Raw genomic sequence first — 144,179 nt, 5'->3', positions numbered from 1 at the left:
TCAAAGACCCAAAAGGGTACCGGTGGGCTTTTGGTATTGCTGCTTTGGAGACTGAGGAAATTGAGCAGCTGTCCACCTTGCCTGGTCTCTCAGAAGATCCCTCTGCTGTGGGGTTGCTGAAAGTTGAAGAACAACAAGTGCCAATTGCGACCACAACAGTGCACCGGCGGCAATATCGCACCAACCGAGACTCCCTGATTCCCATCCATCAGCTGATCCGTAGACTGGAGAGTCAGGGGGTGATCAGCAGGACCCGCTCACCCTTCAATAGCCCCATATGGCCAGTGCGAAAGTCTAATGGAGAATGGAGACTAACAGTAGACTATCGTGGCCTGAATGAAGTCACACCACCATTGAGTGCTGCCGTACCGGACATGCTAGAACTTCAGTATGAACTAGAGTCAAAGGCAGCCAAGTGGTATGCCACGATTGATATTGCCAATGCATTTTTCTCAATCCCTTTGGCAGCAGAGTGCAGGCCACAGTTTGCTTTTACTTGGAGGGGTGTCCAGTTCACTTGGAACCGACTGCCCCAGGGGTGGAAACACAGCCCTACCATCTGCCATGGACTGATCCAGACTGCACTGGAACAGGGGCAAGCTCCAGAACACCTGCAATACATTGATGACATTATTGTGTGGGGCGATACAGCGGAAGAAGTCTTTGAGAAAGGGAGGAAAATAATCCAAATCCTGCTGAAAGCCGGTTTTGCCATAAAACGGAGTAAGGTCAAGGGACCTGCACAGGAGATTCAATTTTTGGGAATAAAATGGCAAGATGGACGTAGACAGATCCCCACAGATGTGATCAACAAGATAACAGCAATGTCTCCGCCAACTAATAAGAAAGAAACGCAAGCTTTCTTGGGTGCAGTGGGGTTCTGGAGAATGCACATCCCAAATTACAGTTCGATTGTAAGCCCTCTCTATCATGTGACCCGGAAGAAGAATGATTTTAAATGGGGCCCTGAGCAGCAACAAGCCTTTGAGCAAATTAAACGCGAGATAGTTCATGCAGTAGCCCTTGGACCAGTCCGGACCGGACCAGATGTAAAAAATGTACTGTACACTGCAGCTGGGGAGAACGGTCCTACCTGGAGCCTCTGGCAGAAAGCTCCAGGGGAGACTCGAGGTCGACCCCTCGGCTTTTGGAGTCGGGGATATAAAGGATCTGAGGCCAGCTATACCCCAACTGAGAAAGAAATACTGGCAGCCTATGAAGGGGTTCGAGCTGCTTCGGAAGTGATTGGCACTGAAGCACAGCTCCTTCTGGCACCCCGGCTGCCCGTGCTGGGCTGGATGTTCAAAGGCAGGGTCTCCTCTACACATCATGCAACCGATGCTACATGGAGTAAATGGGCTGCACTAATTACACAACGAACTCGAATAGGAAATCCCAGTCGTCCAGGCATTCTAGAAGTCATCATGGACTGGCCAGAGGGCAAAGATTTCGGAATGTCACCAGAGGAGGAGGTGATGCGCGCTGAAGAGGCCCCACCATATAATAAACTGTCAGAAAGTGAAAAGCAGTATGCCTTGTTTACTGATGGCTCTTGCCGTATTGTGGGAAAACATCGGAGATGGAAGGCAGCTGTATGGAGTCCTGGACGACAAGTTGCAGAAACTGCTGACGGAGAGGGTGAATCGAGTCAGTTTGCCGAGGTGAAAGCCATCCAGCTGGCCCTGGACATTGCTGAACGAGAAAAGTGGCCAGTACTTTATCTCTATACTGACTCATGGATGGTGGCAAATGCCCTGTGGGGGTGGTTGAAGCAGTGGAAGCAGAGCAACTGGCAACGCAGAGGTAAACCCATCTGGGCTGCTGCACTGTGGAAAGATATTGCTGCCAGGGTGCAGAACCTGGTGGTGAAGGTACGTCATGTAGATGCCCATGTACCCAAGAGTCGGGCCACTGAGGAACACCAGAACAACCAACAAGTGGATAAAGCGGCTAAGATTGAAGTGGCTCAGATGGACTTAGATTGGCAACGTAAAGGTGAATTATTTTTGGCCCGGTGGGCCCATGACACTTCAGGCCATCAGGGCAGAGATGCAACATATAGATGGGCCTGTGACCGAGGGGTGGACTTAACAATGGACACTATTGCCCAGGTTATTCATGAGTGTGAAACATGTGCTGCAATTAAACAAGCCAAGCGGTTAAAGCCTCTTTGGTATGGAGGACGATGGTTGAAGTATAAATATGGGGAGGCCTGGCAGATTGACTATATCACACTGCCACCAACCCGCCAAGGCAAGCGCCATGTGCTTACCATGGTGGAAGCAACCACCGGGTGGCTGGAAACATACGCCGTGCCCCATGCCACTGCCCGGAACACCATCCTGGGCCTTGAGAAACAAATTTTGTGGCGACACGGCACCCCAGAGAGAATTGAGTCAGACAATGGGACTCATTTCCGGAATAACCTTATAGATATTTGGGCCAAAGAGCATGGCATTGAGTGGGTATATCACATCCCCTACCATGCACCAGCCTCTGGGAAAATCGAACGGTACAATGGGCTGTTAAAAACTACACTGAGAGCGATGGGTGGGGGAACTTTCAAGCATTGGGATACACACTTACCAAAGGCCACCTGGTTGGTCAACACCAGAGGATCTGCCAACAGGGCTGGCCCAGCCCAGTCAGAACTGTTACATATTGTAGAGGGGGACAAAGTTCCCGTGGTGCATATGAAGAATTTGCTGGGAAAGACAGTCTGGGTAATTCCTGCTTCAGGTAAAGGCAAACCCACTCGTGGGATTGCTTTTGCTCAGGGACCTGGATATACTTGGTGGGTTATGCGGGAAGATGGGGAAGTCCGATGTATACCTCAAGGGGATTTGATTTTAGGGGAAAACAGCCAGTGAACTCAATTGTATGCTGTTGCCTGCTGTGTAATGCTTTTATAGCCCATCAACTAGATGTCTCCAGGTCACAAGCGACTGGCCCTGACTTCCCTCCAGCCATCATCCCAACAGAGAATGAACTTTGAACATCATGGACCGAATGGACTCGGCAGCATTATAGGGATTGGTCCATGCACTAAGAAAATGATCTTTTCCTCTTGGTCTGTATGTATATGGATGTATATATGTGGGAGAGAGATGGTGTATTGAAAATGTGGGATCTGAGCACGACGTGAATGGTATGGAATAAGGGGTGGATAATGTCCTGGGTTCCGCAGTAGCAGTCATGTTTTTCCTTTGTGTTAACTGGTACAGTGCTGTGTTTTGACTTCCAGTTTGAGAACAGTGTTGGTGAAGCCGATGTTCTCGGTTGTTGCTAAATGATGTTTACCCTGACCAAGGACTCTGTGAGGCTCATGCTCTGCCAGGGAGGAGGGGAGGCTGTGAGGAAGCAGAGACGGGGCGCCTGACCCGGGCTAGCCGGGGAGGTATTCCATACTACAGCACGTCATGCCCGGGGTGAGGGGTAACTGGGAGTTACCCGGAAGGACAGGGGTTTCCGGGTGGAGCTCGTTTCTCTTGGCCGGTGGTATCGTATTCTCTTCCCTTGTTATTTTCCCTTATCATTGTTGTAGCTGATAGTAGCGGTGGTGATTTGTTGCTGGACTGTTTTTGTCTCAACCCGTAGGAGTTGCACTCTCTCGATCCTCCTCCCCGTTCCTCCGGGAGCGGGGAAGGGGAGAGCCCCGGTGCGGGGAGGCAGGGGGGGAGACGGACACGGACCTCGATTGTTGTCAGCTCGGCACCACTCACTGGGAGTGAGTGAACAAGCTACCTGACTGGGTTTAAACCACGACAGTATCCTTTCCACGTTAGTAAAGGACAATGCAAAGTGTGAGGTGGTAACAGGTTGTTACCTCATTGAGGAGGGGAGATAATCAGAATTGATATTCAAAAATGCATATTTTTGATATTCATTCATGCAAAAGAAACAAACCCCAGATATATGCAGCAAGCACTAACATTCCTAGTGCCATCACCAAAGAAGTGTTAAGAGCGCAGGAGTTAGTAGCAGGTACAGAATGTAACTTCCTGTTGAAGAATTTTTCTGCCAGGTCTTAGATTTCAGAGTCTGGTAAGTATCTTCCCAAGATGATCAGCTTGCTATTTCACAGTAAGATTCCACTTCTCTCTGAGATGGGCAAGGTATTTATGCTACAGTTTGCTATAGTGTATACAAGGTTTTGCTTGATTCATTCTGAAGTTCGTAACGGTGTACCTTGGAGCATGACACCTATGAGTGCATTGCATGAAAATGTGAAATTGTTAGTCTTTGGGTGTATGGATTGGGGATAAGCCTGTCATTCTTCCTGTAATGTAATGGGGACAGAGCTGTGCTCTGAAACTAATGCATCTGAGTTAACATGCCACAATAAGATTTTTTTGCTTTTCACAAAATACTCTGCTTTATAGAGTGCTGTATCAGAAATACCTTATTGTTTGAGTACTGTGCAGCCTAATGTGATATTTAAGGTAATATTCAGAAAACAGCTGTGGAATGCACTTGGTACAGATTGTGTTGTTATTAATGGAAATGTGATTTCCTTCTTTAAAGATGAATCTTTAATTACGTATTGGAGTTGATTAAAAACTCACTACAATTGGCACCAGACAACAGCTTGCCCATGCCCCTTGACTAAAGTGGTATGTATTTGGGCTTATTTTGTGTGCCTTTGTGACTTGTAATGTGGCTGTGCCATTTCAGTAGCCTGTTTCACACAGCCCCTAGAGGCATTATCACAGAATCACAGAATCCCAAGGGTTTGAAAGGACCTCAAAAGATCATCTAGTCCAACCCCCCTGAAAGAGCAGGGTAACCTAGAGTACATCACACAGGAACTTGTCCAGGCGGGCCTTGAATATCTCCAACGTAGGAGACTCCACAACCCCCCTGGGCAACCCGTTCCAGTGCTTACTACTGCTTTGTTTACAGCCTTTAGCAGCCGTGTGCTTTGGAGCATTTGCTGCTTATCATGTTCAGTGCTGCAGTCATCTTCAGGACAAAATCCTGTCTGTGAGTGAGATAACTGCAAATCTATCCACGGTTCCTCTGGAGTTGGGATCTCATCCTCGGAATATATTGGCAATGATGGAGAAGCAGGCAGGTCCCACAGCACAGAGGTGGGCCAGGGATTCATCTCCCTAGAAGCGGGTGAACTCAGTGGCCCAGAAGGCTCCCTTGGAGCAGGGAGTACTCCAGCACAGCACATTTACTTCGGGAAAATGAGATGCGATGCAGTTTGCTGTTGGCATGCAGATTCTTCTGCCTATCACCTGCCTCACCTGCTGTGCAGCATCAAACCTCCATTATGAAGGCATTGCTAATGGTATATGATCATGTAAAATCTGAACCTTTATCCAAATTATCCATAGTCCAAACGTTTAGCTTTCTGTCTCTGCAGGTATTTTACTTGCCCAAAGCTCACAGGAAGATCCAGAAGCATGGATCTTTGCTCTGGTGGGAAAGCCTGTCCCTGATCAAGCACTCTCAACACCACCGTCTTGTCCTGTGTAGGTGACTGGACACAGCCAGCCGCAAGGTCCTTGTCAGGTGTGTGCATTAGCTGTGTTCAAGTAAGTATGTGTTTGAAGATAACGGTTGTCTTTAGGGTTGATGTCTGCAAGAAAGCTATTCTCACTTTTGAGTCTTTTCTAGAACTGCTTATTTCCTTTCTTCCAGTTTCAGGGGACTCTATTCATCAGTTGTCTTGCTTGAGTACCAGGTTTTGATGCAGTTTCTAATCTGAAGAATAATGGTGTTTTCGTTACGCTTCTAATTTGATTTTGTCTATGTCCTTTCTGTCTGTTCCTTTCCTGTAGCTGTTTGGCTGTCAGCTTAAGGAAAAGGTACTCTTCAAGCAACTGTTTTGAAGAGATAATTATGGGGAATCTGGGGGAACCTACAATTCAGTTTTCTGGTACTCATATGTGGGGAATTTTTCATGCTTCATTGCCATGCATTTGGTGCACCAAATTGAGCTCATATGTTTTTGGCTGCCATATAGAATAAGGACATTTGGTAGGGAACAACCTGCCTCTCTCAAACTGCTTTCTTCTTGCCAGATTAATGTAAAACATATATCAAGTGTAAGCTTTGTAAGCCTGTGAGACAGTTGTTTCATTTCTGGTGTAAATGACACATTGTTAGCGAATGTCTTTATGTGTGGCATTATTACTCCAGTTTTCCAAATGTCACTGAATAAAGCCAGGGCTACGTTGGGCACTGAGGCAGAGTGAGTGCACAGGGCAGGCTGAGCCTCAACTGGAAATGAGGGTTACATTCCTGGGGAGACATCAAATTTAATTTCTTCTGGCAGCTATATTGGAATTCCTGGCTTGAATTTTTTTCCAAAAAATGTCTGGGGGAATCCTGTATCTCACCCACATTTTCTAGGACACAGTCCCGTTCCTCTAGCCTTGTTCTGTTGTTAAGTCTATACCGAGCCTTCTCCAGCCAGACTTCCCTGGTATGAAAACTTCACGCAGCTGCACTTTGCTTTTTACTAGCTCACATGGAAATGTTGGTTGTATTCTGCCCTTTCAGTGTCAACAACCTCTTTCATTTCTCCAGAGCTGTCTTGCCTTCTAGGAGCAGCACATCTGCTGAGGTGAAGATGAGAAGACTGAGCACATGTTTTGCTCTACAGAATTTATGAATAGGATGTAGCTTTTCATACATCTTCAAAAGCTGCTCTTTTGGGATGTGTGAAACTAATCTTGTGCTGTGTCACCGTGCATTAATCATAGCTAGGTTCTTTCAGTCTGATGCCAAGACAGCAAGATTTGAGCTATGAGGCAGGAAAGAGTTTTAACTCTGCTTTCTGTGCAGGTTAGTCAGAGGGAGCTTCTGTATGAAAAGTGAACTTTCTGTAGCCTTCCAGCACAGGGAACTTGTCTTTTAAGCTGTCTCTTTTTACTCAAGGAGAAAAGAAAGTGTTTGTATGTAAGAGATGTGTACTAAACTTACAAAGTGGAGCATTTTATTTCAGTATTGAAAAATCAAGTCAATCTTCAAGTAGTCATAAAACAGGCCCAAAATGCAGAAGTTTTAAAAGGCATCTCTCTCACTTTGTTTCATACAAGCATTGTGCTTTCATGTTTGAGATTGCATGACGCTTCACGGCTCTGTTCTGCAGCCCGTTTCTAAAGAGGAGTTTTCTGGTTCTCAACCAGATGGTGCCAGTGTTGAACCGACAGCAGGAGAGGCCTGAGCAGTGCAGGTGAGCTTCAGGTGCATTTTGGCATTTCAGAATGCAGCAGTTGAAGGCCAACTGATGTGCTATTAGCAATCAAAACACTGTGTCAGTCAGTGCCTGTTGTTACCCAGTCTGCTTCTGGCATTCGACACGTAATGAATTCTGTAACTTTTCACAGGTTAGGTACTGCTGTGTTGTTATCAGAACTAATTGTTTCCTGCTGAAAATAAACCCCCAAAAACATGGATTAATTTCACTTAATTTCACTTAGAAACTTAACACTGGCTTTCTTGGTCTGAAACAGAGACTTAGATTTACATAAGGCAACAGCAGCACATCTCCTGTAGCATGCTGGAGGCAGTGTGCTAAGGTAGCTCCTGCGGCTCTATGGGGTTTTGATGTGTCTGCTGCCAGAAGGAGAATCTAAAAACTAAACCCACCAAGGTGGTGGTTCTGTGACTGTTGAGCAAACTCCCCTTTGGGTATGGGTTACTTCAACTGCTGAAGCTTTGGGTTTAGGTGAGATGGGAGAAGTGCTGCTGTATTATCCAGGAAAGAAGTGACTGGGGGCATGACAGACCCTATAATCATCTCCTATCAGGATTCCTTGCGCAGGAATGGAAGACACATGGAGCCTTGTAGGACCGAGGCTCTCAGGCCACTACTTTTTGGAAAGCTGAGGAAGGTGATGGTGTGGTGGAGGAATTCCTACCTTTGAAATAGTTGCCCACGGGCAGCCATACCTGTAAGCTGGGTTCACCCAGGGAATAAGGGATCCCATTGCTGATGAGTGGCAAACTGTGCTGGTAAAAGTGAGATTTGCTTCTGTCAGGGGTTGCTGTAACTGGAAGCCTGAATGTCAAGTCGCAGCTGGGAGCTCTGCCTATGAGAGAGATCTGGGCTCTGAATAAAGGACAACAGTGCTGGCAACTTGGGTGCAGCTGGGACTGCAGAGATGGTTATAACTGCCTGTGTTGGCAAAGGGAAAAAGAGATCAAGGTGGAGTCTTCAGAGCATTTTCTCTGAGCCAAAGCATGCCCTGTTATTAACTGCACAGGGAAAACTGCTCCCGGGAAAATCGACACGACACAGTTTGTGACTCAAGCAGTTTTGACTACCCAGGCCATATGTTGGGTATGAAGTGAGACCAGAGCGCTGTAGCCTGGATAGCCAGAACAGTGTTGAGCTGCTGTATGGACAGGTCTGTTGAGAGTTGTATGTATGTTGCATGGATATCACACTTGAATGCCTCCTGCCCCGGTCTCTGGTGTTTGTAGCACAGCTCTGTAGCCTTAAGGATGCCAACAGGCTTGACAATTAGGTGTCTCCTCTTAAAGTGGAGATATGGATTTGCATCCCCCTTAAGCTGAAGCAGAAACTGCATTTTAGGTAAGAGTCCAGCTTAGCTGTCTCTGTGCCACTCAAACCTGTGGATCTTATTTTGGTGGTGTAATTCCTTCCAGCATGAATTTCCTTTGTGAGCCTCAAGTGTAGCAGAACTGGAGTCCCTCTTGGTGGAGCTGAGGTGGTGAAGTGGTAGGGGCTGTAGCACACTGGGTGGTGAAGGGTCTCAGTGCTGCTCAGGGAGGGAAGTCTTGCTTGTCCTTCCAACCCTGTCCCCAGTTCTACAGCCCACCTCCTCTCCTTTTGCTAGCTCAGGCAATTGGTAGACCACTTTATGAAGCACTTTAATTCACTAACACAGAAAACAAATCAAAAGAACTATATTTAAAACGAGAAGGAGAAGCAGTATATTGTTGTCAGCATCAGTGGCTATCCTTTGGCTGAAGACAGGATATATTCAGATTCTATTATCAGCCGTGTCCTCTGGGAGAAGCAGTTTATTAAAATTGTGTATGTTTATTTTTGCATACAATTTAGGGGCAAAAAGCTGAACATGCAGAGGTACCAAAGTGCTTCTGTGAATTTTTGAATACATTATCCCCAAGTTATTCGATTTGGGATGGGAAAAACATACTCTAAAGCCTGGTTTTTATATTGTAATAAAATATGTTGGCATGGTGGTATGAGATGACATTTATTTCTGAGAACAATTCAAGCAATGCATAATGTTCAGACCCCAACAATATCCCTTGCTTTGCTAAATGAGGATTTTTTTTTTCTGTAATCAGTCTCAAACAGAAATGCTAAGAATTCTGTTAAACAAAAGTTTATACCATCCTAGTTACTACCATTCCCACCCTTACCTAAATCCAATCCTCCCACTCTCCCCACTATTCACTTGGTGCGTATCATCTGTCAGGTTCCTAGTCCTGTCTCACAGATCGGCAATTAACTGTGTACAATGGGTGAGGCTGATTTACTGTCTACCTAAAGCTACAGTGAAACTGGAAGGCATAGTAAGTAAGTGCATTGAATACCAATGAATCAAAGCAAAGCAGGCTACTGAAGATGTCTTTAGGAAGAAATAATGCCACTCTATCGGCTTTGCTCCTCCACAGAGGAAGAAACTGGGAATAAATTCATACTGTGCTCTGCCTCTCTCAATTAACTGTCACCAGTTAAAGATTTCCTGTGTGGAAATGCATTCACAGATGTCGGCACTTAACAAAGATAAATTCCATCCGCTCACTTCTATACATGCAATACTTCAATATTAAACATTTCTTTTTATGTTGCAAAGTTCTCATTAATGTAGCAATTTGAGAAATTGAGTCATTTTTCTTGGAACTCTCTCAGTAGGTTGACATTTACTCATGGTTTCTTAACCCTTGCGAAAGAAATGTACTACTTTGTACATTTTGAATAAAAATTATTTGAATTTTATCCTGGACACATAGCTGTGATTAAAAGCTGAGAAGATACTGGAAAAAGCGAGTCTGTTCTTTCAACAAACAACATCAATACCTGTTTGTGATGTGTGGGGTCCATGACATATATAATTCTCTAGACTTCAGAAAGTGGTGAAACTGCAATGTTTTGGAGACACCCTAAGAGAAAATGATAGTTTTACTGGCAAAGCCCTATAGGAAGCCCTTGTTGGACGTTTATCCTCCAAATCTTGTGTTCTCTGTAATTCTGCTGCTCTGGAGCTTGTTACAGAACTCACCCCTTGCTATAACACTACATTCTAGCATACAACATTTAATTTTGCAAAAAAAAAGTGCAATTATTTCTCAGCCAAGAACAAAAGTTTGAGCTGAGTGTGAACCCTGGTACCCAAATCCCCTTGCCTTTGCTGCAACCTGAACCAGTGCTTTGAGAAATACAAACTGCTCCCTCTGTCTTAGCTGCTGGGTACTTCTGAAAATGAAAATCTAAATGCAATTAAAGTCAAAATGCGGAGCACAGTATTTGTACATATTACATAGGGCTTTTGATATGTTATTAATCCTTTCTGTCTTGAATTTAACCCAGACTGTGTGACAATTTCCATTACTCTTTTTTTAACAACACGAAAGGCCTTTGCTAAAATAATCCTTTGTCCTTGATGAAATTATAGCACCTCCTTTGCCTTCGTCTGCACAGATTATCTCAGCTTCCCCAACAAGGGAGGAAAACAGTAGACAAACAGATTCAAATGTCAGGTTGAAGAATGTGTCATCGAGGATTTTCAAATGCTACATCCTTTCTACACTGGGCACAAGACACAGATACGTTGCAATGTTGCATTTGTGCAGTCTTGATCAAAGGTTTGTTTCAAGTGGAAGACTACTTGAATCTGAGCTAACTTCACATGCTGCTATATCCATGATAAGGAAAAATGATTACTTAGATAAAAATCCAGTGTGCTTTGGTCAAACTGTTTCTATGGTTGCAGAGTGGTATCTAAAGATTCAGCTGAAAAAAAGTGGCTTAAGGATGAGGAAACGTCTTATCTCTTGCACCCCTTCACTAGATACACTAGACAAAAATGGAGTTCCAGGCTATGGAGGAGATACAGGCAGATGATTTTGTTGCAGAATCCTTGCAAATAACCCCTCTCCCCAAATAAAACTTTTCCCAAAAGTCTTGCTGAGTCCATATATGCTGCAGGTGACCTCTTTTTCTTTGATGTTGTTGGCTAGAATGCTTTTAAGTGCTCCCTGAGATTTATAAGAATATCATGAGATTTACATGGAGGAGGGCTCAGGGGACCTGACTGCATTTTTTGGCAAGGTGACTTACCAGGGTGCGCTGAAATGTAAACTATGGGAACAAGAACAATATTTGTTTTGGCTGTGTTATGCAAGGACACTTCACCCCACAGCTTTTAGAGAAGTCATCACACAAAACTTAATTTGCTGCTATGTTTTTCTCTGGTTTCCTATTAGAAATAATATTGTCTTATTTTTTTTCTGAGGTCTGCTAGCAGCAGAGTAGGAATAAAAAATAAGTATAATATAAGCAATGAATCATGACTGTTTCTAGGCATGCTTTTCTACATATGCATCTCTTCCCATGCTACAATAATGTTTCTATTTCACTTCTTAATTATATTTATAAAATTGCAGACCATTAGGAGCATCTGTAATTTCTGTAATACTTTCTGAGCTTGTCCTTAGTCCATCAAGGTTACAGAAAGGCAGCTGGACGAATAATCAGTACTGGAGTCTTACTGACCTGTGGGAGGTGGATGACAGTTTTAACAGGGGCTGACCTCCAAGTCAAGTGCAGTTAGCCATCTAGGCATTAGGGATCTAATGGTTATAGAGATGAGGAATGATCTTAGTGGAAGGAGAAAAACTGAGTAGTTAATTTGGGAAAGAGGCAGACCACTTGCTACATTAAAACATTGGGCACCATATTGTACACATTTTTGAATTCATGGAATCACAGAATAATTATATTGTAAGGGAATAATTTATTTTGTACAGCTGAGCTTTGAATACTTCCAAGGCTGGAGATCCCACAACATGGGAAACCTGTTCCAGTGCTTAACTGTCTTCATGGGAAAAGTAATTTGTTACGGCTAGGCAAAATTTCCTCTTGCAATTTGTGACTGTTACATGTTCTGTTGCACGCCTCTGGGAAGAGTGACTCCATATTGACTATGCCCGGCCAAACGTCTCTCGGCATCACCAGAACATCCATCCATCCATCTGTGCTTTACTCCTTTGATTGATATGCTTTAATCCTTTGACTGGAATTACATCCTTCTAATTCCTGTTCCTACTTGGAGCTAACTCTGCCACCTCATCTGTAAGACATGAATGGAGAGAAAAGGTACTAAAATATAGCTTAAAATACAAAGGAACTGTTCAACAGAATACAGATACACAATTTAAAGATTATTCCTGCAATAGTAACATCATTCTTTCTGCCAGCTTGTGTGTTTTCGCTGTGTATACTTAATACCAGGCAATGCATCTGTCTCTGGAAAGCAGCAGCCAGGGCAGTGGGTGGGAGGACAGGGAAACAAGAATGAAAATCCAAACAAAACTTATCTCTGGTTTTGCTCTGTGGTTTAGCAATGGAAATAACATTGCCTTATTTTATTTAATGAACAGCAATGTAGAAAAATTACATGTAAACACACAGCTGCTCCTCTTCCCTTAGCGATTCCTCTGTAGTAGCATTTTCTGGTAATAAAGCCACATTACAGTCAGAGCACTTACAAAAGAAGTTGTTTCCATTTCTTGCACACTTAAAACATCCATAGTTGTTACTCATTTTCTAGTGCCCCTACCTTTATGACTGGACACGTCTGTTATAGATCAGCTTTATAATTTAGGATGCTTTGATTCTTTGTTTTGATGGTATTGATACACAGGCACAAGTGAGTTGACATTTTGCTTTCAAGCCTCCCACATTTCACAAAGATACCACACAAAAAATTGCACATGGTTTCTTTATGCTTCAGGTCTACATCAGAAGTATGAAGAAATCTGGGGGCAGTGGCTGACACCTCTACTTTTTTAATCATTGACTTAGCAACATACACCAAATGGTTGTCATTATATCATTTAAATCACTCCAGAAAGAGTCTCTGATGGTCCTGTGACATATACATGTTTGTCTTTCTGGAAGGTGCTCATCTTAAGTTCAAGGCAGTGATAAAAGAAAGCTGAAAAATTCTGACCTGCCACAAGAAGACTCTGGAAGAACCGATGAACTTTAGCTTGTGCCAATGCAGAGGGGCACTGTTACCCTCATCAAGGGAATGGGATGAGGGAGACTGTCCAGTGCCAATCCTGCAGCTTAGGTATGTGAATATTTATTTACATAAATGGTCAAGTTCCTACCAATGATGCATGTGATCAAACATATGCACAATTAGGTCCTATGATTAGCACTGAAGCTTCTGTAAATGTCTCAGAAATAAGGCTAGCTCGGTTAACATCCTGTTGTTCACTTTTTCTTTGTCCAAGGGATGAAAAACATTCAAATATACTCTTTTATGAAAGTGTGAAGTGTCCCTTTGTGAAGATTTCCAAGTAGTGAAAGGCATGATAATGCTCTGATCATATGTATTGATCTGACCATGTGAGAACACTCTTAAAGTACATATGATCTTAATAAAGTCAATTAGTCTAACACTGTAGAGGCTTCCTTTTAACACACACTGATACACACATACTCAATATTATCATTCTATTAGTGTAATAGCTTAGATTTTGGGAGCAGTCTAAGCTTTACCCAAGTGTGTTAAGCTACATTCAAAAGACATAATATTCCTGGTTTGGTGTTTTTTTTTTTTTTTACAATCTCCCAGGAGACAGATTGTAAAATCTCTGGATCATCAACTTGTGCTGCATCAGATGCTGGCTCTGTTGTGTGGATCACAGAATCATAGAATCAGAGAATAGTTAGGGTTGGAAAGGACCTTAAGATCATCAAGTTCCAAAGCCCCTGCCATGGGCAGGGACACCTCACACTAAACCATGTCACCCAAAGCTCTGTCCAACCTGGCCTTGAACACTGCCAGGGATGGAGCATTCACAACACCCTTTGGCAACCCATTCCAGTGCCTCACCACTCTCGCAGTAAAGAACTTCCTCCTTATATCCAATCTAAACTTCCCTGTTTAAGTTTTAACCCATTACCCCTTGTCCTATCACTACAGTCCCTAATGAATAGTCCATCCCCAGCATCCCTATAGCCCCCCTTCAGATACTGGAAGGCTGCTATGAGGTTTCCCATGCAGCCTTCTCTTCTCCAGGCTGAACAACCCCAACTTTCTCAGCCTGTCTTCATACGGGAGGTGCTCCAATCCCCTGATCATCCTCGTGGCCCTCCTCTGGACTTGTTCCAACAGTTCCATGTCCTTTTTACGTTGAGAACACCAGAACTGCACACAATACTCCAGGTGAGGTCTCACAAGAGCAGAGTAAAGGGGCAGGATCACCTCCTTTGACCTGCTGGTCACACTCCTTTTGATGCAGCCCAGGATATGGTTGGCTTTCTGGGCTGCAAGCGCACACTGAAGCCAGCTCATGTTCCTTTTCTCATTGACCAGCACCCCCAAGTCCTTCTCCACAGAGCTCAGTTATATCCCAGGTAAGTATAAAGACATTTCACCTGCCTGTATTGAAAGAAGCATCTGCAAGTGAGATGAAAAAGACACATGACCAGATTGAGGGAGGTGATTCGCTCTTATGAGACCCCACCTGCAGTGCTGTGTTCAGCTCTGGGGCCCCCAGCACAAGAGGAATGTGGACCTGCTCAATTGAGTTCAGAGAAAGCTATGAAGATTATCAGAGGCTGGAGCACCTCTCCTGTGAGCACAGGCTGAGAGAGGTGGGCTTGTTCAGCCTGGAAAAGAGAAGACTCCAGGGAGACCTTATAACTGTCGCCTTCCAGTACCTAAAGGGGGCCTACAAGAAAGCTGGAAAGGAACTTTTTACAAGGGCATGTAGGGATAGGACAAGGGGGAATGGCTTTAAACTGAAAGAGGGGAGATTCAGACTAGATATAAGGAAGACGTTTTTAATGACGAGGGTGGTGAAACACTGGGACAGGCCCAAAGCATTGGTAGATACCTTATCCCTGTAAACACTCAAGGTCAGATTGGACAGGGCTCTGAGCAACCTGATCTAGTTGAAGATGTCCCTGCTCACTGCAGGGGGGTGTTGGACTAGATGACCTTTAAAGGTCCCTTCCAACCCAAACTATTCTATGATTCTACAAAAGTCAGCCTATTAAACATGTACCATCGAGAATGAGAAAGCAACAATACTTTATCTCTTTTCACTCGTTATCATAAATAAACTGGATCCTCATCCAGATTTGCCACACAGGGTAGATATCAAAGGTTTTTATAATATTGCTTAGTGTTTAGAAAATATTTAATCACTGCAGAGTGCAATTTACATTATTCCCATTTTTCATGCCAACATGATTTGTATGGCAGCCAATGTACGCTAATTAGAGAGTTTCCTAATTATTTTTTGTCAGTGTGCTGCCCTAACATGACTTAAAATGTACAGCTTAATGTATTAAATGTATTAAAACTGCTTCTACTTCCCATTGTACAGCAGGGAGTAATTTGCTATTACCAGCAAGTGTTTACAACAATCTTTAAATGCACATATTCTAATTAAAGTGAACATCCAATATGCTGGCCAAGGATGAGTCATACTTTACAACAGCTCTACAGGGAAGGAGATCTGAGTTTTGTATTCTTCTAAAGCAATGGCCAAGAAGAATAAATTGTTTTCTTTTGTGTGAATTATATTTTGTGCTGCCTATTGCACACTTAAAGGATGGATTAGTGAAAATGAAAGCATGAAGACCGGGCACACAGACTGCATGGGACAAGGACAGTAGCTGCAGTGGAGGGCTGGAGGGAAGGCTATTTCAAAACTTGGTTGATTAGGTTTTGTTGCTAAGCACAAAGCCTACTCTGTGCGTTTTTATCACTCAGGAACAAGATATGCCATCCTAGTTACCATGGTTTCCATTCAGCCAGAGTGCCCTCTTAGAAAAGAGGCAACTTTAGTTTTACATTCACTACATATATTCCTTAGGTATCTTAAGACCAGAATTGCAACTTTAATTTTCTATGGACAGATCATCATGATTTGGTTCTTGAACTGTACTATCCCAGATCTAAAATCACCTCCTGTCACCCAAGAGAGGCTTGAAAATAAACACCTTCACAGAGATGCCTTCTGTCAAAGAGCACTGAACCTTTTGAACATCACAGGTTATGACACACCCTGACAGTAGATGTATTGTGCAATTCTAACTGGGCACCAGATTGTACCGTCACATCACTAGTGGACAGGGATGGACTGAGGGCTTGGAAAAGGCTGCCAGGAACCTCCAGCAGCCACTGCTAGCACCCTGCCCTGCTGCCAGGAGGGCATGCTTTACCCCCATGATGGTTGAGGTGAAGAAAAACAAGTCCACAATGTGAGGGCAGGCAGTCCCCTCTCAAAAGGAGTAGTCACTTGTATTCTCATGAAAGAAGAATGAAAACATTTTGAACACAGTATTAATTCTGAAAGTGCCAGGCTAGATCAACAGCTTCTGATTTCTGCACCTTCTAACAGTTCTGGAAAGCACAATGCACAGTGGCCCACTCTCTATCAAGGCCCCTTGTGGTCTCTAGCTATATTTAAATCACACAACATTCCATGTGATACTTTCCTAGGATAATCTACAGTAAATTAGTCTAGGCAATACAGAAAACATGCAAAGAAGCAAAATATAAAAAGGGGTAGGTCTCTTCTGTCAAGTAACAAGCAATAGGACAAGAGGAAATGACCTCAAGTTGCACAAGGGGAGGTTTAGATTTGATATTAAGAAAAATTTCCTCACTGAAGGAGTTGCCAAACATTGGAACAGGCTGCCCAGGGAAGTGGTGGAGTCACCATCCCTAGAGGCATTTAAAAGGTGTGTAGATGTGGCACTGAAGGACACAGTTTAGTGGTGGACTTCGCAGTGCAAGGTTAATGCTTGGACTGTATGATCTTAAACGTCTTTTCCAACCTAAACAATTCTATGATTAATGCTATTAGAACAATAGCTAATGTTCTCTTTTTTTAATGAATTTTCACCTTTTCCATGAAGCCATGGTGTTCTCAGCATATGATGAACAAAGACAGCAGAAGCTGGTCTTTATGTAGCAAATTGCATGTGAAATGACAGATGAAATATACTAAGACAAATAGCACAATCTCATTTTTAAGTATCTATTGAAACAACCAAGACTGAAATAATTAGTCGTACCAAAGCCAATTTCAGTAGGCTTCAGAGTCAGATCACAATTACTGAACAAACCTCTTTGCGATTTTCTGACCCACCACTGTGAAATGAGGCTCCATCTATACTTGTCACTAGAAACTGCAAGGAAAACCACTCCCTACCCTAACTGTCCTTCTTTCTCCTACCTCTATAGCTGATTAGAGTCATGGTAAATGTGTAGTAACTAACCAGTGGAAAATGTTGACAAGTTAATTGGGCTCATAACTGCGAAGGAAATGAGACACTTCTGCAACTGTTTAGATCAGCTTTGTCAGAAGTAAGTCAGTTACAAAAGGCAACACATTCAATTCTACAAAGAACACATGGAGAATAAATCAACTTTCTGGCTCGAATTAGAGTGCAGGAGGGATAATTACCATAGCAGAACATGTACGTAGAAACAAAAACCTTTCGTAGGCACAAACACAAACAAAATTAGACAGAAAATTAATGCTGAGTATCAAAAAAAATATGAAAAAGCAATATTGAATAAAACAATGATATAATTTTGAGATGTGAGAATTTACATTCTCAGTGGGGATTGAGAAGGGCAGCTTTGAAAAGACTTAAAAAACATATTGAGAGGATGCTGATGGTTCACTAGGCATCCATTTGTTCCCTGAAGCCAATGAAAAACTATTGAGCTGCTTCCATCTATTTGTTCCACAGTCCCCATATGCCTGGTAGGCGGATTACATGCATGTGCAGTCTGGCAGGCCTGCTTCAGTTAGAAATGTATAAAAATCAGAGCTACTTACAATGATTAGAAGGCATATGAAAAACCTAAGGTGAGTTTTGACATCTGGATCAACAGAACTCAACTCTTTAATACAACTGCCCTGCACCAAATTTTGCCAATTGTGTGCTCAACTAAGTATAGACTGGCAATTTGTTCTTCTTGTTACCTATCCTCTCAGGTATTATAAACCCGTACCTGGTTTAAAACCTAGCAATAATATACACTGTGCTAACTAAAATATGTATGACATTTCAAGTCTGTCTAGGTAAAATAAACTCGGGCAGGTGATGTGATATATTATTGAGTTTTACAAAAATTCACTTGTTATAAAAGCTTGGTTTCCTTATTCAGCATGCCACTGAGTGTTTTTAATGACTGAGGGCACTTTGGAACAAAGGACATACATTTGGAAAAAAATAACATCTTCACTTCGGAGTCACCTAATCTGTGGGAGTTTGTTCGAGTGTTCTTGGAAGGCAGAGTGAGGCTATAACAAAATCTAAGTTATTTCTCATCTATAATAAATGGCTACAAAGAGGTAGAAATTACAATATTACCAGTCCCAAGCACAGGAAAGTTTTGTGTCCCAGTTGCTAAGAACTGTATCACTGCCCTCAAGCATCAGGGAATTTTGAGAAAAATATGGAGTTCATGGGATTATTTGATTTACAATTATTGAACTTTCGGTGCAGACTTTTAATTTCTCTCTAAAATCATAAGGTTTAGAAACTTTCATTAAAAGCCAAAAGGAAATAAGGCTTTTCATCCACTAGCAGGACTGAAGCAGGACTGAAGGATTTAAAATTTCTTGAGCAAAAATAAGGTAATTTATTTTTTTCTCCCTTATAGGGAGAATAGGAAAGTTAATGCAAATTCCACAGTATCTTAATCAGATATTGAGGATTAGTTTGGATGAAGGCTTTCCAGTGTATAGTTAGGCATTTTCTTCAACATTTGTTTCTTATCATTTTCACAAAAGACAGAGAGTAGCTCTTATATTCTACAGATGGAATATATACCTACAGATGGTATTATGCTCCAGATATCCAGAAACCACACTGCTGATCCAACATACAGTTTATTGTTGGCAGAGAATAATTTCACCATTTCTACTCAAGAAGATATTGCTTTTTAGAGATGCCTGAAATAATTCCATATATTATCTGTATACTACTTTGGATTACCACTAAATAAAGGTATTACATGAATCTGCAGTGGTGGTGTTCATTACGAAAAGCCTGCAGTAGATTACCAAAGGTGTTTTTGTCTAAACTAACTGGTATTTACTTCCTTTGAATTATTCCAAGGAAATTATGGCTTTCAATAGATTATAGTTATCCCGAGCTCTTCCTTTATCCTTATTTTCATACTTCATATAATCTTAGGCATGACCACTGTGATGATCTAATGTAATCTAAAATAAAGTGATGTAATGCTTCCTTACTTCAAAATAGAAAAGAAGATTTAGGGAAAAACCCAAACCCATCTATTGATCAAGCAACTTCAAGTGAGAGACAATCCTGCATAAACCTTAACAAATTACTGCAGTAATTTACTGCCTTCATGGTTCAGGAACTGATCTTTATTTCTAGACTGATTGTGGTAAGCCATTTATTGCCTCTCCTTTAGCCACTATTTATGGTACTGAAAACAACTGTATTTCCCATGAAGATACTTACAGATTGTGATTTAATATAACAATATCATCTCTGTAATGCATATACAAAGAAATCCACACAGAATTAGTCTATCAACTGTTGAAAAAGAATAGGAAATACCTCTAGAACTACAGTGGTCAGGAAAATGACAGGCCTACTCAAAACATCTACTATTCCAAGAGATGCTAACAGCTAACTCTAACATGAATCCTGCCGTGTTTGCTCTGTTGAAGAAAAACACCCTGGAGGCTGTAGAAGTCATTGTGTTTTCACACCCTGTAGACTGTTCAGAGTCCTGCTATATCTCTTAAGTATACTGTTGTTACCACGTCAAGCTGTGACTGAAACATTTTCTATTAAGGCTGAAACTAACACTATGATACAGTAGACCTTTTCCATTTCTAGCTTCTGCACGTGTCCCTGTAGGCTGGATCTTTGAAATAAGGGCACTAAAATGGCAAACATACTTTGAGAAATGTGTAGCTACTGTGCACTGTCAGTCCTTCTTTTAATGTATAATTAAAGTGCGGAACTCGTTGCCATGAGATGTTATGGAGGTCAAAAGTATAAGCAGATTAAAAAAGAAGTTTAGAAAAAGAAACCCCAAAATCAAAACACAACACTGAAGTGAAAGTCCATGTGTAGCTGTTAAACACAGCAGTCAGAATGTAACATCTTCAAGGAAGAACAAGTGGAAACTGCTGGAAACCAGATGTAATCATTTGGTACATGTCGTGGTTTAAACCCAGTCAGGTAACTCGTTCGCTCACTTCCCCCCCTTTTCTTGCCCTCCCCCTGCTCTCGGAGGGACGGAGAGGAGAATCAAAAAGAATGCAACTCCCACGGGTTGAGATAAGAACAGTTTAGTAACTAAGGTATAACACAAATCACTACTGCTACCACCAATGATAATAATGATAAAGGAAATAACAAGGGAAGAGAATACATCATCTCACCACCAGCCAACCGATAACTCGCCCCCCCAGCCCGACCAAGCTCTGACCGATACCTCATCCAACCCTGCAGTCTCCCAGCCCTTCCGGCTAACTCCCAGTTACCTCCTGGACATGACGTGCTGTGGTATGGAATACCTCTTTGGTCAGTTTGGGTCAGGTGTCCTGTCTCTGCTTCCTCCTGGCTTCCCCTCCTCCCTGGCAGAGCATGAGGCTCACAAAGTCCTTGGCCAAACCAAAACATCGCTTGTTATAAGCTCTGTTCCCGAGCTGAAGGTCAAAACACTGCACTGCACCAGCTACCAAGAAGGGGAAAAATGACTGCTACTGCTGAACCCAGGACAGTACATGACCTATTTCTTGCGCTGCTCCTGTAAGCATCTACTGCTCACCCTTAACACCGGGCTAAAACATGCCAGCATGAGTGTCATGCTAAAGCTGTATGGTAGCTTTCTGGTTTACTCACCAGAATGAGATGTTCATTGGTCAAGGTGCCAAACACCCATTCACCAACGTTTTCACACTTCCAAGGACCAGCAATATGATACCAAAGCATCCAAACAGACTAAGAAGAAACAGGCCTTAGGGCAGCGTGAGCTCTAGCAGTTTTTGAGTTAAACCCACAAGTCTGTATTGTCAGTTGATTTTCCTGCCCTCTATCAGGCATTTCTCAGTCTGCCACAGGAAAATATCTGAGGATGCATAAGTCTGGAAGCAAACTGTTTTCACCCTGTCCAGAATTGTTGCAAGCTTAATATTTCCACGGTCCTTGCTGCACAGAGACTATCATTCGGATTGCAGCAGAAATAACTGGTTGCATAGAGACAGCTACTGAGCTGTGTCAGATAGTCACCACAGAAATGGCAGGAACTGTTGTCAGAGCTCACTTGCCTCTGGAGCTCAGCTGTGGACCAGCCTCTGTGAGCATTTCTAATCTACTTCTGCACAAAGTCAGCTGGTGTCATTTAACCTATTGCTTAATGTATTTTCAGTTAATCTTGGCTGACCTTTTGCTGAAGCAAATAAGAAACACTTGTACGAGCCTTTCTGCCTGCTCAGCTCTCATGAGAGTGCCCTCCAGCAGAAAAGCAGTCATGTCTAAAACTTCCACAGCTGCTTTCATACAAGTTATTTAACACAGCTCAGTAAGACTTCACTCCCTGTACGGGCAAGGTGTATCAAAGCAGAATTTGGATTTTCTACTTTTAATCGCTAAGACAGAGCTGTAGCTATGTCCCCACACAGACGGCAGGATGCTCAGACTGTAGAATTCAGGGTTTTTTTTTTTGTTATTCTGCACAAGAAAGAAAGAAAAACTCCAGGCTGTGTTGCAGCCTTCTGATTAAATTGGCAGAGCTGGAAATCACAGATGTCAACTTTGTACTGAAAGGAGTTCATCCCACAGTGACTTCTGCTGAAAAGCTGTTCCAGAACCTGATTCTTCTGATGATTAGAAATGTTCTAAATTTCAAGCCTAAATTTATTCATAGCTCTTCTCCCTCCTTGGTGATTGCCATCTCACTGCCTGTGTATTTATAGTCATCAATCATAGTATTATAAAGGACTTTATATAGAGCAATCAGGAGAAGTATGCTTTAGTAAACATGATCTGAAATTGAAAATGGTTTTATTTTCCCAAGTTTGTGGTTTAAAATACATCTTTGCTGTAACCACCTCCTCTGTGCATTAAAAAAGGAGAAAAATATATCAGAGCTGGCATCAGCTGGACTATTTACAAACAAAAAGGGACAGGAGTATGCTGCTCATTAACTAAAGGTTGATTCTTCGATCATGTTTACTTTTAATAAGACAGTGTTGCTTTAAAAGGACATAGAGCTTTCACATTTACAGTCCTCCCCAGTAATCAGCATTTGTAAGCATAGAATAGAGTCAAATTCTTCATTTTTTAAATGGCTATTTTACTTATTTTTTGCATATTTCTCACCCCCAGAAAATACCCAAAACCAAAACAACCAAAAAAAACCAACCAAAAATCCCCCACATCATCAGGTACTTTTATTTGCTAGAAAACTGATTTAAAACGTCTGTATTTTTAAAACAGGAAGCTAAAATAGTGAAGAGCCTTATAAAAGAATAGCCTGCTGTCTGTGTGATTGCCTTTACAGTTGCCCTACATGTGGAATAGGCAGGAATTACATTATGTAATTACATTACATTTGCCAAGCAAAATGTAATATGCAAAATGCCTGATCACTAAAAAGCCATTACTTCTTTTCCTGGGTTCAGCAGTAGCAGTCATTTTTTCTCCTTCTTGGTAGCTGGTGCACTGCTGTGTTTTTGACTTTCGGCTGGGGAATGGTGCTGATATCACCGATGTTTTTAGTTACTGCTCAAATGTTTGGTCTGGCCAAGGACTTTGTGAGCCTCATGCTCTGCCAGGGAGGAGGGGAAGCCAGGAGGAAGCAGAGACAGGACACCTGACCCAAACTGACCAAAGAGGTATTCCATACCACAGCACGTCATGCCCAGGATATAACTGAGAGTTACCCGGAAGGGCTGGGGGACTGCAGGGTTGGAGGAGGTATCGGTCAGTGCTTGGTCAGGCGGGGTGGGGCGAGTTATTGGCTGGCTGGTGTTGAGGTGTTGTATTCTCTTCCCTTGTTATTTCCTTTATCATTGTTATTATTGGTGGTAGCAGTAGTGATTTGTGTTATACCTTAGTTACTAAACTGTTCTTATCTCAACCCGTGGGAGTCGCATTCTTTTGATTCTCCTCTCCGTCCCTCTGGGAGCAGGGGGAGGGCAAGAAGGGGGGGAGTGAGTGAACAAGCTGCATGGCTGCATTTAAACCACATCACTTCTCTAAGTAAATGGATAAGGGGGAAAAAGAAAAAAAAAAGGCATTTCTTCAGCATGTATCTGTTTGACCTCTAGTCTGAAGCCTTAAAGTCAAAGGGCGCATCATATATATGCACACATACACACACAGTTCAATGTCAAGAAGTCTCTAATAACAACTTCCTAATTGTTCACTTCTAGCATTTGTGCATCTAAACATTAGAAATGAAAATAAGAAAAGAAATAAAAACTTAAGAAGGTCACAATGATGTTTAATGAGCACCCATTCCCTTCCTCCTTATATAATCAGCGTGGAGATCACCAGCCACAAAAGAAGCAGCTGACCTCTCTATCCCAGGACTCAGGTACTATTTCAAAGGCACCCAATTTGCTCTCTCTGCTGTCTTCTTATCTAGGTTCTACTTCTACATCATTTTCATCTAGTCTACCTCATACCAAAGATATGATTGATATTATTTAAACAAGAATTCCACTTCATTTGAAGCAGAGCTCTTCCTTTGGAATAGTCAAAGCACTGGGACCAACAGATATTCATAAACTATACAAGAAATTGTAAAAGTAATCGTTCACAGGATTCAGAATGAAATTCTGCACATGTATAGGTTAACATCAATTCTAAAAATTAACAACACTCTTTAACTGGCTAAATGAGTTGGCTTGCTCTGAAGCATATGGATTGTCACATAGCACTGCCAGATCTAACAACCAGATATAACTCGGAAATGTTAGTTACTGAGACTGAAGTTCTCCGAAATCACTCGCTGAATTTGTAGTAGCATTCAAGCAAGAGGCAAAAAAGGTGTCTGGCATCACCGGATATGGTAGCAAGAGATGGATAGTAAAAGGACTGGGCAAGGATTCACCTTCCCAATAGCCATGGAAGCCAGTGAAATACAAAGAAAAAGGCCTAAAGAAGGTGGCCAAGGTTGTGCGTACTCTACAAATAATTTATCTTACTGTTGCTGTTTCTGTTTGCTTTTCTGCTTATGTACTTATTATCAAAACCTTGAAGCCCCCTTAGAGAGGGAGAGGGCTAAGGGTAACAAAAACAAGGAGAAAAATAAACTACAATGAACAACAAACTACAATGAAAGGGAAGAACTACAGGATTGAAAATCCAGAGATGGGGAACTGGAAGAGGGCATGAAGCAGAGAAACGCTGACATCCCCTGCCGCTTCTTGAGGGTTAACCAAGAAGCAGGGGGATGCTGGCCAGTGATGCTCTTCCTGGAGTTGTGGGAGAATGATGGAATGAATGGACACAGGCAATCAACAGGGACGGGCTCTGGGGGAGATTGATGAGGAGGATCAGCCGGCAGGGTGACTCCGCGGCGCCTCTCTGCTTCCACCTCGATAGCGGCCTGGTCGGGCCTCTCATAGGTAATAACGGCCGCACTCCCACCCCTCGGGCGCTCGGCCCGCTGAGGTACGCGGGGGCGGGGGAGGAGAAGAGGAGCCGGCCGCGGAGAGGTTCGTGCTTGCGAGCTCCTACCCCTCCCTCTGTGCCCCGAGGAGGTGCCTTCTGCAGGGAAGAGTGGAGCTCTCCCACTCACCAGGGTGGCTGAGCTTTTCCTCCTCGAAGTGGTTGGCTTGGTATCTGCTCCTCACAGCTGGCAGTGTAAGCTCCTCTCCCCTCTTCTGGAGGAAGAGCGGCTCTCTCCTGAGGTGGTTTTGCTGCTCCATCTCTTGAACTGAGGCGCTTTCACACACAACCCCCATGCACCTCACGTAAGTTACCTGCATTTCCAGCAATTTGATGTCACAGGTTATTTTACTTATGAATGCATGCGCTCCTGTGAAGGTCTCAGGGTTTGGTCACAACCAAAATGCTAAGCATTTACCATGTGTAGTTTCTGGCAGTTTGGCCTAAATCTCTGTAACACCTGCAGTGTATCCTTACTACAGGCCGGGCTGGAAGTAAAATGAGAGCTTGAGGATTCTCCAGGTTCCAGGATAAAGGTACCATGTGCTGTGTGTCATTAAGGCCTGGACTGTGTTGTGAGCGTGGTTGGTTTTGGTTCTATGTAAACCACAGTTAATGCAGCAACATGTGTGCTGCAAAATGGAGGATAAAGGTACCATGTACTGTGTGTCATTAAGGCCTTGACTGTGTTGTGAGCGTGGTTGGTTTTGGTTCTGTGTGTGTGCTGCAAACGTGTGCTGCAAAATGAGAGCCTGGTTCCAGGATAAAGGTACTGTGTGTGTGTCATTAAGGCCTGGACTGTGTTGTGAGCGTGGTTGGTTTTGGTTCTATGTAAACCACAGTTAATGCAGCAACATGTGTGCTGCAAACGTGTGCTGCAAAATGAGAGCTTGAAGATTCTCCAGGTTCCAGGATAAAGGTACCATGTGCTGTGTGTCATTAAGGCCTTGACTGTGTTGTGAGCGTGGTTGGTTTTGGTTCTATGTAAACCACAGTTAATGCAGCAACATGTGTGCTGCAATAGCTGTAATAATTCTACTGTTTTACAAGAATTGGTGAAAATGAAGTGGAATTGAGGGTGCAGCCTGACTGGAGAACTGATACTCTTTCGCTAAGTATGCATTTATTACCATTTTAGAAAGGGAATTAAAGGGCCTTTTACTCAGAAGTTAAAATTCAGGAAAAAAAAATCAAAGACTGTTATAAGTATATATTCCTACATAAAGTTTGTCATCGTGGTATTAAAAAACTCAGTAAGGTTTTATGAACATAGGTTATAAAGGGAACACATGAAGCTGAAGCAAAGATTTTTGGCAGCTTTGCTGTACAAAACAAAGCCAAGATATTGATTGATGATGCTGTTACAAGATCTGGACAAAACTACAATAGAGGTGGGAGTGAGAAAGGGAAGGAATTTGTTTAGGGATTTGTGTGTTTGGGATTTGGGATTTTTTTTGTTATTGTTTGGTGGGGGAGGGGTGTTTGTTTAAAAAAACACTGTGGATTGTCTTTCCAGATATTTGATGGTTTGCTGGAGCGTTTTCATGTTATTAATATGCTACTGAACTGAATTAACTTTCACCTTGTTTTTCGACAGTGGCATACCTGCTTAAAACAGAAATATCTAAACATCCTCCTTTCTTGGCTGTGAACAGATCCCCCCCACCACCTTCAAACTGCTAGATTTCTGTGAAAATCAATCACTGTGTGTTTTCAACAATTTAAATGAATGCAGAATGTTAGACTACTTGGTTTCTTCCATTATCAGTCAGGTTTCAAAGTAGTATCTGTGCAGTATTAAAGTTCTGTAAGTTTTTATAAATATATAAGGCAAACATACTATTTATAGCATGGGCAATGCTGACTTTTTACTACTTTCATGGGAGGTTGGCATTTAAGATTTGATCTTACACATCATGCCTCTCTTTACTAGGCTTTATTGCGTTAACTTAGTTACATGGATTTAAAGTAATGATTGTGTGTTGAGAAGCTACTTATTAGTATTTGTCTGTGTGCTCCCAATGACTTTTTGCACAGGCAAACTACATCCACAGTTGTTGATCTGAGGCACTGATGAGGAAGAAGGGATCTGAGAGTTGTGTTCCAGTGTTAGAATAAGGAATAGGGTAGTTCTGAGTTTTGATATTGGAAGTACCACAGAAGGTGGATGAGTATGTTTCAAGAGGCTAGAAATACTTAAAGTTTCCTTAATATGGGTTACTGTGTTTTCCCTGTGTTTCCTGCTTTTACATTCATACGTAATTGTGTTGCCATTTATATCTTCAGTGTAAAACTTCTTGAAGTGTTAACCTCGTCAAAAAAAGAAGTACAGAGTATAACTACACCAAGACTTCATTATGGTGTAATTGGATAGCTTAGAAGTAAACCTTGCTTTTTATAGCTGTTAAAAATAAAGCTTTTCATCTGCATATCATCTACTGGTTCACAAGTTTTTCAAAAGCCTGCTGCACAACAAGACTTATAGCTGGAGGAGCAGCATTTCAGAACCTGCCGCCACTTTCTTTAAGTAGCTGAAGGTATTGAAATGCTTCTCTTTTTTTATTAGAACTGCATTTGTACAGATTTTATTGATGTTTCACGATAAGACCTAAGAAAGAATTTTCTATTTAAGTGCTTCATGTCTATTAAAATCACTTAAGAAGCCATACAATCAAAAAAGAAAATAAGGTGTTTGTTTTGAGGGGGTTTCTCACTTACCCTGCAACAGATTCCATCAAACAGCAGCTTTGTGGTACTATCTCTACAGGAAAAACCTTGGACACTATCAAGCCTAAAAATAACCCAATGCAGTCTGTGATTAACTGGGCTTATCTTCGAGAAAACAGAGCTAAATATGAAGCTATGAAGTGGGCAGGTTACTTTAAAAATTTTGGTTGTACTGGTACTTGTCTTTATATGATAAAACTGTTGAACGTGTAAACATTTCTAATTTTTGCTTTGAGATGATGGAATCTTTCAGTATCAAATCAGTTAAGTATTTGCAATGAAATGACCACGTCAGCATTTCTCAGCATGGTCATGGAAGACCTACATAACTAAGTAGTTCTTGCTACTCAATTAGTATTTTAACTTTACCCTTTGCAATGTTGTTGTTTGGTATGTGGCTGCAGCAAAAAAACCCAGACCTGTTAAATACAAGGGCATATAGTGACAGGACAGGGGGGAATGGCTTTACACTGACAGAGCAGAGTTTTAGATTAGACATTAGGAAAAAATTTCTTCCCTGTGGGGGTGGTGAGACACTGGCACAGGTTGCCCAGAGAAGTTGTGGCTGCCCCATCCCTGGCAGTGTTCAAGGCCAGGCTGGACAGGGCTTTGAGTAACCCAGTCTAGTGGAAGGTGTCCCTGCCCACGGCAGGGGGTTGGAACTGGATGATCTTAAAGGTCCCTTCCAACTCAAACAATTCTGTGATTCTGTGACTGCGACTTGGAAGGGCCTTGATTTGAAGTGTATAAATAAAAGTTGAGAGGAAAAAGTGCAGCCAGAACTTCAATGAGTATTTCTGGAGGAGAGACTACAGCCTGCCTTATCTGATGTACACTCAAAGTACCTGATATGCACCAGGGTCTCTCGCCCATTTCAGATTAAAAAAGATCCCCAGTCCAGCCAGTGGGGCACTTCCTGTATTCATGTATGTTCTCAGATATCTTTCTCTCTGAGGAGTACGAGTTGTAAAAGCCTCAATAGGTGGAGGTCACTGTTAAATTACTAGTGCTGTTCTAAAAATGATAAGGCATATTTAGGACAAAGGAAACTTAAAAAGAATCTTAAAAACTAGCTAACCCCAAGTGAAATTAAAATAGGGTAGTATTTTTTTTTTTTTTTCAACTACACAATAAAAATTTTATATTAAATCCACTGAACACACAATTTTGTTTTACACTCACTATTTCATGTTAATTCTTTGCTGAAGTTACCAGTTCAGAGGAAATTCCAACACTGATGCTTCCCAATGGTAAATTATTTGCCTGCCTTACTCTGCTGCTCTCTTTCAAACATGATTTTTTCACTATTATTTTTGTTTAACTGGCAGATTTATGAAGCATTTGTCATCAGTTAGCAGTTCAGAAATCTGTTTTGTTACAGAGGTCACATTATAACATTAGGCTTACAGGGCATTGCCTTTGGTTCTTGTCCTGGGTTCAGCAGTAGCAGTCATTTTTCTCCTTCTTAGTAGCTGGTGCAGTGCTATGTTTTTGACTTTCAGCCTGGGAACAGTGCTGGTAACACCGATGGTTTTAGTTGTTGCTCAGTAATGTTTACTCTGACCAAGGACTTTCTGAGTCTCATGCTCTGCCAAGGAGGAGGCAAAGATGGGAGGAAGCAGAGACAGGACACCTGACCCAAACTAGCCAAAGAGGTATTCCGTACCACGGCACGTCATGCCCACTATTTAAACTGGGGCAGTTGCCTGGAAGGGTTAGATCACTGCTCAGGTCGGGCTGGGTATCGGTTGGTGGGTGGTGAGTGGCTGTATTCTCTTCCCTTGTTATTTCCCATATCATTATTATTATTGGTGGTAGCAGTAGTGATTTGTGTTATACCTTAGTTACTAAACTGTTCTTATCTCAACCCGTGGGAGTTGCATTCTTTCGATTCTCCTCCTCATCCCTCTTGGAGTGGGGGGAGGAAAGGGTGGGAGTGAGCTAGTGGCTGCGTGGTTCTGGGCTGCCGGCTGGGCTTAAACCACAATAGTTCTAAATAAAATGGAACTAGGTATTTATTTATTTTTTTTTTAATGAGTAGTATCTGTGTTGTCCATCTTGATTTGCAGCATCTACTACAAGTAAAATTTATTGGTGAATGAATAGCAAGTTTTAACACGATGTGCAGAATTAGGTTTAGTGATACCAAATATGTGACATCAGAAAATAAAGGTGTCTTGTGGCAGAAATCCTGTTTTGTTATGCTTTTCCTAGTCAGTGTAGCTGCAGAAAACACTGAATTTGTTCAGATGCTTCACTGTAGATAGTTTCCTGCATTAAGATTTTGGAAGGTCATTCCAGTTAGTTTCACTAAACAACAATGTAAGTACTTAAAAGCATTTGCTGAGAAAAAAAAAAGACTTATTTAAATAAGTAAATAAGTAAAAATAACTGCTTTTAAAACAAAGATATCAATATGTATCATAAAGGTTCTGCTGAGAATTGGATTGAGTAACTGGAGTAAATATAAATCTAGTCTGAATGTGACAGAATAGCAAATTTACAAAACTATACATAGCTGGGATCTGGATGGGGGAACGACTATAGTTAGACTTCTTTTATTATACCCTCTGCATGTAAGCACAGGAAACATTAAATTGTGGGGAGAGAAGAGCACAGAGGGGAAAAGAAGTTTATAGCTCTTCTCTAGGAAGTCTATGAATCAAGATTTTTTGCCTCTGATTCCTGAATTAAATAACAAAATGAAACAAATGTCATACTAAAAAGAGTGTACCAACTTCATTAATACTGCACGTAGCCTCCCTGCCCAGATCAGAAATACCAGGAAGCATACTGCCTAGAAGGGGAGGTCAGTTGCTTCTCTTACACAAGAGTATAAATGAAGAGAAGTGTTGTTACTCATTCCTTTGTTAAAACTGGGACATGGGATGAAGACACACAAAGTTGAGTTCCAGGGGCAAAATATCACTTTGGGGGCGATTCCGTGCCATGTCTTCCACTACCACAAGCTTCTGAAAAGATTATAATTGCTGAAGGATTGAAGTTATAGCCCAGACACTTCAGGGTCTTATAAACTGGAAGCTGAATGCTGAATTTTCCCAAAACATCCTCATGGCAATGTGGATGCGCACAGATGCAACACAGCTTTGGTTTATCTTGCTTCAAAGGCAAACATTAGCAACTGAAGCAGCAAATACCCTTTGAGAGGAAGGTGGATTTATGAGTTTTGTTGACCATCTTTTCAGTTTTCCTATGAGAAGTAAAAGAGGAATAACTCTGGTAACAGTCAGATGGCCAAAAGAGAAGACAAGAGACACCAAATGCATGTCAATACCTGAAATTACATAATAAATGATCTCATATTTACTTTGACACAAATTTTGTTCAAATGTTTTCTCCTTCTTTCTCTTCCTCTCAGAACAAAACCAGGATAGAATACAAAGTGCTGAATCTGTGAGGAAATGACTAGTTGTTATTTACTCCACTGCAAAAACAGCTCTAGAGAACCTCATTTTTCTAGAGAAAGGTGTGAAAGCATTTTCATGCCGCATTTCAAACTCAGTTCCAGTTCACAAGCCTTCTGCATCAATTCTCAGCTAAATGTCATAAATTTCCATTTCAAAATAGCAGTCTGTTTTTTCACTATAATCCTTACTCACCCAGTCTTTCTTCAATCCCTCCAGTTACTGGGGTGAGCTTGCTTGCATTCCACATATGGGCAGAACACAGCACTTGTGTAAATTCAAGCACATGAATAACCCCACTGAGGTAAGACCTTGGTACTGACCCTTCATTGTTATACTCTGCTGTGTTTTCCCATGTCTTCAAATTAATTCAATTACAAAGAAATAAGAGGCAAAAAAAGATTATAAGAGGTGTGTGTGGGGGTTATGTTGGATATACTAGAAACCACATTCCTGAAGCCTTCCTTTTCTTCAGACCACAGAGTTCAGAGGCAGCTTTGAAATTCAAGACTCTTTTGTGGTTTTATATAACTAACTTGTACTTATGCTTAGTAAAATAAGTGCAAACAGAAAATCTCTTAACATCTGATTTTTGTTCTGTTCATCTGCATGTCTTCTTGCTACTGTTAGGAAAAAAAAAAAACAAAACTGCATCATTTTAAAACCACACTCAATGTTTTGACAAAAGCAGACTTTTCCTTTTGAGGAAGTCTTCCTTGCTACCCCCACCCCAACATTAGCCTTTGCCCTATTCTGTAAAAAATCTGTGAGGCTGGATTCTAGCAAAAACTGAAGAGCAGTCATGTTATATTCTAATTTCCCTTCAAACAAGTCTAATGGTTGCACAAAAAGTTCTGACAATTTGTTCTGAGTTTTTACATGCTATACTCAAAATCATCACTGAATAGAGTTAAATATCATAAATATGAATAATCAGGAAAGTCTAAATAATTCTGAAATGCTCATGTAAGATACTTCCAGTTGACGAGTATTCTGACAGTTGCGCATGAAGTGAATTAGCATAAGCATTATGTTACTTGTATTGTAAAGATAATAACGTCTTAATGTAATCAGTGCAGTAATGAAGTGATGAGTCATTGCCCTACGAAAATGACCAAGGAGTCTGGAAAAGGCTAACAAACACTGTAGTCCATAAAGATACCCTGCTCTTAGTATTATCTCAAGAATTAATGAGACCTGCCTCCACTGTTACAAAAGTAGACAGAAAGAGGTGCTCCATCTTCAAGGCTTTCTTTGCACTGAGGCATTTCTTAAAGCTGATCAATTCTACCTTACTGGATTTGGCACAGTTTGGAGCAGTAAAGCATACCAGCAATCAGCAAGTTGACCACTTTGTTGTTCAAGCCCCTCTCTGGTAAATGAAACTAAAAAGGCCAGTGCTTCATTTAGCACTGCTCTTCCATGCCACATGACACTTGTACTACTGCAAGAGGGTGCAGTTCTGGAAAAAATAAAAGGAGAAACAAAAAAAAAAAAAAAAAGCAAAAACCACACTTCACATCTACTAATTAAATTTAATCTCCTTGTGGAACCTGCTTCTGGGGTGAGGTAATTCAAAGGATCCTCAGTTGTACAACAGAATTTTCTCCTAGCTTTTTCCTGTGCAAGACCCATTTTTCTCTGCTTTTTTTGGGTCTGAATGACTAAGCTTTTCTACAGTCTCTTCTCAAGAAAACATTTTTTTCTTCTGTCCAAGGAACAGCTGGGGGAACTAGCCCTTTGTATTTTAAGTTATTCATTAAAGTTAAATGGCTTTATCTTCAAGCTTGTCCTAGGGCAACTATTATAAGTCTAACCTTTCTATAGCTGTGAATCCAGATAAGTTTCTCAATTCTCTCTGCATCTGCCCAGACACAAATGTGTATGCATATGCCTCTGCTATGGTTCACAGTTGCTGCCTCAATACCTACTCTGATTTCCCAAAGCAGCGCTGAACATCAAGGTGAAAAAGGTCACAAGCCATGAAAGGCACTCTCAGAAGGGCAGGGAGAACTTCATCATTTGAGTTTTTTTGGTAAGACAGATAGCATCCCAGACTCAGTAAGATTATTGTACTTATTATAGAGGTAACAAAAACAACCCAAACCCAACCCAAACCAGGCAGTTCCTTACAGAGCAATCCTGCCTAGCACAGTCTTTACCACAGGCACATATCCCACAAACCACCATCCCTTCTCCATCTTGCTGCTTCTTTAACCTTATGATGACTCTCCCAAATCTGGGGTGCTCCTTGGCAACCTCACCTAGAAAGCTTTAGTTTCTCTTTTCAAATCACTCTTCAGATGCTTTCCTAAAGCTCCTTTCCTAAACAAAGAGATGTGAAGCTCATACCTAAAACCCAAGGGACATTTATACAAATCCACTAGGTACAATTAGGCAGATTGAGAATTAAACAACTGCTTGTAACCACTGCTGTAGGTAGTTCCTTGCTTTGGCAGCAAGAACCAGGCATTGTTGGGTTTAATTACTCAAAAATCCCACTACAGGATCATTTTAAAATATATTGTTGCCTCTTCCACAAGATGGAGTGCAGTGATAATATCTGAGGATTTTCAGATTCAATCAATATATCACATCTCCCCTGTGCTAGAAAAAGTCTTTAAAGACTTTAGCCAACCACAGCAATACAAATCAGAAGGCCCAGTGGGGCAGTTTCTCACTGGTTAGTTATGCTTATTTCAGATGCGAGGAGTTCAGAGTGCATCTCAGAAAACAAAGTCCACAAGATTTTTTTTCTTTCTATACTCAAAACGAGGAGTAGAACTTAACAGGGGTTCTCCTGTGATGGGAAATTACAACAAAAAAGTGCTCACACCACTTGTTAAAGAAGATGTAAGAATAAAAAAATAGTTTCACTTGCTCAAGAATTTTTTACGCAGCCAGAAAGAATAGCTTCCTCTCTGCATTTGCCTTGCAGTTCTCAACCATAGGCTTGTGTGTGCAGGGCAGCTGAACTCAATCAAGAGTTGCACTTCTCAAAAGTCAAAGCAGTATCAGTGGATGTAGCAGTTAACATCCTGCTAGCATCTATCACATCAGCTTCATGCTGAAGAGATCCATTTGGGACACTGAGAAGCTTCCTTATTCTCCTGTGTTCCGAGTTCACTGTGAGCAGTTGTGACATGATGTAGTGACCTACTGCTAGCAATAAGGTAAACGCAGTTTGAATAGAAAAAGGAATTGTGAAAGACATCCTGGCTCAGACATCAAGTTCTGTAACACAATACAGAGTTTTCCTATCAGTTTGTATCCTTGAACATCCATTTAATATGATAAAGTGAGTCTTGCCAATAATGTATGTTTTAATTATGAAAATAAAACAACTAGCTAAAAGCACAATAAGCTACCCTGAACCACATAGATTTTGGTATGAGATTATGGTCTACTGCCTTGAACATCTCGGCATTAGTAGTCACCCTATCCTAGGCTGCAGGTGATACAGCTGCTACATACTGTGTGACTTCAGCATTGCAACTATACCCTATTTGGCAAATCTTCCTCCTTACTGTGTTAGCAATGTGGGCATTAGCTTAGTCCTTAAAAATCAGCCACTATAAATTTATATAATTGAGACAGTGACTCTGAAATCTTTTATGTTAATTTTCCCTTTATGTACACAAGGACTGCAATACTACCACATATACTTGACCCTGCTGAGGTCAAGTCTGGAGTACTGTGTCTGGTTCTAGGCTCCTCAGTACAAGAAAGACAAGGAGCTACCTGAGAGGGTCCAGTGGAGGGCTGCAAGAATGATCAGGGGTTTGAAGCATCTCTCTCATGATGGTAGATTGCTGGAGCTGGGCCTGTTTAGTCTGGAGAAGACTGAGAGGGGATCTCATTCATTAATGCGTATAAGTGTCTCAAAGGCAGGTGCCAAGAGAATGGTGCCAGACTCTTCAGTGGTGCCCAGCAACATGATGAGGAGCAATGGCCATAAACTAAAACACAAGAAGTTTCACCTCAACATTAAACAGGGGAAGTTTAGATTGGATATAAGGAGGAAATTCTTTCCTGTTAGGGTGGTGAGGCACTGGAATGGGTTGCCCAGGGAGGTTGTGAATGCTCCATCCCTGGCAGTGTTCAAGGCCAGGTTGGACGAGGCCTTGGGTGACATGGTTTAACGTGAGGTGTCCCTGCCCATGGCAGGGGGTTTGGAACTAGATGATCTTAAGGTCCTTTCCAACACTAACTATTCTATGATTCTATAAGGAAGCACTTCCTTCACGTTGAGGATGGCAGAGCACAGGCTGCCCAGAGGGGCGTGGAGTCTCCATCTCCAGAGACATTCAAAACCTGCTTGGACACTTTCCTGTGTAACCTGCGGCAGGTGACCCTGCCTTGGAAGTGGGGTTGGCCTAAATGATCTCCAAAGGCCTTCCAACCCTGGGTGGGTGATATTTTCTATATTTTTCTATGATATTTTAGACCCAGCCCAGTAGAAGACTGGGAGCTCTGCGTTTGTTGCTCCTGCCCTCAGCGTTTCTTTTAGCTGGCTCTACAGAAGCGGCGTCTCCAGCTGTACAGGCACAGCCGCTGGACGCTTGGCGGTGGGACACTAACGGGAGCGGGGCAAGGGAGGGGAGGGAATGGGAGGGGGTCGAGCCTCGCCGCCCCAGCGCAGGGCACGGGACTCGCGGGGGCAGGCGCACCTACCCACCCATCCACCCACCCACCGCTCCGGTGCGGGGGCCGCCGGAGCCGCTCGGCCGGAGCGTGCGCGCGTCCCCGGGTGGGCGGAGCCGTAGTCGCGGCGCGGGCGGCGCTCGGCGGCGCTGTAGCGGGCGGGACGGGTGGGCGCGGGGGAGGTTGCTGGTAGGCTGCCGGTAGGCAGGCAGGGCAAAGCAAGGAAGGGCACGGCACGGCATAGAAAGGCAAGGCGGTGCTGGTTTGCCTGCCTGCTCCTGGGTCCGGCGGTTCCGCGGCGTTGCCTGTGCGGCAGAGCCGCCACCGAAGCGAATGGGGAGGTGGCGCTGAGCGAACTGCCCTCCGCGGGGCTCGGCAGCAGAGGGCAGCGGCGCGGCGGGCTAGCAATGCCCCTCGCTCTCCTGCTTGCGCTGACCTTCTTCCTCCTTTTCCCGCTCCCGGCTTTGAAGCTTTTGTTTTCCCCGGCCGCTGCGATGGCAGGAAACTTCCCGGAGAGAGCTCAGGCCGGGCTTGTGCTGCGCTGGGCTCCGCGGGGCACCGGCCACGCCGTGAGGTGAGGAGAGGCATTGCGCCGTAGTTGGCGCTGGATCCGCCGGCGGCAGTTCGGCGAGGCTGGGCTGCGGCTGCCCCTGTTCCACAGGGGGCGGCAGTCTGGGCGGCCAGAGAAGGCAGAGTTGCAGCAGAGACCGCGAAGAGCCGCGCACGGTTGTGCCGGTTCCTCTAGCCGGGGTCCCACGGCCGGGAGGGGAGCACCGGGGGTTCCTGCCCGCGGGCTGGGTCGCTTAGGAGATCGGCGCCCTGAGGAGGCCCAGAACTGCCGGGCGCCCCCTCTCCCAGAGCCGTTGGTGGGTAACGGTCGGCGGCGTGCGGGCTCGGCGGCGTCTGAGGGGAGGCGGCAGGCGGGTGCTTCTCCGGGGCAGAGCGGGGCCCGGGGGCGGGACCGCTGCCAGCCCCGGGCGGGAGTTCTCAGCCGTGTCCTGTGGCCGTGCGGGCACCGGTGGGGACTTTCCTCCGGTGGTGGGGCCGCCCTTCCGGCTTGGGCTCCATCCCTGAGAGTTGGCGTCTCTCGCTCTCCGAAGCTCTCGGGCTGGATGCCGCCGCGCGGGTCACCGCGGGGTGGAGGCGGCCCTTCTCTCCCTGCGGCGGGATGGTTCGGTCGGGCACGGCGGGGCTGGCGGACCTGCTCCTCAGACTGCTGGTCGTGCAAAACTTGATCGCGGAGAACCCGCCGGTGTCTGGTGCGGTGTGCGTGTTTCCCTTCATGTGGGGAGTCGCTCCTGGGCAAAGAGAACTGTCTCACTTCAAAAATACCAGTTGTTCTTTACCTGCTTAAGTAAATACGTAATTTTTACGTGGATGTTCCACACAGTTTACATCATACTTGATTTTTAGCAGTCAGCTGATACAGTGCAGCTTAATATATAACAAAGCATATCGTAAAGTTTTCCTTGTAAATAAGTAAAAACACTTCCAAGAAAACGGTGGATTTGCATAAAGATACAGGTAGCATGCATATTTTAAATAGTCAGAGCTGGGAATAGCTGGCAAGTTTGATCCATGCCCAGGAGGGTTGTTAAACAAAATTGTTTGTCCTCACTGAAAACATGAATGTTTAAGTAGTGGCAAATGTGTTTTGCTGAATGGATTTTCTGTGGGACATCTTATGCATTCTGTCATTAGAGCAAAGGCAGCAGAGGTATCTGGTTATGAAAGGGGCAGTTTTAAACAGACCAATTCTAGATATCTGAAATCATAAAGAGATTTCAAAGAGTATTGATAACACACAATAGCTGTGTATTGACAGTTGTCACATGTGTTTTTACTGTTTTTGCACAGTTATCTATTGTGAAAAATGTACTTGCCAGCATTAGCTGGAGCTATGTTTTCAGGATAACGTAATAGATTCACTAGTAATTATGTTTAGTCTACAGAAGCAGATTTGTTGATGACTAGTAATTAGAATAATTGTTTCTAAATAACTCTCATTTTAAATATTTACTGCGATGATGATCTGCCCTCAGAAACCCAGCTTCTTATGCGATTTTGTGACACTCCTTTATTAGAGTAGCATTCCTGTAAAAGCATATGCTAAATGTATAGAACTTTGTTTTTTAAACTGAGAAAATAAATGAGACTGGATTAGTAGATGATGTGCAAGGTCTGCCTGCTCAGAGGAAATGGGAAGAAGGCAAGATGAGCTCTGCTAATTTGTAGTTTTCTTCTTGTATACTACAATGTGTAGATGACTTTTGTCGGATGGTGCTAACCAGGGTCTGCTTGTATGCTTCATTGCATGCACTACTTTTAAAGTCTTCCTCGAAGAAGCCTGGAGAGGCTATGGCTACTTCTCTACCAGTTAATTAAATGTACCCAATACTCTTTTCTGATCCTGAAGCTAGCTGGCATGGTTTAGCCCTTGTCTTGGCTGCTAAACTTTCCTGCCTTCAAGAACAGGATAGCTGAATACAAGCTACTGGTTGGGACTGGCTTCTGGGTAGTGTTAAATCCAAAATCATGCCCCAGAATTGCATAGAAGAGCTGTAGCTGGCCTGGGTTAGAAGGATGCTGTGTCTGTCAGTTCAGCAGTCTTCATGACTTGAGTTCCATTTCTCACGAGTGGTTCCTGGCATAGCTGGATTTACTAGTGGAGGCATAGACTATCGGCAGTGTTATAAGGAGCCTCTCTTAACTCTGCTCAATCATAGTGATCTAATTTCCCTGCATTGAGGATCTCTGGCACTATAAAAAGCTGCTTTTCATAGCTGGCTGCTTGGAACTGTCAGGGCTGCTTTCTTCTGCACTTGTGCAGGGGGATGAAGAGGGAGTAGGTGGAGCTTTGGTGGCTTTCCCATTTGCCCATAAGGGAGGGGTAAACAGATCAGGGAAAGGCTTGTTCTGCTTATCCAGAAATGTACTCCCAGAGCAGTGCATGTCTGTAAGCAGTCCTGATGGCTAGATGTGAACATGTCCATGGCCTGCATTCTCATGCTGTTTTGCTGCTTTCCTCCTTATTTTACTACAAGTAGCAACTTGGACAGGGCAAGTTTTGTTGTTTCGTTTTTGTTTTTTGTTTTGTTTTGATGCTCTGAAGAATATTTACTTCCAGGTGCCTGGAGAGATTACTGGCCTGTTAAAATCGTTGTGGACTCTCCCTATGCTTGTGGTCATCTTCTGTCACTGAAATCATGAAGTTACATAGGCTTTGTTCATAACGTTTCTGGAAATGTGCGTTTTGGTTCATGTTTTTGCAGCATCGAATTGTTTGGTTCAAGAATGGACCTATGCATGTGCGTTGTATTTTACACTCTGCCTGCTTTTTGAGTATTGTTATGTGTAGTCTCATAAATAAATTTCAAAGCAATTCTAAAGGATGTCAGACTTGCTTGTCACAAATGAGGAAAGTGAGGAAACAGGAAGTATGACTTTATCTAAGGCATACTGGAGTCTCAGATTGGAAAATGATCACTCAGGTTACACTACCTCTCATAGACATAAAAAATACTTTAATACAATGATGTATAATTTTTTTCCTCTATATTTGCTAACCTGACCAGTAGTCCAGTTTGAACTAGATAGGACGATTGTTTAGTCGCCTCATTTCCACTAGAAGATCATGCTTAGATACTTACCCAAATGTTATGTATGTTGTGGGACTTGGTAAATGCTTTACTTTCCAAACAGGCAGCTTGTTTTAGTGACATCTGAAATGTCAGTTTTTTTTGAGTGAAACCTCATAAAATACAAATCTTAATACTGAGACATTTCAATGCATACTGTAGGAAAAAGGTGAGCTATTCTTCTGCCTCTGTGAAAAAACACTGAGTCAGTAAGGTGTATTTATACTTAGGCACATGTTGAAATGTCTGAGGAGCCCTACTGGTTTGAATGGCGCTTAGAGAAATCTCTTCTATTACTGTAACCTAATTTACTTCAATCTAGATGTATATGATACACACGTTGTATTTGAAAGAGTATTGTCAAGACGACATAATAACAAAAGTGTTCTGAAATGTAAAGCTTTGAAGTGGGGACTATGCGGCCTTTGGGAGCTGTGGTTTATACTATCTAGGATCTGATTTTTTTCAGAGCACTTCGCATCTTAAATTGGGCAACAAAAATGAGTGGATGGTTATGATTTTTGCATCAGGTTAAAACTTAAACAGGGGAAGTTTAGGTTGGATATAAGAAAGAAATTCTTTCCTTTTAGGGTGGTGAGGCATTGGAATGGGTTGCCCAGGGAGGTTGTGAATGCTCCATCCCTGGCAGTGTTCAAGGCTAGGTTGGATGAAACCTTGGGTGGCATGGTTTAGTGTGAAGTGTCCTTGCCCATGGCAGGGGGGCTGGAACTAGATGATCTTAAGGTCCTTTCCAGCCTTAACGATTCTATGATTCTGTCTCTTCCTGATTTTCTTTTCCTTAGAGTTATTAAAACAAGGTTTGAATTGTGTTGATTAAGTATGACATGGTCACACAGAATAGTTGTGGAGAAAGCAATGCTTTGAACAGTTGTCTTGGTGAGCAATGTGCCTTCTAAAGGAAGGTGGTTTCTGTATGGATAAGTAGTATTTAGTCACGTAGTTAAAGTCAATGTCATAGTGTTTGATTACAGTTCTGTAATGGCTACTTCTCAAAGTCTTCAGAGCTTGACTTTTAAACATTGATAGTATTCATTTTTTAGCAGTTTTTAGGTGTGTAGTTTTCCAAGTGCCTTTTTTGCTTTTGTCATGGTGGGGTTTTTTGTGTTTGTTTCGTTTGTTTTGTTTTTTTCCCCACCCCTAAAGCAAATGGCAGCAAAAGGATTATTTTTTTCTGGGGTATCTTTGATCACTTCTTGTGTCCTTAGCAGAGTTAGAACCTCTGAATGCCAGTTCAGGCTGAAACTACCTGAGCTGTAGCATTAGGTCGTGATCCATACCTGGATTGACAGTGAAGGGATGCTTTATGCATGGATTACAAAATGACTGCATTACCACATTATTTTTATATAGGATAATATAGCTGACTTAGAGGATCATTTCCATTCTGAGGCTCAGTTTCCATTCTGCTGTCCACAGGGCAGTACTGTTTGGTAACTTTGTTTACTCTGCCATGTTTTAGGGACCTCTTACTGACCTATTTCTTCTGGTCTGTCTTGTTCCCAGCTGCTTCCTGTGTTTTTCTTGCAGATCCTTCTCTTGTTTGATTTTAATATGTAATTCCTACTTGCTAATCACTTTATTTGGACAGTTAGAATATTTTATGCTGATCTAGTTTGCAGCTCTCTAGTTGCATGGGTCAGGTCAGGAAAGCAAAGGGGAAACAGGCTTTCATATCCAGCGCTCAGTTTTAACAGGCTGTGGTGAAGGAATAATCGCGGTTATATCCGAAGTGGGCTGAGGCTGGAGCATAGAACTACAGGATAATTGAGATGGAAGAGACCTCAGGAGGTCACACAGGTCACTACTCTGCTCAGTGCTTAGCCAGATTGAAACTTAGGTGAGGTTATTCAGATCATGTCCACTTGCTTTCTGAGTATCCTCAAGGATGGAGGCTCTGCAGCCTCTATGAGTAACTTATTCCAGTGTTCAACCACTCTCACTATGAATTTTTTTTTCCCCTAAGGCCTACCCAAAGTTACCATATTGTGGCTTGTGTGCATTGTCCCTTGTCCTATGCTGTGAACCACCAAGAAGAGTCTGGTTCTTGCACTCGTTAAAAACAACAGATTTTTTTCAGATGCTTAATAACACACTTTGAGGAATACATTTAACTTGTCAAACAGGTGAAAACCAATCCTCTTCAAGCCAGTTCTTTTACACCTTGTTCAATAGCATGCTGATCAAATCCAATGAATGATGTTCTTTTTCTTCTTTTTTCAATGTGGGCAAAATGAAAATGTTTTGGTGGCCTTGTTTTTTGAAACCACTGAGGTGTTTGAAATTTCTCCTTTCTTTCTCCCACGTGATCATGTATTGTAGTTTCCATCAGGTGCTTGCTTCATTATGTGCAGTGAATGGATGCTGGTGGTTTAGGAGGTAGATCTGTCTCCAGTCTGAGCTTCTGAAAGCTAGCTATCTTGTCCTGTGGTTTGGGGTTGGGTTTTTCTTTTTTCCAACCTCATTAGGTCGATGGACCCCTACATAGCAAATTTAAACCCACTTACAATAGGCTACCTTTCAGGGATCTGTTAGAAATAATCTGCAGAGGACTATGGTGATGCTGAGGTAGTTTCAAGTAGCCTTCCAGGCACAGTCAATGGAGAAGAAATAAGCTTGTTCAGAAAGTGGTTTATCCCACCTACGGCTGAATTACTTCCTCTGTGTCTGCTTTGTATCATGAGAGTCTTAATGATGTTTTTAGCCTTGCTGTCCAGCTTTTAGGTCAGCTGTATTTAAGTAAGGTTAATCCTTAGTGAGCACCTTCACAGTCCTTTATTTTCTTATAATTATTCAATATATAGTCACATGCCCTATGTACAACCCATTCTGAATGCTTAATAATTAACTTCAGTGTTTGTTTCTTCTGTAGTGGTGTTCATCCCTATAATATCTCAGTTCTTCAGGAACGTTAAATTATTTTTGTTACCTCACTATTTTGTGCAAGCTATCTTCTCATTTTAAAGATAGAAAATGGAAAAAAAAGTGATAGAAAAAGGTTCACAAACAAGAGGTGTTCTGTTTGGCTTGCTTTGAGCACAAGGGGAAAACCTTGCAACAAAGTGGAGAAAATATGTGCATTTTTAATGCAATTTGTGAAATAATAATCCTGTCTTTCTAAAGATGTCTTAGAACTTCAAAACCTGACATAACTTAGAAGTGGTTATTGCTATAAGTTTTCTCCCTCAGTAGTGTAATTCGCAAAATTATCCCTTTCAAATGATTGTACAAGGTTCATTGTGTATAATGACAGAAAAGTATGATGTCTTGTGAAAAACATAGACGACTTTTTTGTCAAAGACTTGAAAAGTAATGTGAAAACACATGATATTATGTGTTGATTAATTTTTTATCTTCAGTAGATAGTACTCTAACGAGCCTTCTATTACTTGATCATTTTGATTTAGACTCTTCTGTCAGTTTGTCACTTCTGAATTTTCTCTAGACGTTTTTCTGCAGTCTTACTTGGTATTTGTGGATGTGTTTAGAAATACATACATGTAATGCATTCAGGATTTTTTTTCCCTGTATCGCTAACTGTATGTGTATATGCTTTTGCATAGATAAACTCCAGAGTGCAGATAATTATTTCAAGTGCATTTGTATCCAGATTTCCTGTTCTTTGTCTTACTACCGAAATGATTTTAAGAAACAAAATAAAAAATCTCCAAAAATCCAAACTTCCTACATCTAGCTAAAGACATGCCATGAAAATTTGAAGGAATATGAGTGTTATGTTTGCACTTCATTCTCTCAGCAGTGCACACATGCACCCTGGTACCCCAGACCTTCATATGCTTGTATTAAATACTCAAAAAATCAGTGCATGGCCTGGAGAGGAACTATCTGGGCTTTATTTTGAGAAAAGTCAATTGAGTAGCAGTGGAGCCTCCCAGATCTTGCCTTATTTCTGATCTGTAGGGTTCATGAGTTGGTTGAGCTGAGAAGTTAATTCCATCTTTTCACACTACTGAATTCATTCAGCATGTCTGCTTAGGCGCTCCAAGTGTGTCATTTATGATAAGGAGGTGACATTTAAAAGAAATTTGGCAGTATTTAATACTGACTCATACAGACATGTTCAGAGTATTTATAACAGGGAGAGGTTGTACTATGCTTTACTGGTATCAGGACATCTGCTTCTGTCATAAGAAATTTCCATCGTATTTATTATGAGGATAGGGACAGGGATAAGTACATTTGCTTACTGAAGTTAGGAGTCTCTTTCCTCCCCATGCTATTAATTTTGATAAGAAGGTAAGTTCTGATTGCATTTATCTTTTCTGGAAATAACAAATCAAAGCATAAGCAATCAGTAGCACTTCTGCTGTTAAACTGTTAGGTCCAAATTGAACTGCATTAAATGTAAGGCCACCACAAATGATAGACTTGAAAAAGCGTCTCCACAGTACAGTGGCGAGAAGGTGATATACTTTGAGTTATCAGCAAGGCTGAAAATATTAATAGTCCCTGTATATTCACTCTGATTTCCCACTGTTTTCAAAGTCTGTATCTGTTCCTGGGTATTCAACTGTTCGAATAATCAATTACATTCTTAATTTCTTGATGCAAATATAAATGAGTATGAATTAGGCATTGGTTTAGGGACTGACCAGCCACTTTGGTGGTTTTCCAAGATTTTGCACTTCTAAAACAGTGAGGAACATAGATGGTCTTGTTTCTGTTATGATGTTTCACGGGATCCTGACAATCTCCAGAGCACACTGAGGATCCCAGCATCCTAACTCCAGGAAGGGAGGGCCTGGTGAATCACTCCTGGGGTAGGCTGGTGTCAGCTGTTGACAGGGTAATTTGGAACTCTGGAATGGACCTGTTAAGCATTATGAAGCTCTTATATAGAAGCGTACATCTGACTCAGTTTTTCAGGCAGCACAAATGTATGCAGGCTGATACAGATACATAGAGGTGTGGAGTTCATACACAGTACTGTTAAGAAACAAGATAATTAAAATAGATGTCTGAAACAGTCTAGAAGAATTTGCTTTCCTGAAATGCATGTTCCATCTGACTGCTGAGTAAGCTTATTTTATTACCTCAAAGCTGTGTTGAAGCCTGAGTAGGAAGAGAATGTGTGTGTGTGGAAAAGAGATACTAATAAGGAAACAGACTTCCTTAAGGTCTTAAATTGGGGCTTCAAATTGATGAGCACTTACCAAAGTTGCCAGACATTGCCAAAAGGCCTACCCAGTTCATTACCCAGCCAGATCACTGCTGTGTTCCAGGTATTTCAAAGAGCTGTTGTCAACATCATGAAAAAGATAACTCATTCCTTGAAAACATTTTCAAAAATACATGTAGTCAACTGTATTTATCAGCTGATTAACAGCCTCTTACCTGAGAAATTGGTGTGGTCACTCATACAACATATCATAGTTTAAGATTAAACATATAAGTGATTTTAGACTAGTATTTGTGAATACAAAAGAAATTTGACCCATTTCTTCCCTCACCTGGGAGAAAAGGTGAAGAACTGTCATTGATTCTGTCTGATGTAGTCAGCCTGCTTCTTTCTTGGAACTAACCACCACCAGAGAATCTGAAAAATGTTGGTTGTAGTTAACAGTCATGTGGGACTTGTTTGAACGAAGCATCAGGCATCTAGAGCAAGTGCTACTGTAGTAAGTATTTCCTAGAGGGATGCCAGCCAATGAATAGCTGTGAGAAACACTGCTCAGTACATTGCCTGAGGAGACTACTGATTTATGAAAGCACAAATCTCTCTTCAGTTGCTGTCAGCAGGTGAGGCAATATGGTCTGTATGCCACCACTGTATAGTAGAGTGAGGCAAAGCTAAGCAGGTTTATATCTGAAACGGTTCACTGTATGGCAAAACCATTCTCTGGATTAAAGACTGCCTTGCTGGTTATGGGTCTTTGAGGTGTAGGCAATGAGGAGATTGTTCTGCTCTTTGTAACTGATTAATATGCCTGTTAAGTAAGAACTGAACTTCCTTTTACCAGGTTAGAGTTGCTACAGTCATGCAAAATAGTGTACGGTTAAGATGCATTCTGCAATTTTAAGTTGCATCCATTCATACTGGTTCTAGAAGGCCTGATGCTCTCCAGTTTTGTTTTAGCTTGCCTACAGTATCAGGGAATTGCTAGTTATTCCTTAGTCTCTGAACTAGCTTTCCTAAATATTTTGAATTTGCAATTTTTATGCTATTAATGTTAAACATAAATGTTGTGTTGGGTACTGGATTTTTATTTTAGTTTGTACAGAGGATATTTATAGTTTTAGATGCAAAAACCTGAAAAGTATTTTTAAGACATGTGGCTCTACTTTGTAATGTGGTTAACTTTCATCAGGTTTTGTGTGTGTGTGTGTGGGGGGGGTTGTCTGGTTTTGGTGGGGTTGTTTTTGGTGTGTTTTTTTTTTTTTTTTTTCTGCCATTAATAGCATTGCATCGCAGGTCTTTCAGATTACTTCTCTCAAAAAAGCCTGAAGAGAACAGATTGACCTCATGCAGTTCTGAAGCCTCCTTCAGCTGGGCATAGTGGAACAAAGATGAGAGAAATTATTTCATTCTGAAATTCTTAGTGGAAGATGGTATACAAGATCGCTCCCTCTCAGAGCCAGGACTTGGGTCTTCAGGAGCATCAGGAAAGAGATTCTATTGTAACACCCAGAAGTTGAAAGACTATGCCATTCTCAGTATGTGAATTGCTTATTCAAGCTGGAGCAGGGAGTTTGGGAGTGTGTGTGTGTGTGTGTGTGTGTGTGTGTGTTAAGAACATTATTGCCTTTCTAGATTCATTTATGTGCTCACTAATCAGGGTGACTCTATGCTGTTTAAAATATAAATGTTTTTGAGCCTATTTCCGGTGTACAGGAGGATATGGTTTGGGAATTTAGCTTTCTGCAGCCAGATGGATTATAGTGTTGCTAAGGAAACAGACTATAAATGAAGTGGCAGCTGAGTGTCCCTAGAATATCAGACTGCTTGAAGCTGGTATTTTAAACTCATTTAGGTGGGTAGATAAATTGATGATGTGGTGAGAAGTTAATTTCCTCTATTTTATGGTTTGTTAATTTTCATTGCTTTGTTAGTATTTACAGAGGATACCTTCACTTCCCACTCATACCACCTGATGTGTGGCTCACTGAACAAAAATTTGCAGTTAAAATTAGAAAATGGACAAGAGCTGTACAGTAAAACAGATCCGAAAATAATCATTAAAACTACTGCTCAGTGCATAGATAATGTAACAGAGACCTGGTAGCAGTATGGTCCTGAAAAACAGGGGCTAGGAAGGCAGCTGAGCTTCTTCAGACTACATGGGAAAGAATAGAGCTTCTACAGACCTGGTAAAGTTAGATTTTGTACTTCATGTATAAGCTGCTTAAAATAGGTTATACCTATTTGATTTACATATGTGAAGTAGCAAGTAAATTGAATTGTATTTTTGAGAGTTGCTCTGACAAAGAAGAGATCTTGTCTCTTTTTTCTAATGCTTTTTGCTGAAAATGCACCAGGTTTCCAATCCAGGGTTATTGACTGATAGAGCAGGATTCTTTTTTCTTCACACCCCCCCCCCCCCCCCCCCCCCCCCCTGGAGGACGGCAAGCATAGCTTGGTCATTCTGGCTGAGCATAAGGCTATAGGAATAAAGACTTAGCTGAACCCAGAGGACAGAGAGCAGCCACTGCTGTTGATAAGATGGGCTGATTGGACAAGGAGAAGGCAGGAAGAGTTCTGAATAGCCTGAAATACCTGCAGACTTCAGCCTTGTAAAAGCGTGTAAGTATGATGTGGAGCCTCCCTGTCCCACTTACCAAGGTCTCCAATGTAAGAGGTCAAGTAATGTGCCTATTTCATATTGCTTGCTTTACTTTTAAGTGTGTTATATTCCTGCAGTTAAAATCCCTTCTTTGGAGCCTGATGGCCTTCAAAACTGAAATACTAGAGAAAGTAGTGGTGTCCATGTTCTCAGCATTGTGTGAGTTGTTTAAGATAAAAGGAATGACTAGACTGTATCTAGAAAGGATATATTTAGAGTTGCACCCACTTCTAAAAAAACCTGATGATAACAAGTGGATGGATAGTGAAAGGCAACACAAAAAACTAATGCAAGAGTCTGTTTTGAAGGTGTATCCCATGCATACAAAGGAGTAAATTCAAATATACAGGCAAATAGTTAGAATTTTATTCAGATGTGTGTGCCTATCTACTCAAAGCGAGACTGATGTGGAGCGAATATGCATGAGTTTCACAGGCTATGTTTGCTTAAGAAGGAAAGGAATAAAACTGGGCTGGAAGGACAACAGGCAATGTTTGAGTCTGTAAAGCTTCAGAAATTTGCCCTAGCTACTTCTGTAACAAAAACGAGATCTGGAACGGTCTTTGTAAAACTGAAAATGGTAAGAACATGACAAGCAAATACAGTTTGTGAGCTAAATATGAAATAGAAGGCCAAGAAGGAATTTAAAGTACATATAGGTGGTTGGTAGAATTGCTGTTCTATGTTTTCTGATTTGAAATGAAACTATTTTCAGTAAAATACATTCTGGAAAATGAGTCATTGTTCCAGCAGTGTTAAACCTCTTCAGCATGTGGTATTTAAACTGTTATTTAGAATACATTGCAGAGAACTGTTTCTGGTCTTTCCAAGCCAGGTGGGCAGCACATTGTGGAGATGGCATTAAGTGCACCATAAGTTTTCCCTCCATGTTTGTCATATGACTGGATTTAGCGTATTTATGTGAGTACTGTCAATCTACATATGGATCAGGATCTGCCGTTGTCTTATCACTGGAAAGAGTAGCAAAGAGCAGGCTATAGCTGTCACAGCACGTAAATCATTACTTTTCCTTTTAATTGCCCCTTCAGGATTGAGACTTTAATTGTTATGGTGGCTGTTTACTCCCTGAAGGATGCTTTGCATCTTTCCTGAAAGTCTCTTTCTCATCTTCTGACAAATCGTGTGCATGTTGTGTGGTGGAAGGGGCTGTAGCACCCATGAGAAAGCTGGCAACAAAGAGGAAGCTGTAGGTCGGATTAACTGTTGCTGCAAAGTGCCCATAGGAAAGGGACAGTAGGAAGAAGACAGCAAGCCTGATGAAAATGTTCTGAGGGTTTAATTGTGGCTCTTTTACTGTTGATTGAACTGGAATGAGAAGTATTTTGAGGGAACGAAGTAAATGTACTGTACTGTAGCCAGGTGTGCCAGAGCAAGTCTTGTTAAAGTGAATCTTTTTTGTGTAAACAAAATAATGATGTATAAACAAATAATTTTGGCTTTTATTGCAGAGATTTTTTAGAAATATATATATGTTTATATTCAACAAGATTTTAAATGGAAAAAAAAGTTAATTATTTGATAGGCAAAAAATTCTCTAGAATTTATTTTTAGCAGCTACGTGAGTGTAAAGGAGCTGCTACCAGAAGCTTGGCTATTATGTCTGGAGAAGGAGAGTGGTTTTGATAGAAATAAAGAGAAAATAATCAGAAGATAAGACAAAAATATTTAACTTTAAATCAGTCCCAAAGACAGGCAGAAGAATTACATTTTTATGGACAGTCATAATACCTTCTGTAGTATCCTGATACTGAATGCATGAAAATGACCTGCAAACCTTCCCCAATAGTTTAAAATACTTTTTTTTTTCTTTTTTTTCTGCTTAGAAATACATCTCTTCTGACTTCATATGTGGTCTTTTTGATGTAGTCAATGTTAATTTTAACATTTTTGGAGTTTTTAAAGAGATTTATAGAAAGTACAAAGGCAAGAGTTTCATTTTTTTTATCTGTATGGTGGATGTCATTACACTTGTTTCCTTATAAATCTTGAACATAACTTTGAGTTGTTATTAACTTTTGTCTTCTAAAAAAATTATACAGATCTTGGTCTGAATTTTTCAACAGTTGCTGAGTAGTTGCAATTGAATTAGAAATTACATTACATTTATTATTCTATTTCTAGTTATCCTGTGTGCAAGATGGTAAATTCTGCACAGTATTTTTACAAGATCAGTTTCATATTGAAATTTAGACCAAATAAACTTCTTTCTAACTATAGAAACGTTTTGATGTATTTTTCAAAAGGATTTAATTGAGCATACTTAAACTCCTTTCAGTTAAGTGGGGAGTTACGGCCTTGAGCTACCAAAGTGGAAGACAGCATGAGTTAATGGGTGACTTCTTCCTGGTAAGGTAATGTGCTTTCAAAATCACCAGAGTGATTCATTTTAATATTTTGGTTTGTAAATTAAATCAACTTTCTAATCTGTTTGTGATGGGTGTCCTAAGCCCTGCCTGTCATGTCTGTGCAGAAATTGTTCGTGCTAGTATTGCATTGGATATGAATTTATGTGATATGTAATCTCACCCTGAGAGTTGTTCAAATGGTAACTCTCATTTTAACTGTCTTTTTTAATGTTTGGTATGAGTAGATTTCTAACTAGAACTGTTTCTCAGAAACAATTGCTATCTTGAAAGTGTTATATGAAAATACATGCGCTCATGCTCGTATGCATCCACATATATACACATGTTCCTGTGTGTATATACATGCACATATATGTATCAGAAAAATGTATAACAGTGTAAATACGCATATAAACTGAATTTATGTTTAATTCTCAGCTAAATCTTACCCTTGCAGCCTTTAAGTACTTTCAGAGCAGGATTCTGCAAGTAGTCACCTCATTTAACTTGCTAGCAGCACCTCTTCTCTGTGCACCAAGTGCTGAGAAGTAAGATCCGTAACATCTATATTACTGGAGCAAGACTCTTAGGCAGCATCACAATTTGGCTGTCGTATGAGCTGTATCCTTGTAGGAAAAGCAGAATCAGGGTAGATTGCTTTGTTTTGGGAACTAAACCAAACCACAGGAACCATTGTGGGCAGCACACTATGTGAAAAGAGTACAAATTCAGTCATCCTAATCACTTTTCCGTTAGCATCCCTGCATCATTTCATAAAAAGATGAATTTTTGTTAAAATCAATTTTGTTTCAAAAAGCAGGTATCTTTTTGTGAAAGAGACAGCTTAATAAATTCCATCAATTTAGAATGCTGTTGATGATGGGATTGCCATTTTTACGGATGAATTTTATAAAACCTTGCATTTTGGTAGAAGGTAGCTTGCTGATGGCTGTTGTCAGAAGTGCAACTAACAAGAAAATCCATCTTTCCCTGTTCTTAGCAGAAAGTAGTGCAATAGTGTGTCTGGTGTACTGGGACGCTACAACAGAGGCAGGAGTGATGTAATATGAGGAGCCTGTAGATCTTTACCTTATGGCATCTGACAGTGGAACATCTTAACAGAATTCAGTCTTCTGGTCAGAAAATATACTGGAGAAGTTGTGCTAGTTGAAAAGCCAGAATAGCCTTAGGATAACTGTTGAAACTTTCTGACTAGAAACAGGCTTTTTTACTTGCCTATTATCTTCTTCTGATAGACTGACTTTTTAGTGAAGAAAGGAAGCTTTCAGTATCTCAGTTTATTTTTGCCCATATTTTGACTTAATATCCCCGAAAAATGCTAAGAAAGCCTGCTAAAAACCAGCCATGGACTAGTTGCGACTAGACATAGAGAACTGTTGGTAAAGTACATGGCGGAAGTTTGAAAATCCGTGGCATATTGAAAACACATCGTAATTTTCAAGACCTTCTCTTGCCTTTTACTAAGTCTTTAGTGTAATGTGAATGCTTGTGGGAAACATTTTAAAGTTTAATGGTGTGTAAGGTCTCTGTGATTTTTAGTTTCACTGTTTCAGTTATTTGGAAGTGACAGTTCCTGGTTTGGGGAATCAAAATAGACTTAATAAGATGAAAATTCATCTATCATCAGTAATTACAAGTTTTGCACCATTCTTGCTTATGGCACAGCACTGTCTCGAATGTAAATACCTTTTAGTATATAAAAGCCAAATCTAGATCTTATGGCTTGATATGCGTACACCAACATCTCGGAGCTTCAGGTGAGATAGGTTGACGCTTTTAAATTTGCTCGTTAGGGTCTACTTTAGTCCAGATTGATGCTTCTGCTTCGCAACTGGGGAGCTGGGTTCAGGAAGGAGTGAATGAGGAAGAGGTCAGTACTGCCCATTCAGTAGCTCTGCCAGCTCTAAATGGTGGTAGCATCAAGGTTGTAATTCCACAAGTAGAGTTCTTTGCAGGTAACAGGAATCCGTGCATTCATAATTTCATTGTAGGATCATGAAGAGTTACAGAGCTTTCCCCCTCTGTTCTTACAAAAAAGCCTGACTAATCATTTATAATGGGAAGAAAAAAGGAATGTTCTTTGGAAACAGTGTTAACTGCTGATTGCCAAGAGAAAACTGCACTAAGCAGCCTTGCTCAGTTAAGAGGAAGGTCTGTAAGGTACTCAAATTTAGTAACATTTTCCAGATTTTGAAAGTCCATTTATTTTTAGCTTCTTGGAGGCTTGAAGTGGAAGAACTTTCTAGTGTATGATAATGTTTTGAATGCTTTTCTAAATTTATTTTAAAGGTGCTTTCTATAAACATTTAAGTAGAGAAAAGGAACGGTTCTTATCTAGGGGAATGTGGTTGTCTGGAGCAAAGACCTGGCAGGTTGTTACTATATTTAATCTGTCCAAGTTCCTGGCAGAGTCTTCTGTCTGCTTGCAAAGCTGTTCGCTTCTTTGATACTTCAGGAAGCCTAAGAGGGAAGATTAACAGTTTATAATGCTTATCTCAGTAAAGGGGAAACAAATCATTTGGTGAAAATCTGTAATAGTATAATGGGTACATTTTACTTTATACATAAACAAATCCTATTTTTCCTTCCCACCTTGTTCTGTGGAATAAATAGAAGTATCAAATTGTTGTGCTAATGGAAAACAATTTGTGTTAAAAGATAATCAGAAAAATCTTTCAAACACTGATTTCAGTTGTGGCCATAATTGTTGAATTGTGGCTTCAGTTGTGAAAATGGGTTTATTCTGCAGAAGGCGGATTTCTCAGCAGGTGCCAGTCCAGCTGATCAGGCCTTATGTTTTGGGTGTTTGAGGTTGGGTTGAAGTTGGTTGCAGATACAGAAATTCAGCACTCAGATGGTTGAAGGAACCAGGACATTATGAGTGATTTTAAAGTACTGTTAGTTTTTATTGCTTCCCATGTAGAAGGTCATTGTGCACTCCTTGGCTGGTTTGTCCTCCAACCCCTGTGTAGAGCATTTACATAGAAACTTGTTCGTGAAGGATCCTGACATCTTTTTCTCCACTGTGGAAGTGACTTACAGATGTTCTATTAGTGGCTTCTGGAAAAAAATTAAAAGTTGTATAGCCTTTTAAAAACTAGCATGTGAATGTATGTGTGTCCCATGTATTTGTCCTTTTGATTGTTATATATAAACAATATAAATAAATCAGGTCACTGGGATCTTCTAGTGTCACATAAGCTCAGCTTTCAAGGCTCACTGAGATTTTCTGGCTTGCTTCTGAGAGTATGTGGAAAAGCTACATTGAAAACTTATGTTCTCAGTTAACAACAGGTGTGTTGTAATAAAATATGCAACTTTTTAGTCATGCTAGGTCCAGTTTACAGAAATCATTTTAACTTGAGGCATAAGAGCTTTGTGCTGATCGATTGGTGCAAGAGTATGCAGAGGAAGTGCTGAGATCCTGCATTGAAACTTTCATAGTTTATTCTTCTCTGTGCCTGTTCTCTTGCCCTTGGATTTTCTAATACCTTTATACTGATATCTTTATGCTAATAGCTTCTTCAAGATGTTCAGTAGCCACCTGTAGACTTAAGTGACATTTTTTCTGAGCAGCTTTGGGTGTCTCATTATCAGGATTCTAATATTTTAAAGCTAAGCGTGTGTTTTAACAGACCCAGTAAGATTTATGGCAGCTAACTGTTGTGTGCTTGTCTACGAATTAAATAAATGCATCTGAATGAGATCTAAACAATGTTTTGCTCCAGTCCTGGGAAATGTTAGTATTAAATGGTGAGATTCTTATGCTCCAGAGGCTAGATGGCTGAGGGTCTTTTTGGCTTGATGAAACTTGGATGCCTTAATCCTGCCTAAGTTCTGCAAGAAGGGGGTGTGTGATCTGTCTTTTGTCAGGAGACACAGCACATTCTACCTCTCCCAGTAAAAATAGTTTTATTACAGGAAAAACTTTTGCAATTCTGGTCTTGTCCTGCCTTGAGTGTAAATATCTCACCAACTTGTTTTTCTTTTTTTTTACAGGTTATTTGGAAAGAGACTACTTTGCTGAACAGAACAACTCAAGATGACTTGTGATTCCTGTTCTACATGGGAGCCAGTCTGGATTGGTATGTTGGGAGCTTTTTCTTATTTATCAAACTCACTTGTAGTGATAGCATGTATAATCCCAAGGTCTACTTAAAATTGAGGAAGCTTCCGACTTGTATGTTAATAACTAGGTGAAGACTATGAATTAAAAGAGTGTGTTTTCAGTTATGTTTTCAATGGTTACTGTTCTAGATACTACAGCATTTAGTTAGCTCTTCAACATGAATATGGTTAATATGACCTTTGAACTAGCGAGGAAGTTAGAAGTCAGGGGAAATATTGTGACAGCACTAGAAATATAGAACTTTATAAGTCCTTTCACATGATCTGCAAATTGGGAACATGGTTTTTCCCAAGAGCGAAGAAAATATAATTATTTTTTATATTTTTGTGTATTTGTGGTTTAGAATAGTCATGAAGATTCCCATGGCTGACATTTCTTGACAATTAATGCCTGTCTGAATTAAGGACAGGAAAAAATACCCTCAAGAGGGCAATTAGTTGTACTTAATGACCGAAAGCAGAGGTGGCTGTTTCGTATAATAATTTCCTATGAAAATTGCCACAGTAGTGTATATGGAGTGGGAAAAAAAGGACAATTTCCTAAGTTAAACTAATGCCTCTTGTGAATAGTTTCATGGGTCATCTGCTCATGCAGTGTGGTTTATTAGTTTCAATTTAGGATATGTAAATAGGTATTAAAACTGAAAATTGCTAGTTCCTTTTAGGAGGAACAGTTAGGTGAGTAAGAGCATTGTCCCTGCTGATTCGTGCTCTGACTCATTGTTTGCGCTGGCTTTAGCAAAAGGGACTCTATTGCAATAGATTCCTGCCTCTACTTAATGGCACAAGAAACTGCTTGATTCCTGTTGTGAGTGGAGTATGTCCTGGGGTGCTTTCTACAATAATAGGGTGTCAGAGTATACTTTAGTATTTTCTACCAACATGTAACTCTTTTTGAAAACAAAATAAGCTCATGGCCTTCGTGTTTGTTGCTGACTTTATCCCTTTTTCCCCTAAGAATATTTTTTAATGTTGGTTTGGTTGGGGTTTTTTATGCTGCAACAATTGTTTTTGCCAAATTTTACCTTTGAAATAAAACCATTGATAGCAACTATAAATCATGCAGAAATTTCCCATTTATGAGCACTTAAAACATCCCTGAGAAGTAAGAAAGATCACTGTACCACTCATTGCTGGCTTCAGGTTTTTTGAATAAGAATGATTTCTGTGTGCTGGACCAAATCTTGGTGCTGGGCAGTACTGAAAATATGCTTACTTTTAGCAGTTAAATCATTGAACATTTTGGCAGCTGTTCACAGTGTGTTGATCTGTATCAAACATAAACTTATTATGGCACTGTTATGTTCCCTGTTTTGTCTATGTTGGACTTACTGGTTTTGACTGATGTTGGCTTTTCATGTAAGATCTAATCTTCCATTTCTGGTTGAGCATGCTATCCAAATTTTGAACGGAAACCTTTTAGCTTCAAAAGCTGTTAAAAACAGACACCATAGTTCTAGCAATAATTATATTTGATGAATAAAATTTGTGTTACTTAGCTTTAAGTGTGTACTTCATTGAAATAATTGTGTCTATTATGTTCTATAAAAAGAAAGTTGCATATGAGTGAGAACCTTGCTTGAGAGAAAGTGTGCATACCCAGTAATTTTCAGGACTGAAATGGAAAAAAGTGATTGTGTGAAGCTTTTCTGCATCTGAAAAGAATCAGTGAGAGTACATGTTCCAAAAGTGAGAGTGCTGTGACAAAAAGGTATCTGCCTCTTGCTTGAGTACTTTGACCATCAATAAGCTTACCCATTTAAACTACCAAAGCATGGTTGTCTTTTACAAGGTATGTGATTGCCATTCAGCAGTGACTCTGGCTTTGAAATGACAGGATCTGTCTTTCTCGAACAGCAAGTGAGGACTGAAATGACTTGAATTTATGGTCTGAATTGCCAGTCACTTTTACGAAGGATGATAGCCAAGAAAAAGCGTTATTAAGTTGCCTGCAAGGTTAGATAAGTGTAACTCCAACACACATTTGAGCATGCAGATTCAGTATGCGGTGCATGGAGAGATTTCATACCTCAGAGTGATAAACAGAGTAATAGAGAGAAGGGTGCTGCTGGGAAACCATCAGGAAGCAGTGAGCACAGGAACAACACTTAAGAGTTTCTTTCTACCTGGGATCCAAAGCCTGCAGTTATCTTGTTAGATTAGGTGTCTTTGTAACAGCTGATCATCCCTCACTCTTTTGTTCCTTCTTGAAAAGAAGAGAGGGCTGATGACTTATGCAACAGTCAAATGGCTAACACTCCCTTCCCAAATTTAAGCACTTGGCTAGGTCCAGGCAGCAGCTTGCATGAGTTCATTATCCTCCCCTTCTCTTAATGCTGTGCAGAAAACCATAGAAGCTTCGCACTGAGGAGGGAGAAAGCACAAAGCAGGAGGTAGCTGTTTGTTTAGAGAGCTGGGATAGTAAGACAACATACATGAAATTAGTTTTCTTAGTCACTTTTTCTGGATTTGTTAGGAATAGTCTATAGACACCTGAGAGGCCTTTTTACTTTGCTATATACTGGATGCTACTGGCTTGAGGAATGCAGGGTAGCACAATCTTTTTGACTAAATAAATGGTGCAAAACACATGTGCTTCTGGTCTGGTTCCTTGTGTTTAGAAGGACAATTTGTGATAAAGCAGTATTTTCTAAAACTTTGATTTTTTTTTTTTTTATTTTTATTTTTTATTTTTTTACCTTGGAACACCGGAACATTTGCAGTTGTTTTGGGGGTTGTAGTGTGGGGGAGTTTGTTTTTTGTTTTGTTTTTTCTTTTTTTTTTGGGGGGGGGGGGGCGTTTGGGTGCGATTGTGGGGTTTTTTGTTCGATTTTTGTGGTGTGGTTTTTTTTGTTTTTCCTCTTTAGGGCTTTTATGATGCATGCTGTCATCTAAGGTTTTGTTGAACTTTATAAATCGGAGTGCAGAGCTGTGTGCCATAAATATGTTTAAAGAGATGAACATACTGGAAAGAGCCCAATGAAGGGCTACAAAGATGATGAAGAGACTGGAATATCTCTTCTCTGAGGGAAAACCTGAGAGAACTGGGACTGTTTAGCTTGGAAGAGAGAAAGCTCAGGGGGATGTTATCAGTGTGTATGAATACCCATAGGGAGAGTGCAAAGGGGACAGAGCCAGGCTCTTTTCAGTGATAACCAGTGACAGGACCAGAGGCAATGGACACAAACTGAAACACAGGAGGTTTGTCCTAAGTATCAGGAAAGCTTTTCCGTTGTGAGTGTGACTCGGCACAGGCACAGGTTGCCCAGACAGGTTGTAGAGTATTCAACCTTGGAAATACTCAGAAGCTGTCTGGACATGGTCCTGGGCAACTGACTCTAGGAGGCCATGATGGAACGGTGGGGTGGGACAAGATGACCTGTAGAGGACTTGTTCAACCTCAGTCACTCTGGGATTTTGTGATTCCTTTGGTTTTCCTATTCTTGTAAGAGACAACAATAATTCATTTCCCTGTGCCACTAATAATTCTGTAGACCTCTATGATACCTTTTTTCAGTCACTTTTGAATAGACATCAGGTGGAGCAGAACTGAATATAGCACTGAGGATGAGATGTGCCATAGAAGTGTATTGTAGCAGGTACTGCATATGAATTTATGGTGTATGTAGGTAGCTCCTGCTTTTCTTCTCTGTTTCTTTGCTAACAATTCTGAACACTTTTTCATAGACTATCAAAACTTGAAGATCTGTCTGTCTTCTGGATGGTAATTATTGGCTTAGCATCTATTACTGTACCTATAACTTTTTTTCTGTGCATGCATAGCTTTGCTTCTAGTAACACTGAATTTTATCTGGCAGTCTATTAGCTTGTCACTAACTGTCATAAGATCCATCTGTACCTGTTTATAGTTGACCTTTGTTTTTATTAAATTGCTCTGAAAAACAGTTCATGTTCATCATCAGCAAATGTTGTGGTTTCACATTTGCCTCTTTTCGCCTGTAGGTTGAAGAGTGTGAGCCCCAGTATAGGTTATCTTTGTAGGATCATTCTGCGGACCTTTTTTCCACTGCAAAACTAACTGCTCCTTCGTTTCCTATTTTAAACTGATTATTGTCTGTGAGAGGGCTTTATATTTCTCTAGTGGCAGATTAGTTTCTTTCAGAGCCTTGGTGGAAAGACCTTGTCAAAACCAACCTGAAATGCAAAACATACCTTTGCTGGCTTACTGCTTGCAGAGCTCTAAAAGACACTGCCCCAGGGATCTAATTTTCTGTACTCCATGATTTTAAATCCAGAATTATTTGTTGAATTTATGCTCTTTTGCAGTCCCTGCAGAATGCTACAGCTTCCTTCCCTCTTCAGTGTTCTTGGCTAGTGGAATTGTAAACCTTGGAGGAACTTTGGGTGAGATTTTCATGTTCATTGTTAAAATCCTTGCTTATTTGTTCTGGAAAGCTATGTTAACCTTTCTGCTGTTGGTTACGGATTTTATTCTAACAAATATGTTAAAGACAACTAGTAAAGAAAGGTTTATAAAGACTGAAGAGAGAAATTTTGGCTACTTTATATACTTTAGCCTGTAATTAGCATTAAGACTTTCTCTAGAAGAGTTACTGTAAAATAAAAATTAGAGGGGCTGAATGGAGAGAAAAGGAAAATCTAGACTAAAGTTAACAAAATTTGTCATTTTTGTGAAATGTCAACATACATAGCTTAGTATACTCTTGCTGAGTTTAACAATCTTTGAAATATAGGATAAACAAGAAAATTATTACATTCCCTTCCGTTCAAGCAGGAAGACCTCTAGAAAGTGGAATTTGTATTACTCTGTATCCCGGGTTCAGCTGGAAAGTTATTTTTCTTCTTCCTAGTAGCTGGTGCAGTGCTGTGGTTTGGCTTTAGTCTGAGAACAATGCTGATAACACACCAGTGTTTTAGTTGTTGCTAAATAATGCTTACCCTAATCCAGGACTTTTCAGTCTCATGCTCTGCCAGTGAGGAGGGGCACGGGAAGCTGGGAGGAAGCAGAGACAGGACACCTGGCCCAAACTAGCTAAAGGGGAATTCCATACCACAGCACATCATGCCCAGTATATAAACTGGAGGGAGTTAACCCAGAAAGCCTGGATCACTGTGAGTTGGGCTGGGTATTGGTCAGCAGGTGGTGTGCAATTGTATTGTGCATCGCTTGTGTATTGGTTTGGGTTTTGTCTGTCGTCCCCCCCCCTTCCCTTTTTTGTATTCTCTCCCCTTGGGGTTTACATTCTTTCAGTTCTCCCCCTTCTTCCTGCCTGGAGATGGGGGGGGGGGCCGGCAGGAGAAAGGAGGGGGGTGAGTGGCTGCATGGTGCTGAGTTACCAGCTGGGCTTAAACCATGGCACTCTTGGTTTTCATGGAAGGTTTTGGCAGAGGGGTCTACAAGGGCCGGTTCTATGAGAAGCTGGTAGAAGCTTTCCCTGTGACTGATAGAGTCAATGCCAGCCAGCTCCAAGGCAAACTCACTACTGGCCAAGGCTGAGCCCATCATTGATGGTGGTAGCAACTTTGGGATCACATAGTTAAGAAGGGGAAAAAGTTACTGTGCAGGAGCAATTACAGCCAGAGAGAGGAGTGAGACTGTGAGAGAAACAGCTCTGCAGACACCAGGGTCAGTGAAGGAGGGGAGGAGGTGCTCCAGGCACTGGAGCAGAGATACTCTTGCAGCATGTGGTGCAGACCATGGTGAGGCAGGCTGTCCCTCTGCAGCCCATGGACGTCCATGGAGGAACAGATACTCACTTGCAGCCTGTGGAAGACCCCACACGAGAGCAGGTGGATGCCCAAAGAAGCTGTGATCCCATGGGAAGCTCATGCTGGAGCAGGCTCCTGGCCATACCTGTGGCCCCGTAGAGGAAGGAGCCCCCACTGGAGCAGGTTTGCTGGCAGGACTTGTGACCCCTATGGGGAGCCCATGCTCTAGCAGTCTGTTCCTGAAGAACTGCACCTTATGGAAGGAACCCATGCTGGAGCAGGGGAAGAGTGTGAGAAGTCCTCTCCTCTGAGGAGGAAGGAGCAGCAGAAACAGTGTGTGATGAACTGACTGCAACCCCCATCCCTCTTCTCCCAGTGCAGGAACAAAGTTGAGCACAGAAAGAAAGGAGGGGTATGTTTTAGATTTTTTTTTTTTTTTTCCTCGTTATCCTTCTCTGATTTTTGATTGGTAATGAATTAATTTCCCTAGTCAAGTCCGTTTTTTTCTGTGATGGTAATTGGTGAGTGATACCTCCATTTCGTTCTCTCTCCCCATGAGCCATTCCCTCTCATGTCCAGCCGAGGAGGGGGAGTGATAGAGCTGCTGTGGTGGGAGGAAACCTAGTGTCTATCCAGGGTCAACCCACCACAGACTCAATGATATTAGGATATTTATAGTAGTATCCTCTGATATTGCTGAAAATTGCAAGAGAGAGGTTAATAATTTGTGTTGGAAAAAATGCAGAAGATGGTCTGGCCCTGGAAATCATCTAGTTGATAGGAGCTTGCAGGTAAGAAGGGAATAGCTTTTCTATGGAATGAGAGGAGGAGGTCATAGTACTGCTGTTCCTTGATGAATTCTTGGCAGCAGCCTGGACAGGCTTGCATTTGGATCACTGGAAGTCCAAACCGGGGACTTTGTTCTCTTAAAGTCCATTTCTTTGTTGGTGAAGTATTACCCAGAACCTCCAAAATACAGGCAGGATTTGTGTTGCCAGATAAAAGCTTCTTGGTCACCATGTGCAGAGATGGAGGAGATAGATTGCCCTCTGAAGATGCCTATAATCCTCTTCTGACTAAACACACTAAGACAGCTTGAAAGTGACTGTTACACTCATCCAGAATGAATGAGGTGAATTCCACTTTATGTTTCTGAGCATTGAATCTTTCTCGTTTCCTGCTTGATCAGGTGCCAGAGTACTCTGGGAGCATTTAATTTAGTAGTCCAAGATAGAGGAGAGGAAGTAGCACTGAAAAGGGGAGACAATTCCTTTGCATTTTATTTGTCTCTAAGAGCAGTACATGTCATAATACAATAGACACAATAATAGTACAACAAAACAGTACACAAACTATAAAAAGAAATGTTTGATTTTATCAGCAAAATGAGGAGGGAGGAAGTTCAGCAGAAGGTCAAAGGATTAGATTTACAAGGAAAAAGAGTGTGCATGTGGTTAAATTATGTGGAATACCAAGATGAATTAACAAGGACATGTCTAGACCAGTGAAAGCAGGAAAGCTTGCTGCAGGGGGAAGGATTGTAGCAACTGAAGAATAGCTAGTTTCCTGCACCTTGATATGAGTCAGTAACTAAATGAAACAAATTGAGAAATACTTTAATCCTGTGGACAAGTTATTTAATAATTAATAACAGATTAGGATGTTTTACATATTTTTCCTAAGGCATCTGCTGCAGCTGACTGACATGGTACTAAAGATCCTGTATTATTTAGGATTTCTCAGATAGGGAGGCTTTTCCATGTTTACCAAATGGGCAGATAGGCGATACTGATATTATTTAAGCTGTTTGGAAATATTGAAGTGTTCAGCTGTAGGCAATTTCATAACAAAATCATGAAGTTAGCTTAAAAATCATGAGATTTAAATAACGATACTGATTTGATTTATTCTCTCTTCATCAGTTAAGTTTGTTTTCAAACAAAGTTTTCCAGTCCTGGTTATGGTAGAAAAAAGTCAGCGAGTGAGAGTATTGTACAGTATCAGCAAGACTACCAGAGCAGGGTCTGTAAGAAAAACACCAAACATTATGAGACTCCCATGACTTCTGCTTAAGTAAATTCTGTTGACCTGAAGTGCAAATATATATGAAGGATCCCTTTGTCATAAAGGAAAGCAGAGCAATTGTTTGGTTCCCATTGGTTTCAGATTTCTTTAGATTTCTTTATCCAGATTGCTGTTCCTAGTACCATGACTCCTTGAATGAAGGTGTAACCTAGTTTTACATTCCTGTATACAGTCCACTTTGCAATATTTATCCTGTTTCTCCATTCTTTTGCAGATGGAAATACTGACACAAATATAAGAACTTTGATGCTTTCAGACTTTGAATTTTGATTTGCTAAATGACCAGGAATAAGATACTGCCTGAGCAAGATGAAATGCCTTGAAGATCTTTGGTTCTGCTTTCATTTCTCCTGAAGCAATGGTTTTCTCAGCAATGTTGACGCTGGCCCACTCTGGGACCTCAAATGCTACTTTTATTGTTTATGAAAATGCTTATATGAATTTTACCACTCCACAGTTCTTGCTTCGTAGTGGCACAACACAGCCGTCGAGATATGGTTCAGGTGCTGTACTCACCACTGAGAGAAGTACTTTTCTGGTGAATGCTACAGCTATCCTGCCATCGCAGGAAGTTTTCAGGAGCTTGAGTTTGCCACTCCAGATCATTCTTTCTGCTGCTATGATATTTATCCTATTGGTTTCTTTCCTTGGAAACTTTGTTGTTTGCCTCATGGTCTACCAGAAGGCAGCTATGAGGTCTGCAATTAACATTCTCTTAGCAAGCCTGGCTTTTGCAGACATGCTGCTGGCAGTGCTGAACATGCCTTTTGCTCTGGTAACAATCATTACCACTCAGTGGATTTTTGGGGATATATTCTGCAGAGTCTCTGCCATGTTCTTCTGGCTTTTTGTCATAGAGGGGGTAGCCATTCTTCTTATTATTAGTATTGACCGATTTCTTATCATAGTTCAGAGGCAAGATAAACTGAACCCTTACCGTGCAAAGATTCTCATTGTACTTTCCTGGGCAGCATCTTTTGTTGTTGCTTTTCCATTATCAGTAGGGAATCCTAATCTGCAGATACCCTCAAGAGCACCTCAGTGTGTCTTTGGCTACTCGACAAGCCCAGGTTACCGAGCCTACGTGATCGTTATCTTGCTAATTTCTTTTTTTATTCCATTCCTGGTAATGCTGTATTCTTTTATGGGCATACTCAACACCGTCCGCCACAATGCAGTTCGTATCCATAGCCACCCTGATAGCATATGTCTCAGCCAGGCCAGCAAACTTGGTCTCATGAGCTTACAGAGACCTTTTCAGATGAATATTGATATGAGCTTTAAAACTCGTGCCTTCACAACCATCTTGATTTTGTTCCTTGTCTTCATAGTCTGTTGGGCACCCTTCACCACTTACAGCCTTATAGCCACATTCAACAGCCACTTCTACTACAAGCACAACTTCTTTGAGATAAGCACTTGGCTCCTTTGGCTCTGCTACCTCAAGTCTGCACTGAACCCACTGATATACTACTGGAGGATTAAGAAGTTTCATGATGCATGCTTGGACTTGATGCCCAAATACTTCAAGTTTTTGCCACAGCTACCTGGCCATACAAGACGGCGCATTCGACCGAGTGCCATCTATGTGTGTGGGGAGCATCGGTCGGTAGTGTGAAGCTGCAGTTGTTTGACAATGATTGTTATTTTCTGGGTTTATTTTTTTTTAGGCTTTAGGTTGAATTTTATTTTGTTTAATATGGCTTTTTCAGTGTGGCCATATCTTATAACTTACTTAATTTTCCCAGTACTCTGTGCAATTTTGGGAGGTAAGATAGAGGGAGGGAAAGTGGTTAGTTATACTTGGGTTTACTACCAGAATACAATGTAAACAAAATAACAAATGTTACCTCTAGGATTCCATGGAAATCCATTCTTTTAAATGAAAAACACATTTGTAACATTTTGTCAGGTTTAGGCTTACTAGGCCTGCAATTCCATCTAATTGTAGCGACTTTTTTTTTTTTGTATGCTGCTAAGATACAGTGTATTTAGTTAGTGTAATTTCTCTGAAAAATGTTGCTGCTGTCTGCCAATATATTGGAGCCAAAAAGTCTCATTAGATTACTCCTATTTAATTTTAACAATATTTCAGAAGTTTTCATGGTGACACTAGAGAACTTCTTCCTTTTTTTTAATCTTTACTTTAATACTTTCATTAATATTTTTTGTGCACTTTACAAAATTTACTATGGAATTTGTTCATTGGAATATTTTGTTCTGTATTGAAGGGGTATTATTATCATTATTTGTTATATTGCTGAATTTCAATGAAGGACCAGTGTAAGCTCTAGGAGGGCAATTTATGTTGGTATAGCTACACCTACAGTCAAAGATTCACTGTTTTTCTAACAATTATCACATGTAACATTAACTGCTCTGTTATCAGGGGAGTTGGAAGGAAAAAATGGAGGAAAGAAAGGGATGAAAATACCATGTCCGGAGGCTTAGACTAACATAAAATGTAGAAAAATAGAGCTCATGTGAAAATTATCCCAGGGGAAAGGGTGGTTGTAGTTGTTAGTTTAGGCTGTTACGAGCTATCTAAACCTGATGGTATGCCTGAGAACCTATCTGAAATTGTGACTTTGGGCCTGCAATTTACACTCTGTTGGTATAATGCTGTTTCTGCTTGGAGCTCATGTAAGGCTAGTTGTGCTCTGAAATCATGCTGTCAGGCATTCATTGGGATAGAATTAGAAATAGTAAACCAGCAAATAGATAGCACATGAATCATAGTTGAGACTAGGACTTAGTCTTAATAGTAATTACAGGGAAAAAAATCCTCAGCTTCTTTTCCAGTTTAAGTATTAGGCTGAAACCATAAACTGATAATCGTAGAATGGCTTGTGTTAGAAGGGAACTTGGAAGTTCATCTAGTTCCAACCCCCCTGCCATGGGCAAAGACACCTTCCATTAGACCAGGTTGCTCCGAGCCCCGTCTGACCTGGCCTTGAACACTGGCAGGGATGGAGCATCCATAACTTCTCTGGGAAACCTGTTGCATCCCACAGTGAAGAATTTATTCCTAATAACCTGATCTAAATCTACCCTCTTTCAGTTTAAAGCTATTATTCCTTATAACAGTTGGCCAGCAGTGTTTGCTGTGGATGCAAGTTGAATTCTCCATTTCCCCCCCCCATCCTACTTTACATTGACTTTTTTCCTCTATACTGTTATCTGACTCAAGATTTTACTCTGCTGTTCTCATCTATTAGGCATCAGCTTCTCTCATTGAAATGCCAGATCACTGTTATGATTAATGTCAGGCTATCTCAGTACCTGCCTGGAAAGCAGAAAGGCAAAGGTTTTCCTTGATGATAGCAATCCAGACTCAGCTTTTTTTTTTTTTTTTTTTTTAAATCTGCTAAATAAATATTTAAGGCAAGTAAAATTAAGACTAAGGTTTGGGCCTTGAAGTGACACCTCCCCCCCCCCCATCACCAGTTGCTCTGAGGCTGGGGAAGAATGCCTGCAGAACAGGATTAATGTACACCAAACTTGCCAACCAGGGTTTGAGCTTCTCTTGCTTCTATCTGTCACTCAGTACCCCAAAGCATGAGGACCTCTTCATTGTTCTCGTACCAGGTGAGCAAGTAATAGCAATTTTACCCATTTCTATCTATCTACACAGTATAGGGCATTTCCTTCATGCTTATATCCATGTGTATGAAGGAGGTGCCCTGTTCTGTGTGGATGTCCAAGGACTGCTTAATTTCTGAAGTCAAGTAAGCATTTACACCCCAGATTTTATTTAGGTCTTCAGTGAAGAACTGAGTAAACAGTTATCTCTGTTCTCTTCTTCAACAACAAGCAGTGAAAGTGTTGGCAATATTTATATTTTAGGAGTATAATAGGAACAATTTTGAACTTAGTAATTTATTTTATTTTTTTTTTTAAAGCTGCTAGCTGAGGTTATGGGTTACATGTAAAGGCACCCAGGCAGTGGCGGTGCTATTGATACGTGTGCTGTAAGTTCCTTGTCAACTTCACTGATCATGGTATGGATTTTTCTCATCAGAATGACAGGCAGTAAAGGAGTTCTTCTGTAAACCAGAGTGTTTTAGCTTGTCTTTGCGGTATAGATTTATTTCTGCATTACATTTACATTGATAGTGGAAGTTTATGACCTGGTTAGTATGGATTTTCTGTTCCAGAGCTGTCATGCCTGTTTTTCTCTGAAAGCAGCAAAATTGTATTTAAAGCTAATGTAATAGAGTGAAAGCATACACTGTCTAAGATGGCAGGAACAGGTATTTTTGCTGTCTTCCAGAGCTATAATGTAAATTGTTTGAATGAATGTTGTAAAACATGGTAATTCAAAAAGTAAAGAAGATGAGTAATACAGGAAGGTTAGTGAAATTACTTTCTTGAAAGGGGAGGGGAAAACATTCTGTTGGGATTTCATAATCTCTGATAAAGTACTGGCTGTGAAGTAGAAATTGCAAACATCAAAGGAGGTTAATTTATCTTGATAATTTAGTGCTTGTTTACACTGTCTATAACAGGGTTTCCACTCAGAGCTGCATCTGCGGATACTTGGAAAAAAGAAACCCAAACTGAGTGGCCCAAATTCAGAGATGACTTACTTGGTGATACAGTACTCACACTTAGCTGGTTTTAGAGGTGATCAGAGCATACAGTGAACAAAAGGGTGTTCAAGAAAAAAAGAAACAAGGTAGCATAGAAGTATCCCCAGGGTAATGATGTGTTTACAGATCCATTTGAGCTATTGTGTCTAGTACAGGGTCTTTAGAACAGTGCCTTGCTAATTACAGCTGAAGTCCTAGGACCAAGTTGGAAGCCACTAAACTTAGTCTTGCTGTCTGGGATCCTGCCAAGATCACCATAACCTTGCTGTCTGTAATGTTAAAACACATGTGTTGGTTGGATTGGGGCTACGGAGGCATTTTAGTGGGCTTGACCAACACCAACGATTTTAAAACGGAAATTGATCTTTCCTGATTCTACTGGGGAACTGTAATTTTCTTCCTCTTCAGAAATTATACTCATTACTAAACTGTTATTCTCCCATTATATTTTCAGAAATCTTCGGTCTGGAGGATTGAAATGAATGTATTTTCAATTATGTTGCAGTTTAATTCATTCTGTTAAAGCATGCTGCTTACACAAGACTCATTTGTACAAATTGACTGCTAAAATGATTCTTTTGTACTAAGTTGTGTATCTTTGACATTTGTTATTCATGTAAAAATATGTATATAGAGAAGAAACTTGTTTTGCCTCTTACTGTTTCTGTTTTCTGTTACTATTTTTTTTCACTTGTGTGCTTAATGCTCTCATAGTTTCTTTTATTTGGACATATGCATAAACAACTGGAAGATTTCGGTGGTCTTTCTGCAACTGTTTGAGGATTTTAATTCTCAAATCATTCAACAATGCCCTCCTTGAAAGAGATTTTGATTTAATTTTGTGTGGAAAAATAAAAATTCAGAGCACAAGTTTGTTGCAGTTGGAATGGTGAGAAATTTCTTAAATCCAATTTTCCAGGAGTCACTACTTCGCCATTATCAACTGGTTTGATATTTTTTTGAGGAGTAGTCATTTTCTGATGTGAAGAAACTTGAATTACTATTTTAAAACAAGCTATTAAGTAGAATGGCATTCTCTTTTCTGTATATATTGCATCTGTGAAAATACCCGAGAAACAAACAAAAAAGAAAAAATAAACATGAGCATTCTCCAAAAATGTAGCAAAAGTCTGTAGAATTGCTCTATCTTTGCTCATTTGCAGGCTTTTTGGATTTATTTTCAGTTTTAGACACTTTATCCATATCTTAAATAACAAAGGTTGTTTGCCTGATTTAGGTGGTTTTCTTTAAGCCAATATGTTTCTTGTATAAAGAATTTACAGAATATTCTCTTCTGAGATATTGGAGTAGAGATGTGTCAGTCTATCTAAAACAAATGAAATAACATCCAGGAAAAGAGAGAGCCTAAAAAGAAAATAATTTTCCTAAAACTGCTGCCTGGGCTGGGTGTACTACCTTTAGCTATGACTGATTAATTAAGATCATCTTACTGTGCAATAAATAAAACAGGCAGTGGTACTGCATGGCATGATTCATTTCAGCACAAGACAGTGACCTTTATGATTCAAGTGCTGCATATTTGTATGTGATGGATTATTCCTCATATTAGTAGAATGAAAAATGTTCAGCATCTTGACTGTTTTGGGGAAGTTTTCAGCTTGCTAATGATTTAAAAAATATCCTGCTGGAGTAATTTCTCTAAATGATAAAGGGTCAAGACATGTCCCTGAAGAACACCTGAAAGGGGATGCATGTTTCCAGTTGCTTAGGAATGGCTCTGCTCGGCTGCCCACATACCTAAATTTGAGACTCTTTCCCCCTGCCTCTGCAACAACCACTTCTTAATCCCTCCTCCTGTCCTGGTGCCCTCCCCAAGGTAGTGCTTTCTGTGCTGCTGTGTCGCAGCAAGTATGCCAGTGGCAGAAGATATTGATGCCGCTGGCAGGAACAGGTGGAAGTGCCTGGAGAAGCTGCAGAGCCAGGAAACCTCTTTCACCCAGTGCCACTCCCTCACATCTTGAGTATAGGTTTGGACCATCTGTAACAGGCTGAAGGCGAGTTTTAACACCTTTGGTTATAAGATTAGGGCTGTCAGGGAAGAGCAGTTACAGAAACATGTATATTTGCCACTAGTGCTAGTGCAGGGTTCTGGTTTAATCCCTAGTAGAATTACAAGTTCTATTCTTTTGGCAACAGAGCTACAACAGTCCATAGCCAGTTCATGGCTGAGTAAGTATCCTTTAGCTGATCTGTTTCTCTGTGGCACACTATCTGGTTAGCATCCACCAGGACAAAATTTCATACGGACTGCTCAAACAAAAATGAAGACAGCCACCACTCTGCTTGGATATGAGGCGGGGCAGGGGGAAGAGCTGTGTATTGAAGGAAAACGTGAGTTGTAATGGGTGATGCTAATCAACTGCCCTCTACAGAGGGAGTTATGGATACTTTATGCACGGAATATTGGGTTTTATTCTACTTTATTATATGACAGCGAATGTAGCTTGATATCACATCACTAACAGTACCACAGATAAGTGACAGTATTCATAAATATCAAAGTAGAACTTGTTCCTGTTTTACTTTATTATCATGTCTATATAAGCAGCTTTGCTGGTGTGTGGGTGCAGAACATAGCAAATAATGAGACATACTCCTCATTTAATTGGTGCTCTGCCTTTAGTAGATTACTGGTGTTCAAACCTCTGTGGTTGACCTGAAATAAAATTAAACCTGTTCACCAACATGAGTAGGAATTCCACTAACACTGCCCTGTCTGTCAAAAGAGAAGGTCTAGTGAGAGATGACAGTAATTCCTCCAAGAGTCAGTTAATCTGATCTCCAAAGGGGTATAATCACAGCTGCAACAAATTTAACAGTGTCTCCTTTTGATTTACTGGGGCCAGGCTGTGTGTCAGAGACAGAGATGGATAGACTTTCTTATGTGATGTAGATAATGTAAAGCTTATTTTGTAAATTCTAGTTTCAGATGAGCATTCCAGTGTTCACTGCCATCAGTGCTGCAGCATTTCTGGATATATGCAGAAGCAGATGTATATGGTGGCATACATCTGTGATATTTTACCTATTTATAGCATAGGCAGCCCCGCTGCTCATTTGTAGTCTTTTTTGTGATTTCTGGTGATAGCTGCACTAGAAACAAGATTGTGCATTTAGAACTTCATTCACTTCCTCTAGTGCTTTGTAGACAAGAGGCACAAAATACCTGCACTTTTAACCATGATGTGTATTTTCTCCTGCAAAAGTAAACTGGTCTCAGTTTAGGCCAATTTGTTTGAAGGAATTAAACAGTTTTGCTTCTATGTAACAGCATCTACAACAAGATTTAGTTTTGTTCAGCTAGAATGCATTACTTTTGTACCTTTAATTACTTGGGTTTTGATTTCTCATGTTCTAGTGTAGATAAGACTTTACAAAGTCACTTCTAAAATTACCCAGCCTTCTAGCATGATTTTTTTTTTTTTTTCCCCAAGTTCTGGTAATTATTCTGTTATTTCAAATTTAAAAATCCATAAGGCATCATTGCATTGGTTGAGCTGCTCTCCTGTCTGTTTTCTTAGCCTACATAGAGGGAGCACTGAGAGATTTGTGAGACTAAATGGAAAGTAAGAAGCCTAGGGACTCACTTGAGGGGGCCTGACTTTGCAGCCTACTAGTCTGGGCAACTTGGAAGCCTCAAAGATTATCCTAACTGCCTAGCTGAGGATTTCAGGTTTTGTTCAGGGATTACCTGATGAGAAATGCATCATCTCACAGCACAGAGGATGCAGGTCCCTATCTGACCCTCTCAGTGGGGGTCTGCTGCTCTTCTGGTGCTTCTGTGGTCTGTAACCACTCTTTCTAATCATGTGACAAGTTCTTTTAACTAAAGCAGGTCTTTAATGAAAAAGAATAATTTAAAAAGAATTCTATGAGTTTTTTTTTTAAGCGGGGCTTTTGTTAGGACAATAATTAATTCATATGATTTATATTATACAAAAGGCCAGACTGTATGACGGCAGTAATTCTTTCTGGCTTTGTTCTGAGGCTGATTCCAATTATATGAAACTTCACATTAGAAGTGTCATTGTCAAGGTGAGCCTGAGTATTTGGTAAAAAGAATCTCAAACATAAGGGGTACAAAGAAATGGCACTTTCAAGAGGGTAATTCATTTTAGGTCAACATTGGTGATACTTGATTCTGGAAGGCTGGCTTTTCTAATCAACTTTCTCTGAGGAATTTATTATCTGAAAACCTGTGACTAATGAAAGATGCTTTATTCTTTTGAGTTCAAGCTAATTTCCATGAAGATTATTATTACTAAGCAACAGATTCTGTAGAGTGTCTCCTGAGGGGCTGAAACTACAGCAGGTACAAAAAGTAAAGCAAAGCACAGTGGAAAAAAAGGTGAAATATTATCCCCAGACAGAGAGGCCACAAATGGTACCATGTACAGGGCCTGGTTTGGAGTCTCCTTCCTTGAAAGCTGTTGTTTGGCCAATAAAAAACTCCTACAGGAGTAAAAGATCAACATAAAGCATATCACTATCTACTGTTGATGTAAAGCAGGATTCAGCCTCTGCTCAAATGCAGAGATACACCACACTGTGACTAAGGGGGTAAAAAATAAGTCCCAAATATAATTCAGCATATTCGATTCTTATGGGAAAATCGATTATCTGCAATATATGTTAGCCATATTAAAAGAAGAATGGTTACTCTAGGTGTGAGGGCAGAGTGAAACTAAATAGAGGAGTGCTTTCTTGAATAGCAGAAGATGATGTAATCTTTTTTTTCAATGTTGGTTTGTGTCAGAGTAGAGATACAATATTTGCAGCTTGCTTAAGTAAAAAAACACATCTGGATATTCAGGTTTTTTGGTGATAGAGATTTCACCCAGTCCCCTGGCTTTATCTACTGGCTTTGCTAAGTACAAGGTACACATGATTGAGGATAAAAAAGAAAAAAAATCAAATCAAAACCAAACCCAACCCAAACTCCACAATGGCTTTCAATAATCTTTTGAAAGTTGCAGAAAGTTCCTTTGGCCTTTGGCCTTTTTATGTTCAGTTTAGGTAACTGTTTAAGTGATGCAGTTTTCTAGCATAAAATTTGCATGAGGTGAATTTCAGCACTTGTTCAATAGAGTTTTTAAACTTGACAGTAATAAAAACATCAATATGCAACTTAACTCACTAATCATGGTATGTGTGGGATATGTACAACCTGGAAATATGCAAAATATTCTAAATATTTGAGTTTAATGATAAATATACCTGGTCATCAATGTGAGACTCCCAAAGGTAAGGGTAGGATGTCCAAAATCACTGTTAGTATAGGAGTCTCCTTACCTGTCCAAATATTTCATTTGCTCTGATCTTTCCAGTAAGTTTCTTTTTAACACAGTTTTGGTTTTGTTTTTTTTCCCTCAAATGCACCTTTCTTCTGATACTGCAAAGGAAAGTTGTGCTGTTACCTGAATTTTTATAAAATAAGAATTGAGGCATAAGATAAAATAAAATAAAAAAAAACCAACCAAAAAAAACCAAGAACAGAATCTCTGGTCAGATGCTTCCCTGTCCCTGGAAGTACTGAGGGTCACCAGGTGTTTACACTTCCAAGCTACATGAGCTGTGTTTTTTGGGCATGCCCAGAAGCAGCAGTGTCTTCATCTTGCTGTGGTGTGTGTGCCTTAGTCACACTGAAGTCCTACAAGTGTCCAGGCATTTAATGCAACTGTTTTGCATGTAGGGCTAATAGAGTAATTTCATGCCGACCCTTTTCCTCATAGAACCAGGACTTTAGTAAAACACATGTATTCACTAAAGGGTCTCTTTTCTTCTAGAGAAGGCCTCTAAAGCTATCACACCTGGTATCAATAACTGGTTTTGAACTAATTAGCATCTTACATGATTTTTCCCCTCTACACTCTTGTGAGACCCCACCTGGAGTATTGCATCCAGCTCTGGGGCCCGCAACAGAATGACATTGTCCTGTTGGAACAACTCCAAAGAAGGGCCACAGAGATGATCACAGGGATGGAGCACCTCTCCTATGGAGTCAGGGTCAGAGAGGTGGGGTTGTTCAGCCTGGGGAAGGCTCTGGGGAGACTTTATAGGAGTCTTCCAATGTCTAAAGGGGGCCTACAAAAAAGCTGGAGAGGGGCTTGGTACAAGGGCACATAGTGATAGCACAGGGGTAATGGCTTTAAACTGAAAGAGGGGAGATTTAGATCAGGTATTAGGAAGAGAATCTTCACTATGGGGGAGGGTGGTGAGGCGCTGGTACAGGCTGCCCAGAGAAGTTGTGGCTGCCCCATCCCTGGCAGTGTTCAAGGCCAGGTTGGACAGGGCTTCGAGCAACCCAGTGTAGTGGGAGGTGTCCCTGCCCATGGCAGGGGGCTGGAACTAGATGATCTTTAAGGTCCCTTCCAACTCAAACTGTTCTATGATAGTATGATTAGTGCTATGTAGTGAGTATCTTAATCCTGTCAATTACTGCCCAAGGAATACTCTGCAGCTCATGGCTGGGAGGATCTTCTGGGAGATGTCCTGTCAAATAAGAATAATGTTGCCACCATGAAGCACTATCTCAATACTCAAACAGGTAAATAGTTTGAAAATAGAGCTGGACTGATCTGGAATTGCAGATAAGGGTCATGTTCAGCCTTGGATTTATGCTCAGTTCACACCTAAAGTGGCTCACACCTTTTCTAGGGTGTACAGTATCTGGAACATAAATTTTGTATGATGGATATCTTTTCCAGGTGACTCATTCTCAGTGTTAAACCTTACCCAGTTTAAAGGGATCTAGCTTTTAGAGAGGCCAAAGACCATTTTTTTTAGAGTCAATTTCCCCATGGCTTCTCAGACAGAGTAAATGAAGTGAAAATAGTGGGGGGGAGGGGGGGAATGTCTGGGAATCTGAACCCCTCATATCTTTCCCATCCAGAGCTGTGTAGGAACATTACAGCTCAGTTTAAAGATCACCACTGTCTCTGTTAGATCTGTTTATATGAGATGTATCAAGTGACCGGATGGCTGTTAAAAATGAATGTGCTGTTAGAAATAGGTTATCTTTTTAAATTATATTCTCATTTCATTACAAGCTCTAAATCATTTAAGCATGGGTTTGGAATACGTAAGTTGCAGGAAGTCTGATTAATTGATTACAGAAAGTATTGTGTGCACTCTTGCAGCAATTAAGATTTTAGAGGGTTGCCATAGGTCAATTATGCATCCCTATCAATGCTTTTATTTCAGGGATTTGAGTCATAAACTTGTAGAAAATTGCAGGATTTTTCAAAGTTTTTTATCAGGACTACTTTAAAATCTTGTGTTGGATTGACATAGAGCAGTTATTTTTTGTACTGGCTTCGGTATATTTTGTTACATCCCAAACTATAAGGAACTAAGAGAGATGTATGGTTATTGTTGGAAAAGGTGTACAAATACATATAATCTGTAAACTGGGAAACCAGGATTCCTTAGTTCTGCTACTGGTGGAGTAACTCATATTATTCTCAAGACTAATTTGGCATGGAAAATTTCAAGTTATGTTTCTGCAGTAAGTCTGAGCAGGCAGAGGTTCACAATCAGGTGTGACAAAGTGAAGGTGCCAGAAAAATCTAGAGAAAAATCTGAATCACAAAGTTCAACAGATCCCCTATGTGAAACTTGTATTGAGGTGGATTAAAACTGTTGAGAGGTAGAGCTTGTCAAAGCCTAGATTTCCTTTCTGTAGGAAATGGTGTTCAATGCAGTTCAAAAGGTAGAGGATTCAAAATTGGCTGCATGAGCAAACAAACAATTCCTTTAGAAAAGCAGAAGGTGTCTGTTTTGATGTCTTCAGCAAAATGCTGCTGCATAACTCTGTTCCAGAGGCTCACGGAGTATTTGGGATCCCAGGCAACCTGCAGAGTATCAAACCAGGGTGTGGAGAAATCTTCTTGTGAGGAGGAGCATCAGGAAGCTTAAACTGTAAAACTACCAACTCCCTAAATGCTTTTGAGATCTCTGCTGCAAAACCCTAGCCAAGCTGTGAAATCCCAGCTAAGCTGGGGCTCCAGAGACATAAATCCTTTTCCTTGTGTATGACGTGAAGCTGGAGACCCAACATCCTTAGCTTCACAGCACCTTGCATGAGGGCCATCTAAAGCTTCAGACAGTGGACACCTCAGATTGCCTAGCCCTGGATATGGTGAAGGAGCTGCAGGCTTTAAGACAATGTCTGCAATGCTAAATGGGCCAGAGCATAGTAGAAACAAACAGCTGAACACAATCGTTGCTGTTAAGTATTTAACATGTTTAACTTTTCATGGGCCAATAAGCCACCTGCCAGGCATGGCTAGTACGTGGTTAACACAGGACAGGGTCCATGTGATTTAACAGTTTGAGCATAGAGACTGTATTTTGAAGAGGGACCTTAAATGGATGAATCTGTGCTAAGCCATGTCTTCTGAGAGGTGAGATGAATCCCTGGCTTGTTTTATTTACTTGTTCTATTTGTGATGTAAGCAGAGGTTTAGGAATTCCTACTAATTCCCACCATCTAGGGAAAGTTCTCACCTGCCAGAGATTGAAATGGAGGCAAGCATTACAACTGATCTGTTTGCAGCTTATCCATCAACATTTGAAGACAGGATATGCAAAAATTATAGTGGGTTATTTTTAAGAAAACCATGTACATAACATAGCTATTTTCCCCTAGTTAATCACTGAAAAAAAATACCTTTTCTCTAAGGTATGTATTACAAGTCATATGTTTTAATAAAAACCTACATGTATTTGGAAAGGGTGGCTTACAGACATGGTTAGGAAAAGATACTCAACTTGCTTATGTCTTTAAATTATTAATTCCAGGTCATTCTATAGTACCTCAGTCAATTTTTGTATGCTACTGGTGTTACAAGAAAAACGTCTTGGAAATGTTTCAGGTGTTTAAAATGTACTGGACTCCTTTTTCAATATCTTCACATCCAAGGCTGGACCAGCTTCATTACATGGGGCCAATTTCTGCTCTCATAATAGCAATTGTAAAAGTGAAATAAATCCATTCATTTCAAAACAGTTGCTTACACGAGACTAATATTATCCTGCAGTATTTGGCTCTACCTGATCAGTACAGAATCATAGAATCCTAGAATAGTTAGGGTTGGAAAGGACCTTAAGATCATCTAGTTCCAACCCCTTTGCCATGGGCAGGGACACCTCACGCTAAACCATGTCACCCAAGGCTCTGTCCAACCTGGCCTTGAACACTGCCAGGGATGGAGCATTCACACCTTCCTTGGGCAACCCATTCCAGTGCCTCACCGCCCTCACAGTAAAGAATTTCTTCCTTACATCCAATCTAAACTTCCCCTGTTTAAGTTTGAACCCATTACCCTTTGTCCTGTCACTACAGTCCCTAATGAAGAGTCCCTCTCCAGCATCCCTATAGGCCCCCTTTCAGATACTGGAAGGCTGCTATGAGGTCTCCACGCAGCCTTCTCTTCTCCAGGCTGAACAGCCCCGACTTTCTCAGCCTGTCTTCATATGGGAGGTGCTCCAGTCCCCTGGTCATCCTCATGACCCTCTTCTGGACTTGTTCCAACAGTTCCATGTCCTTTTTATGTCGGGGACACCAGAACTGCACACAATACTCCAGGTGAGGTCTCATAACAACAGAGCAGAGGGACAGGATCACCTCCTTGGACCTGCTGCCACACATTTCTTACTGCATTTTGAGTACGTAAAAATAACAACAATGGGATGTCTGTAGCCCTTTCTACTGTCCTTCTTTCCTGTTGGAGTGGTAAATGACACAGCTGTCATTCACAGTGCTGGAAAACGCGTATCTTGCCCAAACAAGGTGGTACCATTTTCAAATGACCTAGTTTGCAATACTCAAGTTATTTTGGGGTGGAGGGTGAAAACTCTTAATCATTATATCATGTTAATCATTATCATATAATATGATACAGGCAGTGGCCTTTGAACACCTAGAGCCAGTCTTCTGATTGAGGCTGACTTAGAAGGTGAAATACAAGCATGCTTACAGTAGAAACACGGGTAAGTATTTCAGGCATGGAAAGAAATTGTTCTTGTAGAGCACCAAACCTTTGTATTTGCAATACATTGATAACCTAGATGTCATTTTTCTTATCCAGAATTCATTATAGTTGCTTAGTGAGCAAGTCTTGAGAAATGAAATTTTGTCATTTTTCCCCAACGAATTTATCCAAGCCAGCAGTATTTTATTTTAACTTATTTCCATTCAGGGATATTTAATCACAATTTTCCATATGAGCTGTGCCTCAAGTGATAAGATATCCTGCTGAGCTCATAGTGTGATAGAAAACTTTGGTTTACTTGACTCAAAACGAGTGTGTTCATGTGTATAGTAAAATCTGATCTTATAATGGCTTATAATTCAATACTAGTAACACAATCATTCACTGCAAATGCAGAGGAAGTACAATTATGGCTTAGGCAGTAATGCGCTTAAACCTTTGAAAAAAGAAATTATTTTCTAAACATGCCTGTCAGAACATGCTGTTGCCCAGTTTCATACAATTTCTAATATTCCCCTGTGTCTGAGGGATTAATTTAAATGTTTGCAAGAAATTGCGATTACTCTTTTTCAAGGGCATATTAAAAATAACAAATGTGTGGCTTTTCTTTACCTGGCTGATGTTTCCTAGCAGCCAGGACTAGTATAGCATAATAACTGTGGCTGTCTCTCGCTGGCTGTTCATTCACTCCTGTCCCGCTAAAAGAGCTGTACAGCTATGTGGACTGAAACCTCTTCCAGCCGAAGAAATAATCAGAGACATGTATTGCCATGAAATATCCTCATGTGAAAGTAATACAGAGGATGCTTCATTTGGAGAATAATGGCCTCTTGCTTGCAGTTTCTATGTATTACACCCTGAGATGTTTTAGAAAAATGGCACTGTAGTTCTAGTTAGGGTTTAACAGCTGGGAAACATTCACTGTTGTGTGACCTGCGGGAGCTATGTCAAGTTCTACCCCACGGAAACATTCGTTTAACAAGGCAGTGAATTGAGTTTAGGTTTTTTGTTTGGGTTTTTTATTTTGATTAATTTTTTTCTCCAGTCAGTATAGACTGGTGGGTTTTAAAGGGAACAGGCTGGATGTTTCTAAATGTTCTTCGTGTCAGTGTCGTGGATCAGTGTCATTTTGTGGGGTTTTTTTTATGTCTTATAGTGAAATGCGCATTGCTTTAACAGGTGTGTATTTGAAAGGTGATAATGGGACCCATTATGATTTCCTGAACATAACTACAGTTCAAGATCACTTTGTGTTTCCTTTCTGTAATAGCAATGTGAGAAATAAAAGGAACAGTAAAATGGTGCATTGTTACTGCACTTACCCACTTGGTACATGTCTTTTAATGGCATTTGCTTTGAATTCTGTCAAGAATAAGCTATAACTATTTGTCAGCTTTTGAAAAGCAGTGTAAGTCTAGCAGAGCAAGGCAAATTTATGCATCTTCTGTTGTTTTTTTTTGGATTCTGAGAAATTTAAGTTACTGTATTAGAGAGTCATTACACCTAACTTTCAGCACCAATAAATTAGGCATCTAATCTAAACTACTCTCATGTGCTCTCTCACCTTTAAGTGGTGAATCACCCCTTCTATCCAAGAAACTTATTTTAGGAGGATGAGTCATTCTCCAGAAGTGGACACCTGCTTCCAGTGACTCTCAAGGAGGATAAGCTTCAACTGGGGGGCTAACTTTTGCATCTCTGAAGTGTGGTAAGAGCAAGATACTTTTTTCTCTCCCTTTCCAGCTATTTATTACCATGGCCATGTTTGTTTTAAAGAGAGACACACAGAATTACCCATGATTATTCCATGGTACTTATTCTGTAGTTTTACTGAATCAAATCCTATGTGGGCAGGGAAATGAGGTATCACATATGGCATTCCCACTATGTTTTGAATATGTCCAACAATCCTCTCTTCTCAGAGGCATAAAGAGGCGGTAGATTGCTTTAGTTCAAATTTTGACTGTCCTGTGTTGTCTCATCTTGTTTCTTTCTTGCTTTTGGCTTACTGTGTGAGCAACAGAAACAATGAGCACCTTGTTCCTCTCCTGTGTGACATTACTTAAAGCTTGTGAATGACACCCAAGTTTTTAGGTGACAGTTAGACTCTCACCAGTGCAATTCTTATGACAGGCCTTGCAGGCATTCATCCTCACCCTTCCTTCAGGACTCATCACATTTTACTTTCTTCCAGTAATTTGCTCCATTAATTTTACCTGTAGCTTGCGTACTCTATTTTTGCATGATTACCATAAGATTTTGACTTTCAGTTGTTAAAACAATAAGCCAAAACCTTTGTGAAGGCAGATATTCTGGCCTAATTATTATTATTAATGTTGCTACCATCAAATTCTGAACTTAGTACTTGAATTGTTAGTGGTATTAGTTACTATCAGACTGCTTTATACCACTGCCTGTTATGGTGTGGGTATACAATATTGTTCTAGCTATATTTTTTTAATGAATAATTTAAAATACAGCACAAAGTTTGTCTGAAGGGTTTTCTCTTGGCTCCCAGCTGCGTCCAGCAGCATTTCTCTCTTTCCTCCATCCTCTCAGGATATTTTTAACAGCTTCAGCAAATCAGCCTTTCAATTCCACCTACGGAGAATTGTCCTCATAGTTCGGAACCTAAATATAGGTACAACAGAGCTTGTAATGTACTATGGTACATGATTACTGTAATAGTTACTGTAATGTACTATTGGACTGCAGTACACAATCCAGGTTGCTGTAACCTAGTGCTGTGTTAAATAGGCAGAAGAAATACCATCAAATGTTATAGCATATGGTGGTATTCCCAGGAAATCTGTGGGGTAGGCGAGATGAATTTCTAAGAGCTCTTTCCAAGCTTTGACAAGCTACCATCAGCACTGGTGCTAATCAGTGTTTGCAGCCTCATCAGAAGGGTTTTCTGCAAGGTCTGTCTAGGGCACTGAACTGGCTCTTTGTCTGTTGATTGCAGGTTGAAATGGGGGTTGCTAACAGGGCAGGAATCTCTTCATTGCTAAGCATGCAAAAGGGCTAACATTTTTTAGCCCTTGCCAGAACTGATAAATTTATTTGAAAACTGATGGAGCTACAAAAAGGCAATTTTTCTGAAAACCCCTCGTGCACAAGGAGGCAGTTTCTGGTCTGTCAAGCTTTAGTGTCTGAGCAGAGGTAAAGGTGAAAGTGGACAGAAATACAGACAACTATTACATTATCATGTTAGATGGCAGAATCACAATAGGAAGGATTACTGTGTTTCTGTGGACACAGTCATAGTAATGAATGTCAGGCATGGGAACATGTAGATGAAATCATTTGTTCTCAGCTATTGCTGCATAACTCCCACTAAGACTAACAAAGTCACAGCTGAATTTGTATCCCTGCTGAAGGAATTCAGTGAGGAAGGTTTTGCTGAACCCCAAAGCAAGCTGCTACACCTGAATAGAATCAACAGTGACCTCAGCTTTACTCTGAGCAGGTAGCTCACCCCAGAATCAGAAAAACAGCAAGCAAAGGAGAGAGAGTGCTCTCAACTCTCTTTCCATGCATTCCACTTCTTCCTAAGGCCATCTTTCTCTTTTTCGTAAGGTAGTGCCAATGGCTTGTTTGCAGACTTCTTCATCAGCTGTTTCATTATTCTAGCTAAGCTAAATAACCAGTGTTGGAAACATAAGGATAAACAAGGTATATTTTGCGTGTCATTGTTTGATTCTAGGTATGAGAAACCAAAGTACTTTTTAAACAAATCCTGCTGCCATTTTAACCTCCCTTATTACACTGGGTCATGAGATACATTTCCAGTAGTTACAGTTTCATCAGTAAATGATGGCTGTGCTTCTGCATGTTTGTAATGCTCAGGCTAAGAGAGTTTAATAATTTTTAAATGAATTGCAGTGCATATGTTTCATGGTTTCAACACAGATTTCTGAAGTTATCAAATAACAGGTGGTTCTTCAAAACTCAACATCAATCCAGTATTTATATTCATTTCATAAATTGCTTTTATAGTCAAGTAGAGAATACAGCAGTGAACTTGTTTACTACAAACACAGTACTTTTAGTTTTAACATTTAAAAATGTTACTGCTTTTGAAATTTCTGAAAGTTACAGAAGTGAGTCAAAACTCTGATTAGGATTATAGATTGGAACCCTTACTGATCATTTAGATTAGAGGTGTCAAAGTCCAAGATTAGGGGGCCTTCAGCTACCACTAACATTCTCAGAAACTGAGGGTAAATTGAAGTAAATGGAGTTTTCCTAGGGTTTTTCTCAAAACTTGATGTGGGCAACAGAATCAACTCATATTCTTACCACTCATTAACATACTTTTACTAAGTAGCATACTTGTCTCAGGCTTTGTGTGGAGATTGCCAATGATCGCAGATTCGTCAGCCATACCATAAGGTCTCGCAACGTTATTGCACTTGTGGTCTCCATGGAGCATGAGGTGCAGGCAGAGCTTTCTATATCCTGGCACTTAGCACATCATCACTTGCCATCTTGTCTTTTGAAATGTAGTAGAAAAGTATAAATGAGGGAGGGAAGAGTTTGGACTAAATTTTTTTGTCTTTCACTGTGTTGTGATATCATTCCTTGCCTTTAGTGAACATCATCTGTTCCAACTGAGAACAGAGCTGCATGTTACCTCCCTGAGAACTCCAGGTAAACTTATCCCAATGCCAACACTTGTTGGCAACTAGGTGAATCAAAGCACTAGCTGCCAGTATGGAGGAATATAGGAAGGTCACTGCAGATGTTCTCGGAAGATGGGTGAACCTAAGTCTCCTTATGCATTTCTTCCCGATGAAATCGGTTATGTAGTGCAAATCTGATGTGGTGTTTCTTGTGCTCATGAAGCCAGTTGAGACACAAGGTGGATTGATTTGAAGATAAGAAGAAGGGCTTTTAGAAAATCTGTCAAGGTTTGCACTTCAGGGAATATGTTCAGTTAACTTGCCACAAGGACACTGGGAATATGCAGGTTCCATTACCCCTCTGTAGCTTTGCTTCATGTAGGGTGAAATGGGATGTTTGAAGAAAAAACATTCAAAACTTCCTATAATATCACACAGATGTTAAATTTTCTAACTCGGGAACCAGATATTGAAAGTGTGTAATTTTTTTCCTACATACTCAATAGGCTGTGGCATTGTATAATACTTTATAAATTATAATACCTTAAAGCGGTTTGTCGGCAGTTAAAAAGTGGACAAAGTGCTAACAGTTGTCTGCAAAAAACCAACTTAAACGCTGTTGTAGAAAAGGAGCACTGTTTTTTTTCGGAAGTATTTGGTAAGGCTCTGGGGAATTTTTTTTTCACAAGAAGTATTAGGTAGGGCTCTAGGGAGATTTTCCAGTCTTTCTGAGAACTGCCAAACAGGAAACAAATTTTACTCTATATTAAACCTGAAGTGAATACATTACTGTCAAAGTAGTTATTACTGGTTTACTTCTGTGTGCTTCTGAGCAGAAATTGGCACTATAGATTCTGTCTGGGTGGGTGCATGAACAGATGGATGCTTTTTGTCACATTTTAAGCATTGAATAAAATGGTAATGACGTATTTCACTACGGCAATTTCTGTAACTGGAAGTCTCAGGAACAAAAAATGTTAGATCAGTGCATATCTCTTCCTAACTTAGAAGCTATTCTGGTTTGTCTCCTGGTGACTTTTCTGCTTTACATGCAACTCTAAATTTACTTCTTATTAATATCACCTCCTAGGCTAGACTTGGAAAGGACTTCTTATTCATCTGCTTGAAACCACAGGCAATGTTTGACATTATGCTAGGGTGATTTATCTCCCTCAGATTAAACAGCATACTTTGGGTGAATATTGGATTGTCAGCAGCTTCCCAATGAAGTAAGAAGCAGTCATGGTGTCCTGAAAGTTGGTGGGGTTTTGTGGTTTTCATTTTTAATAGCAAATGAGAGTGTGGAACTTCCCAAATGCAGGAATGAGAAAGGCAAATGCTGCTTTGATAAGGAAACACTAAGCAAAATTTGCATGAAGGCTGAGCAACTTTTAAGTGAATGAAACTTTTCTTTGTTAAGATTGTTATGCATAGAAGACTTGTTCCATGCCTCATTTGCATATTTTATTGAAGAGTTGTCTTTTAATAAAAGAAATTAATGATAAAATAAAACTATACAAATTCTCAGTCTGTTATAGTCTTTTCTTTAAAATTGACTTCATTATTGTGTATGGTTGCCATAAATTTTTAATGATGTCTATTAATGTAATCTTTTCTGATAATATTCATGAGATAACCTTTGATGGGTGATTTCCTGGATTGCCAGTACAGTTTCTGTGTACACTGTGTGTCAAAGTGTCAGACAGATGATATAGATGATGCAAATTGTGCAAAAAAGGGCAAAGCTACAAAATTAGCTAACCTCTGCTCTTCGTATTTTTATCTTCCATGTGTCACAGTTTTTAAAGAGGTTACTAATCTTGTTAGAATTGGCAATGACAGAGGGTGATACCATCACTGAAATAGAGGCGGTGAAAAATATTGGCTTATTTTAGCTATCTGACTCTGTGTTTTTTCTCTTGAGGTCCATCTGCTATCACTGGCTCAGAAATCTGATTTAGATGCACCACAATGCCCTTCCATTCCAGAAGCTGCATAAAGGCAGTACTGAATCACAATCTTAAATCTAAGTGGGTGGAAAGTGCATTTCATTACACTACAGCTTGAATTCTTCAATTTCCTTTCCCTTGCTTCTGGGAAGCTCAAGTGCTTTGCTATTTTAGCCGTGGGAATAGACATAAACCTTAAAAAGCCTTCTTTCATTGAAGGGTGCACTGCAGGTTGCCTGGTTTTCTTTCTGGTCTCCACTTGCTTTAGACACAGTCATTCATCTTTAGTTTGCTTCAGTTGAGTGCAAAACTTGGCAGAAGTATTTAATCTTGCTGTTTTACTGGCTTTTCATATCTCACCAGTGTTCGTTTCTCTGCCTACACTTTCCCTGCTTGTCAGCATCACCTCTTCAACACCTGCCTACTCTTGCTGGCAAAGGTTGCAAAATCCTGTCGTCTTTGATACGTGGTTCAGGGTGCTGGTACCCAGCTACAAGGCAAAAAGGTTATGGCCAAACTTGTGGCATCCATTCAGACTTCCAGGAGCCTGCTCTCATTGCTGGGGCTCAGCATCTGTCTCCTTAGGGTAAGGAAAAGAGTCGTTGTCAAGTCAAGTTTCTGTAGACAGGCAAGGGCCACAGATATTGATATAGACCAGTCTCCTCTGGTGGGTGGGTGCCTTAATTATGCAAGCAGAAAGAGCTGCTAGGACAGTGCTGCCACAGGAGTTGGGGAACATCAGGTCAGTGCTTTTGAGCACCAGCATCCCTTGGGCAAACATGAGAGTCCCATCTTTGCAGATTCAGTGCCAGACCAACAGCCTCTTCCTAGCACATCGATAAAGGCAGGCTGTCAGCTTGTGCTGTGGCCAATGCCACATACCTCCTTGTCCTTTTTCCGTAGTTTCCTTTTGTAACAATTGGGACGCCACAGGTTCTCTACCTGGTATCAGCTCCTCAGTGTGAAACATGCATTTGAATGCGAGCCTGCCATTTTGTGGATTTTCCTTAATGTCCTGGTTGCCCTGAACATTTACCTGGGCTACCACAGAACTAAGTCCATGGGCACAGGGCACCCTATAAGGCCAATATCCCCTGAGGGTCTTTGTATTGCCCAAGGGCTAGACTAATCTCTTGTCCTTGCTCCCAGAATCAATATTGGCTATTATCAGAGCAGTACCCTAAGGCAGAGCCAGCCTTTTCACATTTTTGCTCCCTGCCTTCCACGTATGCCCAGAGAAATGTCCTTACAGGACCTGCAGTCTGGGCTACAGCAGAAGTCTGTGTAGGAGGCAAGGGGAAACAAGCACCTAAATATCTCCTTGCTGGAGCCCTTTTATGAATTTCAGGTCTGTTTGGGAAAGGGAGCTTTGCTGGTGTCCAGAAGGGTGGCAGTGAGCAAACTTTGGCTCTCTAGAGAGAGATATAAAGCAGTCTTGTACATGAGAGAAGTAGATTCTCTGTCAAAGACTTCTTGTAGGGATTTCAGTGGGAGTTTGGAACCTCAGAATGGGAAATACAAACCTAGCCCCCGAGATAGGAGGTATGGATATTTTACAACTTAAATCTCCTTTTTTGCTCTGTCCTGATGTGTCCTACACGGATTTGTTCCAGATGTGACCTCATACTGCTTTCCAGATGCTTTCTGGGCAAAAAATTAATGTATTCTTTGTGGGTTCCTTGTTGTCAGCTGGTGTGGAACTGGAGAATAGATGCACACCACTGTGGCTCTCCTCAAATAGCGGAGAGCTGGGACCAAGCACGCATGAAACCATGAAGCTAACTGGATCCAGCTCAAGCCATTTGAGTGCTGAAGCCTTCCCTTTGTTTGAAGTGTTGGGTATAAATGCCAGCCAGAACATACCCCAGTTAGGCTAGAGCTGTGCATGGGCTGGGCGAGCAGGTGGCTAAAACCAGCCCATAAAACATACCACATCTAAGCTCTCCTGGCCCTCTTTTCAATGGTGCCTTTTTTCTGGGTTTCTCTCTAGCGTGTCTTAATGCTTTGCCATATTTCAAAGTTTAATTTAAATGCTTCTTAAATGCTTAAAGACCCTTCATATAGCAAATATAATTTAACAGATTGTGTAACATATTTTCCAAAGTAAAATGCTGATGCTGACTAAAGCCAGCCTAATCCTTCCCAGTGCAAATATCATTAACAGTGTTTACCCTACACAAGTGATGCTTGCACAGTTCCTCTTTCAATTCAGGTAGCTAGCCGGTTTCTCTAGAAACTGAAAGATGACAATAACAAAAGATTGACAACTTAAAGGCTGTATCCATCAACAAACATTCAAATACACTAAAACAATGTTTCTGTGATTGGAAATGAAAATAAACATGCCTTCTTCATGGAGGAAGTTCACTAGATAGGTGACCTCTCTGAAGGATTAGTCAATTAAATTTGAAAGCAATTGGGAAAATGTTTTAAATATGTGCCTTAGTTCATCCAACCTCTCGGGCAAGTAGAAGACAGTTACCGTGGCAAAAGGCCACCAAACTAGTTATCTGTGTTTCCCCTGGCCTCTCCTGAAAGTTGGAGGCATATGCCCATGGCCTTCTTCACTTTACCTCCAACCCAGTCTTCTGTACTGTTTCCTGCTCCTCACCTTCCTGCAGAATAAGAGCAGGTGAAATTACAGATGCTATACAGTAAGTCCAAAGATAAATTGTGAATCACCTTCGGCTATAAGCCTAATTCTGGCTGCTTCATCCCCGTCCAATCAACAAATGATTGCCTTTTTTTCTTTTTAAAGTCTTTTCCATCAGAAATTGGCAGGTAGAGCAGAGCTGGAGCCAAGGTACATTTTTCTGGGACAGTTTCGGCATAATTGATCAATGTCTATTTTGCAGACAAGGGCCTCTCAGAAAATCTTGGTGCTTCATTTTTTGAAATGCCTTGTAATATTTTCTATAAAAATCTTATCCCTGAACCAGCTTGCCCTAGAAATGTCAGTATATTGGAGAGCCTTGCTAGTGTACATTTTAGCAGTCCAGAGCGTCTCAGCAGGCTTTAACAGCATTGCCAAGAGACCTGTGGAGAAAATTAATCTCTAGCAGAACCAAGTTACTTCAGAAAATAAACCAGGGTCTTAGATTATTTGCTATCATGAGGCATCTTCAGCAATTATAAATAACCTCCCTTGCTCCCTCTCTCATGCCTTTCCGGCTGTGCACTTGACTCAGAATTATTTCCTATGACTAGGAACACATGCCACCATCGTGTCTCTTGTATGGTGGGAGGAGGTAGGACCATGAAGATTTTTGGTTAAGATAGGACAGCTTTCACTACAGAAAGGTTACAGAATTGGGCAGGCAGTTTTTACCTTGCTACAGTAAAACTGAAAAGAAGAAATCTAGGTTCCATTTGTCATTGCTGAGCTTGGGAAGAAAGGCTGATCAAGTCGGTAGTAAATAAATAGGGTATGTGGCAAGAAAACAGGTGGTTGAATCAGCAAGAATGTACTTGACCTTCTGATGTTCCTCCAGACTTCTGTTTCACAGAAAGCTCTAATCATTTTGGTTAAATACGCTTATAAGCTACAAATTGACAAAAAGGCATAAGAAGGAAATTATTCATCAGGCAGAGAAAGCAAGCCTGCTCTCTTCAGCTTTTTTCCATCTGTTGGTCTCCATTGAGAAACTGAAAAGGCAGCTGCCGGGGAGTCCTGATCTGCGGGCAATCCAAACTGATGATTTGCTTTTGCACAGTTGCAGTGCTTAATCTCCGTGTTCCAGCAGGTTTATTATCTCAAGGGTTTTTTAGCCATTGGGTTTCTCCTAAGGCTTTAGTTTTCAAAATGGCCTGTAATCTAACGTAGTGCAAATCTAAAAATTATCCAAATTTAGATAACTTTAGGCTTTGGTGGGGGAGGAGAATGATACAGCAGTTTTCAGTTTGTACTAGTTTTTTGTAGCTTTGAGTTACAGAAATAATAACAGTATTTAAAGGAGTCAGCAAGGGGCTGTATTAAGAACAACACCTTTCAAGGCTATGAGCATGCCATCCATGCAGTGTTATGTGTGATTCATTCAAATCTACCACGTGAAGCACTTTTTTTTCTCCTTATATTTGTTACAGTCTGCAACTGTTTTTTGTGTCAGAGAAATCCACGTTTGCTTCTTCTGAGGCCCTCATTTCTGTGGACCTCTAATACTGAGTTGAAGCAGACCAGGCTGATCTGACTGGTGTTAATTTGAAATTTCTCTGCTCATTTCTCACACTATAATAGTTACAGCACAACCCCATCACATATGCCAAACAAAGACTTATTAAAGAGTCCCTTAGAAGGAAAATACATTGCCTTCCTTTACAAAGGACATCTTATCTTCTGGATTCATATTCTTAAAAATGAAAATCACAACAGAAGAAAATATTGGCCCCATTTTCACTTATAACACATACAAGTCCCCAGAATTCATACTAGAGGTCATTGGTGTCTTGGGAGACCTCCCAGTCGAGCTGACACAGAACTCTCAAGCCTCACTCTCTTCTGAAGACTTCCCTAGATATATGTGAGTGCTACATCACCTACCTGTTCCTCCCTCTGATTCTCCTTCCGATACCTGGATTCAAAGTCAATATCCATATTGTCCCAACACACGGGATGAGCTGTATCCCTTTGAACAGATCGTCATGCCATTAAGGCAATGACTGACCAGGACAATGCAGGGCAACAGGCAATGACTATAATGCTGGACTATTGTTCATATGGATCTTCTGAAGATGAGCAAAGACAGGAATAGAAACTTGAGAAATGGGTGAAAAAAGCTGAGGAAGTTATCATTGCAAGTACATGCAGTAGATTTCCAGGCCAGCAGATCATTCCTCTTAGAACCTAGAGACTGCCAAATAAGCTGCAAAAATAAGAACAGAGGAGTCACCCTGGCACGTTTAGCAATTGCAACAGCATGTATAGCATAAATATTTGAATAGCACAAAATACAGTAGGGATATCACTTATGGACCAAATATTCTTCTACTTATGTATTTTCCTCATGGTTGCAATACTAAAATGAGTAGGGAAGAAGACTGGTCTGACTCAAAAGAGATTGAAGCTCAGGAAAGAAAGAAATTTTCTGACCTTTGGAAGAAGGCACGGGCAACTCAGGAGGACTACAAGGATGTTGTGAAGTTATGCAGGGAGAAAATTAACAGGGTGAAAGCTCAACCTGAAATTAATCTGGCTACTGCCATAAAATACAGTAAGAAATGTTTCTATAAATACATTAGAGACAAAAGGAGGGCTAAAAGTTGTCTCCATCCCTTATTGGGTGTGGGTGGAACATAATGACAAATGATAAGGAAAAGGATGAGGTACATCATGCTTTCTTTGCCTCAGTCTTCAGTAGTAAAACTAGTTGTTCTCCAGGTACCTAGCTCTCTGAGCTGGAGGACTGGGATGGGAAGCAAAATGAAGCCCCATAACCTAAGGGGAAATTGTCAGCCACCTACTACTACAGTACCTAGACACACACATGTCTATGGGCCAGATGGGAAGCTGCTGAATGGTCTAGAGAAGTCTTATGGGAAGTGCCTGATGAAACTGGGGTTTAGTCTGGGGAAAAGGAGAGTCTAGGGAGACCTTATAACTCTCTATAACTAACTGAAAGGAGGATGGAGAGAAGTGGGCGTTGGTCTCTTTTCCCAAATAATGAGCATTAGGACAAGAGGAAACTACCTCAAGACTTAGACTGGTTATTAGGAAAAGTGTCTTCACTGAAGCAGCTGTCAAGAATTGGAACAGGCTGCTCAGGGAAGTGGTGGAGTCACCACCCCTGGAGGTGTTTAGATGTGTAGATGTGGCACTCAGGGATACGGTTTAGTGGTGCACTTGGCAGTGCTAGGTTAACGGTTGTACTCAATGTTTCCAACATAAACAATGTTTCTATGAATCAGTGGTTAAGAAGCAAGGGGTCAGAAGGAAAACAGAAATGTTTTCTTTTCATGTTTGACACAGACAAAGGTTAAAAATTCTCCATCTCTATCTGAACTATAAAGTTTTGCAATGTGTCCTGGTGTAAACCACGACAGAATATGTGGCAGTCACCTAAGAAATACAGAATGAAAATGCATTCCAAATTTCAGAGTTATGAGGAATAAACTGAGAAAAAATGTTAGATGGTTCTTCTATTAAGATCTAGCATAAATGAAGTTAAGAAGAACAGAAAAGAGCTCCTGGAAGTCTGGGCTTTAACATCCTCTTGACTCATAATGCCTGAAGTGGAGCCTTGTGTTTCATGGTGGGCTTTGTATATGTTCACTCTTCACATACACAGAGTCTTAACTGGCTGGACTCAAGCTGTGCAGAGGAGCTGATCTGGGACTTGGAAAATCACAGGCATATGTTTTGAGATGTTTCACTTAAAGTGGCCAAGATCTTACCATGAAGGAAAAACAATTCCAAGTTTTGCTGTCCCCTGGCCAAGGACAAAATAACTTGTCACTTTCTGACTATGCAGTGGAGATTTCTGGTAAGAGAGGAGGTCCTTTTCTTAATGATGTCAGTTATGTGGGTGATGTGGACAGAACCCTGGAGAACAGCCTGTGCCTAAAACCAGCCTAAATTAGAAGCTTAATCACACAGCCAATTTAATAGGTGTAGAAAGACAGACGCCTCCAGAGAACAGTATAAATCTTAGTGCAAGCACATCCTAAAAATAGTTGTGAGAAATCCACACCTGAGCCTGCTCTATGTGCAAGCAGTTTTCCCGAAATGGGCAAAGGAAATCTGGTGAAGAATTTAAAAACACATGCCAAGAAATGACTGCATATGCTAGGACAAGGTAATAGCATATTCAGAACCTCTCCCATCCATGTTTTTCTGCATACACAGTTGCATAATAATTAGGAAATTTAAATCAAATTGTAATTAATAGTAACAACACAGAGTAATAAATTCATACAGAATAAATGCAATAAAAAATATACAGACCAGAAAAGGAATAATAATTTATTTTACTTTGAATTTAAGAAGTAATGAGGCGTGTTGGCTGTCCTAGAAATGGGTGAACACCAGGAGAAAAACAAGGGTACATATACATCAGTGGGAAGATTGTATGACATGGTTTAGTGTGAGGTGTCCCTGCCCGTGGCAGGGGGGTTGGAAATAGATGATCTTAAGGTCCTTTCCAACCCTAACTATTCTATGATTCTATGATTCTATGTATGTGTATGAGTTTGCAGCCAGTTTTCCCTACTCCCTCACAAGATAGCAAAGCAATGAGATCACTTTGAATAGGAAAATATACCTAGAGGAAGGCAGAATACAATTGCCCATGTGGCTGAAGAACCTTGTAATCTTATGGTCATATTTCCGATACCATTTCTGTGAGAAGTTATTCTTTGCAGTCTTAGGATTTGACTTTCAAGATAAGGTTTGAATGTACTATTTTATATAAAGCACTCAGACTTTAGCACATTTATCTTCTTTTAAATATACGTATTTTTATGTGCTGGCAGTGGTGGTTGCAGACATGCCAAGACACATAAAAGAGAATGACAAGAAGATGCAAGGAGCCTCAGGAAATCAGTGGTTTCATGTACACATTTTTTGTGTTCTTGCAGCATTAACATCTCATTTCCACTGTTTCCAGCCTTGGATTTCTTTTGTGTTATGCCAATTAATAAGCTGCTGTCAATCTATTACCTCTGTGCAAACTTCAGAAGTAATGTCTTAAATTAGGATAAGGAAGCAGGGAAGGTAAAAATGGCAACTGATAGTGTAAATCTGGTGGTGTCAAAGTCCTGCTAATACAGACTTATTTCAAGTAAGAGAAGCATATTCCTTCGGTGGTTCTATTTTAAGTGAGGTTGTCGAGTCTGTGACTGACAATATAGGAAATTTTGTAATGCTTATGTGGGCTTCATAGTATCCAGGGAGTTAAGAAAGAAGAACTAAGAATTACCATGGCATTAATGATGCATCTGACATTTGTTTATGCATTCCTATGTCCAGTTTGCATACAGCTTAGCCCAGTATTCGTTTAATAGCTTTGTCTTCTTGTCATTATTTAATTCAAGTGTCAATTACATATACATACATATCTTATAAATTTCATTTACATAAAGAAATTTGGTATATTTCTCTTACATGTTTTAGAAATATTTAAGATTGTAACACCTGAAGGAATTGAATAAAGTTGTCTGCAGCTGTCCTGTTTGTGCTGCTTGTTTGTGTTTTGCTCCTGAACTGCAGTGGGGTTGCAGAAGATCCTTAAATCCCAGTATAACTGAGGAAAATTTATAGAATCAGAAAGAAGGTTGCCAGCTTGCTTTTCCCCAAAATTAAGATTTTGTAGCTTTATTTTGTGATATTGGTCTTCAGAATGGAAACTGATGCTAACCAGGAGCTGATTTAGCTGCAGCTGGACTTTGTTTCTAAATAGGGAAGATGGGTGAGGCAGAACAAATACCATTGCTCTGGAAAAGCAATTACAGGAGTTATAAAATGAACAGATCCTAAAGCCAGTGAGGGTTTTGGTGAGGGCACAGTGGAGGAAGTCCAGCTATACTCAGGGGATGTGATGAGTCTGGCCATCCTTCTTTAAACCCTTGCCCACTGGTGCACAGCATGGCACCTTCCTTTTGCTCAGTGTCCCTCCTGCAGAAGGTTCAGCCTGTTATCACAGGCATAGTTGTTGTTACATGGTCCTTACAACGAGAACCCGCTCTGCAGTTTCCTTGCCCAGGCATGTGTGAACCCCAAGACATGTGAAGCCTTTCCCCCATCTCCAGCACAAGAAAGGCACAAGAAAAGGAAGGAGCAAAAGCAGGGCCAAGCTTTGATGATCCTGCATGGCATTTCCGTTTTCTATTGGCACTCTATTGGGCTTGTGCCTGTCTTCAGATCCCAGCCCTAAACTTGATAATACTGCTCCTGAAAGCCTTGGAGCTTTCTTGTGCTCTCACATAGGAACCAACTTTTCCAATCCACTTGCTTGCCAGCCACTATGGTGGACCACCTCCTTCTCCCCAGACTGAGAACTTTGCCAGTGGTTAATGAGTTCACTTCAAGAAGAGAGATACTGCCTGTAAAGTATGATATTCTTCACCCATTTTTGCCATGAAATATCCATTCTATAGAGCTCTTTTGACCCTAGGGCAGAAGAGGGGATGAAGAGGTGATGATCTAGGGGATGAAGGATGGAACAGCTGCCACCCTGCCATCAGTGTGAAGGCAAACGTGACACTCAGAAAGCAATCTCAGCTGCTAGAGAGAACATAAGGGAAGGAGAGTATAGTGTGAGCATAATGGCCTTTAGCCCAAAGTTGTTTCAGGCTGACTAGAATAGAAGTCAGTAACACAGGCCCGAAAACACCTCCTCTGCTGCTCTGTGTAACCATCTTACATAGTTTTCTTCAGAATGCAAGACTATAGCTGACTTAACCTTAAGAAGATAAACCAGGAAATCTTAGGGTTCATGTTCTTAAGAAGAAATGACATGGCAAGGCCTGCAGTGCTATCTGAAAATGGAAAACAACATGACTGCTAAAGGCAGAGAAAAGTAAGCTATGCTGTGTGGAAAATGTGAGAGAAAACAGAAGGTTTTGAGGAATGTTATGCAACTCCAGCAGTTTCATTTATTGTATTAATTTAGCCATAGCTGCACTATATGCAGCAGGTGTGTACAGCCTGCAGAAGGATGCATTTTAAATACTTGTGGATGGAAGAATTTCATTTTTCAGTGAGCTGTCTCAATTAATCCCCTAGTCACATCTCCGAAGCTGCATGCAGAGATGAAAATGCCACCCTGCAAACCTCCAAAGCCAGCATCAGCTAAAGTCATAATTACTTCAGTACACAGTGTTTTTTAAAGTAACAGCTTCTGGAGGGATTTTCTTCACTGGAGAGTTCAGATGAAGAATTATCTGTTAAATTTGACTGACCTTATAAGCGCGCATTGTTTCTGAAGCTTAGTAGGTAGAAAGGAGTAGATGAGAGCTCTCTAACCCCAAACTGACAGGATATTCATCATATCTGGATTAGGTCCCCTGTCCACAAAGTACAGAAAATGATATTACTGTTGAATTATATCCAGACTTGATCTTCCAAGCATGTTTCCTATTTGTGGTAAAGACTATTCCATGTGGCTGATGCCACTGTGTTTGTCATTTTGTTCCTTTGGCAGGAGCGGTATCACAAATGAGAGACACCTTTTGTTGTTGAAATCTCAGAGTACTTAACCTACTTAACCTCTGTTCTGTCAAATCACCTGTTAAGATTCTTTGTTTCTGCACAGAACAGCCTGCTTTCCTACTTTAGGCCCACATTTTCTAGCTGGGGAGCATTTCTTCACAAAATGTCTAGAGCAGAGAGCATGCTTCCTATTTCTATTCTCCCATCTGTTGGTACCACCAGTTGAAAGACCACCTGCATCAGAGGCTACATCTGAAATGTGGCCTTCAGTAGTACTAAATGAAGCCAATTTAACTACACAATGTGAACGAGCAGGTGGATATCTGCTCCTCCATGGACCTCGATGGGCTGCAGAGGGGCAGCCTGTCTCACAGTGGTCTGCACCATGGGCTGCAGGGGAATCTCTGCTCCAGTGCCTGGAGCACCTCCTCCCGTCCTTCACTGACCTGGGTGTCTGCAGAACTGTTTCTCTCTGTCTCACTCCTCTCCATCTGCAATTGCTCCTGCACAGTAACTTTTTCCCCTTCTTAACTATGTGATCCCAGAGGTGCTACCACCGTTGCTGGTGGGCTTGGCCTCGGTCAGTATTGGGTCTGTCTTGGAGCTGGCTGGCATTGACTCTATCAGACATAGGAAAAGCTTCTACCAGCTTCTCACAGAAGCCACCCTTGTAGAGCCTTTCTCCCAGCTCTCCACACTCTCCCCTCCCCCATCCCAGCCTTGCCAAGAAAACCCAATACAAATGAGTAATTGTTTCTGGTTCACCCATTCTATCTTAAAGGATGGTCATTTGTATCCTCTCTCAGTTCTGTCCTTTCAATCAAAGTGTCCTGATTTAGTCACTATTTCCTTGTCAGGAATTTATTCTAGAGCTCTTAGGCAACCATTTCCTATCTTCCATCATCTTTGACATCCTTTCCTGCACCCTTTCCTGTTATTTTCAAGACAAATTGATACCTGGATCTGAAAAAGCAGCTGAAAAGACTTTTCAAACTGACACTTTAAAAGTTAAGGCATGAGAGAACACCAAGCATTCATGTGCCTGCAGTGTCTTTGCCCTTTGTGTAAAAAGCTCACAGAAATTTTTACAGCGATATCATGAAGCATGCTCTGAGGATTTCCTCGATGCAAGCCCCTGGGAGGGATATTGCACTGTAACTATTGCAGGTGCATCAGTGAGCAGATACTAACTCTGCAGTTATCAGTCTGGGATATCAGAACGAGTTTTATAGCTATTTACACAGCAATAGATGCAGACAGGCATCTCCTATGGTGCTTAGGAGGAGTCAGACACTTAACACTGTGACTTCAAAAAAAAAACATATAGCCATATCTGTAAAGCTCAGTAGGTGCCAGCCACTACACCTTTGAACCTTCAAAATCTAGCCTTTAGTGTGTGTGTTCCTTCCCTGTCTGTGCAACGGGGGTTATAAAACTTCCCCACCTCAGAAGAAGGCCTTTAGACTGGCCTTTTCAGTCTTTAAGCTGGATAAACAATGGAGCATGACATTGCAATACAGGATCAGCTGTTACGTGTGTCTGACTACAGCAGGATTTTCTCAAGGTCTGTTTCCTTTACTGAGATTTGTGAGTAATCACTGACATTTAGTTGTAACTGAGACTGTGAATTTTATGAAGTTTTTCACAATATAAAATAACATTTTCCTTTGTATTTTATGTAAATATATCCACATGTCTTCTGGCAGCTAAGCACCATTTCCCTTATGAAAACATTTTTTAGCATGGAAACATGCTGTTTTAGCATGCTGGTTTTATGCCCCAGAAACATGCACTATTCTTCTCACTAGATGGAGGTCCAGTGCCATGAAAACTGTAGCTTTCTTGATTCTTCCTGTTAGTGGTGAGGTTGAAATGATTGCCACAGAAATCTAAGCAAAGCTTTACAGTATACCTGTATTTTCTGTAGAGGACACAGATAAAGGAATGCATATTTATAAATCTGTTAAAGCCTATAATACCCTCTGGTAATAAAACACTTAGAAAAAGGAATGTAAAAAAATGCCATAAAGTTGTAAAGATTTAGATGCAGATGTTCAGATGCAGATGTTTAGAAACAGTGTTGATTTTATAAAATCCAGTTGTACTGAATGAATTTATTTTGGCATAAGCAGAGCTATTTAATAGATCACATCTGCCTGGCTGATGCTGCATTGATCCTGACAGCAAATTGCTGTAACTAATCTGTTTTAATTAGGCAGAGTAAGGACTGCCATTTATTTTGCTTTTCAATTTTTTTAGTAATCATCTTTCAGTGCCAGTACATTTAACATTCATCAGTCCTGGTACTAGAACTAAAAGAGGTAAGAGGTTTCTTGAGCAGTATTTTCCAATTGCATGAGTGAGACCTGTTTAAGGCTCCTCCAGTCTTCCAGTGCCTTTGCCTCTCACTTCACAGAAAGTCTGTATCCCCTTTGTCCTCTTTAAACATACTTCTTTAATGTCATGTTATGCTTCCCTGAGCACCATTTCTAGGACAGAAAAATATAAAACCAGAATAAAGAATCAAGCAAATAGGGACTTAGTTGAACTTGTTATGTTACTAGTTTGTAAGTTGATGTGCTGTGAGGGTGGTTGGGTCAGTGCTTTCGGCGATGGGAGAAAGAGGTCCAGTTTCTCCATCTCCTCCAGACTTTGTTTATGAGAGATCAGATCATTTCAGCTCAAGCATGCGAAGGATGTTAGGGCCTAAAAAATAGTTTAAGCAGCCACATTCAAGATCTAGATACTGAAGATCAGATGTTTCTTAGCCTTGCAGTGACTGCAAAGTCTTACAAAACTCTTCATGTCTACAACTCTCAGTGTGGGGAGTATCTTCCTGGTGGATGCTGGGTGGAACACACCCACTTCATGTCCAAACCCTAAAAGAATTCACAAATTTTGGGTCTTTTAGTGTTTTGTCTATGCTCTGGCCTATTCTGGACTTGGAGGTTTTTGTTTGGGGCTTACATGCATAATACAACATAGGTGCCTAGTGCCATTGGAGATGCCCTTGGTTATCAAGTCATCAATGTAGAGCAGACAGATATGACACAGTACATTTGGAGATGTGTGTCTTTCTGAAAGCATCTGGAAGCAAGATGAGATACCCTGGGGCATGTAAACATGCGCTGTCTGCCTATGTTTGGGCACCTAAATTGCTCTTCTTTGCACAATAAAGGCAATTAAGAACCTAACGAAGAATCATGTATTCTGCTTAGCAGCCTGCCATGAAAATTTACTGCAACAGCACTAAATGCTTTTTTAGTCATCTCCCTTGGTAGAGGTAAGTTATAGGAGTTACCTTATGTGTAAACCAGGGGCCTCAATACTTCACAGAGATGAAAATAAATAATTTACAGTTTTTGAGGTGCTGAGCTACCAAGGAAATATTGTCACTAAAAAAACCTAGGTAGGCAGCTCCACATCGCTATCTAGGATGTTTCAGCCCCACTGAATTGCATGGGGCTTGCAGCAGACTCAGTGCTCACTGAATTTTGCTGAATTTGGGATGGGCAAAAAAGCATTTAATAATAAAAAGAAGCATGGATGCTTCAACTTGTAATCCATTTAGACCTGAATTCCTAAAATTGTACTAAATTGTTATATATTTTTTGCATTGATCCCTTTGCCAAGTCTCTTCCCCCTGTTATTTTTGATGCTGGCTAATTTTAAACAGGTTCAAAAAAGGGTAGAATACTGAAAGATGTTTTCCTACTAGTTTAATGGAAATAAATATCAGGATAAAGGAGAAATTTATGACTCCTCTGAGGAAGGCACAGCTCAGTCATTGTAATCCTCTTTCATAGCAACCTCCTGGCTAATAAGTCATGCACATAACACGTTGGCCAATTCACATGGACCCAGCTTCAGATGACTCATAGTGACTGGTTTCTTCTTCCCAGTGGGTACATTATAAGTGCCTGTGGACAAGCTGGGGTGAGAAGCAGGACAGGAATAGGAGCTACAATATAGGTCCATGTTTCCAGGCCTCTTCAATTTCTCTGCTCATGTACCATTTTATTTTGTTATAGATTCAGCAATTACTGTAATGTTTCCTCAAAAATGTTCTCTCACGGAATATACTGTATTTACTTATAAACAGTGAATATTCTTCCATGATTTAAAATGTAAGCCTACTCTCAAAAACACAGGTCATGCATGAGCTACTTGGCTGTGAAGGCAGGCTGAGAGTTTTTCTACGTAAAAGCACTGTTATTCTTAGTGCTATATGAATTATCTTTGGTCTGATGTATACCACACATATGCTTATAGAAGAGAAAACTTCTGAAGTTTTTCAGATATAGTCAAGGTATATTTTCTTTCATGACCCATTTCTAGTTGCTAAGATTATATTTTTCAAAATTGTCCTGAACCCATTATGTCTTTTTCCAGATTTATACTTCAGCCAATGAATATCACTTATAAAATTGTCTTTATTAGATAAATTAGTCATACCTTGCCAGTTATTAATTAAAAAAGAAGCAGAATTTATTAAAATCAAAGTCTTTACTGTTATTGACTTTGATTAAGAAATCACCTGAATGGGGAAAAAATCACTGGGATTTTAACATACAGAAATTGTTATGCAGTGCAATCTCACCTAGCACAGAAATGTTAAAGCTGGAAAAGCAGAAAAATTCAGTGGTCAGGTCTCCCTCATGACTCTTGCAATGCTGTAAGAGATACAGTAAAAATCTATGAAACACTTCATTAAAAAAAAAGTAAGTTATATGTTTTACATTCAAGAATGTTTTCATTATTCTGTCATGCTGCTTCCTACTCTTCTTCAGTTCACTTTAGGCCAGAAAAGTTTAATTTCTCTGTTGGCACAGAAAGAGAGCTAGCCTGTCAGTGAATGTGCACGATGAATCTCCAGGGAAGGGAATGCAATTATGTTGAGTAAGTTTGTTTTTTATTGTTTTACTTTATTTGTAATAAATACAAAAGTTTATGGTGCCAAAGGACCGCAGTACAGTTGAGTAAAGATTGATTACGAACAATAAAAGAAATAGAAAATATCACTGGGATATATACTGAGCCTCTGTTTTTTTCCTAGTTGCTATAGTAATGTTTGGCACCTTGCTTAGTTATTCCAGCAAGCTCTCTCTTGCTACTTCCCTGGGAGATGTGTCAGTTCAGGAAGACTGAGAACAATGAGTCTGCCTCGGATCTGGAGATAGACCTCATTAGTTTTGAGGATTAGACACAATACCTAGCACAGACACGGGTAATCAGCATACAAGCATGGAGAGGAATCCTAGGATGCTTTTAACGAGGCCACCCATCCTGGATATTAGATTGCTCTTCTGCACTCCAGAGACAGCTGGTTGTAAGGCTGGTGGGTAACCCTATTGAAACTGTCATCCTAATAATAGGTGCTCATGTTTAAGCCTAGACTAAACCAGCTCAAAGGCTTCTACAACTCAGGGGGAGTTGCACTGGTATTCAGAGGACCACAGAAAAAGGTAAGTAACAAAAGGCTGGGTTTTGATACTAAGTCAAGTCTTTGAAACATTTTTGCTCTGAGAAGTGCAAGTTCTAGAGGACTTAAAGAGGAGCAGCTCTTTGCAGGTGCTGGTCCTTTCCTCTTGTTTTTCCACTGTCAACTAAATTGTCCGTGTTTCTGCTGTTCTGGGAAGAATGAGAAAAAAGTGTCATGCAGCACTGCCGCTGTTCTCAGTTTTCCTGCTTAACTTGTGGACTAGATATTTTTTCTTAATAACCGAGCCTTTGGCCAACTCAGTGAGGATATCAGGTATTTTACAACAGATAAGGCATGTGCCAGTTTCTCTGTGCTGTAGAGAAGCATCCCCCCACCCCCCCCCAGCTTGAATTAAACTGCTGTAGACTTTGAAAGCTGAATATTAACAAAAGCTAAGGTAGTAACAAAAAATATCTTTTAGGTCTTGCTGTTGTTTTCTTGCTGTTGTTTTTCATCTCATGACTGAGGTCTTACAGTTTCGGACTCTGCCATTGGCCATACCCTGTGAATTCATATGTTTTGAAGTTCCTTGGCAAGTTGACCGGAAGATCAGTGAGGGAAAGGGGATTTTGGAGCTTCTGCTGTCAGAGGCGGCCGCAGTTCACTCCTTCCTTAAAAATCTTTCACTCCTTCTTAATATTTTTTGTGTGTGTACACAGACCTGCCTGGAGTCCTAGTGCATCTCTTGAGAGTGCTGTATTTATAATAATTGCATTATAACTCTACATTAATTAACACCATGGATGTGAAAAGTTGAGAATCTGTGAATTTACAAATGAGTTTCCAAATAGATCATTTTTCTTCTTGAGAAGCATGTGCTCAGTCAGTAGGAAAGTTACAGTTTGGTAAAAAAGATTGCTTTGGATTTCTCCATGAAGGGCCTAACCAAAGGTGTAGGGAGCAGTTGAACTGAAACCAGAGATTTTAGGTCGAGCTCACATTGCTTTCTGAGTGTCATTAATGATAACTCTGTGACCAGGGAACTGTTTTTAAGAATCTAAGTTCCAAGAATCTATTATAAACTTTGTCAGGAACCATGACAACCCCCAAGATTTCAGGAATGCAAAGCTGACTTTAACTTGGACCCGTCCACTCGGATCTCTTTATTTTGGATCTGGTTTATGTTGTGCTGGCTTTTTTCTCATGCACATTTGCTCATTAGGGGTAGTCAGTCAACGGATTAACACAAGAGCTTATGAAGTCTAATGTAAATGACAACTTTTTCTTGCAATGATTTCAGGTGGATGTGCTCCATGATATAGCTGCCCCATGACCAAAAGGGTATTAGTACTGGTAAAAAGAAAAAAGACAGGAAGGTGAGGTCGGGCTATCTGGTGGTGCAGCACAGACTGTGAAGTCTAGTTACATAGAACACTGCAAAGAAAATGATCAATGAAGACAAATAGGAATTAAACTGAGTAAGAGGTCACATGGAAGAAGCTTTTTTTACTTGGTGAGGGTGATAAAGCCATTGCATGGGAAATCAGTTGTATAACAAGTTGTAAAATGAAGGTTATCTTACTAGCTGTGTAAGGGAGAAGGAGTTAGAGAAATGTTTCATAAGATAAAGCACTGGGGAGTGGACTATAGTCCTGACTGCTCCAGGTCAGCGTTTCTTAACCTGGGAGTTGCTAGAAACAGCCATTGAGGTACAAAACACCTCCTGTCATCCTAAACAGCACTTACAAATTGAGGTGGAAAAGGTTTCTTGACAGACTGAAAGGAAGTAGTATCTCAGAAGTTGATCAAGTCCCAGTGAGTGCTTCAAAGTACTGAAGATGCTGAGATGTCCTATCTGAACAACTTTATTTTGTATGCTATTTGTTTAGGCTCCCTCTTGCAAAATGAGTACCCATTTGTTTTGATAAGGGCGTACTCCTGCAGAAGGAGATGGTAAAGCAATTCAACCAAAGTGTTTTGCTGAGGTGGAATGGGCTTACAGTTCTAGAAAACCGGGGGAACTACAACCAATTTAGGGGGCCTCATCTGAAAATTTTAGGTTGAAAATCCTTGCCAAAGTAAACTTGTACTGGACTGGAAGATGAAGAATTGTGTTTTTACATATATTAGATGTCCAATAATTTCAGAAATACCAAATCAATTATGCTATGTAGGTGTCCAAATTAACGGGGTGCTCAGGGCTCCTGTCAGGATCCTCTAATATTCTTTCTGCTTTATATGGACTGAGAGCAGTTTCAGAGGGTAAACAACACAGGGTGAACAAGGGCACAGATAAATATCCAATATCTAAAACTCAGATGCATATGCAGGATTTTCAGATCGTTATAAATATAGAAATTTTACAGTATTTGCTACCTTCACCTCTTCCCTCTGCTCCTCATGCTTTTTGTGTTTGTACCTGAATAAGTACTCCTGTTTAAAGGTGGCACTGTTTATAGTCTTGGACTTCTTTTTATCTTTAATCTGGTTGTAATAGAGAGCTTTTCCTTTCAGCATTTGCTTTCTGAAGTTACACAAGTTGAACAGATGTTGTGGTTTTAATTTATTTGAAAACAATTGCCAATTACCTGCACATCTGCAGTCCATCCTGCCAATTACCAGAGCCTGCTCTTGTGCTGGCAATCAATGAAGTGCAACGTAGCCCAAGGCAGAATGCTTGCCTGTGAAGAAACCTAGCTTACTTTCGAGAAAGTGTGCACTAAATGCTAAGACTGTACCTAAGATGCACTTGGAATGCTGCTCAGAAAATATTTCTGTTAATAGTTTACTGATTTCATTAATGAAGATTTTCTGGTTAACTGCCTTCCTTGTGCTGGTGTTATGAGGGAGAGAGTCAGATCACCTGGCTGATCTGGATGGAAATCATATTCATTATTTGGTTTTTACCTCCAAATGGTGTAAAAAAGGTCTTACTCTGTGCAGCTCTGTTAACTGTAGCTAGATCTCAGAATCTGAAGGGGAGGGAAAAAGAAGAGTTTGGTATGCATTCAAGAAGGGGAAGACCTGCTACAGAAGAGCACTGTGGTTAGAGAGTTCTAAAAAGGCATGTCAAGTCTCGACTAAGCAACAGCAGTGTGTCCTGTGTTTCAGGAAAAGGCCTAACATGGTACAAGTCAAGTCCCGCTGTCTGCACCCAAGCTGAATGATCAGTGTGTGCTATCTGACTTGAGTATGTGGATTCCCTTCTGGTGGAGGTGAAAGTACAAGAAGAAATGGTAAGGGTAAGACGGGAAGAGCAATGATGCATATGTCTGGATGTTGCTCTGACATGGGGCTGGGTACAGACATGCTTAAGGGTCTTACCCAAACTGAGAAGCTTAGGGTGCTGCTTGAATCTGCTTATTTAAGTAGAACTGCTCAGGTCCACTGGGTGTTTTGGTGACCTGAGTAAACGAACATCTCAACAGAAATGATTGCAGAAGAGGAGGGAGGGAAGTGGGGGAGGGATATCATCTGCCTAAATTTGGTGCCCAGCTTGTGCCTTCATTTCAGATGCTTAGTGGTACATGGGCACATGCATAAGATCCCCAAATTATTGGCAAAGAAGAGCTCTTAGAATTTCTCCAGAGGTCAGATGGGGACCTACAAATAATACTGGTGATTGCAATCTTAGATTACCAACAAGAACTTGCTGTAAATTGCTGTAAATTACTGTAAATTTTAGACCTGTCCTAATGTATGTGTTTTCCCAAGAACAAAAATAAAGCTGAAGTGTAGGCAGGTAGGACTCCATAATCAGACACAGTTACTAAGCATCCAAAGATTCACAGCAGTGAACTCTAAAGCCAATGCTCCTTTTACAAACTATCTTCCAAAATTTGACTTCTGCTTGTTGCACAGCCTGTTCAGAAAAGAAACCCAGTTTGGTGACTGAATGCTTCACATGGGTTGAAATCAGCTAGCTCTGAAGTTTGTTAACACCAGTTTGGAAGCTGGGTTGTATATGGCTTGGGAGAGTATTATAAGAAGCTACAGGAGAAATTAGACATTGTCAGCTATGTTAAGTTCTAAGAAGCTTAAGAACAGCTGGGAGCAATTAAGCTGAGGCTGGAGGAAGATGTAGGAGAAGGGACAGGGAACTATTGTAGGTAATCAGATCTGTCAAGGCTTTAGGTTGAGCATATTTAGTTGAAAATATTTAGTGTAGTCTGCAGCATTTGGTATAAGTGAACTGGATTGTTCTTCCTGTCGTCTGAACTTTTCAGGAACCCCATATAATCTGGTAGAGCGTGTATTTATCCAGTAGAGCTGAACAAGGTACAGAATAGGCTGGTTGACTGAAGTGAGATTTTATGTTCTACTTAGGCCTTTCCCTACAAGGATGGTGACAGTAAAAGCCTCGTTTTGTTGCCCAAACTAATACTGTTTGGGTAGGGTGGACATGTACAGGAATTATATTATCCCACTCCAGAATTAGAATCCAGTCAAGAAACTGGGAAAACACTTACTGTCAGGAACAAATGTTCTTGTATACTAGAGAACATGAATAATTATTTTTCATTTTAGCTCAAATGTATTTGAATACATTTTTATTGTATTTTATAACATCCTTAGAAGTTTTATACTAGAACCCCTGTACTCTAGGAGAAATCTCATTGTGGGTTGAAAGGTTCAACTCTGAATAAGTGGCTTGAAATTGGTTTTGATTAATTTTAATGTGAACTGAACATCAATTGTTTCTGTAAGTCTTGCCTGAATCCTGATTATCCTTATCTTATACGTTTTCTTTTTCAGTATATTAAACTTTCTTTTTTTTAATTTTCAGAAAATAGTCACCATTTTTCAATATTTTTTATTTTCCTTTTGGTACCATTGCCTTCTTTTATGTTTTATTTTGTGTTGTTTCCCTGCATGTCAGAAAAGCTTCAATTATATCAGGCTTTGAGGGGGAAAAAGATGGATCTCGGACTTTACGATAAATATACTACTTACTGCATTGCATCATTTTTTTTCTTCACTTAATCTTTTTCCTTTTCTTCTTGCTGAGAATGCCAGATCTCTAGATGCCAAACTGTGAGTTGGTCCTATTCATTTTAGAAAAGGCCTTTTCCACTGTGTTAGCAATAAACTGGCAGATTTCAGTTAGAGCATGTTCCATTGCCTGCTTTAGAGCTTTTCTGCTTTTCTTCCCAGACATCTGGGCTATTGGCTTAGTGAGAGAGACACTGGACTTACTGTCCTAGTAATCACAGGATTAACCACAGAACACTTTAAAAATTATTTTGCTGATGATGTAGCCCAGCTTTTCCTCCAGTGAATACTCATGGCCACTGAGAATCCATTCTTCTCATCCGCTTTTCCAACATATTGCTTTATTTTGGCAAAGTTTATCTAATTCTTAGTGTTCCGTTGTCCACAAGGCCTGCAGTTTTACATGGGATACCATGATGGGTCAAAGCTGTGATTTAAGCAGTATGATCCAGTGAGACAATGGGAATTTTCTTTTGCTTTAGTAAATACATGGGTTTGTTTACTCAATACCATATAAACTGCATCCAAGCAAAACTTCATTAGATGCTCTGCCAGGAAAATACTATGAGAGGAGAGGAATGGATAACAGCTGGTTCTGTCAGCTGTTGCAGTTTTCAGACATACAAAGGTAAGAGAAGTGTGACTGCTTTATTTCCACCAAAAGAGTAAACAGGTGAACAAGCATGACTTCTTCACTTAGGTTATCTTATCTAACATGACAGGAAAGAAGACAATCTTATTTGATGGTAAGTCATGTTGAAGCTCCTGTCCTGGGTCTAAATCCTTTGCAATTTCATCATATCAACAGATTTGTGACCACAGATTTTTTCCTATGTCAAGGACATTAAATAAAAAAAAACCCAAACAAAATTTTAACACAAATATATTTACTAAATAGGTTTCTATTGATTTTTTAAATTATCATTATTAGTTTTGTTGTTGTTCTTCATGCAGTCCTAAAATGCATTTTATTCTGGGGTGCCCAAGTCTTGAATTTTCTATTTTACATATTTTTACTACACTTAGATCTTGATGACTTTGTTTGAAAGAGCTGTTTATGTAGCAAACCTCCCTCTCCTCCCCTAACATTCACAATGGCAGCTGCTACTTTGACTTGCTTTTTCCATAGGTACACGTTGTTGCTGCCATTCCCTGCATGGAAAGCTGTCATTTGGTTCCCAGTATGTGGTAGCTGATGAGGTTTGTGATGTTGTGCAGCTTGGAATAAGTTGGAGTATCACCAGCTGAGCACCAGCTGTGCTTTGTTACAAAGGCAATCTGTCACCTGTAAAATACTGCAACTTACCATCCCATTGCAATTTACTATTATCTTGCACAGGAATGCTCTTTATTTGTCACCTAAAAGAAGACTTTGTATGCTGAGCTTGCTTCAGCCAGTTCTTCTAGCACTGGATGGAAGAATAGAAAGGAAATGCTAAACTGTTTTCTCCTTTATATATTCTTTTAAATTACTCCAGAATTAGCACTAATTTCAAGACACCAGTAAGTGCTGCTCATCAATGAGAAGGCAAGTGGTTAAAACTGCACCAGCTCTGGTGCAGTAGTGTAAACACAGTATTGACATATTGGGCTGTTGTAGATCAGCCTCTGAGGCTGGCATAGCTGCAAATCAAACTTCTCATATTGACAAACTGGTTATCACTGAGATTACCCTGAGGATGACATCTGAGAACATCCAATGCAAACATGCTATGGTGGTCAAAAATGGATTTACTTTTTATCTTGGCCTATTCAGTCAATCCTATTGTACTTCAATCCTGGTTTGACTGTCACAAGCAGCCTCTCATCTGAAGTTTAATCCTTTGCTAATTAATTGTTTTCTCCCATGTGCTTGTGCAGCTGACTCACCGTACAGTGAGGTTTTATGTGGTTCTGCAATGTGACAAATATGTTAATGTATGCAGAGCAATGCTTCCAGTCCTGGCAGATATTTGCTCTGTCCATAATGTCAATAATGACAAACTTCTTGCATGCTATAAAGTACTCTGATAAGACTATATGCTACAGCTCACTGAACTTAAAGTTCATTCTGCCTAATGATCAAAACCCAAAGAACAGCTCTTTCTGCCGTTCTGTAGCAGTAATTTAATAAGGTAAAATGCCATTAAATTCAATGAGGTGTGATTAACAAATACACAGAAGCGAGAAGTCTATAAAAATGGACTTCGTTGTTATGTCTCAGGCGTATTTGGGTGCTTTGGAGAAGATGATTAGGGAGGTGGAAACTGAACTTTTTTCAGCTTTCCTGCAAAAAAATCTCTAGCTGACATCCCATTTAAGGGCCAAGCACTACATTCACGTATAGCAGCTGCATAACAGTTGCTGAGATTTTTTATTTATGGCCATATGCATTTTTAATGCCAAGCACAATTTATATCCTTGAATTTTGCATATTTAAGAGAAAATGATGTTTACAAAGATTATAAAATAAAACTCAATCAAATTGTGTTTCTATGTTGGTAGAATAGCTCTTGAGGAGACAGAATGTTCCCAGAAGATGCTAAAACAAACATGCAAACAGAACTCTAAATTAGGACCAAGGCAAGAGTTCAAGTGCTTTATTTTCTTTCTGAGACAGGCATCTTAACTGTTTGCTTCAAACATACAAATCAAATAAATCCAGCAAGTTACATTGCCTTGCTGAATCACTGTCTGAAACGTTATTTTAACTATGTTGGAATACAAGCTTGAGGTCCATTCAGGGTAATTCACTGTGCAGACACAAGACAAGGCTAACCCTTATATATCAGTAGAAACAAAAAAGTTTAAACATGGAAGAAAGAAATGTCTGTGTTAATGGGCATCAAATATCATAACTTCAGCTTTATCAATGGTGTTAATGGCAATTTTTATTGTCAATGGGTGCAAGTATGGTTTTAGATGATTGTGTCTGAGTTAGCTTTGCAGGAGCAGTTCTTGAAAACCCAGTACTTCTACACTGCACATGTGTATATATGTATGCATACAAGTATTTTGTAGACAAGAGACTGTAGATTAAATTCAGCACAGAATCAGTTTGCATGGTCAGGATTAGAGCTTAGAGGCAATTTAACCCTGTGAGTTTAAATGTATGTCTGAACTGAGTGGCACCTGACAAGCCTCACAAACATGCACAGCAGAGAAACATTAAAACAAAATAAAATATGGGAAAGTATTGCATCAGCCTGTGAGGTCTAATGCCATTTATAAAAGAGGGTCATAAGACAGCTGCTAGCATGTTCGCTCTTGCTGCATATGACCAAAAGCATACGTACGATGATGAATCTGGGTCAGAGTCAGGCTGTCTGGCAGAAAACTGTGTGCAGCTGGGCTGACCACAGAGAAGCCATTTTCCAAAACCTGGGCTTCGCGCACAGCTTGTTGAGGGTCATGTGCTCCTGCCTTTCTCAATGGGTTCTCATGAGAGTCAGCCCCAAACTGACCTAATTAAATGTCTATGGTAGGAGGCTGCTGCCTCTGAGATGTGTCTGGAATGAGCTACTGGAGGAAATGATTAATCCTGTCTGTGAGCAGAATGTTGTTTGACATCCACTGGTTTGTCAAAGCTTTCCTGCAGTAATGTGAGTTTGGACAACAGCAGAGACCATAACAGGAAAGTTCTGGAGAACACTGCTGTCTGAGTGGAAGGTGGCTACAATCAGTGTTGGTGCTTCTTCCAGCAAAACTACTCATGCTCCCAGATCGTGGCATGATCTCTTAGAACAAATCTCTCTACCCTGTTGGCTATGATTTCAGTTTACCCACAAGCAGAAAGGTGGACATTCAAACGGAGGGGTAATAATTGTTCAACCCTAAAACCTCATCTGTCAATGCTCTCAAACAGAACTTTTGCATGAAAAACATTTGTTGTAGTCTGAGACAAATTAAAAGCAAACTAAACATTTTCTCTCTCTTTTGAAATGAAAATAAACATTACCAGGATATGACAATTAGTTAATCCTGGTTGACGTTTGGATGAATATTCTTTACAGAAAATAAACCTAGTTCTTGCACTATGTTTTTAGGAACATATACAGTACCTCTTGTTTATTTTTAAGTAAAGATTTACTAACAAGTTCTGAAACTTCTCAAGGGTTAGATTAATGGTGCACTTGCCACCATCAGTGCTGTGATGGCATGTTTGGCTTGGTCTGGCTGACCTAAAGAGGTAAATTAATTCTTCCCTTCCCTTTCACCTATTATTCTGGTAAATCCTAAATCAGCAAATAGGGGAGAAGAGAAGAGCTTAACCAGACATCTAATGTAACAGATTTTTTTCTGAGTGTCAGTTGCTGTTAAGGTTATATGAACTCTGGAAGAAGCAATCCAAGATCTGACCACTTTGATGCTCTTTGCAGTTGTGAGCCTGTAAAGTCCTTTGTACTTGAACTGTTTTTATGTGGCTGTTGTCACTTTTGAGAAGGGAAAGAAAAAGCAAACTTGACTGATAGGAGAAGAAGGATAAAAAGAGCTACCATTTCATTGGTCTTGAAGTAGCTGCTGATGCAGGTATTCAGTACCACCCCCTGGATCAACTGCCTGCCCTCTCCTGAGAGGAAAAATGCTCCAACCCTCTGGCATGCTGGCCCTCTGTCTGATGAACTTGATCCAGGTTAGCAAGGTCTCTCTTGTACTGGGAAGCCCAAAATTGGACATAAGACTCTGAATGCAATATCACCAGTGCTGAAGAGAGGGCAAACATCACATACCTTGACTTGCTAGCAATAGTCTTTCTAATGCAGACCAAGATGTGCTTGGCTTCCTTCCCTGCAAGGGTGTATTGCTGGCTCATGTTCAGCTTATTGTCCACCAGGACTCCTAGGTTTTTTTCTACAAAGCCACAGCCTGGACTCAAACTTATACTGGTGTATGGGGTTGTTCTGGCTTATTCTGTACTTCCCACTGTGAATTTAATGAGGTTCCTGTTGGCCCATTTTTCCAGCCCTTTCTTAATGGCAGCTCAGCTTTCTGGCATATGAACTACTCCCTACAATTTGGTACGCTCCACAGCTTGCTGGGGGTACATTCTCTCTTGTTACCTGGGTTGCTAACAAGGTTAAGCAATACTAGTTCCAGTAAGTGTTTCAAAATGTGTCACTGCAGTTAAGAGAACTGTATTTTTGTGTTTTCTCTTATTCCTACTGTGCTTGCTGAGGCTTCTATGAAAGTGAGATTTCTGTTTCACTGCAGAGTAAAGAATGGCAGCTATGTGCCCATTTGCCCCCTTTTCCCAGCTGTCCATGACTCTATAAATAGGTTGATCAATTTATTTAGCTGCTATTCTGTACCTTTAAAATGTGGTTAATGTTTCCAAAGCACTGTGAACTGCTGTACTGAAAACCTGCCAAATATCATTAAATAGAGATTTGTGCTTCCGGAATTTAAAAATAAGAGCCTAATGTCTCAGATAAGAAAGGAAAATCCCAGTGTGTTTATGAGCATAATTCCAATTCTAAATGTATCATTGTCAGAAAAGTCTCCATCTTTTCTCTTAGGATGGTCCTAAAAAAGCATCTCCCTCCCATCCCAAATGTCAAACCGATTCATGAGCTCTGGATGATCTTCAAAACCAAACCCAGGCCTCTAGCCAGTACTGACACACCTAACTCACAAGTTCCCTTGACCTTAAAGAGTCCTCATGACATGACCACAAGTCTGCAGCTTTTGAGGACAGCCTCAAACTGTACTTTTTCCTTCCCAAGCAGAACGCACAAGCAGAGCGTAGGTGTGCTGATAGACTGTCAGTAAAAGCTCAGTCTCAAAGAGGAGATGTACTCCTAGTCAGTATTAGCAGGACCTTACCTCCATGCACATCAGAAGCATCAGGGTGGTTTTACATTTGATTTTGGTATTAAAGATAGTGAATGTTACTTAACAAATAGTATTGCTATCTCTGATGATTTACTGGCTTGCATGACAATTGGTAGGGCAATGAGAAAACTGTTGTAGGTTCTCTCTGTCACACAGTTTCACAGTGACATGCAGTAATTGTTCAGGTAACTGGCCATGTCCCAAAATTATAGGTGGTCTTTGAGTGGTGGACTTTCTCTGACAGCTTTTCTGTCAAGTAATATGCAACCACACTAAGTAACTCTGATTCAGGAGAGATGACTTCCAATCTCAGGAATGTAGAAACGACAAAAGGGTCATGGTGAATATTTGTTGTTTCCAATATAGTGGCACATGTTTTGAGACAAATTTAATGATCAACTTAATGAGAGTTAGCTGCAGTTGTCTGCATGTAAATGATGGGCTCTATGATGAGTCCTTTGTGAGAGGTACCATAGCTGGTATGACTGATACATGAATGACAAATTCCTGTGTTGGGAAAGAAACTACTGCACTGTAGGTGATGTTTAACCAACCTAATAGATCATCCTTTCAACAGCCTTCTTTAGTGAGTTTTGAGTTTGTAAAGGATAATGGCAAATTACCTTCATTTCTGCTTCTTCATGCTGAAAGGCTATTTTCTGGTCATTCCTGAGGGCTGATGTGAAAAGCATAAAAGCAATTTGCTCTGGTTTTCCATTAAACCTGTCAGAGCGACCACCTCTCTTTCATGATCTGACAAAACAGGTTTTTGAGTTCACTGGAGAATGAACTCTGGAAGGCTTGTTCAGCACCAGCTTGATGTGCAGGACAGCAGGGAGCTGCTGTATGAGTGTTGTGTGGCCAGGTCAAGATAGGTTTGCTCGTCTCTGAGCCTTCCCATGTGACTGGTACACATTGTGTCACAGACTACACCTGTAGCTTCGGTGGTAGTTAATTTATCACAGACTCACTTGAACACAGTAGAGGATGGATTGCTACTTGGTGTATTAAAAGTAGTCCCGCTTAGCTGTTCTGCTTTCAAACTTCTCTGTGTGTGTACAACTGCAGGGAAGCTGTGCAAGCTGCTTACATCCTGATGGGACCTGCTTACATACAGTGAGGCAAGACAGGCTTGTTGCTCTCTGAGATCTGTATGCGAATAAAGGAGCCGGCTCCTCTAAATTGTGTGGGTGGAAAACTGACTTTTTCCGTGTCACTGAGGACTGAGTTTGTGACTGTGAGTGTGGTTGTAAGGTTGGGTGGCCAAAGTATTTTTAAAACTTTTTCCTATTTCTGCTGGGCATAGGACTAAAAAAAAAAATCGGAGCATCAGCGAGTCACAGAATGGTTCGGGTTGGAAGAGACCTTCAGGTCATCCAGTTCCAACCCCCCTGCCATGGGCAGACACCACCCACTTGACCAGGTTGCTCAAAGCCCAATCCAGTCTGTCCTTGAACACTTCCAGGGGTGGGGCAGCCGCAGCTTCTCAGGGCAGCTTGTGCCAGTGTCTCACCACCTTCACAGTGAAAGGGCTAAAAGCACCTGGAGGGCTTGCTTTATGTACATCGCTGCAATAAAGAACATTCCATTCTTTTATTTATGAAGGCTATAGGGCAAGTGAGAAATAAGTGTGCGCACACATACTCACCTGTCTTCCAGTTAACAAGATAAGGAAATCTGTGTGGTAACACAAAATATTTTCATCAAGTGAAAATAATCATAGCTAGCCTGCATTATAATGATAGGCATCTACACAGACTCTACCACATGTGGCCTAAGTGATGCAAATACTAAATTTGTTGAAAATATATCAATGATTTATAGGGAGAAATACATTTAAAATAGTTGCAGCACTTTAATGCACTAACTCATCACCCAGGGATTGTTGTGGGAATACGATAGACAACAAAATGAGATATAGGGTAATTGTAGAGGATAAAGGTCTTTGATTTTTAGGTATTTGTTTCCTTTGTTTTTCCTTAGACGAAGGTTACTCGTTTTAATACCTGACTGATTCATGTGGCAAGTCTTCAGTTTTAACATCATCTTTCCATGACTCAATATCTGCATCGTTTTACTATAAGGAAGTTTTGCTGTTAATACTGATTGATGCATTACTGTTATTTTCCTATATTTCATTTCCTCCCTTTCACTTTTCTTTTTTTTTTTATGCTTGTCCTTCTTAGGATGTGGTCTGCATGTTTAATATCTGATATTCAGAGGAATTACATATACGCTTTTGGTTCAGTATCAGACAAGGATTGTCTGATAAATAAAGCTGGAGCTAGCTACAGTAGACCTATTTATTTTCTGTCTAATTCTGTTAGTTATTACTGGGTTTGTTTTTCTGTTAATACACCCTTCTTTAGTTACTTACACGATTGCCTTGTATTTGGGAAGTTTTCATACAGCTGTTACTAGATATATCCACCTTAGTACCAACCAGGGATATTGGTAAGGACTGTTTATTTCTCTTTTATCCAATGGTACAACAGAGTAAAAATAATCTTTCTTAACCCAGCAGTTCCTCCCCAAGCACATTGATTGAGAGTTATTCTTGATTGTTTCCATTCTATGTAACTTTAAAGTTCTCATCTGGCCACACAGACCAAGAAGCAGAAAGTAGATATGTTTGAAAAGTTTCCCAGTTGCCTGATAAAGTATATGAGTCACCACCTCCAGAGTGCCTATGGGAACATGGTGCAAAAGGAGCTGAACAAGTTAGGCCTTGAACAGAGGTAGACCATGAAAAACTTCTGCCCCTATCAGGCGACCCACCGCCCCTTGGCTTGTCATTGTCCCAGGCTCTGGGTGTCCAGGGCATCTCTGCAAACCCAGTTCTCTACTGCTTCCCAGGGGGGAGATGGTTCCTGTCAGGGCCAGTGTTTGAAATCATAATGTTATTGGTAATACCTTTGAATGGGCTAAGTTTCTTGCTTGCCTCGTTACTGATCTGAGAAAATAAAGTGAATTGCGCAGAATATGACAGCCATATAACTGATTAATAATACTGACCGTGTACCGCCATGCTGAAACTGGTTCTGTGTTGGTTTTGGAGTTGATCCCTCAGTTGAATCTGTACCATGGTGTCCATAGTGCAGTCTTGAGAGGAGACACACTAACAATGCCCTTGCCCTATTGTATGAATGTCCACGGAAGCAACCTTTCCTCTGGAAAAACTGTATCCCAGCAAACTGTGTGCTGCAGCCAGCCCTTTGTTCCTTCCTTGGCATGAGCAGAGGGCAAAAAGTCCCTCTCAAGCCCTCTTCTGAAAAGCCTTGTGGGCTTTGGTGGGTTGCCAGAAATGTTAAACGAAAATAAAAGTAACTAATCCTGGCTAATTTGAGTTGGACTTTTCAGAGCTTGTCTCTGATCCTGGTGTGGAAACACTGGAATTAGAGCTGCCTCTGTGGCACCCTTACCTCTCCTGCATAGCACAGGCTTTAAGCAAAACAGCCCCAAATGGCTATTTTCTTAGGGCACTAATTCCCCATCATCCATGAATAGTGGTTCACTCTCACAGTGAGCATCATCCTGCTCCTGGGACTCAGCACTGCTCACTATGCAGCTCCATGCTAAAAGCTATTCTGAAGGCAAAACTAGGATCTTTACTCAGAGTCTGGCCTCCTCAGATTGGTCATCAGTGGTCTGCTATGACAGTGTTTTAGGTAGATCAGTTTTCACAATTATCTGACTCGATTCCTCCAAGATAGGGAGTTATCTCTATTTTATGGCTCAGGAACCGAAACCTTTACCCAACCTAAAATGCTTACAAGTGGTTGTCACCAAGTACATAGTACCTGGACCACACATTTGCCCTGTGTGAAATATGCCTGTAATTTCTTAATGTGGAAGAGATGTAACTAGAATAAGTGGATTTTTGTGGGGATGGTGAGAGGCATCTCTGTGACAGAAAGTTTTCCTTTTTATTGTCAGGTAGGTTCCTGAGCCAAAATTAAGTGGAGCACTTGAACTTCTCAAATAAAAGTTTCAGGATTCTTTAGCTTAGGGCAAACGTTATCTTTTCTTTCTGTGTTTTGTTTTGTGAAATTTAAGATGGCTTTGGCTGGAATTTTCTGGGGATGAAAAGTAAAAAGGTGAAGTGGAAAGCAGGAATTGGCCTGAGAAAGTCTGGCACAGAGCTCAGCTCAAAGCATTTAAGTTCGACAGTGTTTTATAGGCAAGTGAAAATATGCTTTAAATCAAAGATCTTGGTAACCAAGGACATTGTCTGTTGTGTCATGTCCCATTCCCGTCCCCCTCCCCCACCTTCAACCAGGGTGGGTTTACTTTCCAGTGAGTTCAGATTTAATAAGGATTTTGTAGCAATTATAAAAGAATCAAGCTAAGAAGAAATAGGATTGCTATTGTGAGAAGGCCAGGAAATTCAAGAGTTAAAGGTTAAAGAAATCCAAATGTTTGGAAACACTGGAATGTGATATTAGGGTCACTCAACTTGTCATTTCTCCAAGGATTCATGAGAACAGGCTGGCCCCCAACAGGACACTGGTGTCCTGAGCTTTGTCCTCTGTCACAGGCTTACGAAGTATGCACTAAGCTACCATGATTTGTTAGCATTTTGTTTATTATTTGAGGTAAGTCCCATTCCTCGTATTAGCAGCCTTTTATGGCCATCTGCTTTCAGAGCCAGAAATCTCTACTCAGATTGCTGTCTTTCCAATGAAAATGTTTAACTAAGGGCTTGATTTTGTTTTTATTTTTTTATAAGTAAAGGGCTTGTTCTCAAAAACTAATTGGTCCTTTTTGCTTTTTTTTTTTTGTTTTCCTTTGGGAAACAAGATCAAGAAAAGTGTAATTCTGCAGAACTGGATAAAATGTTTACATTATTTTGCACTATTTGGCTATGTTGTTGGGTTATTTTTGCTTGTTTTTCCCAAATCCAGGAAAGCTGTGCTTGTGTTTATTTGGTAATTAGTCTAGCAAAAGCTAATCCAAAGTCTAGGGTGAAGACAGAGATAGTCAAATGAGGATCTTCATCCAGGAACAATGTGGGTATGGCTACCGAATGCATGCCTTTGCTACAAAAGCTCTCTAAGCTGAGCGCTGGGGCACAAATGTGAACAACTATCTAAGGCTATTTGTTTTTTTTTTACCTCCAGCTGGATGAATCCTCTATTTAGTGAGTCACCCAGGAGGCCCCTAAGGTAGTGCCACTGTACCAGACTGAGGTCCTTTTGCAGTGAACTGCTCTCCTGCTTACAAGTGGAAATTACAGGAATGCACCCGAAGAGAATTAGAACACCAGGTGCTGGGCTAGAGCTAACAAGTGACTTGAGAGAGTACTGAGGTACTGTAGTGAAGTATCTGACCCACCCCAGATTTGCTCAGTTAATTTTGGTAGGCAGTTTTCTGCTTGACTCAGTTCCTCATATGCCCAAGGCCATGCTCCTTTCCTTGGTCTGTAAGTGGTCTTCTCTGAGTATTTTGGTGGTCACCTTCATACCTGTGCCTAGGCTACAAGCAGGAGCCAAGTGTTTCTTTTTTGTCTTAATGTGATTCACTGTCAAAGCCCCACAGAGACTATGCATGAAAGGGACTCGTGGCTCCTGTTTTTGAGAGATGTGGTGGTAGTGTCACTTCCTCAATGCAGCAATTTAATAATTCAGTCAGCCCTAAAAGAAGATCTGCAGTGAATCAGGTGAGTACCTACAGTCTTGAGTATCTTACAGGAGAGGACACTGAAGAACATACAGCAGAGGCACAAGTTGATATTGAATTATACCCAAGACAGAGATAAGGTTTATTAGCTCGGATATAATGCTGTACAGTGGTTGTTCTTCTGACATTGAATTAGTTTTCACTGAGCAAATCCAGGTTCTTATGGGCCATATTTGCTAACATTGTACATGTCTGTGTGACTGTGCTGTAGAGATGCTCTTGTTTGGCCTCATCTTCAAGGAGCCGCAATAAACACTTGGCTCCTTATATTTTTCCCTTGAGTGAAAAACACAAGATGAAAGTCTACAGAAATGTATAAATGGACACTATTGGATTAATGTTCTCACTAACAAGCTAAAAAAGATTAATGATTCAGGGCAAAGCATATATCTCTAGATCCTCCAGTGCAGCTGTGCACTGCCAATTGGATAGCATCCCTGTGTTACATCCCTGTCTGCTGCCAAATGTATCTGTCCTCCAAAGGTCTTATCTGTCCTCTTTTTGTACCAAAATACTTGTACTTCGGAACATGAGGAACTGAAACTTACATTTGGAAACAGTAGTCTATAACCATGCTAGGCGTTTTGCACTTTGGTTTAAGTTGCCAGGTTTCCTGTGACTGTCTTTAAGTTTTTGCAGTTTGACAGTGAACAAGCATACACAGAAGCACGTTTTCTTTGAGATATTATTAACAAGAATGTAGCTGATTTATTGAAGCATTCCTGCTTGATTGGTAAACAAGTTTGTTCTGGCTATAGTTTTGAATCCATTCAGCTTTTTTGTTTATAGAAGTGATCCCCCAGTTTACACTTAGTCACTCATTCTATATTACTTTCCTTCAGCTATTGATATCTGTCATCATATAAATGTCACTGTGTTTTTAATTCTCTTCCTAAAATACAATGTACCTATCTACATCCATTCTGTTAAATATAAATGAGATAAATGAAATGTTAAAATAAATGAAATTCATAAAAGCTTTGACCAGATGATGAAATTGCTGGTCAACTTGGGTATAAACAGGTACTTCCCTTCTCATGATGGGGTCCATAAAGTGTTTGAAACCACAGGTCCAGAAGGCCTTGCAAAACCTTACCTTTCCCGTCCTAACGCTCCAGTTGTTGCACTGAGCCACTCTTACCGTGATGAAAGCCTGGGACAATATCCATTGGTAGAATGCAAGAACTAGTTGGACTTTCCTGTGTTAGGATACTGCAGAAAAGCTACACTGCGATTTGACACCCACTTCACTGATATGGCCAGACTATGCCCTAACTCTTCCCTTGCCTAGATGCACAGATTTTCTTTCCAGAAAACCAAGGACAAGGAGAGAGAATGGAGAATGTCGAGGTTTTATCCTAGACATAAGTCATGGAGCATGTGCCTCCACCTGTGAAATGCAGGGAAGTGATCCTAGCTTCCAGCATTATTGCTGCTCTGTGCTGCCTGCTACATCTGTTGAAAAAATGCCTGGATCTTACAAGTTGTAGTCCAGGAAAAGGCTGATACTTGCTTACATTATATGAACCTGTCTCAGAGTGAAAAATGTGACATTCAGAAATACAGGTAGAGGAGTGTCACTTGGTAACAATACTGCAGGGCTCTTCTTTGTATTTTAATCATGTTATTTCTGTGTTAAAGACTTGAAGTTTAGCCTTAAGCACTGAGGGAGGTAATAGGGCATCTACTTCACACCTCAGAAGTTAGTCCCAAATGGCAGCCTCCCTCCCAGTCCCCTGCGATTACTATGAGTACAGTGGAGATGTGATCAGGGCATTAGAGACACCATTGCAGCTGTGGATAATTGAGCTTGACCATAACAAAAGCAATGTGATTACCTTAGAGCTGAACAGATAATGCACAGGGAAGAACTAGATATATTTTAAAATAAAACCATAAAATGGCATCCAGGTAGGGTCAACCCAGCACAAGAAGAATACTGTATTTATGTTTTGGCATTGGTAGCTGGTAATACAGGCTAAGAAACGTTAAACAGATACCTAATATAACTTTTATTCAAACTATTTATAGCAATCACATATATAACTTCTCATTACTGTGAAGTAAAAATTCTCAGTTCCAGATTTGAATCTAGTGTATTTACTGCAGGAGAAATAAATAATTCAGTTGGCATTTCTAAAAATATAATTAGTTGATGAGTCAGAGAAGAATTTCATCTCCCTAAATGTTAAGACCGGAAGATTGGGAATATCACGATCAGTGTGCCTGACCTGTGACTCCGTCATGTCTTAGGATACTGCCTGGTAATTGCGTCACTTTGTAATTAAGCTGGAAGGTTGTTCAGACAGGACTGAATAAAGGGCCTAAACCACGTTCTTGCAATTTGCTGAATGTTATTTCACACAGCACAAACAAAAGGTGCACCCCGCAGACAAGCCTGTGTCTGGTGATTCATCATTTTCATTTAAAATTTAAGACAATTAACATTTACTAATGGGTTCATTTCTGATAACTCAGTGCACATTTTTGGAACATCATACGTATCTTTGAACCACTGTATATGTGTGTATATATTTGTTTAAGGTAATGAAACCTATTTCTATTTATGGGAATCCCAGTCTTACCAAGAACCTGTATCAGCCATGTGAAATCTGAAAATAGAAAAGAAAGCATCAGGGATAAAATGAAAAGGCATAAACTAATGAAATGCTAGACTGCAATAAAAGCTGCCATGAAAGAAGAAACTGAAACCTAAAAATGAACACCACATAGAACAAAAGATCAATATTTTATTGACTGGAAACCAGACTGCTATGTACTTGTTGGTCAGTCATTACCCACATTGATTTTATGCCACTGCCGTTCAGCTGGGGCTTAGCTATGCACACACGCCATTATTTTACTTTTTTATTTTTTTACATTTCTACCTAAAGCAATGGCTGTCATTCAGTATGAATAAAGCCCACTCAAGTCAGCCAAATAACTCTAGGTACTTAAGGTCAGAGTCTAAAGGAGAATGTATGCCTTAGAGATGTGTGAGATGAGGACTAAACAAGTGCTGCGCGGTGCAAAATCTGCCATTCTTAATATCACTGCACAGTTCACATCAGCCTGGTACAGACACTGTAACATGAATCAAGCCACTGCAATACACAGCATTGATGAAGGAAGAAGAGAAATGCTTGTAACTCAGCTCTACATGACCTTTAATAATAGACAATTGAGTGCTGAAGCTCATCAAACAGGTATAACCTTCTCAAAGCCAGCTACCTAGAAACTAATACCTTGTACTACAAGCAAGGAGTGTCTAGCTTTCAATGACAACATTACCAGCTCGTGACATAATATTGGCAAATGGATGTGGCACATGGCAAAATGAGTCAGTATCCATTTTGAAGAGATTATAGTCTGCTATAGACAAGCACATATTTAAAAGAAAAGGGGTACGCTCTGCTTCAAAGACCTCACAGTGTGGAAATGGTAAGGCCATTTACTATAATTTGATTGCTGTCAAATGGATTTTGAGTGGAGAAGTACATGGTTGAAGGGATAACTATGGATTGTCTCTTGTGTCTACTAATAAAAATATGTATTTTGTGTGTGTGTATTATTTGAAGGTCGAGTGAAGACAATGGAGGCAGAGTCTTAAGGCATATTAACTGTGGGAAAGTGTACATCAGCACTAGCCAATCTCAGACAACCTTAATCTCTTGCAGTAGCTCAAAATATGTGTTTCTTTAGGTTATAAAGCAGTTATGCCTGAAAAATTAAGTACAGTCACCCAGTTTTGGGAGAAGACCTGTCTGTCAAGTTCTTTGGATGACTAAAGACAGTGTTTCTGAGGAGCAATCTCAGTAAGCACAGGAAAATAGCCTTTTTTGTCTTTATCTGGCCCTGGCTCTTGGAAGCCCTCTTTGTAAAAGTACCCTTTCCTCCCAGTTTCTGCCTGCTTTGTTGGCAGCTTTTTTTTCCTAAAGTATGCAGGAAGTTGATATTTACAAGGTTTTCTCATCAGTGTGACGATCCAAAGAAAAATGCACATGCCCAGCTTTCTACACCAAGGTCTGCACCTGTGAAGCAGTGCTAATGCCTCATTCTTAGTTATATACCATATAAACTTTTCAGAATGCTCTTTGGTTTAAGGGACTTGAAATGTAAATTTTTGAGCTTCTAACAGCAGAGTGCAGTGTGTTACAAGGAGAAACATACTGTAAAACATACTGCAAAACACACTGCAGTTAGATTTTAAATGTGCACGAATCTTTTCTGTGTTATTTTTTTTTAACCAGTATTGGGGCTGTTTAATTTTTTTTTATAAGCAGTTGAGAGCTGTGATAGAATTAAACTGCTATTGGAAAGATACTTGAATGATTACTTTCACAGCCCAGAGAGCCAACCGTATCCTGGGCTGCATCAAAAACAGCATGACCAGCAGGTCAAAGGAGGCAATCCTGCCCCTTTGCTCTTGTGAGACCTCACCTGGAGTATTGTGTGCAGTTCTGGTGTCCTCAACATAAAAAGGACATGGAACTGTTGGAACAAGTCCAGAGGAGGGCCACAAGGATGATCAGGGGACTGGAGCACCTCCCGTGTGAAAACAGGCTGAGAAAGTTGGGGCTGTTCAGCCTGGAGAAGAGAAGGCTGCATGGAGACCTCATAGCAGCCTTCCAATATCTGAAGGGGGCCTATAGGGATGCTGGAGAGGGACTCTTCATTAGGGACTGTAGTGACAGGACAAAGGGTTATGGGTTAAAACTTAAACAGGGGAAGTTTAGATTGGATATAAGGAGGAAATTCTTTACTGTGAAGGTGGTGAGGCACTGGAATGGGCTGCCCAGGGAGACTGTGAATGCTCCATCCCTGGCAGTGTTCAAGGCCAGGTTGGACAGAGCCTTGGGTAATATGGTTTAGTGTGAGGTGTCCCTGCCCATGGCAGGGGGGTTGGAACTAGATGATCTTAAGGTCCTTTCCAACCCTAACTATTCTATGATTCTATGACTAAATAACTGTTATACCTCTTACATGGTTTTCTTAATGCAGAGTAACGAAGTACATTGTTACTAAGTAAGAATAATGCAGCTGTACAGCTCTCCACAGAACTATGAAGCAGAGCCACATTCATGGCAAAGGACATCATCCTGCTGAGTGAGGAATCCCTGGCCCACCAGTGAAACAGAGCATTTCGCACAGTTAAAGCATTCCCCATGCCACTGGCGCTCTTCAAAGGAGATAAATTTGGCACTTCCAGGAGCTGAAAGAGATCATGAGAGAAGATGTGAATCTTCTGTGCATGGTTCAGAAACGCAGCAGTGATTTCTGTTGTGTGATCAGGTTGTCGTTCACATAGCAAGCAGAAAAGTGAACAAAAATCAATAGTCTGAAGTATCCTTTGTTGGCTGAATTTAAAAAAGAAAAATCTAAAATAAAATAGTGAGAATATTTTAAGCAAAGCCACAAGTTATTTGTTTGTTTTCATATCCCATTATGAACTCTGAACAGAATAGGTTTATCAGAATGTCCATCCAGGTTTGCTGATCTTCCCAACAAATTCTCATTAAAATTATCTGCAATGTGTTATATATGTAGTTTCTATACAACACTGAGTGAAATTTAATTGTTTCTACCTAAATTTCTTCAAGATGGAGTCTTTCAGAAATTACAGATCACAGAGTTCCAAGCATGTGTATCTGAAATATAAGAATGTGGGGGGCTGGAGTTTTTTTTGTTCTATTGTTTGTTTTGATTTGGTTTGGTTTGGGTGTGTTTGTAGAATCATGTCCATTTGATTGGGTATTCATCATTTTCTTTGCCCACTTACATAGGCAGCATGCGCCTGTAACAATCGGGCAGTACTCTTCAACACTTGAGGCCACACATAATAGAATTACAGTGCAGAACACCAGCAAATGCTCTCAGAAAACTGCTGTCACAGACTAATGACATATATGTCTAATTATAAATCATCTAAGTACACAAGCAGGCATGCAATAGAGCTTTGTTGCCTTTGGCTAGCTTTCTAATTTGACAGGTGAGTCTTGCCAGCAGGCAGTTAATTTCTGTCCAGTTTCATCACATTTGCATTTAAAAACAAAGCTGAAGAAATTACAGACATGAGGGACTTTTGTGTACTGCCCTGGGAAGAGGCAAAAAAATGCCATTTCTTATATTCTTAAGGATGAATTTTAGTGCAAAAGGACTAAATCCAACAATGGAGGAACTTCTTTTGCCACATAAAAGAGCTGCTGAGCATTTAGGGAACATGTATGATCCACATGTCCCAGCAAAATGCAGTATATGTGATGGAGAGTGAGTTTCTCTAGTAGTTAACTTCTTCAGTCTTCCCTTACGATGGAACTATTTTTAATGCTGTTTTCTAAAGCAAAAGTCTGCTTTGAGAGGAGACTAATGATTTGTCAGTGTCTAGTTCCCTCTAAAAAATGAGACTCACCTGTAATAGGTTTCTTGCAAGCAGCACACTTCTTAGCATACAGTTTGCTGAAACAGTCTACACAGTATGGATACTCATCTTTGGAAATAAACCTTTGTCCAGACAGCTGTGTTTTACACCCAGCGCATACAAAGCATTCTTTATGCCAAGGCTGGTCATGGTAAGTCACTCCCCCAGAAGTTATTACCTAATGTATTGACAAATAAGGACAAAACAATGAAACAAAGGTGTTAATTGTGAAGGATTTTCCAGTCTTTCATAAATCCTTCCACTATTTTCCCTCTTCTCATATACAAGAGAGGAGGGAAATGCACATCAACTGCCTTTCATTTGGAACATCAATTTGACTAACTGCAGTTGATATGAACATGCCACTGGTTTGATATTCTCTATTTCTATCACAGGATAACCTCATGGTTTGTAATAAACAGGCTATCTTCTCATGGAAATTTTCTGTTATGCATGTGGATAAAGGCATAACATCAGGAATGCTCTCAGAAGAGCAGTTCGTGGTGATGGACAGTGGATGAGTGAACCAGTGATGAGATTATGGCTGATCTCTAACTGGAACTGGCATTTGCTGTCTCACAAGATAGAGTATTTTAAGTAGGAATTAAAAAAGGAAAGAAGCAGAAGTGAGACATAAAGGAGATCTACACTGTCAGAAGGGAAAAAAAAAAGGTGTTTATCAGTGTCATCAAACGTCTCATTCCCTGCAACTCACTCACAGCTCTCCACTGGTTATTTCTGAAGATGGAAATTTCCACTGCTCTATGGCTTCCATATGTGTGATAAAATGCTACTTTGACATAAGCTGTGGGAGACTGTGGAGACTGTGTAGAGAAATTTATGTAGAGATAAAGATGAGCTGTAAGGGTGTTTCTACTGTCAAGTAACATGCTTAACAATGAATGAATGGATGAATGAATGAATGAAAATGAATGAATAAAAAAATGAAAATGAATGAATACAGTTGGAACAAGAAGAGAAAAGTTGGAGAAACTTAAGTAAAAATAGTGGCACAATCAAATTTCCCTGGAGAATACAATTTCAGGGAAATAAAGGATAATACTGGGTGATGTTGGACAATAAAAAAAGAAAAATCAAATAGTTCCCAATTCCCTTAGCATTCCAGTATTGGGCTACTTCTAACTGTTATTTGCTTTTCCACTAAAATCTCAAAATCTCAAGATTCCAGTTTGACAATTTAATCTCTTCAGGCTCAGTTCTTATTTATCAGAATTGATGCAAGTTTACGTAGTAAAATATGTTTAGAGGGACTCTGAATTGCTAGAAATATTAAGAAGCAGTTCCTAATTATTTCGCGTAAGTGCTGCTAACCTCAATGCCCCTAACAAACATAGAGCAGAAATACTGTATTTTGCATGTGATCGTTTAGTGCAAATAGAAGGCTTGATGTAGAGATAACAGAATATATAAAAGTACTTTCTAAAATTTAACTACTGAAGAAATGAACAGGCTGCAAAATTTTCTTAAAAGCTTTTGTTAGAGGTAGAGGTTTACAGATAGATGTTAAATAACTACAGAAATTTTAAGTTATTTGATGACATGAAAAAGAAAAATCTTTTGCTTCCTGAGTGATACAGGTAATAAGAACAAGTTAAATTCTGCCATGTAAAGTGGCTTAAGCTCTGTCCCCAGAGAACAGTATCACACTAAAATAGCGTGATATTTTGAGTGTTTTCACCAACCAGAGGCAATTTTAAAACATTAGAAATTTAGAGAAGAATTAATTGATTTATTTGCATTTGGGAAAACAAAAGAAATCCTCATTAGAAATCGAGCTAGATTTAGCTCGATTAGAAATATTAGAAATAGAAAGCATTATGTATATTTAGCAGTGGGACTCTTGGCCAGTATTTTCACAACTGAAATTTTATCTGATTGTTGCATGATAGATTTCAATCTAAAAGTGGGCAAGTCTGTAAGTGTTTTACTCAGTTTAGATGGCTTATTAGGCATATGAATATGTCTGAAAAATACTGGAAAAGGAGGCAAAATCAGAGGATAGCAGGAAAGAAGGTTTTTACATCACTTTCAGTGACATTGTCAACCTTTCTTAAAAATCATATTCAATAACAAAATAACCCCCAAATATTTGTTCTGGTCAAAAAGTTCATTTCAAATATAATGAAGCTTAAGTTTCTATTAACTTAATAAGTTACTATTAGCAGCAGGAGCTGATACAGTTTGTTTTCAATGTCAAAAGGAAGACTCTGCTCTTACTCTTAGTACACCAGGCACTTTACGTGATCCAGCCCCTTCCCCCATGAGCAATACTGCCTCATTAGGACAATTTTTCTATTATGTGTTTAATTACCTTTTTGCAAGAGTAGCAATGGTGAGCAAATTGCTTCTCAAAACAGGGCACACAGTAGTTCTCATTGTCTTTGGTGATGAATGGTTTGATTCCCAATGGTTGCCGGCAATACTGGCAAACAAAACAGGATTCATGCCAGGAACTTCCCTTAAATTCCATTTTACGGGAACCTGTAAATACCCAAAGTGAACAATCTCCCCAGATATAGCCTTGTAACATAAGTTTTAAATGATAGAATACTCTTGGTTTTAATCTTCTATCTCAGTACTGGATTACCAGAGAGAGCACTTATCCTCAACATAATAGCATTTCTGAATATGTACTTGAAATTCCAAGAACACTTCCAATGCTGTATGATCACCTGGCAAAAGATGCGCTAAATTGCCTAAACTGTGATTTCTAGAGTCTGTCCTTATATGAATCTTTTAAGGCTACTTCTCTGTGGCATGCTTCAGTTGCTCAGAGTTTCTTTTAGGACAGCCAACTCAGAAATAATGTTCAGGTACACAGCACTCTCATAAAGATTAATTTGTTGGATGTTCAGTACATCTCTTAATGATGTTTAAAGCCTTCTGTCTTCTTTAAACTAAGGCTCCTTCACTTATAAATGCATTATTTATCTCATTCAGTTTAAGATTGTAAATTTTTAAAAGTAAATATGCTTTCTGTGACAGAGTTCAGTACACTTAGATCTCATCATTTTTGCCCCAGATCAACAGTTTATCATGTTTAACTAGATGCTTTTGATACAGTACAAGGACAGAAAGCTTCTCAGTTAAATGTTTGACAGAGACAGAGCTCTTAGCTCTGTGTACAGGTGCTCTGTACACCTTAATGTAGGTGTGTAAATCTAAGATATACACATACACCTCAGAAAGATTTTTCCAGTGACTCTCCACCATATCTTCCTCCCCTTCTGGCTGCGTCAGACTGTAAAGAGAGGTGCCAGGGGCTTTACCATCCTTTTCACATGAAGAAAAGTATTGCTGATATAACCCATTTATCCCTTAATACCTGTTTCCTCTACTGTGGGGCTAGCAGAGAGAGAAACTACTGGTTGCATTTAAACATGAAAGGTTTGCAGCTTCCTCCCAATGATCAGAAGGCTGACCTCATTGTCTTTGCCTACTGGGTCTTTTCAATACAGAGCTAGCAAGCTGATGGCAAAGAATGTAATGATTTAGAAACTGGTTGGCATTCCAATGCCACTTCAGTTCTCTCTTTGCACTGTTACTCCCGCCATCAGCACTTGCTGCAAGGATTTAGTCTCCTAAACTCTGGAGCAAAATCTGCAAGATGAATATACACCAGAGGGTAAAAATGCAAACCTGAGCATATTCTGGTACTATTTTCATCACATCTAGTGGGGTGTGCATATTAGGCAACATTTTTTTTAGACTATCTCAAATTTAAGCTGTATTTGCTTATTAAATTAAATACAACTATATTGCTACAACATTTATTTCCACTAGTACAGCTTTTACCTGTAATGGAAAGGAAATAAACTATAAAAATACAAATCAATGTTACAGTTTGAACCATAACATCAGACACCTAGTATTTATACTGAGACAATAATTCTGCACAGCCCAGACAGTACTGTTTGCATTAAGATCTACTGAAAACTAAAGTTCCTATGTCACTGCCAAATTTGCTAATGTCCTTGGCCTTTCCCAAACTAGTAGTCAGCTGGTATTTGGAGTTATAATCTGCAAAAAGGTTCAAGCAACCAGGGTAGTTCACTCTTTCAAAAGTTAAGGACCCACTTTCCTAAGCAGCTGTTTTCATTTTGCCACATACAGTGCTATGGCTTTTCTTCTATGCCTCTGAAGAGGACACTTTCAGGCAGTGTCTCTGCTATATGAGCTTTAATGTTGTGGTAGCAATGAAAGACCTAGAGGATATCCTGAACAGACACAGTCAAAAGCTAAGAAGCAGTTTAGCGGAAAGTGGAGAATTTTCAAGGAAGTAAACCGATTGTAAATGCAAATGTATTCTTTTTAGTAAAAATGTTAATAGTGATTTGAACACAGAATGTCATGTTTTGACAATTTAAACAAAAAATATTTCTGAATGAAAGAAACTATATAAAGAGCGTGAGCTCAAGGTTTGGTCAATGTGACAGACAGTAACGCAGACGTTTTGTCTAATCTGGCACTTCTGCTAACAGCAGCATATGCTTCCTAAGATCTGCAACAGAATCAAGGACTCAACATGAACACATTTTAGTCTATCTTGAATATTCTTTATAAAGATACATAAATGCTGTCAGCACTAAACCAGAGGTATCTGCCTGCTTTCACTTCACTGCCAGGAGGATACTACACAAAGAAGCAATCACATGAAAGCTGTTCTGAAAGTCAAGGGCCTTCTAGCTTGGCTATTCTCAAAGCTGTGGTTATAATTAAAAACGCAGTTCCATTTCTCACTGAAGGGTCCCTGTTGTCTTACCAGGCATAATGGTCTTCTGGCAGTGGAAACACTTAGATGAATACTCATCAGAATAGCATTCAGTACACAGCAAGACCTCGTCTTTGGCAGCAAATGGTTTCTCCACCAGTGAACGACTGCATTTGGCACACTTGAAGCACCCCTCATGCCAGTGGCGGCCTTTGTAGGCCAGATCCTTTGAGAAAATAAGCCCATGTTAATAAAGACTTTTCTTTACAGTGTTTTTATCCCTTAACTCCTCCCAGAAATAAAGTGAAAAGGGGGAGCATTGCAATGATGACTTGAAGAGATGACACGAGAAACGGGCGGGAGGTGTGCTCAGAAGTGATGTAAGCCCTTAGCATCACCGTGTCTGTATATTTTGTAGATCTCTTGCAGAGGCCATTAGGAGCTTCTTTGGCACAGGCAATTGTCCTTCCTCATGTAACATGAGAGTACGTTTTTATTGGAAGAATAGCTTTGTATTTTACAGTGGGCCTTAAGAGAAAGAAAGTGATGAACGCTTTTAATGTGCGCAGGGCACCTGACAAGGAGTGCATTCTCTATAGACTTTGAAATAAACCTCATGTATTTTTTATCATTACTACTTTTTCTTCCAGCTGATGGTGGGTATCATTGCAGAAAGATCATATTATTGCAGAAAACAAGCAATTAAAATCCCATTGAGAACATAATGATTCTTAGGAAGATTATTAAAAAATAATTGCTGTTGTTTACACCTAATGTAACTCCTCCTAAAAACTTGGCGGGGGGGGGGGGGGGGGGGGGGGGGTGGGGGTGGGGTGGGGGGTGGGGGGGGTGGGGGGGAGGGGAAATGTTTATTTAGGACTCATCAGGCTTAGGGGATGAAAAAACTGGCAGTGTTATGTATGAGACCTCTGCTAAGAATTCAAAAGAAGAGCAAACAGCAGATTTTAGTTTTCCAAGGTTAAAAAATGAGGGAAAAGTGTACCTGTAAAAAAAAACAAAACAAACCCCTTAAAAAATAAATTAGACCCTTCCAGGTATCCTTTATAACAAGCACAAAAGGGCACAAATCCAATCTCACTTTTCTGTTTTGTCAGATCCCACCCTTTAATGTGCTAATAAATGAAATAAATACCATACTCCATTTCAGAAGGTGCTGAGTACTTATCACGTTCATTTGTTTTTGTTAGTACTTTGAACCTTGTGGAAAGTACGGTATCAGCCCAGAGCAGCCCGAGACAAAGACTGGGTAAGAAGTAAAGGAAAAGAGCCAAGCTTTAGCACCTTGGCAGAGTTGGGACAACCAGCTGTAGATCTCTGTGGGTCACTTTTCTATCTGGCTCTGGCCTGTTGTACTCCCTTCTTGTTACTCCTGCTTTTTTTTTTTCCTCCCATTTTTTCCTTCCATTCAGTCCGAAGATGTGACTTTTTGTTAACAGTCTTTGACATCTGCCACTTAATTAATCAAAATTAGTGAACCCAGAGCATGTGTTCTCCAGGTGACACTGACTGGTGTTATGTGTACAAGTTTGCTTTTGAAAAATGCGCATGAGAGTTTGAGAAGTGTCTTCATCCAAATCAGAATTTTCCCTGGATGATTCTTTTACAGTGCTGAGCTGTACTCCAAACGCTTTGAAACCCATAAAGTATTCTGGCTGTGGAGGCCTCCTGAGAGGCTTATTTTAATAACTTTCTGACCTTTTATTTCAAAAGAAGAAAGGGGAGAAGGTGAACACTACACACTGAATTTGGCAAAACAAAGGCATTTTGATAGGTTTCGTCTGGACTTAAAATTCCAAGTCGAGTGTACAGGCTTTAAATTGAAGTATGGGCTACTGGAAACCCTGTCAAAGACCCTAGAGGAGCCCACATTATGAATTAGTATTCTAAAAAAAGGGAGAGGTGAAAAGAAAGACAAGCTCAGAAACACTGCCACTAAGCAGTGAGATGAGCAAGGTAAGCATGGAATTAAGTTAAAATAAAAATACACTTAGTGTCCAAAAGACAGGGGAATAATATACAAATTATAAACATGGTTTCTCTTCAGCTTGGCATTCTTCATTTCAACAACTAGGATGAAAGTAATTTATCCAATAATCAAAACTCTTTTTGTCAATGGATTTTCTCTCAGAAATTCCAAAGTTTCGTTCAACCTGAATTACACCAGCACCCTACCATCCCTCAAGTACCATGCAGTCTCTGCAGGCAATGAGTTGCTGGAGGTAAAGTATGGAGTGTAGTTGTGGTCCATACATACACCACAGCCTTGCCGTGTGTTTGAGGTATATGTATGTGCAGATTTCCTAATCTTTGGTGCCAGAGCTTTCATATTCTGGCAAAATAGCACTGTGTCTCCCTGCCGTGCATGGATGTTCAACTGTTATGCTTAGGTCTCTTCACCAGTAGAGGGCTGCACAGAGGGTTGGGTATGGAACGTGCCATTAAACAATTTGTGTATAATTTAGCAATTTGTGTATAATTTAGTAAAGAACAAGAAGTGAAAGCTGAATCTTTACCTTGGAATCACACTCAATAGGCTGCTTGCACTCTTCACAGGGGCTGGCAAACAGGCTGTCATAACATGAAACACAATAAGCGTTTTCTTCTCTTAATGCATACTTCCTTCCACGAAGAGACTGCAGGCAGTAATGACAGTCTGTGTGACTGCTGGTCATTCTGGCAGGGTTCTCCACGGGATCTGCAAAGGTGGAAAAATCATGTAATTCAGTGGATGACTGTTTGCTTGCTCAAATGAAATGTAATGCTGTTTTACCTGTGAAAATTAGGACAGACCTTTCTTGGTCATTTGCAATGCTGTGGGTTTCTAGTGCTGGGCTGTTCCATAATAAAATGGTAGTTTTCAACAGCATGTACCATGTGTTATCTACATAATGGGGAGCATGAAAGTTGCTTCAGCTTAATCCTTCAGTTTATTCACACTGACAGGTCAGATAACTGATTGATAGATCTTCACATTCTCTACATACAGCTATTGGCATTATGAACATTATGTACTGGATTGTGAGGCATGGTTTATCCAGAAATAAGGGAATGGATATTGAAACAATAGTTCAAAAATTAAACCAGCTGCAGAGTTAAAAGGCCAAAGAGAAATGGCAAGCACAGGAATGGCTTTCTCTTGCCATTCCTGTCTTTCTGCTCATTCCTTCCTTTTCAAAGTACCCCCACTTCTACCTGACTGAGCAGAAGGAAGTCAAGACACTCCAAGCTATATGGATACTTTTTGCATAATCCCAGCTGTGCTGCTAACATTTCGTGGCATTATAAGGTGACACAAATACCCCTGGATAGCAAAAGAGCAAAATACAAAAAGAAATAAACCAAATCATAACTCAAAGAAAGATTCCCTTGTTGTTATTGGAAAAGATTGCCTTTTCTTATATATTTCTTTATTATTAGGTTCCATGTTGGCAGTACCAAAATACTGTGAGATAGATAGATTATATTTCTGTAGCAGACAAGTGCAGGAAATACCACAAATCTATTGAGAGGCAATTGTACAAGTTTCCCATATTCAGTTTTCCAGGCTAAAGAGGCTTGTATAAGCATTCAAACCTCAGCTACATATAGATCTGTAATGCTGAATGTTTTAAGGATTGTAGACATAAAGACTTATTTCAGTTTTCTTGTTGCTGATTGGATCATCAGCACTTTGCTAAAATTGGGTCTTGATTCCTGGGAATGAAGGAAGAAGAATCCAGAAAGTTCCCAGTGAAGGAAACCCAGAAACATCTGCTGGACTCATTGGTTTGCACTCTTAATTAAACTCGTTGAGTGTAGTTGCAGACGGTGCCAGCAACCATAAATTTTACTTGGAGTAAGGACTTGAGAGCAGCCAGGGAAGATCTCCTCAAATATTTATGTATCAGTGACTCTGGGCAGCTGAAGTCTTTGCACTTTGAATAACAGTGCAAATTATTTTACCCTAAATAGATGCAAAGCCTGAGAGAAAGGAAGAGGAGGAAGAATAAGATTCGAGAGAGTGTTTAACCAACACAGAGCTTACATCTAGTCCATTGAGGGTTACTCCCTCGTACTTATTTTTATACACTCACTGTCTGTCTTATACCCATGGTTCAGTTTCAAAAAGGCACTTTCTCTTTTTGTGGGTTTCTGCTTTGTGAGGTGTAATCCAAAATGATAGTTTGAACTGTGAGAAAGAACAATTACTGCAGGTCTCTGGTGGCACCAATGCATAAGGTCAGGTATTTATTAATCTATTTCTGAAGGCACAGTAGTAAGACAGTGGAAAAGGGGCAGGGAGAGAAGCTATAATGCTTATTTCCGAAGTAATGACTTGATCATTTCTCACAAACTATGGAAAACTTGTTCATGTAAATTGAAAACCTTCTGAGTTGATTTACTGAATTTCTGCCCTAAATCCTTTTGCTAGGCAAGACAGGGGTTAGTAAGGAAATCAAATAATCTGTAATTCAGATCAGTGGGGAACACACTTGCTTTAAAATATTACAGATGTATTTTATGTGATATTCTTGGAATAACAGTATAACAGGGCTTGAATCCATGCTTCCATTTCCTTAAGATCAGAGATTTGAATGTGAAATGAATGAATCAATGTATATGAGAAAATGACATCCATCACCTTAATCATTACACAACATGACATAGAAACCAGACAGAGAGCAGCGCACTTAGAGCACAATCACTACATAGTCGTCACCAAAATAAAGGTTCAGTTTCGCTCATTTTTGTCTGTATTAGGGAATCAGTACAAGCTCGTGACTAGGGAGACAATCAAGGAATGTTTGTGGTTAACTGGGCTCCATATTCAAGGTCATAGGACTTGAAGCTGTTTTTCAGAGGAATGTTCATTCCTCCTTTGTGGGAATTAGAGTTATGCACTGCCTGTAAGGATAACTCTGAGTGAACCACCTTTCTGATCTCCTCCCTGCTGAATCAGTACCCCAGCTTCCTAACATAGTTTCATCTCAGCCTAAAAGTGGCAACAGCAAAATCCTAACAGGACACTCATGAAGAACTTGTGTCACTTATAGTGTTTTTTGTTGCACAATACTCACCAACAAATAGCTTCAGATATCTGGAGATACATCTCTGCTTTTTCATTCTAATGAATGACAATAGGTGTTTAAGTTAGCAAAAACTGTGCATGCCCAATAATTTTATTTAAAAGGTGGGTCTCTTTATCATTATTTAAATTTTTCCCCAGGAAGCCAATCCATTCAAGGAAGGTCTAGTGAGAGGGGGGGGCTATAGGGATGCTGGGGAGGGACTCTTCATTAGAGACTGTAGTGAAAGGACAAGGGGTAACGGGTTAAAAACTTAAACAGGGGCAGTTTAGACTGGATATAAGGAGGAAATTCTTTCCTGTTAGGGTGGTGAGGCACTGGAATGGGTTGCCCAGGGAGGTTGTGAATGCTCCACCCCTGGCAGTGTTCAAGACCAGGTTGGACGAGGCCTTGGGTTATATGGTTTAGCGTGAGTTCTCTCTGCCCATGGCAGGGGGGTTGGAACTAGATGATCTTAAGGTCCTTTCCAACCCTAACTATTCTATGATTCTATGAGAGGTGTCCCTGCCCATAGCAGGGGGGCTGGAAGCAGATCATATATAAGGTCCCTTCCAACCCAAACCATTCTATGATATTCTATGATACTCTAACAAGACCTGTTACTGCAATACCTCGGAACTTCAGAAATTGCAATGTAACTATCCTCCTAAAAACCTATGTGGGTATGGGAGCAAAGTGCTGTTACTCCTGTTTTACAGATGACAGTGGTTGCTTGAGAACATTAAAAGAGCACCCCCAAGACCAGAGTCAAAGCCTGGGGGTGTCCTCTATTAAAATGCTCAAGTTGGCCAAAACTTTGCTTCAGAGAAAGTCTTCAGGGTTTGACCATGATGATATAAGACCATATCTGGGAATGAAGCAGCAATGGTATGAAAAAGAATGATAGTTTTTGCAAATCTCTCGGCAAGGGTCTTGGTAACCTTTGTGAACTACTTTAAGCATTACACAACTCAACAAGAAAAGTGTATCTCATCTCCCCTGGTACCACTTACCCTTGCTCCAATAAACACGTAATGATTCAAGCACCACATAGTTAAGTAGAATGTTTTGGTGGTGCTTTGATCCTAATCTCAAGAGAAATATGTTTAGGTTAAGTTTGCTGGAAGTTAGACTTCGTGTTTTGAAGGTCAGTAAAGAAATCTCTGGAGGTCTGATGCTATTCATTCTCATGGAATGAAACACTGACTCCAGCATTCCAGCTGCTAATTTGTGTCCTAGGCATAAGGAAAGGCTGTGATGTCTTCATTCTTTGGGAAAAGAGGATTTTGCTATTAAAACTGGAGCAAAGCTAAATACTGTTGATTTTAATGCATTTAGTAGGCATGGATATGCGATATCATTTGTAGTGTTAGAATATTCCAAGGGGCCACAGAGAGATATTGCTGAGGATGTGAGGATATTGCAATTGGAGTCCCTGGGGTCAGATCTGAGAATATGACAGTCTCATGGTAGGAATTATAAAGCAGATGAAAATAAAACAACAGAGCTGGCTAGTCTGCCTGCTGTTCCAGCAGATTAAGATAGCATTTAGCTACAGCAAATTAGGAGAGTGACTTTCTGTAGAGTCAAATGTTTTTTTTTCCTATAAAATGCAGAGCACAAGAAGGCTTCCGGTGAAGAAAGCCATAAGAAAATGGTTGTGAAGTTGTGAAACGTGATAAATGTGGAACCATCAGGAAAAGAGCGTTTGTTTACTCACTGGAGCTAAAAAGCACAGCCACAATGTTAATATATCTCTTAATAATTTATCTTAATATTTCTATAACTGTATTTTAGTCTCCCTATGTTATACAAGTAGAAAAAGACTAGGAAAATAATGCTTGTTTACACACACACAGAAATACTGTATCTTTTGCCTTATGGCAATTCTAATGGACTATTCCCCTATCTAAATAAGCCTGCCATTGAACTACATCATCTCTATCTTTAAAAGCATACAATGATTGGAATAAGGCTCTCTATTAGAGAAGCATAAAGAAAAAAAATGATGGCAAAATATATCATTGCAATAACACTGAAGGATAAGTAAAACTAATTGATGAGAGGGATACCCCTGCAAGCTGTCGCAGGCTGTCCCATTTGTTTATTTTCAAGTATGTGCATATTTTTCCTGTCTTGGAGCATGTTTTTGCTTACTTGAAGGAATTTGCTGCCTTAATTCCCCCCCCCCCCTTTTTTTTTTTTTTTGTGGTTGCTGCTGAGGAATTCATCATATTTGCAGAATACACCGGTGACTTAAGGTTACAACTGCATCATAAAGCTGACAACACCATTGTAAGGAAAAGTTTCTAACAGTATCATAATTCTGTAAGTTAAAGTTTCTAAGTGTTCTGCAAAGAAATCCTCATTTCAGAAATCACAGTTTCTTGATTTCTCTGGGTGCCTGCTACCCACCAGAAATACATTATTTTATTGTGACTAGAGCTAATAAAAATCTAGAATCCTCAAAACCCCCACCCCCAAACCCCAAAACCAAACCCAAATCCAAAACAACCCACATGTTAAATTCATGATGTATTTCAGAATGCTGTCAATCTCCTTGCTTTGTGTTTTCTGTCTCTTAGAGTAACTGCAAGTTTCTCAGTGATACCTCTAAGTTATACTTGAGTGTTTAAGGATACTAGAACTTTTACTCTTCTAAAAATGGTCAGAGAAGCAAAAGGAACCAGGGGCATCTGTTACAGATCAAGTCAAAACAAATACCTACAGGAAAGCAGAGACACAGGTGCTATCTTCAGACGAGCTGTTTCATCTCTGGCACAGCACAGGAATACAAAGTCAGGTCCTGGAAACATCTGAGTGAATGCAGAGCTCTCACTGATGAAGTTCTGCTCTAAGCAGCCAGGATAGATGCCAACCAGGATGATGCTGTAACAATCTGACTATACCTCTTTGAGGTCCACAAGTGACATGGGTTTTGTGGGCCATCTAATCAAAGCAGCTCATTTAGAGGTTGATCTGGTAACCGCACTGTACTGCGTTGTGCTGTGTTCACACACGCCATGAACACAAATGAAAAAGATAAGAGCTCTGGCTTGACTAGGGGATCAATCATCTCAGCAATTCTGTCATTTTGTCCTTAATTGGTATTGCTGTCTGCTTTGTCTACACCATGCAAACTCAAATATTGGCGTAGTCATCTAAATTCTTCCTTTAGTCCAGTACAGCATAATTTACTACTTACCTAAACTTCGAGGTAGAACACAGTAGAGCAGAGAAAGCAGAGAAAGAGTACCTCAACTGAGTGTTTGAAATGATGCAGACATACAGAAATGATTGTGCAGGAAAAAGCTTGATTAGCCTATACCCCTCAAACTCTTTACTAGCTACAGAGTAGGTTGGAATAGCCTAGCCCCTTTGCCTTATGTCAAGATGGGTATTTGCTTTACCTCATAGAGTCATGGAATAATTTAGGATGGAAGGGACCTTTAAAGGTCATCTGGTTCCAACCCCCCTGCAATGAGCAGGGACATCTTCAACTGGACCAGGTTGCTCAGAGCCCTATTCAAACTGGCCTCGAACGCTTCCAGAGATGGGGCATCTCCCACCTCTCTGAGCAGCCTTTGCCAGTGTTTCACCATCCTCATAATAAAGATCTAGTCTGAATCTACCCTCTTTTAGTTTAAAACTGTTACTTCTTATCCTATTGGTACAGCTGTTAATAAAAAGTCCATTCCAGTCTCTCATGAGCCCCCTTTAAGTACTAAAAGGCCACAGAAAGGTCTCCCCAGAGCCTTGTCTTCTCCATGCTGAACAACCCCAGCTCTCTCAGCCTATCTTGCAGTGAAGGACCTGAATACATGCTGAATGCATGCTTTAGAGCTTTGCTGCCTATGTCCTTGGAGCACACATTTTGAAAGATATTTTCAAAGATAATAAAAAGTTGGATTTAAAAAAGTATATAAGCAATTACCTTCTTCATTACAATTGATTTCAATGTTTCCTGATATTTCAGATCTAGTAAACATTGTCTCTAAATCTTTCTCAAACGAAATACATTCAGTGGATTTGCATGAATTTGGTTATAGAGGAAAGAGCAAAGGAAACCAATGATTCTAGATGATTTCTGTCAAAGAAGAAAACTGTTTCAGTATACTCACCATTTCCACAGGGAGAAATCGTTTCCAACATTCTCAAGTCCCAGCCATGTGTGAAATGGAGACACATTATTTCCTGTATTGTCACTGAGTGTGAAACATGATCAGTGTCTCCTTAGTCAACCAGTCTGACACTTAGTTATGAGTACTGCCCAAAAGCTGGGCCCTTTTTGATTTTGGAAGGGCCTGGCTGCGCTATCTGGTCCACCACAGTAAGATCTTGTTATTTTTGGCACTGCAGGCTCATGCAAGTCAAAACTCCTTCTCCTCACTGATCATTTTAAAATTAATGTCATGTTAATTCTTACAGATGAGACTACAGAAGAGATGTAAAGATCTGGATGCCTTCATTAATCTTGCTATTTTGATGACTTGGTTCAGAAAGAAATGTGTCCACTGTCCTGTACAGAACAATGAGGAATAAAGCAGAGTCAGGGGCACTGACATCTACACTAAATATACTCTTTACCAGGACTCAGCAAGGAAAGCAGATCTAAAACTTATTTCACAATGACTTAAAGACTGTGCAAAGGGAAAAAGCTATAACTGTACATATCTTTTTCTTTTTTTGTCAGTTCAGCAGGCAAAACCTTCCTAAGGAAGATACAAGAAACCTACAAAAGATGGTTAGGCAAAAAACTTCTCACAAGGAAAGTTTCCTAATCCCTTTTAGAGGATTAAAGTCATGCTCTGAAACTGGAGCGTTTATAAGCTTCCAAAACTAATATAAATTAAAAGTTATTGCATCAGGGTATTTCTGGGGGAAAAACGAGTTTTGTGCTAAGCTTGATCAAAATTCTCTCACATTTTTATTTTTAAAATTTTAATCTATTTTAATAGAAAATATTAATAAATAAAAAATATTTAATGGATCATGTCTGTTTTAGAAATGTAGCATTAAAAAAGGTGACATTTGATGGGAAAATACTGGTCTAAATATGGATCTTAAATTCTCAACAGAAAAACGTCTAGTAAAACCTTAAATTTCATTTTTGATATCAAGTTAAAAATTTCTGCCAAAGAAGCAATTGTATAGCTAACTGTGTTAGGAAAAAAGATGTGAATCTGAATTGGAAAGACCTCATTTTGACATGAGAAGTTTGGTAGCAAAAGGACATTTACACTGGGTTACAGTTTCTTCAGTTAAAATGGTGGGGATGTAGAAAAGAACATATTGTACTTGCATGGAAATACAAATGTATTTTCCTTCTATCAACCTACGACCCAGCAAATACTAAATGTCCTGAAAGTAAAAAAGAAACATTAAATATTTGGGGCTGAACTGGTCAAGGTGAGAACTGATCACTGAGGACGCACCTGGTCACTGGCAATGAGTACTAAGTTTTCCCCACTACCGTTTCTACCTGTTTTTTGCTATCTTTCCTGCCTCCACCCACCACTACAATCCGCTAATCATAGAAAATACTTCCAGAAGTGCCTAAATAAAAAGAAAATGAAAGTTACAAATGAAGACGTGTGCAGAAGTCCTGATCCGAGACTTCGGAGTTCATCCCCAGCACACAAATGAGAGCAGCACTTCTGAGTGGTCTCCATTTGAACAGCATCTGCCCATCAAATATTTGTCTCCCAATTCCCCTCAATACAATGCACTAAAGTCAAAGTGTCTGCACAGCTGAGCAGAAGTCCACCAAAGAAACAGCAGCATCTTACCAATGCAGTAAGAGCACCAACAGCACCAGGCAGGAGCACTTCTACCTGAAAACAACACACGCCTGCCTCTGGGACTGAAAGCTTTCCTGGGGAAAACAATAGCAGTAAGAAAAGATGCCTGTGATACAGCAGGGAGTGACGTGATCACAGACTGTGAAATGAAGCAGCTTTGCCAATAACAAGAGGTAACAGCTTCAGCAGGCAACGCTCATGCTAAATGCAATCTTTGACATCTTAGTGAAAAATTGGCAATTTTTTGTCTTTGCAGATGCCTCAACTGCAGAGACTGGGTTTCCTTTGCCCTTACATTTTGTTTCAGGGACAGGAAGGCGGATGAGGAGTACCGTGTCTTGTGAGAATGGGTGCATCACATGAATTAAAATCCTCTAAAAAAACCCTACAACTGATTATGCAGCACAACTTTTTTAGCTGCATTCTTTAAAAGCCTTTGACCTACTTTAGAACTGCTTTAAAAAAATTAAATGAGCAGTAAGAAAAAGATGCTCAGCAGCAGCAGCACCGTTAGCAGCGAGCTAAAATTGGAAAGGATTTTCATTACCCTATTTAAAAAAAAAAGACCTCCTTCCCCCAAAAGCAAACATAAAACCCCCAAGTGGTAACAAAGCGCCTGCTGCAGTGGCACAGCCTTTTCTTTTTCTTTCCCAACAGAACTGTGCCAACCTGACCTAGTTTTCTGAGGAAAAAAAACACATGAGCTGCAGTAAGAAAAATATGACACCTCATCAAAATGAACCAAATCTACAGATTTCTGATCTCAGCCCTGTTGAAAGATTGTCGTGAGCTAGGTGGCATTACAGAGTAGGAAAGGAAAGGCTACTCTAAGGAATATTGGTATATAGATCCCTACTTCAATTGTCATTATTCTGAGGTATTTAGATTTGTAGGCCCAATGAACAGCCAGTTTTGTCTTAGCTGTCACCTTATCAAACTTTTCACTGAAACTAGAGATGATTTGGTTCTGCTGACAAGCCCTGGACTGCTTATTACACCATTAACCAGAAAAAAATGTTAATTGAAGACCTCTTGAGCCTTCAGTAGCTGATGAGGTAATGTCCTGTCAAACAAGATAGATAGAGTATATCATGGCATCAACTCTCTTTCAACTTCAACCCTCACGTCCTGTGAGCAGCAACATCAACCAGTCCTTAGAGAGACTCAGCCCTGGGTTCTCTTCCTGTCCTACCAGTGACCTTTGCTATGTACTTGAAATCTTTGTGCTTCTTAGGTTACCTGTTCTGTCTGCTTAGGAGATAAGGTCTGCTGAACAACGTGACTGGGTATCCTTACATTTCCCTTAAGCCTTAAAGTCTCTATGCCAGACATTAAACATATTTCCTTCTATTTTAACATATTCTATCTTCTTTAAAGTGGCTGTGATTTAAAATTAGACTCTACAAGGAGTAGTCTATGTTATTCTGTCTTTCTTTATTATGATAAGAGGTTACTGACCCTTCAGTTACTGCCCTGAAGTAACTGAATGCTATATAAATGAATGCTATATAAAAGCTGGTTCCAATCTAGGATTGTCCTTTTCTGATTGAAAGAGGATTAAGGCTAAAGTTTATTTGAACACCCAAGACAGCCAACATTTGGCTCAGGCAAATAAAAACTATCAGTAAAGTCTTAGAATTCTGGAAGAAATTGGGTGGGGATTAAGAAATTCCTTTCTAACATTTAGGAACATTTTATGAACATGCTGTTTAACCTAAGGATACTATGGAATGGTAAGTCCACTGAAACTGGTAAAGTCTATGCAAGGGGCAACGTGAAGCTTGGCATGTAGCAACCATCTTTTCAAACCTAGAATGGAATTGACCATTTCCAGTAAGGGATGATGCTCAGAAGCCATAACTCTGACCAGCTACAGGGGATGAGGTCAATCTGAGGAGGACAGTGGCAAGCAACAGCAGAAACTCCATTAAGGAACAAATACAATTCATGTCCTTTTTGCTAATTTATGTTAAATTTGGTACATGTTTTCAGTTAAAAGTCTAAGCAAGTGATTAAACTAAGAATTCTGCTACTGTGTTAAAAAAAAGAAAACCCAGCAAAACCAAACCAAACCAGAATGTTTTGAGCTTTTAATTTGAAATGTTTCTCAACACTCTTTAGTTTTCAAGCACCAAACTAAACAAAGATCGACAATCAGAAGACCAGCATGAAACAGTTTTTCCTCTAATCTTTTCCATTTCTTTTTCTTCATGCAAATAGAATCTCAGACTCACAACAGAACTCTAATTACAACACAATTTTTCATGTTATAATACACAAATGAATCATGATGTTGCTGATTTGAAACTTGAAGAGCTCACTTGAGGAAAACTGGGCTCCTGATAAATAGATTTACAGCCTAGTACTGTTCTGAGCCTCTAATAAATAGACTTATAACCTAATACTCTGAAGTATTTTACAGCTTTCCTTTCAAAGGTTTCAGAATGCTTTTCTAACAGCAATAATAGAATAATCCTAAAACACAGTAGTGAGATACTTGTCTACAGAAAAAGTTAATACTTGTTAAAGCAAAGTAATTGACTTACTCAAGGTCAGAGAGCAGACCCAGAGGAGTGGGAAGAAGCCATTCACTACACCTTTGCCATTAGATGAGTCTGCTTCTGAGGCTGTGTCCAGTACTGGCCCGGGATAGTTAAAAAGCACTGTATGAAGGTGCTGGGTGGTCAACTTGCAGTGCCAGAGGTAGAAAACACTTCCAAAATTAGCTGAAGCAATAAAATGTTCCAGTTGTGAACTTTGCAATTGTCCTTAATGATGGTGAGGTTAGGATTGATATTCTTAGGCAAAATGTTCTGAGTGGAATTTTTCCAGTTTGATGACAAACCTCCTAGGGCCACAGGAGTTGAGAGTTCCTCATTATGAAGGATTTTCCAATGAATTTGAGTTGTTTCCAGACAATCTCAGATAATATTGCTTTGAATTGATTTTTTTTTTTTTTTCCTCCCCAGTGTAACAAAACCAGTTTTAAGACGGGCAACTGAGGCACAGAACAACAGGTCACTGGACTGAATTCTGGTCTCCTGTGTGTGTGCTCTATCAATAACTACACCACACTCTGTCACTTGGTCATATTTTCTATCAGTTCTGCTATCTATGCTCAAAGACATATTACAGGAAGATTAATATTTTTCTGAGTTATAAAGCCTCTAAATACGAAGCCAACAATCAACTAGGGCAGCCTGTTCAGATCCATTATCCATAATACACTGAGGTGTGAAAGAATTCACCAGTCCTTGTGTATGGATCTAAAAATAAATCAAATTCAAAGGCAACAATGGCTAAGAAAAAAGTACATACTAGCATGAATGAAGTAGAATCAAAGAGAATTCTTAGTTTAAGAAAGGCAAACGAGAATACGTATAGATGATGCATACTGTACAGTATCAGGGAAGAATGGGGATAATGAACAAGACACTTTTTATACTTAAAGCAGAGAGATATATTCCTCTCCAGGGTGATTTCTAGCAGAAACTTAATTTAGCCATCATTATAAAGGCAACCAAGGGAGATTAGTTAGCCTTTCTAACAGTCTTGTCCCTCGCTATATATCTGCTACAGAATTTTATGTCATGGGGTTTTATTAACTTCTTTTTAATACACTAGTTCAGTGATTCTGGAGTAATGTTTGTATAATTCTACAAAACCGTCCTTATTTCATCCCTCTTACATTTTACAGGAAAATACAAATATATGAAACAAGGCGTTCACAGCCTCCTTCCTCAATAGATCTGCACATTCTGTTCCTGGAAGAGAATTCCACTTCAGGAGCCCCAGTGGAGCATCAGCAGCATTTTATCATGACAGCTTCCAAACCTGGGCATCTAGCGATTTTAACACAACAGTTGAACTGGAAATCATTAATTTTAGGAACATCCTAGAATTAGACATAAGACATCATCTTACCCTTAAATAGCAGGGAAGTGTGCAGGAAAACTCACCCTTAAATAGCAGGGAAGTGTGCAGGAAAACTCAGGTCAGTTTTATTCCTCAGGTGATCTAAAAGCCTGAACAGCATCTAGAACTTGTTTAGTCAACACGAGTGCTGCTCATTTGAACAGCGTCAGAGTCTCATGCTCTGAATTTGGGCTCAACATTTGGGAGCACACTGTTTAGATTTTCACATTTGTTTCTGTCTGTCTGTGGTTAGGCAACACTAAAAGTTTCTAACTACTTTTTTCTTCTTCTTTTCTTTCTTTCCGTTTTTTTTTGGTTTTTTTTTTTTTAGAAATGATATGGAAGAAAATGAAGCAAGCTGGGTTCCTTGGTATAGAGCCCACAGAACATATGTCCTACCAAGTCAAACAAAAATACACTTCATAAAATATGACTGCCTGCAAATAACCCAGAGGTACCATAGGTCACTACCGATCAGAATCTCTTGCAGGCAGCTTTTGATTTCATTTTGCTCTAATCGTACAAGAAGGTTTGTATGTCTTCTTAACCTTCTACTAATTACACAACTTTGATTCAAAGTGACTTTTCTGACGCTGCAATAAAATGACATAGGAAGACAACCAGCAATCTGTTACAATGTTAATATATTAAATCCTTTACAGCCTGTTCTGTTAAAATACTCTAGAATTGTCAATGCATCACACAGACAGATGAAAAATACAGACAAAAACGTTAACTGCAAACAAAAAAAATGGATCTGAAACTTGTCTTCTAAATGTGAGAAATTCTGTGCCCAGCTCTAGAAATAGAAACAAATCTTTTGAAAACAAGGGCACGTAAAGAAATATAGTTAACATTTCTAGTATTGAAATGGGAAGTACATTCCAAGTTTAATTGCAACCTCAGTATCAAAAAGACTGCCATTATGAAATCAGGTAGCAGTACTATTAATTACATAGCCTTTAATTAAAGGACTATTGCGGCCATTACCCATACTTTTCGAGCTCTGCAATACAGACACACTTTTCGAGCACAATTTCAGTAAACAGTGGTATACTTTTTCAATACTACTCTTTCCCTTCAAATTCCAAACCAAAATTGTGATCCTAAAATTTGAGAGCTGAAAGATAAAACCAAGTGTCTTACGGAAGGAAAATTTGGAGAAGATACTTGATCTTTATAACAAGTTGAAATATGGCTATAAACACCAGATCGAAAATTGGTTTTACTTAAAAAAGGCAAGAACAATCCACTTCAAGCATTAAAATTAGTTATGCTAGAAAAAAGTGACTTACCTTATTGGAAAAGACACAATCTAGAAAGTTTTCCTACAACAGCAAATAGCTATGACAGCTTTCTAAGAGATAAAAATGGTGATTCAAATGCCACAGGAAACAGCATACATGTGTTTTGTTGGCTTATTCTTTGGAGTAAAGAAAATTAATCCTCATCTCATTACAGAGGAAACCCCAAACAATCTTCCTACAAATTAATGAGCCAAGTAATAAAATTAAAACAACTGCATCCAAAAAAAGTGTGGTATCTGTTCTGTTACACAAAATTTAAAAAAACCCCAACACATGTAGAATTCTGCATCTAATTTCATTAGCAGTTTTGTGTGTGAAGGAAAAAGTTCCTGCTTACTTGCTTAAAATGTTAAAATAGGTACCTCGTATACTATCACATTTAAGCATTATCAGACAAAGGAATAATGAAAAAGAGGCTCAATACTCACATTGGGTTTTAAGCTGCTTCTCTTGGTAACTTGTGCAGCAAAATAAAGGAAGAAATAATTACACGTCTTCACAGAAACAAGCGTTCGTCAAGTCCAAAAGAAACAGAAGAGTTTGCCAGAGCTATTTGAGGGTCCCATCAGAATTTGGCTGGATGGAGGAAGGCTGAGGGTCAGTTTGTTTCCCTTAGACCTCATGACATGCAAATAGCTGGCTGCCTCACCACTGAATCAAATCATTCTTTGACATATTGTGTTTACAATTGCAAATACCAAGTAGGAGGTTCTTAAAGGAACATATTTCAGACAGTTGTCAAAAGGAAAAAAGGCATTTCTGTTAAAAAACCCTAAGGACTCAAAACCCCCAAGCCACAAACTGTTTAGTACCTGGAGAAAAGAAAAAAGAAGATGGATTGTCATTTATCCCAAGATACCTTTGGTCCATGCATGATGAATCCAAAAGACGTTATGTAGGCTTTTACATCAGAAAACACATAGAAAACTCATGATTACTGAAGTCTGATTGTTATATACAGGAAATGGGTGCCAGGGAGAAATTTCAGGCAATTTTGGGGACCCAGCAGAACTCTGACACTGCTAAAACAGTTTTCAGGCTGTAATAATTTGCCACTCTTCCAGCAGGTAAGAAGTTGTTCATATGGTGTTACCATCAGAGAGGCAGTGATGGCCTCCTCTAGGTTGCCTCTCAGTGTTTTTCAGTTCTGGCCTTATGAATTGCAGTCCTCTCTTTTACCTTTTGCTTGGACTGAACAGGAACCAGCTGACTTTCACAGACAGTCTACTGAGTGCAGTACACAGAAGTCCTTATACTTTGCGTAAGACTCAGACTTTCAATCACAGCTGAAAGTAAGGATATTGTGTCCACTTAAAAATGCAGGCTGAAGTTAAGCAGAGTGAAAAGGGTGGCTGCTTGTGGTATGAACAACGACTGACCTCCAGGGAGATTTTTCCACATCCAAGAGCCAACAGATGTGAATCATTTAATCTATAATGTCAAGTGGGTGGAAGCTGTTTCGTATCACAGATAGAAGAAAGAAGGAAATGTTTAAATTTTTTAAAGATGTATTGCATTTTCTGAAGACTTTGGTAAAATTGCTAAATATGGACATGTTCTGGAGGTTATCTGTGTCTAGGTAGTATCTTGCAATGAAGACTGCTCCTCTAATTATTATTGCCAGGAGTTGACCATTTCTATTTGTAGTTGTCTGGCTTATTAAACTCTGAAGACAATTATTTTGTCATATACTTAAACTAGATTGAACTAGTTTTTCTTATTTCTATGTGAGCTATTAGTTTTATTTGTACCAAGCACATTACAAACTTGGGATTTTTGCAGATTGAGGACAAGTTAGATGTGAATTTGAGTCCAGAATGAGAATCATGAATAGCTTCCTCTTGCCTTTACTTCCAGAAAGAGAAAACTGAAGGTACATTTCTTGACCATGTACCCTTTGAAGTTCACAAATCAGAGAAACAAAAAAGCATTACCCGAACAGATCAGTCAAAAAAGCTAATGAAACTTCAAAACAGTTTTAATGCAATACATTCTTACCAGAAAGGAAGTATGGACACCTCCTCCAGCATATCACTTTCCTTAAATCTTCAAAGACTATCCTCAAATTTGTCAAACTGTAGAGATCACAACTGTTAATAGAAGACGTCTCCAGAGAAGCATTTAATTGGAGGCTTTGCCAACAGGTGCAAATTGAGTACAACTGCGTAGGTCAACAAAAATTCTGCTGCTTCTTCAGAGTACCAGTTAGATAATGCCTCCTACAGCTCTCACATCTCTTCCTGAAACAAAAAGCAGCTTATTTCATCTGTCCCCACCAG

The 144,179-nt window shown here is 40.2% G+C and overlaps 2 protein-coding genes and 1 long non-coding RNA gene across 16 annotated transcripts; 1 reads left to right on the top strand and 2 right to left on the bottom strand.

Annotated features, from left to right (window-relative positions):
- Positions 1-29,630: 29,630 nt before the first annotated feature.
- LOC134158471 (uncharacterized) lies at positions 29,631-35,613 on the bottom strand. 4 transcript variants are annotated; one of them, XR_009962782.1, is made up of 3 exons: positions 33,919-35,023; positions 30,444-32,503; positions 29,631-29,959 (listed from the first exon to the last, which is right to left on the bottom strand). It is a non-coding gene; the product is annotated as an uncharacterized LOC134158471 (long non-coding RNA). The 4 variants fall into 4 exon arrangements; XR_009962781.1 differs by lacking the exon at positions 29,631-29,959 and adding an exon at positions 35,562-35,613 and having other exon boundaries at positions 30,684-32,503; positions 33,919-34,884; XR_009962779.1 differs by lacking the exon at positions 29,631-29,959 and having other exon boundaries at positions 30,684-30,827; positions 31,237-32,503.
- Positions 35,614-35,899: 286 nt separating this feature from the next.
- GPR63 (G protein-coupled receptor 63) lies at positions 35,900-117,353 on the top strand. 7 transcript variants are annotated; one of them, XR_009962775.1, is made up of 5 exons: positions 35,900-36,259; positions 53,530-53,615; positions 101,291-101,415; positions 103,569-103,808; positions 117,241-117,353. XR_009962775.1 is itself a non-coding variant. In XM_062608420.1 (4 exons), exon 4 carries the CDS (start codon positions 61,793-61,795, stop codon positions 63,050-63,052), a length of 1,260 nt encoding a protein of 419 aa, XP_062464404.1. In that variant the 5' UTR covers positions 35,900-36,259; positions 53,530-53,615; positions 57,946-58,023; positions 61,649-61,792; the 3' UTR covers positions 63,053-67,505. The 7 variants fall into 7 exon arrangements, 3 of the variants coding, with proteins under 3 accessions (XP_062464404.1, XP_062464405.1, XP_062464406.1); XM_062608420.1 differs by lacking the exons at positions 101,291-101,415; positions 103,569-103,808; positions 117,241-117,353 and adding exons at positions 57,946-58,023; positions 61,649-67,505; XM_062608421.1 differs by lacking the exons at positions 35,900-36,259; positions 101,291-101,415; positions 103,569-103,808; positions 117,241-117,353 and adding exons at positions 45,733-46,016; positions 57,946-58,023; positions 61,649-67,505.
- Positions 117,354-117,391: 38 nt separating this feature from the next.
- On the bottom strand, positions 117,392-143,108 carry FHL5 (four and a half LIM domains 5). Of its 5 annotated transcripts, none has more exons than XM_062608428.1 (6): positions 142,760-143,108; positions 128,346-128,527; positions 125,863-126,037; positions 123,412-123,581; positions 121,071-121,257; positions 117,392-119,873 (listed from the first exon to the last, which is right to left on the bottom strand). In XM_062608428.1, exons 2-6 carry the CDS (start codon positions 128,502-128,504, stop codon positions 119,722-119,724), a joined length of 843 nt encoding a protein of 280 aa, XP_062464412.1. In that variant the 5' UTR covers positions 128,505-128,527; positions 142,760-143,108; the 3' UTR covers positions 117,392-119,721. The 5 variants fall into 5 exon arrangements, with proteins under 5 accessions (XP_062464412.1, XP_062464410.1, XP_062464411.1 ...); XM_062608426.1 differs by lacking the exon at positions 142,760-143,108 and adding an exon at positions 142,329-142,665; XM_062608427.1 differs by lacking the exon at positions 142,760-143,108 and adding an exon at positions 141,889-142,075.
- Positions 143,109-144,179: the final 1,071 nt, after the last annotated feature.

Source organism: Pezoporus occidentalis, unplaced genomic scaffold (genome assembly GCF_034315485.1).
Source record: "Pezoporus occidentalis ecotype Australia unplaced genomic scaffold, CSIRO_AGI_Poc_V1 ctg13, whole genome shotgun sequence".
In the NCBI taxonomy this organism is placed as follows: Eukaryota; Metazoa; Chordata; class Aves; order Psittaciformes; family Psittacidae; genus Pezoporus; species Pezoporus occidentalis.
Note: the sequence above shows the minus strand (reverse complement) of the source record. Positions and strands in the feature narration are given on the sequence as shown.

Excerpts from the sequence above, each read along its gene's own strand:
- GPR63 (XM_062608420.1), top strand. The coding sequence starts at position 61,793 with ATGGTTTTCTCAGCAATGTTGACGCTGGCCCACTCTGGGACCTCAAAT.
- FHL5 (XM_062608424.1), bottom strand. The coding sequence starts at position 133,693 with ATGTTTCCAGGACCTGACTTTGTATTCCTGTGCTGTGCCAGAGATGAA. Across the intron at positions 128,528-133,605 it reads ACCTGTGTCTCTGCTTTCCT|ATCCCGTGGAGAACCCTGCC; the intron begins GTAGGTATTTGT and ends CCACCTTTGCAG. Across the intron at positions 123,582-125,862 it reads CCAGAAGACCATTATGCCTG|GTTCCCGTAAAATGGAATTT; the intron begins GTAAGACAACAG and ends GGGTATTTACAG.